The sequence below is a fragment of the Rousettus aegyptiacus genome, unplaced genomic scaffold (genome assembly GCF_014176215.1).
Source record: "Rousettus aegyptiacus isolate mRouAeg1 unplaced genomic scaffold, mRouAeg1.p scaffold_m13_p_10, whole genome shotgun sequence".
Taxonomy (NCBI): Eukaryota; Metazoa; Chordata; class Mammalia; order Chiroptera; family Pteropodidae; genus Rousettus; species Rousettus aegyptiacus.
Genome location: NW_023416285.1, coordinates 5,775,449 through 5,919,627, shown reverse-complemented (window position 1 = coordinate 5,919,627; position 144,179 = coordinate 5,775,449). Strand labels below are relative to the sequence as shown.

Genomic DNA, 144,179 nt, shown 5'->3' with positions numbered 1-144,179 from the left:
TCTGGGGGGTTGGAGCGGAAGTCTCCGAATACCTCTGTCCCTGTGACCCGTCCCCACCTTCCCTTTGCACGGAGCTGACGCATGTGTGCTAGCTACGAGGACGCGTCTGCGTGAGCACGACTGTGAGGAGGCGGATGAACCCAAGGAGCCCGAACGGCATCTAGAGCCCCAGGGTCAGCTCTGAGAGCCGAGAAGGCTTTCGAGGATAATCGGGCCCAGCGCGACCCGTTAGCGAGGGGCGCTTGGGGCCCAGGGAGGGCAGGGATCTGGATCAGCGGCGAGTCCGTTGGCCGCACAGGACAAGCCGAGCTGCGGAAGCGAGTGGGACAGGGTTCTGAGACTTGTCGCCAAAAACCCCGGCTTCTAGACCCTCCCCACCGCTCGAGTGGGATCAAGGGACACCTCCGTCCCCCACCCCCGCAGTTAAGGCCTGACCTCACTCCTCTGCGGCTCTGACTGGCTCTTGTTTCTGTTCCCAATGGGGTCTGCAGGCGACCGCAGCCCGAGGGCGGAGGACGACGGCTCCGGCCCCGGGGGCTCACGCGTGCCGGCGCCGTGCGGCGGCGGGGGAGGCAGCGCCGGCGTGGGGCCGGCGGGCGGCGCGGAGGAGGAGGAGGAGCCCGTGGCGCCCAAGCCACGCAAGAAGCGCTCGCGCGCGGCCTTCTCCCACGCGCAGGTCTTCGAGCTGGAGCGCCGTTTCAACCACCAGCGCTACCTGTCGGGGCCCGAGCGCGCCGACCTGGCCGCGTCGCTTAAGCTCACCGAGACGCAGGTGAAGATCTGGTTCCAGAACCGTCGCTACAAGACCAAGCGCCGGCAGATGGCCGCTGATCTGCTGGCCTCCGCGCCCGCAGCCAAAAAGGTGGCGGTGAAGGTGCTGGTGCGCGATGACCAGAGACAGTACCTGCCCGGCGAGGTGCTGCGGCCCCCCTCGCTGCTGCCACTGCAGCCCTCCTACTATTACCCTTACTACTGCGTCCCCGGCTGGGCACTCTCCACGTGCGCCGCCGCCACGGGCACCCAGTGAGCCGGCCGGGGCAGAGCACTGAAGGATCCCTGCGCCCCAGCGCCACACGGCCGCTGCTGGCTGTGCGGGCCGTGCCCTGGGATGCGGCGCCCCGCCGCGGGGGCACGTGGAGGATGAAATCCAGCCCCGACTCTGCGATCCAGGACGTGCGCCTTGGCAACCGGACCGAGTCTGCCCGGAGGGGGGCGCCTTCTTCCAAGGCCCAGGGGCTCCGCTCCACCCCGCACCTACCTGGAAGCCCTTAGACATTATTTATTATCACCACAGCGTTGGATTGGGATTGTGTCTGCCCGGGGGTGGCTTTTCCCCGAAGCAGAGAGAACTCCTGGAGACCACGTAGCCTGAATCCCCAGAGTTTCAGGCCTGCTGGGAGCTTCGTGCGCTAGGCCACGCTAGTTCATGGTATCCATGCTACCGATCTATGTGTATCTACATATCTATTGTTTTCGGAAATTGCGTTTGTAATAGAGGGGTGCGAGACCTTGCAGCCCCAAGGAACCCCAGGCCAGGGGTTGATCTGAACCTGAAGGGTTTGGTTTTCGGGCCCTCTGTCGCACCCCTCCCTGGCGTCAGAGCTCGGGTGGGGGCACCCTGCTGGGTGCTGAATGTAAGGAGGGGAGCCTCGAAGAGCACGACAGACACACACACCCCCATCTTTCCTCTCCGAGGTCCAGGACCGCAACCAACTGGGGAGCTCCTGGGAGCCCCCGACCCAGAAGAGAGCAACCCCGGCAGCCCTTCGCAGAAATGTTCCCTTATTTCTTTTTTATTTTTTTAAGGAGGTTAAAACGTGTAGCACTTTTCAGTTGTTTGTATCCAAATGACGGTTATTTTTGTACTCAATGTGAATATCCCCGACCTGACCTCGCGTGGTGTCCTCCGCACTCCGCCGCCGGGCCTTTTCCTCTCCTGTCCTGTCCACTGTCCGCGACTCGTGCGTCCTGACCGGGGACTCTCCCATCCCCGTCCCCGCCCCTAAGACAGGTGACCTTGTCAACCTCGCCGCTTTTCGCCTCCTTAAGGGCACCGTGCACTCAACTAGAGTATTAACTTTAAAAAGATTTGTGAAGTTTGGAAGCTCTATTCGCTGTATTCCCCCTCCCCTTTTAATTTATAAACGTTTAGTTTAACATGCCCTTTTGGACGCCTTCTTTTCTCGAAGCCTCTTTCCGTACTCCCTTTGGAGAAACCAGTGACATGAAAGTATCTGGAGCTTATTTCCCCAGCCTCTTTTCATTCCTGGGCCCAGGACGCCTCCCGCCGCGCGGAGCAGCGTGCCCCGCGCGAAAGGTGTAAGGCTGCGGGTTGCTCAGAGAATCTTGATTCTGGGACTCTGCAGGCGCCGCAGATGAATCCCACTGAATCAGGAGCCAATACCTAGAATTCCCTTTTTTCTCGTGGGCATTGGTTTCAGAGTCTAGGAAGCGTCCATAGTTTTACCTGCAGCCAATTTCCGTCCCTCACTCTAATCTGCTGACCCTCACCACCTGCTCACCTCCTCTCTGCTTTCGATTTTCCCAGCGTTTCTCTGAGTTACTCGGTTTTTATTTCGTTTTGAAAATAGGTTAGCAAACACTCTCGCTGAAATTCTGAAACGATTAGGGGCGAACGAGGCGATACGGGGTCTCCTGGGCAGGGTCGCCTGCGTTTTGACCCCTGCGGGTGCAAATGATGTCCCACTCCTCTCTGACTTGGCGTCGTTTGATCCGCACAGAAGCCCAGGGTGAAAGCAGAGGATGGGCAGGACCAGGGTTAGTTATCACCCCATTCTACAGGCCTGCCGGGCCTTCCAAGATTCCCAGAATGCCACGGATCCCCCAGAGCCAAATGCTCACGCGGGGCCCAGGCGAGCAAGGAGGGGTTAACGTCACGCCACAGGCGCTGAGGCCCCCGGTGCGCGGCTTCGGCCGGAAAACGCCGGAAAACGCCGGAACCAGGCCCTGGCTACTTTCAATTTCATCCGGAGATGAAAGGCCGACTCGCCCTCCTTGCCCGGGGCGGGGCGTAGAGACCCCCCACCTGCGCTTTAGGAAATGAGTCCCGCTTCTGGAAACGGCGCAAAGACCCTCGGGACGTGCGTACATCCTTGTCCCCAGGTCCAACTACCTTCCAAATGGTTCCTGCGATCACTTTGGTTTCTTTTTGACACGTTTTAAAATTCCATTTTAATTTCATACTTGTGAATACATTTTTTTTTTGGTAGAAAGTTAGAACTTTTCAGTTAACTCCAGAATCTCCTCCCTTTCACTCTCCAGATGTCACCGTTACTAATTGGGGGGTAGAGGGTGTCAATTTTTCCCCTTCTGAAAATGGCAGTTGGTTGTGGCTGCGTCCTAAGAGGGTAGTTTGTTCTCCATCCTTGCAGATTCAGAGTCGAGAGACCTGGGAAGTTTCTTCCGAGTAGGCCGTGCGGCGCCCCTTCCCCCCTCGTCCCCTCTTCGGCTCCCGGCCTGGGCCAGTTCCACGGGGCTGGCTCCAGACGCCCGGAAAAAATGACTCAAACGAATGCTGTCTGACCCGGATTGTTGCAGTTTCGCTCTGAGCTGCCCCGCGGCCGGCGTTGGCGCGAGCGCCCTGAGATCCGATTCCCAGAGCCGGGCAGCCCCCGGGTCCAGGCTGGCCTCTGAGGACTCCCCACCGCCTTGTGCCACCCAAGACGGGTGTCTATCTGGGCCCCGCGACGCGGACGCGGCCTCCTGTTGGAAATGTGCGGTATAACTCTTTTTATTTCCTTTTCCTTCTCCACTCCCACCCCGCGCGCGCCCTTTTTTAAAAGATGAGAAACAGTCGGTCCTGCTCCATACCCGCCTTGCCCTCTGCCCCATACCCGCCTTGCCCTCGGCCCGGAGGGATCCCTGCGCCAGGGGACTGCGCTGAGCTCGCTCGGCCTCCGCCTTCTCTCGGCCTGGTGGCGCGGAGCAGCGGCCACCTGAACCCAGTGGGCCACTGAACGCTCAACCCTTTCATCCCTTAGAGAATCCCAGAGCTGGCCTTGGGGACTGTTAAGTCTGACCGACACATCGAGATGGGTAAACTAAGGCGGGAGGAATGACTGGGAAAGGGGGCAGAACATGGCTGTGACCCACTTTGCAATGGGTCCCAAGGATCCAGGCTCAGCAGACAAGACAAATCTGCTCTGGGCAGCAAATTTGGAACCTGGCTGCCAAATGACGTGTGTGCGTGTGTGTGTGTGTGTGTGTGTCTGTGTGTGTGTGTAACTCAACCTTTCCATTGCCCTCCATTCCTTTGGCCTTGGCGATCCCAAGCGGCTAGGTCTGAGGGTCTCCCAGACCCCCGAGAGTTTCTCGGAAGAGCTGGGCCAAGCAGAAGGAGTTCGGGTATGGGGTCCATTTCTGAAAATAAATGGCTTCCGGGTTGCGCTGGCAAAGGGGGACAGAATGACAGCAAATCACTCCGCTCAAGAAGGTCAGAGGAGGAATTAAATGCTGCCCCCTCCCCTCCCCCCAGCCTTTGACAGGCAGGCAGTTTGATGGTAGCCGGGGTAGTGTAGGGGTAGGTGGCATCCAGGGGAGCAGGGGAACCGGCAGGTGTGGCAGTGCCCACCGAGCATCCCATGCAGGGAGGGCCTCGTCCAAGGCCTGCAGATGTCCCACGGAAGGGCCCTGTGACTCTAACTCCCCGAAGGGCCGCCGCCGGAGCTCGGTCCCGGCCAGACCCACACTCCAGCCACGTGGTGTTCTCCAGGAAAAGGTGGCCTCCGGCCTCCCGCAAGCCCGAAGTCTACCTCGCTTTCCGCAAACGGCTCCTGCCTCGGTGAAAGCCTCCGGTGACGAAGCTCGAGCAGCAGGGAGAATGTGGAGAATGTGATATTTCCCCAACTCCGAAAAAACGATGGAGGTGCTTCTGGGCCGCAAGGGCGAGGAGCGAGGCCAGGCCTGAAGGCCAGCGACCTCAGCCTGTTAACAACCATCTTACTGGGTAACCATCGGGGGCTGCTGGGGGACTGCGAGACACAGCAAACGCTTGAAAGAGCTTCGAGGGTCGGAAAGCGCTGAGGGCGGGTAGCAGCGGGATGTGGAACCCGTTGGCGGCGCGTGGCTACGGCAGACGCCACGGTCGCGGACAAAGGCTGCTCCCGGGACCGCGAAGGAAGCAGGAACAGAGGCTCCTGATCCGAGGGATGCCGGGGGAAAACAGCCAAAGAATACACAACGACGACGACAGTAACAACAACAATAACAAACAACAACCATAGCTCCATTCTTTGGGGACGTTAACACCTGAAAAAGTGCTTCCTGCATCCTCTTCTGCACCAGTTCGCTCAGGCCACCTCCGCCGGGTGGACTGCACGTCTATTTCAAACATACTGACACTGAAGCTCAAAGAGGCGACAGTGACTTGCCCATTAGAGGCCGAGTGAGGGTTGTTCAAAGCTCAGAGTCCTCGGATTTGAGGGGCCATGGTGGATCGCCCTTCAGAGCTGGCCTCTCCAGGGTTGCCTCTGGGGCGATGAGGTCACAAAAGTGTGGGTGTGCTTTGAAAACCACGAAGCACTGTATAACCATAATGGACTTGCTAGTACTGTTGCTATGATTATTATTAATTTCTGAGCGGCACAGAGTAGGCTGGTATGAAACGATCTTCCTGAACTCCCGCCTCCTGCAGAGGCTTTCCCAGTGCCGGTGGTATGCTCCACGAAGGGTCCTCGGGGGTAGAGACCCTCGGCCTCCGCCAGTTTTCAATCCTCCTGCTACATGTGTTTTTAAAAATGAAGAAATGCCCAAGCAGGGCTGCAAAAACAAAGTGTATTATATTGTAAATGGTTACATGATGTAATAAATTAAGGTGTTTTTTTTTCCTGTAGTTACACATAGAAGTTATTCAACAGAAATTGAGTCGTTCAGATCATTAAAGCATTTATAAAAAAAAGATGGATTCCCAGGGCCCTGCAAGCAGGGTGGTCCCGTGGGGGTCCAGCCTGTGTTGAACGATAAACTTTCAAACCTGTTGGGTGTGTGTGAGGCTGTGCCTCCTATGAAGGAAATGTCAAAAGTCCATTTTCGAGTCAATTCACAAATGCGAGAACTGGGCACACGGCCCTGCAGCCCCGCCCCCGCCCGGGGCAGAGCTGTTACAGGTGCAGCTTGTTGCTCTAAGGTGGGCAGAGAAAGGCAGGAGCGCGGATTCTGGCAGTCCTGAATCCGCCATGCAGGCAAACAGCACCTCTCTATTCCTGTTAGGATGTCAAACTCACAGAGAACTGTGGGAACGGGGGTTCGCCTTCCCTGGAGCCTCCCCCTCGAGGTAAGCTCGCTCTTGGGCTCAAGTGTTTCCATGCTTGCTAGAGTGTGCGGGAGTGACACGGTCCCCCAGCCTAAGGCCGGCGCCTTCACCCACTCTCCCTCCCACAAGCACCCGCGGTCCGCGCACCCACAAAGCCATGGGCGTGTGGTCCCGCACAAGTTGCTGGAGAGAGCGAGCGCCTGCATCACTCCACGGTTTCTGCAATTGCTGCTTTAGCTTCCGGCGTGAGCATTCGGCGCAGGGGTTGTGCAGGCCCGGGGGCTTCTCGGGGAGCCCTTTCTGTCCCCGGTCTGGCCCTTTCCCGTCGCCACACTCAGGCCTCTGGGCTGAGCAGCGCTCCCTAGGACTCGGGCCTGCGCCCCAGAGCTCAGTGGAGTCCCGGCCCTGGAAACCCGGGATGCATGAGGCGAGAGCGACTCTCTCCAGCCTGCAACTCCGAGAGTGGGAAATGGTCACATGGGGTTCAATGGCCTTATAGATCCATGGAGGGATTCTGCCTCCGGCCTGGAGTCCACAGGCGGGAGGCAGCTCTGCCACTGACCTGACGAACCTTAGGCAATCAATTTCTCTTCTCTGTATCTCTATTAAAAAAAAAAAAAAGTTACTAGACAGCCCCTAAGGCTCCCGGCTAATGTTAGCTAATGTTCGGAGCCCACGCTACCTCTGGCTTGGAGTGAAGGTAAAGGACAAAGGCTACTTTAAACAATGAGCGATGCCCTTCGTGGACAGGGCTTTTTTTGGTGGGGGGGGGTATAGTTTTGTTTTATTTTAAAAAAGGATTTGGGTTCCCCAGGTCGCTGCCCCGCCGGCCTCCCCAAGGTCATTATCTATGGGCTCTCCTCTGTCTTCTCTGGGTGGTCGGCGGTTCGGGGAAGTCCCGCTTCTCCCCACCCACCGCGCTTGGGCGGGAGGAGACCTGAGGCTGATGGATCCGCCTCTGTGGCCATGCGGAGCTCGGGAGAGTCAGTCCTCTGTCCTCTGATGGAAAACGTCTTAAGAAGGAAAAAAAACTAATGCCACAAGTACTTTCTCCCGTGGTCCACCAGAAAGCGAGGGTGGGCAGAACGCTGTAAAACAAGAGCTAGTAAAGCTGCTTATTTTAATAAGCTCATTAACATTTTTGAATGGCTCCCGTTGTGCGCGCCAAGGCCTCCCTCGGTGGCGCGGCCGAGCTGTGCGGCGGCGATTTTTACGCACCGGCAAGCACACGGGCTCTCGGGTGCTGAGGCCCTCGGTACAGGGGGCCTGGCGGGGCGGGGGCAGCCGGGCGGCCCCGCGCCCACCGCGCCTACTCAGGACCTCCGCGTCCACCGCTACGCGCTGTCCGCAGACTGCGGCCAACAGAGGATAACGGGTGGCGTAAAGCCCGAGGTCGCCAAGAGCTCCAGTGACCCTAGTTATGGCCCCCCGATTGTCCCCACAGCTTCGAAGACCTCGCGGGTCCGAGGGCTTGTCCTGCCTTGCCACACGTTCGCTTGTGTTTTTGCAAAGGGCGTCGATGGAACTGATTGATGTTCCTCGCCGCGCAGGTGTCGCGCGCACTCCACCGGAGTGGGCCGGCATCTGGGCTTGCGCGGCGCAGGTCCTGCACCCGGGTGACTTCTGAGAATCCCTGACTTCCGGGGACCCCCGCCTCCGCCCCCAAGGAGACTCAAGATACTGACTCTCCTTTTTTTCCCCCCTGGAAGTTGAGAGGTGCGTCCTTGGCTTCTCCGGACTGTGGGAAAGTGAGCTAGACAGACACACACACACACACACACACACACACACACACGCAGGAGGTCGTGAGAAAGAGTAGAGAACAGACGCGTGAGGATACAGGGCAGGTGAGGGGAAAAGCAGGCTAAAGGGAAGACCTTACCTGGCTAAGTCCTCAGTGCCCTTCATGTCTCTACCTACAGGTCTCAGGGCTGCCGAGTCTACCCTCCTCCTGAGTCTGTCCCACCATCCTGGTCCTTATCACTTGGCGCAGTGATAAGTGATATTGGGCTCTGTGTACTGCTCAGGTACCATGTGGCCTCGGGACCTCTGGAAAGACTCCCGGGAGCGCTTGCTCAGTGGTGGCCCTAGCGCGGAGCAGAGCCTGTCGCTCTTTGACATGCAATACGGTGGGAAGAATAAGGACCAGGATCCTTCAGCTTTGTCCTTGTCTGTCCCCTCCACACCCTCCTTCTCCATCCAACTGCGCCCTGAGCGTGTGGCCACAGGCGGGCGCAAAGCTGGCAGAGGGCAGGTGGCCAGCCCAGCTCTCGCAAACCTCGCCAAGTGCTCGTTCTCAGGGCTGGTTCATCGCAAGTTCTGGGGGAAAGCCAGAGCGCGAGGGACCGACCTGTCTCGGGGTCACGTTTTGCAGGCCACAGGTTTAGGATTCTCTCTGGTGTTTGGGAAGCCGATTTAGCTGCAGGCAAAACTCTACAAAATATCTCACCATCTTATATTTGATCGTGTTAAAATGCACATAATACCTGACCAGCTAAGGGCTGAAAAAAGAAAAAAGAAGGGAAAAAAAAGCATGGCCCTGAACAAAGGTGTTGTTATGGGTTTATAGGTGTTGTCGGAAGGCCGGGGGTTGGGGTGGGGGTGGAGTGAGAATGGTCCAGTTTAGAAACTGGACTGCAGAAGGCCAGAGGCCAGCTGGCTGGCAGAGCTCCGAGACCTGGGCAAGGTGGGTGGGCACACTCTCAGAGAGGTACTGGCAGGCGGTGGGGTTGCAGGATTGCTCTTAGTGGGGCTGGGCCTCAGCTGCCCTCCCGAGCACAGCCTGGCCCAGAGCTTGGGGTGAGCCCAGGCCCATGCCCTGGGTGCCTGGCTGGGATCTCTGGCTAAAGGCAGTGTTTCTGGCTGAGCGAGCTGCTTTCCAAGCCGGGACTGGTACAGAGAACGCACTCAGACTAGAAGGAACGATTCCTACGGTGCAGCCTTTTAGGTTTCAAGAACAGAGTCTTCAGGCCAGTTCCATCGCGTCTCATGGCAGGTCCTTCTGGTTCCATGAGAGGCCACAGGAGCAGGAGAAGCTGGCAGTTCCTTCGGGAGCACTCAGCTGGGGAAGCTGAATGCAGGCATTCAGGCTGAGGTGGTCTTGATTCTCTGGAAGGGAAGGCAGTAAGAGCTTCCTCTTGGAAAACCCCATGGGAACAGAGCATAGGTTGGGATCCAGGCCATTCTTGACCTAGCTGGAGCTGCTCTGCTAAAAATTGATAATCCCCTTTCCCCAAAGACAGAATAGTCTCAGAACCTCGTTTTCTGAGCAGCAGGCTCCACGAAGTGCTCATAACCTGAATAATAATAAATTTTGCAAAGTTAAACGAGAATACTTCCCATTCAAAAAAAATTATCTATGGAGATGGTAAGGGTTGGACAGGGTGTGTTGAGTGATTGTTGCAACAACCAAAACAGTGAGAACAGTCAAACCCCACTGAAAACCTTCGGGGCAACAGGTTTTGTGCCTTTGCAACTGCGGTTGGCATCTTAAACTGAATTCAGTATACAGCCTTTCAGGGTTTAGCAAAGAAATACGTAAGTGGGAGCCTCACGTTCCAGTGGATTCTTTCCGTGCACAGGAACCTGCAGAAGAATCCTTTTTGAGTAATTCTTTCCTAAGATGCCTGTCATTTATTAGGTTTGCAGTAACTGTTCTCCACACGGTGCTGCCTGAGGCGAGGCGCTGGCTGTCACACTGGGCCTCCTGTTTGTGGGGGGCTGGCGTCCTTCCAGTTCTGTCTTGGGGAGAAAGCAACCCCAGAACATGCTTGGGAAGACACCCTCGGTGTACACAGTGTGCACAACCAAGAATCTGGGGACCCCCTTCAGCTACTCACCAGGGGAAGACCTCAAGAGAGCTCAGAGGGGCAATCGGTAAACTCAGAAGATTTTTTTTTTTTTAAAGAGAAAAATCTTTGATGCAGAACCCCTGTCTCACCCTTGCTTCTTACGTCTTCCCTGATTCATTCCTTTATTTGTTCAACTATTCAGCAGTATTTATTAGGCGCCTCCTATGAGCCGGGGACAGGAGGAGAAAGCCCCACCCTCCTGGATTTTACCGTCTGGGGGAGGGGGGACAGGGACGAAAGTGCCACATAGCGCCTGCGCAGGATTACGTGTGGGGACAGTCCCTGGAGGTCACGGGGATGTCAAACGATCCTCAGAGCGCTTCGGGTGCGGGCGCGGGCTGAGGGCCCGCCGCTAGCTCTCTGACTCCGTCAGAGGGCCTCTATTTCCAGGCTGCGTGTCTCCGCGCCCCCTCCTTTCGGTCCCTCTCCCAGGTCCCTACTCTGAGTGCGCTAGGAGGCGGAGACCCTGTGGCGGAAGGCCCTGAGTACAGGCCGCTCCTGCCCAGCCTCCGTTTTAAACAACCCCTCCAGCCCCGCGGGAGCATCTAGGGGAGTCTGAGAAGCGCAGCCGCAGGACCCAGGCGCCCTCGTCCCCCGAGGAGCAGCTGCAAACGCCTGAGAAGTTTCTGGAGGGAGCCGGGGGGGCAGCTTCATGTTCTCCAAGCAGCCCTCCCAGCCTGCGCGGGCAAATCACCGCCCTGGAAACCAGCTCCCGATTCAGCATTTAACCTGTTTCTCTAAGTGCTTTACTAATAGCTCGGTCGCTATCACCCCACGTTGGGGATCACCCCTACGCTGAGGCTCTTGCTGGCAGAGGTGGGGTTTGAACTAGACTGTCTGGCTCCCAACTACTCAGCGCTGCTCACGCTTCCGTTGGGTTTCCCAGCGCAGGGCTCTCCCGCGATGAGGTCCCATCTACAGAGGAGGAAAGCGAGGCCTGGGGAGAGCAAGCTCTGCCACGCACCGAGCTGCGCGGCCTGCGTTTACGCAACCGCTGGGAGAAGCAGAATTCGGGATACGGGAGGGTGGGTCGGCCTTGGCCGGAAGGTCCCAGTGGCAGCGGGACGTCGAGGCTTTGGAGGCAGGGCCAGGCTCGGCTCCCGTTCTGCTGCTTCCCAGCTTGGTGGCCCGTGCCGCGTTCCCTAACTTTGAGCCCTCAGTCCCCCAGTGGAAGGATGGGGGGACAGGGCTTTGCTGGCAGATGAAAGGAGTTGGCGCTTGGCACCCGCCAGCTTGGGGTGAAGGCGTACAAGGTTCGGCAGGAACCGGCCTCCCCTGGACGCCCACCCGGGGTCTTCCCACCTACTCTCCCATCTGCGGAAAGGGAAGAATTCCCCCCCCCCACCCACCCCAAATGCCTTACTGGAGAGGCATTAGAAGGCAGTAAATTGCCTTTTCGTCTTCCGGGGAACTGAAGCAGCAGCTTGTAAAGGAAGTCAGGCTTCTTAATCCCCACCCCATGTGCCGCCCTTGGTGACTGGCAGTGTGGTTCCCAGTGCCCTTGCAGATCCTGTGGGCTGGTGGGTGGGGCAGGCCCCAGGAGGCAGGGTGGAGAACTTAGGGCCCCTCTTCCCACCTACCGTGATGGGGAGAGGGCAGGTACAAGGTCTAGCCAAGGCACTTGGGTCGCTCTGGGTTCACCCCTCACCAACTATGCGAGATTCTGGCTTCCTTTCCCAGGGTTTGATTGACAAGAGATTCTCACCTCTGGCTACTCAAACCCATTTTCTGCCTCCCCTCTCCCCCAGACACACACTGTAGACCCATCACCTGGGTCCTCAGTGCAGAGAGGGAGGGAAGGGAAAAGGGGTCTCACTGGTTTCCTCAACCTGGAGGGCCCTGCGCTGGCCGTATTTGATCTCATTTAATCCTCCAGAGAACCCCACGAAGTGGATGGGATTATCTCTCCTTTACGGATGAGGGAGCAAAGTTCACGAGGGTCAAGTGACTAGGGCAAGGTCACACAGTTTCAAGTGGTGAGCAGGGAAATTGCCCCGGGGCCCGGAGGACTTCAAAGGTTCCAGCTACTACCAGGGACACCTCTGTACCCGACTCCCACTCCTAGGGTGGGGCCTGGGGCTAGGGAAAGGAACCCCAGGGTGGGTGAGGAAGCGGGTATGAATTCTCTGGGCAGTTCGGTATTAAGAAAACACCGTGCTCCGGCCAACCTCCTCCCTGGGGACACCGCTTGGCCTCCCGAAGGCGAGGCCTGTATATTTGTAGTTTGATTCCGCCCGTCAAGGCTAATTTCTCCCTACAACTTAATGGACTCGGCTTGACGTGCGTAATGATTCCTAATCATGAACATTATTTTCGCAAGCGAGGAGACATGTTCCAGTTGTTGTGACAGATCGCATTTCAGCCATAATGACGGAAAATTACCATTTCTAATTCTCCGGTTTTTGACACCTAAATCCATAGACCATATGTGGCAGCAGGAACTCTGGGCGGTGCGGTCCTCCCTCCCTCCCAGCAGGCAGTGGTGGTGATCGTGCCTTGGAGTGCTCCCACCCCGAGGGGCCCTGAGGTGGACCCCGCTTTGCTGGCTCCCCAGCCTTCCAGCCCCTCCCTCCAGCGTGAGGTCCCCCAACCGCCAATGACAAACACTGGAGCTTGGAATGGGCCTCAGAGACTGATGCGCTTTCTGGGACCCATTTTACAGATGGGACTACAGAGGAGGCAGAGAGGAGCATGCAGCTTGTCTAAGATCTCACTGCTGGGACGTTTTTCTCAGAACCACTCCTGGAGTTCCCGGCAGTGAGATGCTGTGTCCCATAGCCCCGGGAAAGGGAGACCTGGCTTGTTCCTTTATCTGCAAGCCTCAAAACCTTCCGCCAGGCAAAACTTTCTAGCATATTGAAAACGTGCATGGCCTAAATGCAGCGGAAGAAGTTGAAGCACAGAGAGGGTAAGCCATTTGCCCAAGATCTTGGAGCTGGTAGAGATGAGAGTCCTGCCCAGAGCCGGTAAACTCATCAGCTTTCTAAGGTGATGCAATTCACCTTGACCCCTCCACCCAGCATTCGCACCAGCTGGGTGTGGATTGTTATCCTCGCACCTGCACCTAATGCGTGAGTCTGGTAGTCAGTAAGCAGAAACCAAGACTCTTCTGTCCTTGTCCCAGGTCTTATCCACTGTAGAGGCAGGAGCCCGGCGAACCCCACTATTGGCTAACATTCTCCAGTTTGCTCCAGGAGTCACTTCCTCTGTGCGCCTCCCAGCACCCCCACTTCAGGCGCAGGTCTAGGCAAGGGCCCTGGGGATAGGGGCGTGAAGAGATCTAACCCCTCCACCGGGGTTCACAGGGACGATGGGGCATCACACAGGTGTGAGAGTCCCAATATGGACCGACGCGCTTCGTCCTGGGAAAGCGAAGATCTGAGGATCCACGGGGTGTTGTGGGGGCGGCGGGGAGCGTCTGCTCAGAATTTACTAACCCGGCCTCAGGAATCTCTCACGGACCCTCAGATTCATCCTCTGTAAGATGGGGCTGGGGGTGGTGAGGGTGAAACTCCCGTCCCCGAAGACGGTCTAGATCAGTGGAGGCCTCCTGTCCAGGCACCTCTCCTTCCCACGCAATCTCTCGAAGCCCCCCATGCCGCTCCCGCAGTGACGCTGCGGGTGCTAAAGGACGCACCCCAATCAGGCAAGGAAGCTCCAATCTTCCCTAGAGGGTGCAGATGAGTCCTTGGAGGTTATGCCCAGCCGTGAGCCTAGGGTGACGTAAGGGCCCGGAGGAGGCCGTGGACCAGCCAGCGGCGCTCGCTGCGAAGTCGGCTCTGAGAGGCGCACCCTGCGTTTGCAGACACGGCTCGGTGGGTCTAAGCGCACACCTCCTTGAGCAAAAGCAGCGTTGACCCGATAGAGTCAGAGACCAGGCACCCACTCGGGAAACTGAGACCCGTGGAAGAGAACTCATACACCAAGGCCCGAAAGCTGGGTGCGGGTCTCTGCCTCGCATCGCTGGGACCTGACACTGTGTCAACTGCTGCTGGGCACCAGGCTATGCGCATGGTGTCTCCCGTGTGGCCTCAGGCCGGTGGTCTTGCCGGGTCTCACCACGCCAGGCATCTTCCTTCCACCCGAGGTCTGCTGGGGACCAACTCGGTCACAGCCACCGCGTCCACTGTTGTTTCCAGCTTAATATCTTTGGAGACACCCCAGGAGGGGCGGGCAGAGGCTGTGGCTGGCAGAGGTGCACTAACCAGTGGACATGCTAAAGCACCTACCCTACCCTATCCCTCAAGTCTGCTTTTGTTCAAAAAAAAAAAAAAAAGTCTTGGGACTATATTTTTCAGACACAAGTAAGTGGGAAGCTTCTGTGAAGGGCGGGCTCAGACAAATTATCAGGACAAGTTAGGAGCCTGTTTGGCTCATGCCCTTGGCAGATTCCGAAGCCTAAATGGGTCAGTCTACCGGATTCTACATTTTGTCTACTTACTAAGCCAAAGAATAACGAATTTCCTCCACCACCTTCCTCAGGCGAAGGCTCAGGTGGAAGGAAATTTGTGACAGGGCTTTGTAACTGGCAGAGTTTGCAAAGAATTGTGGGCCGTAGCTGACCCACCCATCCAGATAGGGGCGTGACCACGGGCTGTGCAGAGTCCTTTGGCTTTTCTGTCACTGGGGATCCGGACACAATCCATAAGCCCCAGACCTGGAAGAGTTGTATCGACTGCTCATTGTTATTGATTTGGAGACTGAAGCCAAGCCTGGGGGGCAATGACCCTCCCATTCAGGCTGCTTGAAGCTTGAGGTGAGCCTAGAGCACAGCCCTGTAAGTAAATTGGGAGGAAGGAGATGCCAGATATTGGCACAGAGGCCTCTGAGCAAATGGAGTCTACAATTTCGCATGCAGCATAGAATCATTCACCGCCGGACTGCCTGGGAGTGAAACCCAAGTCTGCCTTTCACTGGTTGCATGGCATTTAGGCCTCAGTTTGCTCATCTGAAAATTGGGGTGAGGGGAGGGACGGCAACAGAACCTTCCTCGCAGGGTTTTGCTGAGCATCAAATGAGTTAAACATTGTAAATGACTTCAAAGAGTGCCTGGCACATACGCAATCAGTACATGACAACTATCCTCATGGCTTACATGGGAAGGAAGTCAGTCTGCCTGGATTTAAACACACAAATGTCGAGGCTACCACAGACTGAGCTCTGCGGGGAAGTGCTTCAAGTGTTGCCTAGAGTGGCAGTTTGGAAGGTGGCCTCTCCAGGCAGGGACCTGGATGTCCATTTCGCCTCTGCCACTTCCTAGCCAGGTGACCTTAAACTAATAGCTACTCAATCTGTTTGTGCCTCGTTTTCTTCCAGGGTAAATAATTTTTAAAAGATAGATGTACGAAAGCATTTATTTCGGTGCCCAACACTCAGTAAGGGTTGGGTATCCTTAGCGCTTACTCCCAATCCTCTTAGTCTGTCAGCTGCCCTCCCAGATGCTGCCTGCCCTGATGGAGGGAGATGACGGAACTGGTAAATGCTCTGGTAACTGGGTGCGATTGCTCAGGCGCAAGGACTTGGGGGAGAATCCGAGTTCCCCGCTGTCCTGACCACTCACAGCTGAGGAGCCTTGCACCAGGCACAGCCTATTTGAGCCAGCTGCCACGTCGCCAAGGAGGATAACCATTTTCACCTAGCAGCGGGGACACCAGAATATCCTAATTGAAAGGGGCTCTGGCATCTGGGGGACAGCTGGAAGTTTCTCTTAAAGCTGTTCTGGTAAAACGAGCAGGCCCTTGACTTGGATGCGCTGGAAGAGAGGCCGCAGGCCATGGGGCTTTAGCGGGCCTCTGCAGCCCACTCACCGGGGGCAGAACGGCCATGCTCATGTTCCTCTTGTCATTCCTCAGGTCTGTGGGTGGGGCAGTCTCCTGGAGTGGGGGGGCACTTGCTACTTAGTCCTTCATCAAGTGCCTGCAGAAGGGCGGAATTCCTCTGGGGCTCACAAAACTCTCCGGAAGACGATACTGATCAGAAATCCTGATTACTTACATCTTAAGAGCCACTTAAGGTGTGCCCTGAGGGCACTCAGAGGTCCACAGGCTTCAGTACCTATTTTTGTAGATTGAGAATTAGAGTATGTAAAATGCTTGGCAACGTGCCCAGCGCACAGGACTGGAAAAATGGGAGTCCCTATTATTAAGTCGGATTATAAATGCCCGAAATAAAAAGGCCTACGCAGGACCTTCTGGAACATATTCGCAGGAAGGCTCGCGGTGCATTCGCAAGCGTTCTCGAAGAGCCTCTGAGAGGCCTGCGGCGCCGCTTCTGCCCATTTCTCTGAAGGACATCCTGAGGCCGAGAGAACTTTCCTTCCTACTGGGGTTTCCCTCAGTTATGCGGTTCGCTTCCGAAGCGGTGCCGCCGGGGTCTGGGCGTTTGCTTTCGGGCGCCGGAAGCCTGCAGGGACCCGGACCGCGCGGCGGCCCCCGCAGCCTCTCGCGGCCACTGTGCGTCTGCGCCCGCGGTTGGTTCTGCGCTACTCGGTCCGCGCCGGGCGCACAGCGCGATGGCCTCGGCGCGCAGCCGGCACCCGAGGCCTGGGAGAGCGGGAGGGATCTCTGTGCTTTCGGCTTTCCGGTGCGGTTGGCAGGGAGCCGAGGGTAGGCATCCACCCGCGCCCAGCGTGCAGGCTCCTCGCTGCGTCCCTTCCCTCTGCTCCGTGTGGAAAAGCTGTTGACCAGACGGGCGGACCTCGTGCCGCACTCTGAAGCGGGGTAACGAGAGTGACAGCTCGCGCGTCGTTGAGCGTTCTCCAGGGGCCAGCTACCTCGACAAGCTCTCTGTGCCCATTAGAGCGCCACATCTGTTCTGTGAGAAAATGAGCCCCATTTTAGAATTTAGAGGACTGGGGTACAGAAACGGAATTTCTCTGGTTAACTGTGGTCCTACATACAGTTAACCAAACGATGCAGCCTGGGTTTGCACCTTGACAGCTCAGACCTCCCCCGAGCACGCGGCCTCTGGGCAGCTTTCTGCTGTGTCGCTGGGGCCCAGATCCACGCGTGACATCCGGCAGGCTTCGCTCAGTGTTCGTGGAAAGAGGAAGGTGGAGCTATCCGCATGTTCCTGATCATGAGCGGATAGAAACTGCTGGACCAACCCCGGCCGGGAAGGCGACCGAGGCTGCGTTGGCGTGTTTCCTCCCCTGCGCCCCAGGTGGCCTCGGAATGATGGTCATCGTGGCGGCACAGGGCCACTAGGTTGATACACCCTGCCGTCAACACCTGGGTCCTCCGGTCTCAAGCAGAGCGTGGGTGGCTGTGCGTTAGGGCTCTCGGTCTGGCGGGCGGAGGACGCGGATGTAGTTCAATCCCAAGGCCAGCCCGTTACTCACCACGGACCCACCATCACCTCCTTCCCCGAATACACACGTCCAGGGTGCAGGAGGCCGAGTTGCGAATCGTGGGAGCCAGGAATGTAGAGGTTGAGGTGGGGAGGAGGCGTGGGGAGTGTCCAGCCTCAGCAGCGACCCCAATGGCTTCCCCCCAGCTTCTCCCCAGCACCGTGGCAGAAAGGACTAGGCCTAGAATCCCGCCCTGGAATACCTGGCGCAGGTGGGGTGGCGGGAGAGGGGCGCAGGCAAGCCCGGGGGTGGAGCAGAACCAGGCCGAAGGCATGGCTGGGATGCGGTTGCGGGGTGCTACCCAGGTCCAAGCCGAGGCCACCTGCCAAGCAGTGCCCCTCCGCACCCCCGCCCCTTGCCGCGCCTGCTCCCCCGTGGGCAGCAGCACCGAAGGCGAAGGCTAAGCTGGCTCTAACCCGCCTCTGCCCTGTAATGTGGGCCCTCCCTACCCAGAACCCCAGCAGTCAAGGCGTGTGGGAAGGGGCAGGTGTGTATGGGGGGAGGGTCTCTTCGAGTACGCGCGGCCCGAGCGAGCGAGCGAGCGAGGCTCTCAAATCTTATCAGCACTGCGCGCTGCGGGACTCTGGTCTTGTGTGCCAGGACAACCCCAGCCGCAGCGCCACTGCCGGCACCCCACTTTAGGCACTGTCACCCCTCTTTGCGCTTCAGCTCCTTCTGCTGTAAGACAGGCTGATCACGTCTCCCGGGGTGCGAAGCTAAAGGGGGCGGGGGCAGAGGCGCTTCTAAAACAGAAAAGTGTCAGGGCCCAGCGAGCCTCCCGCTGGAGCACGAGGTGACACCCAGCAGGGAGTGTGCTCCGTGTCAGCGGCGAGGGTGGGGCCCAGGATCCGTGTCCCCTCCCTCGGGTGGTCCCGGTGCATGCACGAGGCTCAGAGACCTCACAGGGAGTCAACGACGAGATTTGCGCGGCGAGACAGGCGCCCGGAGCGGAGACCGGCCTGGGCTCGGCCCGCCTGAGCTGGGAAGCCCTGCGCGAGGGCTCCTGGGCACACAGGGACTGCCGAACACCTGCTTGGGGAGGTGGCAGTTTAGCAGTGCAGAGTCAGGCCTGGGACCGGGACTCTGCGCGTAAGCCACTCCCTCCCTCCAGCAAGGCCACCCTGCGATGAGGTCTGCGGCGTCAGTGCGCCGCCTCGGGCCCCATTTCCCCGAGGAGCTCCGGCCTCGAGTAGCTTTCTCGTGGTGCACGCTGGTGCTCCCGGGGCCCCGCAGCGCAGAGAGCGGCCACGCGCCGGGTCTTTGCCAGGGCTCCCATCGCTTTGGCGAGAGTTTTTGCAGACACCAAATCCGGCGACCAGGCCTCTGCCAGCTTAAGCGTGGGTGGGAGGCAGCCTCGCAGCCGGAGAGTGCTGGGGGTCGAGTTTTTCCTAAATCCGGTCTGGCCCGAGCACGGGAGCAAACTGGGCCCGGCTGCAGCGGACCCGTCGCTTCCTGCCGGCTTCGGCGGGGTCATGTCAGGCTTCCGAAGCAGGCGGGGTTGTGCCCGGCCTGGCTGCCAAGGAGAGCCACCTGCGGAGGCCGCTGGCGAGTGCGAGCTGAACCCACACCTGGACCGTGACCCTCCCCAGGCCCCTTCTCAATGCCCTTTTCCTACCCGTCTGAAATGGGGCGAGAGGCTCGGCCCCTCCCTTGGGTAGAAGGCGATGGAGTTGTCGGGGATCCACAAGCGAACAGTGTTTGCTCGCCTTTACCTATCCAGGTGAATTATTTGCGGTGACTCCTAGTTTCCTTCCCCCAAAGAAAACCATGTCCTTCCATCTTTCCACCTTTTTTCGCTTAAGCTTAAATGCTTATGAAAAATCGATGGAAAAACATCTTCAGTGGCCTTTGGGTTCTCCTAGAAAAACAACCCAAAACCCAGACCTCACTAGTAATAGTGAAAACTTTAAAATTCAGCTCTTTCTCCCAGGCCTCCCTAGGTTTCAAACGGACAATTCAAACATCTTTGGTCTTCAGATGTCAAACTTGATATCTGGCTGTTTTACAAAGACGGCTTGGCTGAGAAATGACTGAAAATATAAAATATTAATTCCGGCAGATTTGGAATGCTCCTTTTTCTTTTGCTGAGCCAGCTATGGGCTTGCTGAGTGACCATGCAAGGATTGAAAGGTTTGCATCGATATATTGGCAGTTTATAGGCAAAAAAAAAAAAGTGGAATATTGAGCTAATGAAATTCAATAAGAATACCATTAGAATTTTCCCTTAGTCGTCATTCCTCCTTTTTTTTTTTTACATGGAATTCCATATAAAATATAAACTATTTATATAAAAGTTTGCAGAGTGTTACGTTAACCAAAAGTACAGGGAATGAAACAATTAAGCAGCACATATAGGCATATTAATTATCCCACCCTGCACATGCAGCTCTATGTTCTACATGGCATTTTTCATTACTACATGAGCTGTTAAATGTATAAAGTAGGTACATTTGTGGGCACATTAACACACTACGAGAACTTGAACTTGTTCATTTCCTGGCTTTTATGGGCCTGGTTGGGCTGTATGGGCTTGCTAGACACATGCTTACATGCCCTGAACTCCTACTGACTTCTAGAGTCCCCACCTCCATGGATGGAGCGAGGCAAGTAGAAAATGGCAAGGTTAAGTGCAAACTGGCCAAATCTGTATTGTCATATGTGCCTAACATTAACTGTATCCCCAGCCTCAGGATGGATGGACGCTCCTGGCTCCTTCTGCCTTTCTTCAACTTTTTTTCAGACGCCACATGGCAAGTCCATCATTAGACTGGAGCCATTTTTTTTTTTTTTTTTTTTTTTGGCCCTCGCTTTGCCTGGGCAGTCCTCACAACGTTGTCTTGTGTCAAATATGAACCCTGCATTAAAGCTGCCCTGCTCGCTTAAGACAGCGCTCGGTTTTCTTTCTTCGTGCGAATGAGTTTGAAATCATTCTCACCCACACAGACAATGTTTATCTTGGGTTTCTATATGCCTTTATTCTTAGTTATAAAATTGAAAATAATTTTAATAGGATAATTAGATCCCTAGAAATGGCTATCTCAGTAAAGAGTAAGTAAATAATCCCGGGTCCCGATGGGTGTTTCAGTGCAAGAGGATTAATTTATATTACCTATATTGAAAAATACTGCTTACGTGTTCAAGGAAAGTGGCAAAACTACCCCTACCTTCCATATATAATTAATTTTCTTAGTTGTCAATGTGTTGTGTGTGTGTGTGTATGTGTGTGTGTGTGTGTGTTAGATTGAGGATCTAGCAAAAAAGTAGCTTGTTTGAATCTGGAATTAGAATAAAGAGCAAGGCTTGAGAGTTCTACTTGATAGTGGGCTATGGAAAGAAAATTTAGTCAGCTTCAAGATAAATTTTGAAATGTTTGAAATATGTTCTCTCTTATGCTATTTGCATGTAAACCAAATAGCATAAGAAGGAGAATACCACAATTGTTTTTATGATGACAAAGGTGAAGAAAATTGAAAAATGCCATTGTCACTTTATGTCCTGTTTCAGGAACAGATATCCAGATATTTTAGAGGAAAAACCCGTTTTGTCTTTTTTTTTGGGGGGGGGGTTAGTATTTTATGAATGATCCAGGTTTTTACATTTTGTGTGGTGAGTGTAGACACTCTATGATGGATCAATTGAAATCCAAACTGAATATTGCTAAAGTTTTAAAAGATATGACTTACCATTTTGGTCTAAACCTATTCTATTTAATTTTTAAAAATGATCAAGTCAAACAATGAGTTATCCAAGGCTGTCACTGAGGGCTTCTCATGTGCTAGGTACCATGCTGGAAGCCTTACCAACATTGTTTCATTTGCTCCTTATGAAACTCTGACATTATCCCCACCAAGATGGATCCTTTAAGAGTATAAGCAACTTTCCTACAGTCATATAGATAGTAAATAGTGGAACTGGGGTTGATTGACTTTAAGATTCAAATTTTCGCCACCACTCTAAGCTGTATTTCTCCATTGATATGAATAGCCATGTTTCACCAAACAGACATGAATTCACAGAACCTCATATTTAAAAAAAAAAATGTTTACTAAATTAAATGGTTCAAGTTGAAATGGAAGAATTGGCTACGAACTTAGACTTTGAGAAAAATTACCTGGCTTTCGAGAAGGTGGTCTTACTTGCTTAGGTCTAAAATGTTTTACTTTACTGTTCTGTTTTGAAATGTGATGTTTTGGATCAAAACCAGTGGTGAGTTTCAGAAATGGAAATGCCAATATAAAGGATGGAATGCTGGCAACTGGTCAAGTTGTTGAACCAGAGGGTGCTCAATTAGGGGGGTAATATTATGTCCATTTCATATCAGCCGATTTCATATGTCTGACAGATTTCAGGTGGCCTTTTTGTTGTTGTTGTTGTTGAAAACGTTTTCTTTAATGTTTATTTGCTAAAACATGTAACTCCAAGGGGCAAATTCCCTGGCTTGTGTACTGAAGATATTCTGCATTTTGAGTGTTAAGAAGAGCTGTGAATTAATCCCCGGGAAAAATTCCTTTCATTTCCAAGTCTGCCAGTGCAGGATTTTCAGAAAGGATAGTTGACCAAGGAAATTAAACTCCCCTTTTACTATGCAGATGTCAAGAAAGAGCACGCTCTTCAAAGCAAAGCTATGAAACAGGAGAATTTTTTCTTCATTTTGAAAGACGTTCTCTTCTTGGGGCCGGTAATCTAAATTAGTTTGAATTTCCTATGAAAGTTTTAGTTCATATATTCTTTGTTACTGCGTGGTACTGATTTTTTACAGCCCAGGAACAACATTATGTAAAGGAAATTTAAAACCTCAATTACAATCTCCAATTCTCTAAAGTTGAAATAAAGTAAACTGAAATTAATATACATGACATTGAAAGATGGAGTTTTGAATTTGGTCCTAATAGTCCCAATACTTTTTAGAAATAGGAGGATTATTCAATGGCTGAAGATTCTTTATTTAATAGTATTTCTAGAATGTGGTGGCTGCTTGTGGAGCAGGTTAATGGGCTGCCTTTTTAACAGGCAGCTATTGCTACTGGCTTACCTTCCATAAGGCATGCACTTGAAGTTGTTTTGCAGTGCTATGAGAGCTAATGAAGGCCAATTTAAAGCAATTTTCTTGAAGATTGCTGTTCGGGCCTGGCTGACTTGTAATTCCAATACGTATGTCAGGCAGGAGGGTTTAGTGAAAGGTTAGTAAATACAATTATATTAATATTGGTGTTATTTTAGTTACTTAGAGTTTGGTTATATCGAAGACAAGCAGTCAATTAATGTAGACCTGATATATTCAATGCATATATTACACCAACAAGCCTAGCATTTGCACAGACATTGAAACTAAGTGTCGGAGAAAGGGCGAGCATGGAACTACTCAGGTTCAGCCTGCGCTTGCTCTGAGCAGATGAATGAAGGCAAAAGATCCTCTTTTTAAATTCTGAACTGTACTAGGTGAGTCATTGGCATGTGTTTTCTTAGATAGGTCAGTACTGTGTTTACCCTAAAATTATTATGTTGTCAGTTTTTTTGGAGGGGCGAAATTATTGTACGCTATTATCGGTATTATTTTAGTCCACATTTTCTGAGCAGGGTGTATACTCTTTCAGAGGAGACTACCACGGCATCAAATAGCCCTAGTTGGATGTCACGAACGTACAGAATTCAGATAGAGGCTAGTTCGGGATCTTGGCAGGGAAAACTCAATAGGGTCCCGCTAGCTCAGTGACTCCATTTATTAGGAAAATAAAAAGGAGAAAAAAATGATTTTTACACATTCTTCTGTCATTCTGGAGCCTCTTAGCCATTTTCAGGTTTCACTTTTCATTTCAAAAACAAAATTTCATAGGCTGCCTTCCAAACTATTTAATTCACTTCTGGCAAATAAACAGAAATAGGAAGCACAAGTTACTTTTGAAAACTTAGAAAGGGACCTGTATTACTGAAGATCACATTGCCTATTATATTATACCCAATTCAGTGGGTCTAATATAATTAGACATAATATAATATTTTATACCTTCAATTCTCTTAAGACCAACATGAAAAAAAAACTTCTCTTCAGGTCAAAATGATTTCAAACACAACGACTAAAAGGTAATTAATTGTACCAAGTGGGATTTTTTTTTCTCTTACTTTTTAATTATGTCACATTGTCTAAGGAAAGATAAAAAGTTACAAGGAGGAAAGTTTAATAATGTTGAATTCATAATTAAAACTAGCAGGCTGATATTTATAAATTATTTTGCATTTTTGAGCTGTGAAATGATTATTTGATTTATCAAAGACATTTTGTGGGACTTAAATTGAAAAGAAAATGGATGACAAATTCTAGATTAATTTTAACATTTGAAGAAAATTACTTAACCTCTTTCTTCTCCAAGTCTCAACTAATACCGAGGTTTTACAGTGTGCCTTTTTATATGAACGCCACAATCCTGGAGATAATTTAAATGAAATTTGAAATGAGGTAATTTGAATTTTCAAGGTTAAGTCGGTAATGTGCATTTTGTTCAATAGCTTAATTTTTCATATTTGAATAATGGCAAGGTAAATCAGAATAGATTTTCCACTTTGGGCCTTTTTACACAGTTTGTATTTTGACTTGCATACAAAACAAATGCATTTTAAAAATTTAAGACTTTGAGGTTGGCATTCAAAGCTTCTGTGAATATTAAGAAAAATGAGATATCTTACAAGTGTAATGAGCATTTTTTCTGGGGCTTATTTGAAAGGAATGTCGGGTTCACGTTGGTAGCAAATAGTTTGAAGAGATTTTATTAAAGTGTGGACCTTCTAAAGTCCTAAGAACACATCCCCTGTCTCAGAGTTTCTCTTTGTCTTTCCGTTTACATAAAGAATAAGGAAGTGTGTATAATTTATTACTATTAAGGAATTTTATGAACGGTTCTTCTCATATTTCCCCCTTGGAAGCCATTAGATAATCTGTTTTTGTAATACTGAGTCAAACATTTGGTTTAATATTCTTTTTCAGAACAGACCACGTAATCATAGGATTATTAGACATCTCATAATTTTTAGGGGTGCCTTAAACCCCTGCACATTTACTCCTGTGTGGAGTTTCCTACAGTTACGATCTTTAATTCTTGTTCTCAAAAGCAAACAAACAAGAAAATGTTACCCAAGATGCACGTAAAACATGCATTAAAGGCGTTTCCTACTCTATGTTTTTTTATTATCCCTCTCCCCTGCCACCCACCAGTGTTGGAGATTTAAGAGAGTCGACATAATTGAGTAAGTAAATTACCAAAAACCTAGGCAGCTGCTGCAGACACCTAGCAATTGGCTGTTCCTTGGTTCTAATGTTCTCGTATTAGCACATTAAAACAAGCAGAAAGGGGACTCTTAATTACGCCTCGCTTTATGGAAGCACAATAAATTCCTTTTGTTGACCTTACTGCAAACTCAATGGTGTTTTTGTGCAGTGCTGAAGTAGGAGATACCAAAAGTCATAGATCGAAGGATTATTCTGAGTATTTAAGGAACATGTAAGTAGGTAGTAATGGACCCTCATCGGTACAACCAAATCTGCTCGTCTGAATGCGAAAGTACCAGTTATTCTACATTTCAAACTGACAGCTTGTAAATGTAAATTTTATTAAATGCACAGCAATAAAAATTTGTAGGTTTCTGTCACTTTGAATTTTAGTGGCTCAAAATGAGGCCTCTAGCCTTTTAAATCACAGCAGGTAAAAGCACAGCTCTTAAGCATTCAGCATTTCAGAACTGAAACCTTTTTTAGGTTTCACCATGTGCATTTGCTCGCATAATATCCTTTGCAGGATTCAAGAATGGATGTGTTATGTCACTTAACAGGCCTGCATTTTCCATCACCTGTGTATTACAGTTCACAAAATGTTTCTCTTACAGCCCTAGGGGAGGAAGGGAGACAGGGAGAAAGGAAGACAGGGGAAGAGGGAGAGAAATTTAAAAGGAAATAAAGAGATAAAAATAAAAATATTTGAAACAACCTAAGTGTCCACTGATGGACGAATGGATAAAGAAGTGGTATATATATATATATATATATATATATATATATATATATGCACATACACACACACACAACGGAATATTATTCAGCTATAAAAAACAAGGAAATTCAGTCATTTCTGACAACATAGGCAGACCTCAAAGGCATTATGCTAAGTGAAATAAGACAGACAAATACTGTATGATCTCTTATATGTGGAATCTTAAAAAAAGAAAGAAAGAAAGAAAGAAAGAAAGAAAGAAAGAAAGAAAGAAAGAAAAACTAATAGAAAAAAAGATCAGACCTGTGGTTACCGGAGGTGAAGGGCAGATGGGAAGGGGAAAAGGAGAAATTAGAGGAAGCTGTCCAAAAGCTATAAACTTCCAGTTATAACATAAATAAGTGCTAGGGATGTATTGTACAACATGACAACTATAGCTAACCCTGATGTGTGATACATAGGAAAGTGGTTAAGAGAGTAAATCCTATGAGTTTTCATCATAAGGAGAAATTCTTTTCCTTTTTTTCTGTTTATTGCATCTACATGAGGAGATGGATGTTAGCAGAACTTATTGTGACAAACATTTCACAACATATGTAAATCAAACCATCATACTGTATACTGTAAATTTATACAGTGATGTATGTCAATTATTTATCAATAAAATGGGAAAAATTTTTGAAAAAACTTCAAAAAGTAAAAAAAAAAATTTAAAATAAATTGAGAAAGAAACAAGAAAGTGTATCATACAAAACTTCACAATTTGATTTGATGGGGTTTTTTTTTTTTTAAGCTAGTCAAGCCCTTTCTCATTGAGATTATGGAAAATATAAAACTGATTGAAGCCATATAAAATAAGCACATAGCGAGAAAACATTGTGGGGAATAAAGTCTTGGTTAAGATTTCCTAAAGATTTCTAAAATATAGAAGGAAAATTAAGAGCATGCATATATCAAGGTTCAGTTTATTGGACAAAATGATAATTGGGTTTTCATTTAAGGAAAGTCCAATGCTAGATTTAAATAACAATTGTTTCCTGTTCTCTAACCTTGCTTAATAACAGAAGCGTTTCATTTCTCTATTTATTGTCCTATAGAGAAGCAGTTTCAATTGATACCTGACAAAGGTCAGAGTTTAAACATAGTAATTGAATATGCAGTTTGTCAAGTAATATTACATTACCTCAGTGAATATTGTTGCTATAAATGACTTTTCTGATGAGACTTAAGAGAAAGCGTTTGGCCACCTGCAGTTGTTAAATATCCCCCTGGCACTTTTTCTAAGAGTTGAAGTATTACCCCGTGTTTTGGCCACATTCCAGTTTGGGCTAATGGCATTCATCCTTTCGAGGTTTCTTTTCCAGTTTTAATTGGGTCTGACCCTTTTCTTCACTTTAAGGAAGAGAGGAGACAACCATGCCTTTTTTGACTAAATTTCTGAAGAGTATTATAATGTTTTGTACATCATCAGGGTAGTTAAGGGTGAATTTTGACACTGCATTCATTAAATATTAGATGGCTTTAGCATTTAGAAATCAAAAATATTATTTGGTACATGCATTGAATCTTTAAAAGATTTTACTTTTAGGATATTTAAAGGGACGATATTTGGCAATTGTTTTAACAGCTTTTTTTTTAATGGTTGTAATCAAGAATACCTTATCATAGTAATTTATACTATTTAAAGATTATGATTGCCAAGATAGTAATCACATATTGGGGGGGGCTAACTTTCCTTTCTATATTAAAAGTCAAAGTTTTTTCTTGAGGACCTCTGCGGATCAGCTAACACGCCTTTGAAGTTGTTCTAATTTTAATACCTCCTGCTATTGCTGTATCTACTGAATCAAAACTAGCATTAAGGTTAGCTGACATTTCGCTCAAATGGTTTTTAGAGTTTCCTAACACGTTTACATTTGAGAGGCAGCCAGTTTTGAGATTATGTCTATTTCGGGTTTCTCACCTTCCTCTATCAACTTCTGCCTGGATCTGCTGCCAAGGTCAACTCCTGGTCTTGTTAGGATTACTGATATTTTGGAGATAGTTGTCTAAGGGAGAGACGTAGAATAAAGACAGAAGAGAGTGGCCTTAAAACCTTGAACGTTTAGAGTTAGAATTTCAGAGCTCGCGTTTGGTCTATTTCATACTTTTTTCTTTTTTCTTTCAAATTCCTAAAGTAAAATATGACTATTAAAAATACATGTTGTGTAACGTAAAAGAATTCCCTCTCTTTCATCCTATATCCTACTCCTCCTCCATCTTAGAACTTTCCCGATGGTAAGGTTCTGATTATTGATGCTACTTCGGTGTTGATCTTTCCGGACAGACACATTTTCATACATAATTTTGTGTGATTTATTTTAAGTATAAAGAGCATCATTCCATACCTCTTATGCAACCCGCTTTTTTTTTTCACCTTGCAATATGACTTACCGAGCTTTCCAAATTAGTGTGTATCAATATACTTAATTCTTTTAAATTGGGGCTTGTAAAACAATAGTATTAAGCACCTCCCACGTGTTGAATGATTCGTTATTATAATTATGTTCCTTCCCCCTCTTCATATGCATGTGGGATTATTGCTCTAGAATATATACCTGTGAACTATGTTCCAATCTTCTTATTTTATAATCGAGGTACCCAGGGTCCGCGGAGAGAAAGTGATTTGTATAAGGACACGTAGTTTTGGCAAAGCCAGGACTGAAGTCCACCTCTCCTGATTTTCAGTTTACTGACCTCTCTGCGATACCATGGAGGGTGGCTGCTCCGGTGCCCAGCCCAGAACCTCTCCTCATGGGAAGTGCTCTCATCCTCAGGGGCTACTCCCAGCCGCATGCCTCACTGAGAATTGACCTCTGCTGCAGGAAACTACTTTGGCCAAAGTTGGACTCCCTCCTAGAGAGTGCCTCGTGGTCGTGGTCGATGGTCCACCGATCCAGGAACACAAAGCCTTGCTAGCTCCCTTGTTTCAATCGGGGACAACTCTGAAGAGCCAGCCCAGCACCAGAGCATGATGTAGTGGGGGCTGAGGTCTCAGCTGCAGCTGTACTCAGGGTTGGCTTCTCGCTCTGCCCAATCCGGACTTCCTTACCGGGGTGTCTTACCGGAGCGATCGCCAACAAACCTGCATGCAATGCTCGGGCTCAGCACCTGTTTCCAGGGAACCCAGTCCAAGACACCATATGATTTCCCATTTATCTTCCTCAAATGCGAGGTAGGAGGTTCAGAGGCAGGAAAAAAAAATGATGGTCAGAACTGGGGGTTGTCAATGGGATCAACACTTCCTGTAGGAATAGGACTAAGTCTAAGCATTTAAGGGTAAGCATCGCTCGCACATAACTACTAGAAAAATAAGGTGCAGAAAGGGAAGAAGGAGTAAAGAGGGAGATGTAGCAATGAGGGGAGCTGCTTCAAATCATTCTTTAAAAGGCGCGATAAACAAGGGTGAATAAATAAATAGACGTATTAAGATGGAGAAGTTTTATTCAGCAGAGTTCCTTTCAGGTATAGGGGTATCTTTTAGGGATAATGCAATGAAAAGTGTGATGTTCTCCCACTTCCCAGCTTCCTCGCCCTCCCCACACTCAACCCCAACATGTAGACCTAGGCTGGTGCCAAGAGCACGGAGGATAGAAGAGGAGGAATCCAGGGTGAATGAGGAAGAAGGAAAAAGAAGCCAGGGCAGCTGGTTGCTGCCTGGAAGAGATAAAAATGGGTAGAGAGGAGGCTGAAACATAACTTTTGAAGGACAAGACAGTTTAATAAAGAGATTCATCAAGCTGTTTCCTATGGATTATGCAATTTCAACCTTCTTCCCCTCATCTTTTCTCAGATAAGTGTCCTCCCCAACCAAGAACTCTGTTTGCAACCCTGCCCCCCAGCTCCAGTTGGTTAGACCTGGAACGGGCCCCCGAACCAAAATGAGGCAGTCAGAGTCTCTCAGTCGGTAATTTGGAATTGGGATTCAGAGACAGAATTAGCCGCTGCATGCGTTGGAATTAGGTCCATGTGCATCTGGTGGCTGAGGCTGGCTGTCTTCTAAGAAGACACAACGGCAGGCTAACTGTTAGCAGTCCTTGGGTTCTGTAGGACACTCCAGTGTTCCGGTAACCAATTACTGGGTCCGGTTCAATTTACATTCTACGACTTTAATCAAAAGAATTCTAAATGAGGATATTGGAACCAGAAGTTGGGTTGCAAGCTACAGCCCTTTTGAGTACATGAAGAATTGGCTCAGTTGAAGTGGTTATAAAATGGGGCCAATAATGAAGATTTTTTCCAGAGTGGGATTTTGTCACTTGCAGCCACAGAAATTTAACTAATCAGGGTTAGAGCGGGGAGAAGAAAAATGCTAAGAAAAAGCTCTTTAACAGAATCCCGTAGAGACCAATGGAAGAAAGAACTGTGCATGGAAAGAAAGGATTCCAGTATTCATCAGGTAAAAATGTTCAGGAAGCAAAGCAAGTTTTACATTTAAATACAATTGCAGAATTGGTGCATATAGCATTTGCGTAAAAAAAAATGAAGGGATCGTGTATTAGTTTCCCAGGATGGCCAGAACAGAGCACCACAAACCGAGGGGCTTAAAACACCAGCCATTGATTCTGCAAGTGAGAAATCCAAAATCCAGGTGTCTTCAGGGCCACTCTCCTTGGACAGGATGTAGGAGGGAATCCCTGCTCACCACCGTCAGCGTCCGGGGACTCTGGGCATCCTCTGGCTTGCGGCAAGGTCGCTCCAGTCTCTGCCCCCATCTTCACGTGACATGTCTTCTAAAGGCGCACCCCAACAACCTCGTCTTAACTCGATCACATCTACGGGGACCCCATTTCCAAATAAGGTCGCATCCACAGGTGCTGGGGGTCAGGATGTTAGCATAACATACCTCTTCAGGGGCATCAGTTCAACCCAAACAGATGGCATGTGAATACATGTTTCATTATTCAGTCGATAAACTGTGGGCAGAGTAGATCCTATCTTTCAAGGAGGACTGCAACCAAGTCTCCCATCTCAGGTACTCCTCTGCAGTGTGCCCTTGCCCTTTTCCCCTTGATAGATGGAGGCCGATTCCCTGCCCCCAGAATCCTGGCCAGCCTTAGTGACTTGCTGTATTCGATGGAATGCAGCGGCAGTGACATCACGTGACTTCCGAGGCCCCTCTAGAAGTAGCTCTAGCTGCTTTCCTTCTCACACCTTCTCAGGAGGCTCCCTCTGGGACACACTGGGCACTCGGCCACTATGCTGTGAGAAGCCTGAGAGACACCGAGAGGCTGCATGTAGAAGCTCTCGTTGACAGTCTCGGGCTAGCCAAGTCTTCAAGCCGCCCTCGCTCGGGATTCAGACGCCGAGTGAAGGAGCCTCCGGATGACTCCAAACCCAGGGCGTTTCTGCCATTCCATCATCTGAGTCTCTCCAGCTGGAGCCCAGACATTGCCAGAGACAAGCCGCCCCCTGCCGCACTCTGCCTAAATTCCTGACCTACGGAATTCCGGAGCATAATAAAATGGTGGTCGCTTTATGCCACTGGTTGGTGCTGATTTGTCATGCAGTAACAGTAATTGGAATGGTGGATCACCGCTTAAGAGGTTGTAAAACAAATTTAGTGGGCACCCAAAATTAAACCAGGCATTACGATTTTTGTATTCTGTATCTTGGGATTTTGTATAAATGTATAAATAAGGTAAAATTTGCTGTCAAAAGCGACGATGCTCTGTCACTGCAGTTTGAAAGAACCTGTTTGAAAGATATAATTACTCAAAAGAAACAGCCAGTGGGAGAGACGGGCAGAGAAATCCACAAACTCGAAGACAAACGTGTGGAAGAGAACTTTTGGCAGCAGAACCAAAGAGAAAGGAAATAAGTATTTGTTACGGGAACAAACTTCAGTTTTCATGGCCACGCTTTCTGGACAGACCACGAATAGGAGCACCAACAGAAGGCAGCCTAGGCGAGCAGGGGGAGCTCGTCTCTGGCAAGGCCTGGGCTACAGCAGCCGAAGAGGGAATGCGCTTGGTCGGAACCTCTGCTTCTTTCTATCTGAGTAACCCTAGAAAGATTGTACCATGAATCTCAAATGCAATATTTTCATCTATAACCTGGGGGTTATACTAGTAGCTACTCATAGCATTGTCAAGACATTAAATAAGCTAATGCACATGTCACTTAAGTAATGGTCTGGTATGAGCTCGAATAAAGATAAATAAAAGGGAGAAAACTAGCTTACTTCTAAAAAATTGGGTAAAATTAGCTGGTGTGATAGGCACTTGGGGGTAAGATGACCCCCAAGACCTCTCCCCCGGTATACACACACTTATGTGATTGTGGCAGGATAGTCACTACTGTGACTAGGTTAGGGCGGGTGGCGCGGTTGACTTTAAGAATAGATTATCCCGGGTAGGCCTAACCTGATCAGGTGAACCCTTGAAATGGACTAGGCTCTTCCTAAAGGAAGAGATTCGAAGCACACCAGGACTTCCACGCGAGGGAGGGTCTTGGTTACTGGCTTTGAAGCTGGAGGGGGCACGTGATGAAGAATGCAGATAGCGTCTGGGAGTTCGTTGGTCAGTGGTTCGTTTGGATTTTCAACTTATGCAGTTATATCAACTTCAGATGCTGACAGGTTTGCTTCTGCATTAGAATACTTAATTTCCTTACATTACGGTATTAACTTGGATCGCCAGTATATTGGTGAATATCCTCTCTCCACTCTCAAATGAAAAACATCCATCATTCCAATACTATGTGTAATATATTTGCTGGAGGCTTTTTGTAAATTCCTTTATCAGATTAGGGGAATTCCTTTCTATTTTTAGTTCGCTAAAGGAATTTCTTTTAAATCAAGAAAAAATGTTGAAGTCTATTGAATTATAATCTTCTGCCTATCGAGATGGTCATAATTTTTATTCTATAACCTTTAATAAAGCACATTACATTTTTTAATTTTATAGTGTCATTGACCTTACCTTGCTTGGGAAAGCCCTATTTCATCATGACTTTAAGCCACTTTATTCCATTTATGCTTTTCTGTCCCTGACTCACATGTTAGATTATTGTCACGTATTTTTAATTTTACCCTTTATTCTCTACAGGATATTATCATTGTTATTATTATTATCTTATAGAGTCGATGTTCATTTGATTGCCCACATATTTATCACTTTGCTCGTCTCACATGTTAGTACATATGGGATCATTTTTTCTGCCTAAATCATATTCTTTAAAATTTTCTTTGAGGAAGTCTAATGATGCTAAATCATTTTTGTTACGCAGAGAATAAACCGTATCTCCTACCTTATACAATATTTTCCCTGTACATAGAAACCTTTTTCCTGAGCTTAAGGTAAAGTTGGAGTTCTGGTAGTCTCATGGAAAAACATGTTTTATTTTAGGGGCACTCACAGCAGGGACGTTAACATTGTCTCCTGGCAAAAACGTGAATCAGCTTTATAGTTGATAGAACGTTCTTGACAGTGACAAATGATGAAGGACTGCACGTTCACATAGAACATCAGGACAGGTTTTCATTATCCTGGAAGAATCATAGAGGAAAATAAAGCTAAAAGAATTAAGGAAAAGCCGCTGAAATCTATATATTCAGCACGCGCTCAGGTAAAAAAATTCTGTGTTCATTTGTGTGTGTGTATGTGATATAGCGCCATTATTTATGATGTTTAAGAGGGAACCTTTTCTAATTGCCTGAGATATAACTTCGTATTTATAAATATTTTCCTTTAGAATGGTTGGACCTGCAAAATCTGAAATAGAGGATATAAGTGTCGCTAACTATTAAAAGATGACTCTTCAGTAGCTCGGAATTTAAGAGCATTATCTAAATAGAAAATTATTTTTGAGATTTCCAGGGTGGGCCTTAAATTGTCCTTACTCTCTGAAAGCATGAATCTTCCCTACCCTCACCCCCGCCCCTGACCCCCTTGGGTCATCAGGAGAGAACCTTCACGCGTATACGTATCAGGAAGTACATTTTCTCATAGAGGACCAAGAAAATTGATATAAGGGCTGAGGGGTTTGGCAGGAAGAAGCAGGCACCTCTTAGCTTGGCATATCACGCCCTGGAGCTCGGAGATGGCTGTTTTCCCCTGCAGACTTCAGCTGTGACCTGCACGATTGGAGTTCAGGTCAACGTAATTGCTGCACAGCAAGCAGTCCCTTCTGGAAGCCAGCTGCTTGATCAAGGATTCATTTATCAGGAGGATTATGACCACAAACATTTTCCTAGACTGTTGTGGCCATTTAAAGAGGGGGGGGGGCGGGAAAGAGAGAGGAGTCTGGGGAACTAATTAAGAAGGAGTGGCTCCCTCTGAGTCTTGACCTTAACCCCACTGAGAAAGTATGGGATTTACTTTACCTAAGTAAGAAAAGAACATAAATAGTTGGCAAAGGGCTTTGTGGTGTGAGTCCCAGCAAGAAGTGAATTGGCCTGACTGATAGAGAGAGAGAGAAACAAAGTACAAGAAAACTCCAAAAGCTTTTAAAGTAACAATTTAATGTATCATTATGACATCTTATTTTTGTACTTTCCTGATTACGAGAAAATGAATTAATTCAGTTGAATCTCTAGCATATAAGATGAAAAACGTACTTTTTGTTTGTTTGTTTTTTTGGCTGGTTATAAAGTGTTACCACAATGAGTCTAGGTGTCATTTGCTATTCATTTACTTAGGATATTGTGTTTTGTCTAATTGCTTTTTAATACTTTTCAATAGTTGTGGGAAATCCTCCAGCCTGACATATAGAACATCACTTCTTCTGCATCTTCTCTGACCTCTCTTTCTCCAACTCTAGCTGCATGCTACACCTCCTCATCTTATTCTCTGTGCTTCTTAAGCCCTCTTATTAAAAAAAAAGTCATGATATATTTACTACATTCTGAGTAATTCATTACACCTATCTTGCAGTTACTGAACTTATTCAGATCTACTTTTTAATCCATTCATTGAGATTTTGGTTTTAATGATTGTAATATTTATCTCTAAAAGTGCCATTAAAAAAAAAAAAAAAGCCCAGGTGTCAGTTTTTGAAAGTCTTTAGTGTTAGGAGGACTTCATATAGAATATAGTTTGCAAACCTGCCGGTACCAAAAATTTAGCCTCTTTTTCAGTCTCTCTCTGCTGTAGTAAACTGTAAGACAAATGAAAATGTAATATCTGGGAAGCTCGAACTAACAAAAAACATTAAGTACTTGCATGTGCTTATATAGTTTACAGAATTCTTTAAAATACTATTTAATTTGATCTTCATAGTCCTCTTATGAGGTGCTTATTCTTTTCATTCTGTAGTTAACAGAACTGAGGCTTTAGAGACTTGCCAAAGGCCTCCAAGTAATAAGGGGACCTGAAATTAAACCCATGTCTTATGACTCTCATTATATTCCATACTTTCCCCTACATATCTGCCTTAAATAATTTTCACGTATATGTCATGGGATAGTGGAGGGTTGAGTAATCAAGGGAAGGTGTGTTTTATTTCACTATATCAAAATTAAACTTTTTTTTGCAAAAGCTTATTAGACTCAGCCAAAGATAACTTAAAATATTTCCTGAGTAAATGACATTATATTTTTAGTGTAATTTATTTCTTCTATTTGTTTTTTAAATTTCCACATTCCCTTTCTTCCTGCTTTTATATATATATATATTTCTACATTCTTTTTTAGGGTCTTACATTCTGTAATACAATTTATAAATTGTAGTTTATAACAATTTAAGATTTACTACTTTTTAATTTGTTGGGCCATTATGGGGATGAAATTAGATAATGTATGTCTGAGTTCCTTATAAGTAACTGGCTTATAATAGGTACTTAAAAAACGAAAACAAAAAACAGGAATTGGTAAATTCTTTTATTTGCAAAGGTAGCATAAGTACTAATCCAATGAAGTCATAATTCATCTTGTATCACAACATGTATCAGTCTGGATTCTCCAGAGAAACAGAACCACTAGCTGTGTGTGTGTGTGTGTGTGTGTGTGTGTGTGTGTGTGTGTGTGTGTAGAGTGAAAGAGAAAGAGAGAAAGAGACAGAGAGATTGATTTCTTTAAATTGGCTTGTGGGATTGTGGGAGACTGGCATATCTGAAATTTTCAGGGTAGACCAGCAGGCTGGAAACTCAGGCACGATTTCTATGTTGCAGTCTTGAGGTAGAATTTCTTCTCCAGAAAAGCTCAGTTTTAAAAAATTAACTATCACATAACATGTAGTATTAATCCCCAGTTTGCACATACAGGGCCTATATCAAATGCTTTATTGAATTCGGTTATTTTTTTAGGAGAATATTTCTTACCTATCACACCAAACTTTAATTTTTCTGTATTTAGTCAGAAAGCTTCCTCTCTCTCCCTTCGTTTACGCTCCCCCCAAATAATATTCGAAAAATATTAGCACCACTGGCCTAACTGTATAGTTTTCCATGGTGACAGCTTTATAGGCAAAATTCATTTGAATATTTATATTCCAATGTGCTGACTTGATATGAAAATGAAACACTTTAAAAATAGACTCTAACATAGAGTACTTAGGACTGTTTATCTTTTTGACAAGATTCATAATAACCCTATGAAATAAATATATTACTATAATCTTTATTTTGCATGCGTGGAAACTGAAACTCATAGAATTTAAATTACTTGTCTAAGGTCGCGAGCATGATTACAAATGAGAGACACATCTGTCGGAATCCACTGACACCTCTTTAACCACTACACTTGAGAGGCTCTTCATGTTCTTTGGGTACTAATTTATTTTAGTAATAATGATAAAGGCACTGAGAAAGCTTTAAATACATTCTGAATCAAAATACTCGTGTAGTGTAAGATTGGCATCTCCATATGTGTAGGGAGAAATTGAGACCCTTTGTAGGTGAACCTTTCCATAATGAGGATGTAAGCACTGGAAACCACCTTCTTAAGTAGTTATAAAATTTCTTTTGCTCCTGGAATGCTTAAGTTTTGAAGCAAGGTTCTGAAATCATGTGTTATGCAACAACAATAGTTCTGTATGATATCAGTAAATATTACTCTGGTCGAATACATTTGGGACATTTTGGGCTAAGAAAGTCCTAAGAGATTGTTTACTGCAGTATTTCTCAGAGTGTGATATGCTCAAGTGAATTGTCCAAAAGTGGGGTAGCCATGGCTGTTTCCCAACTTTATTTGAACGGAAATTTAGGAAACTAGTGTCCCAAAGAACTCTCTTCTGGGAAGTGCTATTCCAAATTTAACACTTTAATAATAGCATCTCAATTTCTGAATGTCTTAAACCTGATTTTAACAACATAGACAAACTGGAAACCCAGATAACACAGCTAAGGGCCCTCGCAGGTAACACAGTCATGCTCTAGATGAGAGTTGTGTAAAACAAGGGATCAAAGGGATCAAAGTCAAGGATAGTATATCTTGGAGAACATTTGTGTCACTGCCAGGCCATAAAATTTGGACGTGCAGAGTTTCCTTAAAAACACTGAGTTCTCTATGCTGGTTCTTGATAGTCAGGGAAATTCACATCCCCAAAGCTCCCATAATCAAGATTCAAATAATATTTTGCATTTGTACCATAACTTCCATTTTTTCCAAAACATTTCCACATGTATTATTATCTTATTTTTACCACGCCAGACCCACTGGTAAGTTGTGACAGGCTGGTTTTCACAGCTGTAGAGGTGATTTGAGAACTCTCCTGCTTTACAAATTTTTGGTTTTGTCTGGAGCTATGCTTTAGGAATCAATGAAGCACATCCCCAAGCAATGAGGCAGAACTGTGGGCAGCTGGGAAATTGCACTCACACACCAGCCTGGGGTTCTGTTACAAGCAAGATTTTTTTTTTTTCTTTTCAAACAAAGGCTCTCAGATGATTATGAAACTAACAGGTTTTCTACATTCACGGCATCTACTTATCACATGGCAAAGTTCTCATCTGCCCACCACGAAAAACACTGTAGATAACTATTTAGTCTTTTGTTGTTATTAACGCATTTTTATGTCTTTTTTCTTGATTACAGAACACATTCATTATCACTGTAAAAAGTTTATACAATATTGAAATATATAACATGGAAAGTGATAGTTCTCTATAACCTCGCTACTAATGGCTATTAATAACTTGGTTTATATTCTTCTAGATTTAATTTTGCTATGTATTTACTATCAACCATGCATGTATATATTTATAATTTCAATTTAAGAATACCACACAGAAAATTGCACTAATCTTAAGACTATGCCTTAGTGAATTATATGAAAGTAGGCAGCTATTTGATCATCACCCACGAGGAAAAATTGAACAAATCTAGTACTGTGAAAGCTTCCCCGTGCCCCGCTCTTTATCACACTACCCACCTCCTTCTCCCTAGAGGTAACCATTATTTTTAACCAGAGGTTTTTTTTTTTTTTTTAACTTTATATAAATGGAATCATGGAGGATGTACTCATTTGTGTCGCTTCTTTCATTCCATATCATATTGATGAGATTCTTTCATATTGTAACATGTAGCAAAGAATTCATTTTCATCGCTACATAATATCCCATTGCAACTATGCCACAATTCAACTGTTGATGGACGTTTGGATTGGTCTCAGTTTTGAAGCATTATAAATAACGCCGCTATGAATGTCCTCGCGCCTGTCTTGTATCTTGGTTGGATAGACACTAAAATCTAAAATTGTTGGAGTAAAGGGCATATAGCCAGCTTCAGTAGATGATGCCTAACAGATTGCTGAGGTGGTTACAGAAATTTATACTTCTACCAGCAGTGCATGGAAAGTTTTCATGACTCCCTACCTCTAATATTTGGCAGTTAGTCTTTGAAATGTCAGCCTTTTTGGTGGGGATGTAATGATAGCTCATTGTGGTTTTCCTTTGCATTTAGCTGATTACTAATGAAGTTAAGAACTTTTTTATGTTATTGGCTATCTTGCGAAATGTCTATGCAAGCCTCATTTCCAATATTCTATTGGGTTATTTGTTTCTGTTTCATTTTGAAATAGGCGTACTTTCCAATTCTATATACAAGTCTCTTGTGAGTTATATGTATTGACAATACCTTCTTCTACTCTGGGTTTTCATTTTTTATTTTCTTCAAAATGCCTTTTGATGAGCAGAATTTAAAAATTTTAATGTAACTCAATTAAGCAACTTTTTCTTTAAAGGTTGTTTGTGTGTGTGTGTGTCTTTAAGAAATCTTCTCCAAGATCATGAAAATATTTCTTTAAAAAGCTTTCTTACTTTTAGACTTAGCTTTACAAGATCCCTAGAATTGATTTTCAAATATGCTGCAAGGTAGGAGTTAAGTGTCATTTATTTCCATGTGAATATCCAAGCGGCCTAGGACGACTTATTGAAAAGTGAGTTCCTTTCTTACCACGCACAGTGCCATCTTTATGGTGTGTCAAGAAAAAAGAAGTGTATCTCTTGGAACTTGAATTATACATTTCAGCCATATTCCACGTCTTTTCCAGTATTTTCCGTAGTTTATATCCCACTGTCTTTGTATCCTTCAGTGTAGATATTATCTTCTGATTTATTTTTTGACTTATTTTTCTTCAACTGTGTTTAACTCACTATTAAACGTATTCATTGGGCTAATTTCAGTTATTATATTGTTATTGCTAATTTCCGTTTGGTTCTTTTCAATATTTTCAACTTCCCTGACAAAATTCTCAGTTTTGGCATATAAACTCTTACACCCATTAGCTGTTTAAAGTCCATGTTTTGTGTCTTTGTTATCTGGATCTTTGTGGTATACTTTTGTTATTCGTTATTTCTTTTGATTTTTAGTCACAAAAGCTTGCTCCTCAGACACCAAGTTTTTGATTGTGTGCCAGATATGGGTTATGAAAAATAGTAGAGATTATTTGATCTATTTCCAGAAAATATAGCTTTGCTTCTGGTAATTCATTCGAGGGCACTAGCAACCCCAGCTCCTCTTAGTTCAATGAGGGACTGAGATAACACAGCTTCTGTGGAGGTGATCAAATTCTGGTTCACACACCCTTACTCCTATGATGTAGCTTCCCAGGGTCTTAATCAGAAAAATGGGGGCTCCTCTTCTGTTAGGTGCCTGAACCCTAATGTTCGCCCCTTCTTCTCCCAGCTCCATGAAACTGTTAAAACCACCACACACCCTGCCTCTCTCTCAGTCCCACTTGAGAAACCTGGAGACAGGGTCCCCGAATGCTGGCTTTCTATCTTTGGATCTCTTTCCTCTCAGCCCTCCAATTTCTCGCATTATAATCTGGGAACTCTCTGATAACTGCAAACAGAGTTAAAAATATTATGTCTAGCTTTTCTACTTTTCCTCTGTGAGATTATTGATCCTAACCATCTAATCTATCTTTAGTAGAAGCTTACATGATCCAAGTGATACTTTTTTTTTTTTTTTTTGCCACATGAGTGTTTAAAATTTGATGTGCAGAAATTATCAGTATTTAATTTTTATTTTGACTTAACTTCGTGCTATGATGAGATGAGCTATTTCCACTCCAGGTTATACATGGTTACCCATTTTTTTTTTTCTAGTTTGCTATGGCTTCATCTAAAATTATGCTTTAATTTCATGTGAGCAAGGATGAGACAGACTTTCAGTTTTAAAAATTAACAGCCAGTGAGTAATACCACATTTTCCACACCGATTAGAAATACCACCTTTACTATTCACTTAAGTTCTTCATATTTTGGGACCTTTCTAAACTTTTCTGTGGAAGCAGTCTTGCTATCTATTCCTCTGCCTGTTCCACAGAGTTTTAATCACAGTAGTTTAAAAAAATATTTTTAAAATATTTGGACAGTCTCATCTCTTTTCAATACTTAAAAAATTAGGCAGGTACCACTTATTTTTCTTCTAGATATTGTTATAGATTGAACTGTGTCCCAAATCTGTTTTAATAAGCTTGGGCTGACATAACAAAGTACTGTAGGCTGGGTCGCTCAAACCGTAGATGTTATGGTAACCCTCAACCTTCCTCCCATCCTTTATAGTATCTTTTGACGGAGCACTTTTGAATTTCAAAGCAATTTCCTTTATACTGTTTGTCCTTTATGATGAACTCTTTGTGTCTTGTTCAAGAAATCTGTCTGTATCTCAAGATAAGAGAGATAATCACCACAAACTATTTAAATTTTTTTTTCACATTTGGATTCTCAATTCTACCGGAATTTGTGTGTGTGTGTGTGTGTGTGTGTGTGTGTGTGTGTGTTTGAGAGAGAGAGAGAGAGAGAGAGAGAGAGAGAGAGAGAGAGAGAGAGAGAGAGAGATAAAATTTAGGATTCCAATTTAATTTATTTTCCTACTTGGTTTCCAACTACCATCCTTTCCCCCTTTATTGGCTATCATCTACACTCTGTTATATATCGGGGTTCCATGTGTGTGGGATCCCATTTCATGGCTCTCCATTTCGTTATAACGGTCCAATTTTCTATTCCTGAAACAATAAATACACTAAATCTTTATTACAACTCTATGCACAGTCTTGATATCCGGTAAAGCAAGTTCTTTGTCCTTCTTTTCCTGGACAATATTCGCTATTCTTGGATCCTTGCCTCTTGTATGCATTATTTGAAATTCCATGAAAAACTTTATTAGAATTGCACTGACTTTGTAGATCATTTGGTAGAATAACTATATTTTACAATACTGTGTTTCAATGCATGGATATGGATGACTCTCCATTTATTTAGTGTTTGAATAAAAATGTTCAGATACTTTTACTCTTTACCCCATCCATCATGTTTTACTTTCTTTTCTATCTGAATCTGAAATTTTCATGTTGATTTATGAAAATTTTGTGTTTCTCCTTCTATTAGTTTCCCGTGGCCATTGTAACAAATAACCATAAACCTGGTTAGACTTATTCTCTCACAGTTTTGGAGGGCAGAAGTCCTAAATCATTGGACTGAAGTCCAGATGTGGACAGGGCTGTGCTCTCTGGAGGCTCCAGGGGGCCAATTCCTCTTCCAACTTGTAGTGACTGCCAAGATTCCTTGGCTTGTGGCTGCATCGCTCCGGCCTTTGCCTCTGTGGTCACATTGCCTTCCCCTTTTCTGTCTGGGTCAACTCTCCCTTCGTCCCTCTCTTATGAGAATACATGTGATTGCATTTATAATCTAGGATAATCTCACCATCTCAAGATCCTTAATCTATTCACATATGAAAGATGCTTTTTTTTCCCCCCCAAATAAGGTCACATTTACAGATTCCAAAGATCGGAACCTCATAGCTTTGGTGTGTCATTATTTAGTCCGCCTCACTTCACCAAATTGTAAGTTCCGTGGGAGCAGCGCCCTTGTATGTTTCGTCTGCTTGTTTCGTCTCATCACTTAGAATTGTGAATGAGAGTGCTCGACGCACAGAAAGCCTTCACTTAATATTTGTTAATGCAATCCTTAATATAATGAATCGATCTGAAGATCTTTTAAAATGAGGAAGTTCTGTTTTACTCCAGAAGACACACCCAATACCATTAGTTGAAATTTATGGTGGGAGTCTTCAGCTCATCTCAGAAAGAATATTCTAAGAACTGGGCCATAGTCCAAGTTGCTTCATAAGGAAGAAACTCTTTGAATCTGAATGTATTCCAACAAAGTTTGGATTACCATCCATTAGGGATGCAAGGAAAGATATTTTAAAATTAGGTAGGTAGGTGGTTTTACAGATAGCGGTCAGGTTTATCTTATGTAACTACTTTTACTTTTTCATATCTAAAGAACTCTAATTTCTTGAAGTTTCTAGAATTCTTCTCTAGGCATTTTGTTAACTTATTTGTTTTAAAACCCCTGGAAAAGATTCCCCTAGTTTATGACCTTGTTGTGGCATTGTACAGAGGCTTCAAAGAGACGTCTTTCTTTTCTGTGGATCAGCTCTGTTTCACTTCAGCATGGTAAAGCACAATACTGGAAGCCTTCAGTGCTAGCTGGCATGGTTTTGCACACAGGATGAATATTTCTTTCATTTTTGATTTATAAACATGGCTCTAAGTCTTCAAATCTAATTTTCAACCTGAATCTTGCCATAAATGTGTAAAATGTGGTCATCGAAATAATGGCTGGCTTTTTGTTTCACGTTGCAACACCATCCCAGGAATGAACGCATACCCGAATAAATGATGTCTCTCTATCAAGGCAGTTGTTTAGGAAGTCGTCGGTTGGAAAATGCAAAATTTTCTTCTAGATTCCCCTTCATATGAAACCACAGGTGAGAATCAGTCCTGTGATCTTCGCTTAATCTAGTTTTTGGCCCAAGTAGGTATGCCAGTTGGGATGTTGTTGTCTGCAAGTAATGGGATACATCAATAAAGTGCCTTAGTGTCATTCTCCTTAATGCGAAGCCATAAGGTGGGCTGCAGACTGAGCCGTTCCAAACATTATGTCCTCACTCAAATAATAACAACCAAGGGAGGGAGGGGGAGATCTTTCTTTCTGCATCTCTCTCTTTTTTCTTTCTTTTCTTTTCTTTTTTAATCAGAGGAAGAAATTTCCTAGATGTCACCCAAAAGACATCCTCTTTCGTCTCATTGGTTAGACAATCAGAAAGAGTGGAGGGGCAAGTTCCTGCCACATTAACACTCCTTCAGGACAAAAAGGGGTTAAGTCTGTCCTTAATGGAAATGGATTCCTGAAACTAACATTTATAAAGAACTTTAAGTCTCTTTAACGCACACTCAGTAATATAGAAAGTTGGTGGTGGTGGTAGTGGTAGGGAGTAGAGAAAGACCAGGAATGAATACTAACTGGATAGCTACTACTGTGGACCAGCCCTATCTACAGGTGAAGAGACTGAGGCTCTACATAAGAAATCCATCTAAGGTAACATGGCTAGCTAGCAGTGGTGTTCCAACATGCCACAGGTGATGAGGGTGATAATTACACTGGTTATTATGATTATTATGATTATTATTTTATTATTTTTTTAAATCTGAAGGAGACAGAATTTAAGGCCTGCAGTACAGAGTAGGAGGCTGGCTCCCCCAATAAATATAGAGTCTACAACTGCGTTATTCCTTCTGGAAAAAGCATTACTCCTCCAAATGTACTCTTTCACCATGCAAATCTCTCTGCATGGGAAACACATGAATAGATTATTAACCATTAGATCTTTAGCATCTATTGACCAACCTTGAGTTAGAGGAGCATCTTAGGGACAGGGTCAGATTCTAAGGTCAATGAGTAAGGGGAATGAATTTCTAATGTAGTCAAAATAACCATCAAATTACTCACAAACTCTACTATATGTGATTCTATGTGTATGTAATTGAATAACACAGTTTCCCCTCAGCATTACAATAGATTACTGTTTTAAAGCGAGTATCAGATGAAATATTTGACTTGTGTTTATTGTTCAGGTTATATGAAAAATATTTATTTTTGTTCTCAAGGGTATATAGTTGAATTTAAACGTATGTTTGATGTCACTCACTGTACTTTATTGAGTGGAGCTAGCTGAGTGCATGTACTCCCCTAGTAGAATGGGGCACCAAACTGGTTCGTTTTGAAAGGGGAATCGGGAGTTAGGTCTGCATCCTGGACCCTTGTTCAGAGAGGGTGGGTGGGTCTGGGCTGAGCATCAGTGATGAGATGCTTTTGGAGCCTGAGGGCAGTAAGAGAACCCTGGATAAAAGGAGGGTGAACAAAAGTATTTTTTAACATTTTAACAATATACTTAACTCGATATATCCAAAATAGTATCATGTCACCATATAAAAGCCATCACTGAGATATTTTATATTATTTTTTTATTTTTCAATTACAGTTGACACTTGGTATTATTTAGATATTAGTGTCAGATGTACAGTATAGTAGTTAGACATTTATATGATTTATGAAGTGATCTCCCAGTAAGTCTTAACCCACTGGTAAACTGTTCATATTGAGTGCTTACTTATTGCCAGGAATTGTGCTAAGTTACTTTACATTGGTTACTGCATTTAATTCTTAGCTCTGTGAAGGAGGTAGCACCATACCTCTTTGTTATAGGTCAGGAAACTGCGGCTCAGGTTACACAACTAGTAAGTGCAGGGCTGTGATTAGAACTCCGGTGCTATCTTCAGGCCGAGCACTTCTTTACACTGTAATGTTTGCCATTCGAATTCCCACTTAAGCTTCCTCATCTGTAACATGGGATAATTTTAACTATTTTATAAGGTTCACACGAGGAGTGAACGTCATAACCATGCCAAGTAATTAACGAGACAAACATTGTAGGCCGGCGTTATTACTGTGGATTTTATCTCATTACGTTAAAATTTTCAGTTGTCTTTTACCTACACTACTGGATAGCAATTCTGAACCTTTTGGGTTCAAGTCCCCTTTACACTCAAGAATTATTTTGAATCCCAAAGAACTTTTATTTGTGTAAGTTATAGCTATGATGCCATACACATCATGCATCCGCTGGAAAACTTCTTTGTATAGTTGTGGAAGCATGAACGTGAAAAAGGCAAAAAAAAAAAAAGTGTATTATTATGTAAATAGTTTCAACTTTATCGTCTCCTCCCAGCCCAGGATTCTCCGAACCACACTTTGAGAACTGCCGCTCCCTCTAGGGCACGCGCTTGATAAATGAACCATCGGATTCTTAGCTCCAGCCCTGCCGCAGCACGCTCCCCCTGGCAACCGGCGTCCCCGGCGCCCAGAGACAGGCTCCGCCCTGCCCCGCCGCCTCTCCACCTACGCCTGGCTTCCATGGCAACCACCGCGCGCAGTCCTGGCGTTCCCCCTTCCTCCTCCCCCGCCTCTGGCTGAACCATTCGCTCGGGGGAATCTTCCCAGGGGGATATCGAAAGGAAGGAATTTGAACGTCTACGAGCTCCTTGGCTTCCGTTTTCCTACTTAGCTTGATATACTTCCTTTCTTTCCTCTTGTCTGCTGCTTCAGAGGGGGGTAGCGCCGCGTCCCGCCTGCTCGGCTCGAACGTCTCCCCCCACTCAGGGCCACGAATGGACCGGCTCGCCAGGGAGGCTCGCCGTGGGCGCGGGTTGGTGCAGAGGTGGGCGTGCGCGTCCGACGTAGCGCGCAGGGGGCGGGGCCGCGCGCAGGGGGAGGGACGGCGGGCAAGATGGCGCCCGGCGAGTGATTCGTCCCGGATTTCGCCAGCGGTCGCTGAGGCACCAGGGCGGGGGGTTCTGTCCCACCACCGCCGCCCTTCCTCCTCTCCCCGCCCCCGGAGACCCCCCTCCTTCTCTTCCTCCCTCGACCTCGGGGGGTGGGGGGAGGCGGACCTGGTTCCCGGCACACCATGTCGGACTCCGAGGAGGAGAGCCAGGACCGGCAACTGAAAATCGTCGTGCTGGGGGACGGCACCTCCGGGAAGGTCAGTCCTCGGGCGGGCTCGCCGTCTCAAGCCTGCAGGAACCCTGGCGCGGCCCCGGCGCCCCCCCAGCCTCCTCCCCGCCGCCGCCTCATTACCCCGCGCCTCTGGGCCGGGGCCCGCTTGGTCGTGGCCTGGGGCCGGACGCGAGCCAGGCGCTGGGTGAAGGCCGCCGAGAGCTGTCCAGCTCCTTAAAAAAAAAAAAAAAAGAAAAAGAAAAGAAAAAAAAAGTTCCCAGCTCCCGGACTGGATCGCGAACTCTTACTTCTGCAAGACTCGGGCCAGCATCGCCTGCCTGGGAGGCTTCCAGCTTCTCGCCTGAGGACGGGCAGGGCTTATCTCTGTCCTTTAGCCCCTCTCGCACTGCCCCAGCCCCATTCGCCACTTCTGTGGCCCGCCCCCCATCCCCCCCCGGAGCGCCCGCGAGCTGGGCTCTGCATTCAGATGGCCTGGGCGAGAAGCGGGGCTCCATCACTTCGTGGAGGGTCATTGCAGGGGCGAGTCGCCAACCTGTTTGTATTTCATCCGTAAAGGGCCGGGGGCCATAGGTAGGGGTCGCCCCGAAGGGTGACGCGTGCAGGTACACATTCAATGTGAAAAGCCACATAAAGTTTGCACAGCGTGGTGTGCATCCAATAAACGTGAGCTGCTGTTTTATAGCGTCGTACCTGCTCGTCTCCGTCCCCAGCACAGCACCTGTCAGCACAAGCATGCCTTCAGCACATACCTTTTGAGCCTGTATCATGGGCCGGATGCTGGGGGTCGAGCTTGCCAGCATGACAGGGGCCCCGGCCGTGAGGTGACGGCTGGTTGAGTGGATGAGAGTGCGTGCGTGCGTGAGAATGTCGGGCAGCCAGTCCCCATACCTCCCCGCAGGGCTTCGAACCCAGGTTTGTGGAGCCGAAATGGCACAGACCTGTACTGGCTCTTTGGACAGGATTCATCGGGTCTCAGGAGTCTGCGATCGCCCCACCCCCCGCCCCGAGTAAACCCCAGGGCCTCTGCGGGGCGCCTACACACCTGTCGCTTTGTCAAAGGCGCCAACACTTTTTGGGAGGATTGCTGTAGTTTGCCTCCTTCCTTCTCCGTCTCCCTTTTCCCAGCCAGTCTGCAGGGTTATTATCAGCTTCCTGTTTTCGGCCTCACGTATCCGTGTTACCGGCGTAGTTTGGACCCTGGTTACTGCGCTGACGCTTGCTCCTTGTCTCTCCCCTGGCACTTGGCCTTGCACAGGTGCCCCTGTCTTTGGCTCTGAGATTTGAGTTCCTAAGGCCCTTGGGAAAGGTGTCATTCAGGCACAAAATTTGGAGAATCCTGTTAATATTTCTTTCTTGCCTTCTCCTATATTTTGTTATCGATTTTTATTGCTGAGAAAAAACGATACACTATAATTACTTTTAAACATTTTGGGGAAGAGAAGAACTCAGGATCACTTTTCTTTATAAAGTATTATGTGAATTTTTGTGCACTTAAAACAACTTTTTGAATGGATGAAGTTTTAAATAAATCAGCATTGTTTCTAACACCTGTAATAAAAATTTTAAGTTAAATTTTGTTTTCTCCTTCATATCTTTTGAATGCCTTGTAATTTTTCATTACCTACATCTTTTTACAGTTTACTCATAACTGAATTTATTTCCCGTTTAAAATTATGATAGTCTATAAAACTTAATACACTTGTAAAAAGACAAAAATTGCTCATTATCCTACATTCTAATTCTTTAAGCTTGTTTTTTATTATCATATACGTATTACTCATTTGAAATTTGTTCATAATTTCGTATCTAGGTTTTTCATTTAGCCTGTCATACATGTTTTCCCTCTTGTTACTAATTTAGTGTGAATAATTACAGTTTTTTCATCTCTGTCTAAAATTCTGTCTAGGACAAAGCATAATTTTTTCCCTTTTGTATTGTTGAAAGGACTGTCTGCTTCAGAGGATAACAGTGATGTTCTTTATGATGTTTTGGCTAAGCCTTCATCATCTTGACTCATCTATTTTAAAAGTGTAAAGGCTTTTTCTGCCAGAAATTTTCAGGTACAAGCATCAGAAACCTAATCTCTCATCATTATTTATGTATCCAGCTTTTTTTTTCTCTGTACCTTATTCAGCTCTCAAATTATTGGCAGCTACCAGCACTGCCATTCTGTTTCCTTTATTATCCTTTTATGAATTCAGCCTCATTCTTACTTGTATCCTAACTTAACTCCTGGCCACTTTTTTCTAGCTTTAATTTTTCCTGCTAGTTCTAACTTAAGACATTTTTATATATAAGGAGAGAAGCAGTAGATAACTGAGATAACACTAACAGTTTCTCCAAGGGAAATTTAGCCCCGCCCCCTAGTAGCACACATTTCTATTTCTTTCCTTTAATTCATACTTTTGATTTTCTTACATATTTTTAAAGATTTTTTTTAAGGCAAAATATTTTTTATGGTGTCTTTTTAGTGTCAGTACGTGTAATATGGTTAGATATTGTTAGCAAAAGTTCACCAAACAACAAAAAGATATAAAAAATCAGATAAAAATATTTCAGATACGGTAGATGGCTGTTCATAATTGGTTAAGAAGGGTATTTATACAATGACTCTTGAAAAATTCCTGGATGTGAAACATGGCACAAAGAATATATAATTGAAGAGGAAGTACCTCCCACTGATTTGGTTGATCCTCTTTAATTTTTATAATAAGACGTCTGGAGAGGATTTAAGAACCCATTTTTAATATTTTGTGTTCCCAGTGACCTATACTTTTGACAGATTATACTCTATTTCATTCGAAACCCTAGCGTTGTTGCCTCAAAAGCATGAAGTCCTGTTTCCAAGAAAAGAACCTTAGAATTTTTCTGAATATTCATTAATATAAAAATATTGAACTCCGAGAATCTTAAAAGAAAGTGAAAACTTACTTTAAATGACATTATGCTGATGTTACATGTTCCCAGAGTTTCTCTTTGACTTATAATACTATTTCAGCCATCAATATGCTAAATATTTTGAAATATCTGTAATAGTGTAAATGGTGATAGTTATTTTTCTCTAGAACTCTGGGCCTCTTCGCAGGTGATTTTGTGCTCTAAGCTAAACAAGCTCAATGGTATAAATAAGGCTAAATGAAAAAAGGGTTTAAATAGGAGTGCTTACCTTTTTAATTCTGATTTCTCAGTTTATAGTATTGTTATTTGCTTCAAGGAACCCAAATACATTTTCATTTTGGTGAAGTGACTTTGTATTGTCTAGCAAAACATCTTTCTTGTGCTCAATAAATATTCGACCAAGTGTCTTAGAAATTTATTACAAATGTTGAGTATTTATTAAAAGAATTGGAGTTAGGGTGTGCAAATTGCCATTTGTATGACAAATACGGTTCCTGTGTCAAAAGGAATTTTAGGTTGTTTCCGTTAAAGGAATTGAAATTTGGCCAAGTTTTCTTTTGTACTGCTGTACTTACATCATAATTAATTTTAATAAGCTATCTAGGAAATTTTATCTTAAGTATTTTAGTTGACATCTAATTTTAACTTTTAAAATAAGAGAAGACTGTTTTCCCTTAACTCTGGAAATCTGTCTTGAAGAGCATAAAAGCTTCATGAAGCTGCCTTTCTTTTCTTTTTGGGGAAGTTTACAGATAAGTAAATAGTACATTTAAAATGTTTTAGAAACTTTAGAGCTATTGAGTTATTTCACGTGTTACCATAATGATTAATTATTTTTTTTGCTTTGATAAGAAATGGTACACTTAAAGCCCCAGAGTTTTGAATACAACTTTGAATTGTTTTTAAAAAATGTTTTAAAAAAAATATCGTATATATCTGTTCTGGTCATAATATTCGTGTGACTTTTAAGCTTAATGATTCTTAAGTGGAAAATATTTATTTTTGCTTGCTTAATATTAATCTCAAAATTACCAATTTTTTAAAAAAGATGTATTATCAGAATCATTCTATAAAATCGTTTTCATTTAATAGCTTTAATATTGAGAAAAATTAGACCCTTAAAGATACTACTTCTATGGGGCAGAAGAAAAGAAAAATTCTATAAATAGCCTTTCCTCTCCTCAATCAGTACTTATTATTGGCTGAGGACACTACTCAAATGAAACTTAGAGTTCTCTGAAATTTGTATTGAACTGATATATATGGACATATAAGATACAGATCTTTAATCATGATGTTTTAATTTTCTCTGTTGATAAAACTCAAATTCTAATTTCCAGTGAGAAGGAGCTTGACAATCACGGGATTTAAAGAGAGATAAAGGATTAGTTTGCTGTCTCCACTGGTAGCTGTTGGCAAGTGAAATTTACCTGGTGGAGTGTCAAATCCCTCCTCCCCTTGTAACTGATTAGAACTGCTTAAAGTTGTTTGTTGGATTAATGGGAGTACGAATATTACGAATACTTAATAAGATTTAGTAGTGATTTTGTTTACGTTTCTAAAACAAACATTAATTTTAATATTATGTGCATCAATTTTTTTAGACCTCCTTAGCTACGTGTTTTGCTCAAGAAACTTTTGGGAAACAGTACAAACAAACTGTAGGACTGGATTTCTTTTTGAGAAGGATAACATTGCCAGGTAAGAGACTAAAAGTCTTAACATAGAAAATTGTGCATCTCTTACAATAAGAGGCAGAGGCAGAGGCAGAAGTGTAGAATAAACTTGGGGCTACTTCTACATGAAAATACATGCAATAGTAAACTTGTCCTAGGGAGGTTAACTTTCATCAGCATCCACCATGAAGATATACTGTCCATGGTTGTGAGAAAAAAGTTCATGCGTGTTATGTGCCTCCACCTTCTAGTTTTTGACCACGCAGATTTTTGAGAGGATAAACAATAGTTGCTTATAAAATTCTAAAATGTTTTAAGAAATCAAATGGTATACAGTTATCAACAGATATTGTATAAACTAAATGGAAAAGACTGGAAAGGATTATTTTTTTTAAATATTATTTTGATTAGCCTCTGCTTCAGTTTTTTGTTTGAGAGAAAGTTGGACCAGAAGTATAATGTAGCTATGGAACTTCTGTGCTCTAATATGTGAATGCTGTTTTATGCAAGGCAGCATGAAATTGCTGGCATTTAATAGACCACTAAAATTTAGGGTCCCTAGGCACTCATAAAAATACAGTTTGAGCATTCAAGATGTTTCAGTTCACCATGCAAAGAAACTATTTAGATGCCAGTTGCTGCACATTTTGTGGGAAATACAGGGAAATAATAACAAAAAAAGAGTGGTTTCTGTTTTAAGTTAGTTTCTGAACAATTGGAGCTTTAAAATACTCTGTCCATTCACTTGTGATGGTTAAATTATATGTTTAAAGTATTTTATTAAAAGCAGTTTATCTTGATTGACTTTATAAACCAGTCAGTCTATCCCTCTCCTCTCTGAGGAAACCCATTTGAATAAAAACGGTTGCAAGTGTAGTGTCAGACTCATATACCAGAATGTGAATGATAGAGTGGAAAGGGGCTTACTAAATTTCGAAATTATTGAAATATTTTAATCTCTCACACACCTCCTTCTCTCAGACAACTCTTCATAAAAGTTTTAGAGCAGCTAATGAAAACTCTTGGTAATTGAATCTATTCTCTGTATTTTACTCTAGTAATATATTTTGAGATGGTCTATATTTGGCTATCAATGAAAAATAAATTAGAAGATAGAGCAAGAGAAAAGAATTCTAACTTTCATTACTGTGTTATTGTTCGGCAAGAGGTTTAAATGAGAAACACATGCGTATTTAATTTCATTCGTTTTTTTCTTTTAATGTATTAAAAACTTAAAATTTCAATTTATTTTCTCTTACGGACAGGGTGATGCTACATTCACAATATGTACAGCAGTCACTAGCAGAATACATGCACAAATCACATAATTTACATGCCGAAAACTCATTTTTACAGCAGTTTTTTCAGAGATGCCAATTGTACACAGAGAACCTCAGTATGTGCTCGGTTATTGACTGTTATCTTTTGATGCTAATTTGCAAAAGCACCTACTTTCCGTATAATTAATATTGTATAATTTTTCTGATTTTTAACTCCAAAGGCTTAAATAAAGGAGCAAGCACCTACTCAAACATTAGAAACATTTGAAGACTCGTTTTGGACATTTTATGTATTTGATATATGTGATGATTTCTGATCTACATAATGCTACCAATTTAAAAATTTTGATTACTTTGTAAAAAATATTTGGTATTTTTAAAACCCAAATTTATAATAAATATTTAGAGTTAGAAAGTATTTAGGTTAAAAAATGACATTGGGCAATGTATATTCAATGAATGTATATTTTAACATTCCTGATTAAGTTTTTATTTTGATGGGCAGAGTTCCAGAAAGAAATTTTGTTTTTTTGTAAGGCAATTGGTTTTATGCTACTTAATGGACTCAAAATTATGGGAGAAATTTCAGTAGGAAAAAATTGTTTTAATGTATCTTGTTTTTACATAATTAATAGGTACATTAAAAAGTAAGGTTAATAAATTACAGGGCTCATAGTATATTATTTTATATAGTTTAAATTTATTGTAATATATTCTTTATATACTTTAATTTCAATTGATTGTAAGTGTCAAATGTAGGATGATTATTTGTGTCATTTGCTAAAGCATTGCAGGTAGCATTATTGAATTTATAATAAAGCAGCATGGTGGTAATCTAGTATTTGTTAGCATTCTAGTGACTCTTTGTCTATTCAGGTTGTTAGCGGTGTAATACCTCCTGTCCATCTATTCACATTCTCTTCATGCAAGTTTTCAAGGTCATTACTTTGGAAATACTCATCCATTTTAGTATTTTTCATGATCCGGTATGCTGTATAGTCTGGATGCAACCACTGTGCAGATTTTACTGCTTAAAATAGTGTATCTGTTAGTCAGAGATTCTGCTGATAGAGCTTCTTAAGAGCCTTAGTCAAAATACTTTCAGGAAGCTTGTGGGTACAGTCCAGTAAACAGCGTTCTACTGTGAAAAGGATTTCTGAGTCTTCAGCACGAGAAGTGGGCAGACTTGTGTTTTTAGTTCCATCTTGACTATGCAGCACTTTAAGTAAGGTTAACCAAGGCACCAAGTGTACTTTTACAAGGTCACTGTTGAATCCTCTTTGTGGCTTTGATTCATACCAAAAGCAACTTACCTGTATTTTGTCACCTCATTTATTTTATTTTTTTCCCTAGTTAAATGTCATTTCTTGCAGAAGAGTAGGAATTTTGTAGCATTTTGCATTTGGGATTAGATTGCTGACAATTTACTTAATGTTCTTTATGAGTTAGAAATTTTATTAGATGGATTCTTGATTTTTAAAAATTTTGCAATATTGATTATTTAAATACTCATATAGCTTTATAGGTATGTCATTTTGAAAATATACTAGGAAGCTTCATGTTTATGTCTGAATATTGATTTGAATTCCATCTTTATGTAATTTCATTTTTATTTTTATATGTTAATAAGCCTCAAATTCAAATGTGGAAATTAAAAATGTATTTTTACGTATATGAAATGACTAAAGTTATTATTTGTTGAGGCTATAATGATAATAAATTTTTTTTGGCTGGCTTTGCATACTAATGGATTAATAATGCATAGCTATTTTTATTTCTGAGGTACTCGAATATGTATAAGAAAACAATCCAACAACAGAGTTTGTTTGAAAGGTGTAGATTTTTAAAATGCCCTCAATATATAAATATAAACCTCTTAGATGGGAAACAGTTGAATAAATGATTTAGAGTCTTGATATGATTGTAGTCAGAATTTGGAAACATGACCAAGGTCATGTCCCCAAGTTAGAGTTGAAGTGTTCATAACACTTAATTCAGATAAGATCTGAATATCAGAACTTAAAGGAAAAATTCGTATTTCTTGATATGAAGGTAAGTGGTAGAGTTTATTGGCCTTGAAGAGAATGAGATTAGGTGCCTTTTATTAAGTGTTGCTTAAAATCTTACTTTAAAAAAGTTAGTATTGTTAAACACTGTGTTTGAAGTAAACAAATGATTGTGAAGAGTTTTGTGAGTAAAATGAATAGATTTCTGCCTGTTTAGGGGCTTCTGCAAGTTTGATAGAATTCTAGTGTGACAGCTGGCTCTATCTTGCCTGCTTAATCTGAGATAGCATTATAGGAGAAGGATTTCAGCTTTGAATCTCGAAAAATTTAGATTTTTAAGAAATTATGTTTATACAAGTTGTTGGACAAGTCTTAGTCTGTGACATTTTGGTTTTCGTGTTCATAGAGCCTTAGGAACATTTCTGTCATTACTCAGCATTGAAAGTGTGTGTATGTGGGAATGATGACGGGTGATACACTTCAGTAGCTCTCATTAATGCTAATGGAAGTTCCTCACGTAAATCCTCTGCATGTTGGCAGATGGAACAGACCTACATCCAAATAACGGAAAGATTGTAATGCAAGCCCAACAAAACGCAGAGTTAAGGGTTAAATGTGGCTGGTTAGTCCAACTTTCTTTGCAGCTGCAAAGTTGAATGGTGTGGCTAACATTCTCTGATTTTAGTGTTTTACATTGGTATAAAATATCATCTTTATAATTTTTTTTTTGAAATGAGACCAGTTCTTTAGTTTCTAAGTTTTTGAGTTTTCCTGATTTGCAAATCGTTCAGAGAGATATATTTTTAGTAGGTGGAGCTCATTTGAACGTGCCAATTGCCCATCTTTGGAAAGAACTGCATAATTTTATTTGGAGAAATTGTTTGAAATGTTAAACTAAAAAGCAGATTGGACATGGTCTTTTTTAGTTATTAACTACATTGATTAGAATGAGCAGCTTATCTTATAAATTTTTGTTTCAACCAAATATTTTGCAAAATTGACAAAAAATTTAGGAGTGCTTTGCATTTTAGAATGCTTTTATAAGACTTGTAAAGATTTGTCACACTATTTTATGAAGGCTTTGATGCACATTATAATTCATTTCAATGGAAATGCTTTAAACAGGTATAAATGCATCATAATATTTAATGATATATAGTGTATGTATCCTATACATATAGTTCTGAAGAGGTTTATCAAATGTGTTTCTTATTGTATAGGTTAAATTTGAAGACATAATTTTTAAAATTATGTTTACAATTATATATAATAGCCGACATTCAAAATAAAGAATTTATTTGAGTTGAAACTTTGTGTCTATTTTTTTAGTCAATTATTATTCTGTGGGTTTTAGAACCTATAGAATATAGAACTTACAGAAAAATATATTATGTATAATAGGGTAGGTTGGTATATAAAGTTCAATTTTTATTTTCAAAGTATATTTTTTACCCCATGTACAAGTGTTTTATTGCTCTATTTTCTGTTTAAGAAAATATTTTTTAAGGTTTGGGAAGTTGACGAATTAAAGCTTTCTTTATTTTCCTTTGTTTTGAAGATGATTATAAATGTGGGTCCATAGAAACGAGTAAAAGTATGAACCTTAATTCCCCACTATGATTTCTTTTGACAACATTATTTCATAATTCCAAATATTTGACTATTTGAGCCTGCAGAATAAAAGGCAAATTAGATTCTGAGTTTATCATCGTGACTTAGTGCTCTATTAAACTGTTTTCAGTTGTCATATTGTTAATTAACTTCTTTTTGTATTCTTATTTTCATATATTTTACATGTAGGAAACTTGAATGTTACTCTTCAAGTTTGGGATATAGGAGGACAGACAATAGGAGGCAAGATGTTGGATAAATACATCTATGGAGCACAGGTATGACATGAGTTAATTCTGTGATTATTCCAGTACTGAAAATACTCCCCCCACAAACACACACAAGAGGGTACGCACACACAACTCTTTCTAACGTGATTTTTATCTGATACATAGGGAGGCTAAATTTATATATTTGCTAATCCTTTGGATTTGTCCTCCCCAGCGTATGTTTGGAATGATTTGGGTCAAGGAACTGATGCGACTCTAATAGCCTTCATATGCTGCTTGTATTACTAGATATTATTGTCAGCAGTCGAATAAATGTAGTGATAAATGATATTGGATATTTATTAGCTGACTTGGAACTAGTGACTACTTTCAGAATTTATAAGCTGCATTAATGAAAAATATAGAAAGGGGAAATTTAATTTCATTTTAAGTTATAAGGAAAAAAGCATTTATATATGTTTATATATTTATGTGCCATGTATTAGTCTACTAAATATTTATAGTTCTACAGATTTAATAGATATATCAATATATTGTATCAGAAAACTAAGTATGGTTAATTATATATATGAAGCACATATAATATTTTAACATGGTATGATGTATTTTCAGAAGAAAATATATGTAGAATAAGAAAACTTTTTGAATAATTATATAACAAAAATTATTTGGCAACATGAGTATATAGACATAATTTAAGTTTTTAAATTGAAATATACAAATAGGAAATACGCATGGTAGTGCTATACTTTAAAAGTTAATTATGGATATGCTATTAATTTTTAATTTTTCTTACACTTTTAATTAGCATATACTTTTTATATTACCATGCGGCTCTGGGGGGAGTTTGATGTTTTAAGTCAGAGAATCATAACAGAGTAGCATGTAAGAAACGGGTCTAGAAGACTAAGACAGAATTTTAAGCACTCTCCTTTACGAAGTTTATTGCTTGTTAAATACCATCGCCTTAATTTTGGATGGAAAATAAATTCTGAATTATTTTCTAAAATAAATGAGGCTCATAAATTCTGAATCATGCATTGCCCTAGTTTTGTTTATTATATTATTGGTATATAGATTGGGCTCTTAGAATTTTTTCTTCTTTGCCTTTTATTCTACATTGTTCTTTGTCTCCTGAAAAGTCTTTCTGCTCATTTAACATCTTCATTTGTGACCATGTGACTTAATATTTTATGCATATTAATTTTTCTCTTATAAGGTATATTTCAGATTTTTGTTTCTGAATTTATTGTTGTTTAATTTTTTGTTTTAAATTGATTATGTTTAAAGTAGCTATTAAACCAAAAAGAATTGCTGGACAGAGATCTGTGGGAAACAGCAGTTCTCATTGCATTTACTTCGTTTGCAAAATGGGATCTGGAAATAAGTCTCTTTTCTCTTTGCTCCATTAAAATCTATTTTAAGGACAGGTTGAATTTAAAAAAAAAATGAAAGTTAGATTAGCCAAGCTTCTAATTCTATTTGATTTTGAGCGTCAAGTAGAATATCTATGGTTTATAGATTTAGCTAGAACTAGTGGAGAACCAGGGTGATTTTATGCATCTCGGCAAATAATACAAAGTTCAATTCATAAATTCATTTAAAATTTAGGGGGACATAACACTCATGCTTTGGATTCTTTGAATTTTACCATACTTCAAATAATTAAAAATTTATTATCGGATATATTTAAATTTATTTAAAATGTATTAATATTTTATAATTAGGGTATTATATAAAATTAATGATATGAAATTCATATAATATAAAACGAACCATTTTAAGGTATATAATCTGTGGCATTTAGTACGTTCACAATGTTATGTGATCATCCTTTCAAATCATTTTTTTACAGTGTATATTTTATGCTGTGACATATCTGCTTACAATTAGCAGGCATTAATGGGCAAATTTGTGGAAATTTCAAAAATTTCTATCTTTTTGAGAGTTCTTGAGTTTACTAAAATGTCTCTGTTCTTTTCTAATGTACTTCATGCCTCATATTCTTCCTTAGAACTTGTCACATAAGATTTCTATTTTGAAGGTACATGTTGACTTTTTTTCTCTTTAATGGTACCTTGTATTATTTATACTTTACAATTTATGTGACTGTTATAAGCATGTACCCTATTTTATTAAACAACAGTATAGTACAGCATTTCTGAGAAGTTCATGAACATTTTCATGAAATTATCTCAGGAAACTAGGAATTCTGAGATGATGAAATGAATTGCCATAAATTAATGAGAATATAATAAATTTTATCTGCTTTCCAGAGATTCTAAATTAAATGTTATGCAAAATATATAAAGTACATTTTTTATTCAGGTTAGAGAAGCTCCGACAACAGTTCACTACCATAAATTGGGGGACATGTTACTTTTCAACAACATTATAATAGCATTTTAATATATTTAATAACTTTATATTATATAATTATGTAATCATTTTTCAAAGTGGAGCTGTACTGTTTCTAGAGTCGTCGAGATGCCGTTCATTGCCCATCTCATGCATGCTTTGGATTTTGGTGCGCATGCTGCACAACTCTTTCACAAAAATGTTTGACAAGCTGTTTTGACATTAATTGAATGTATTATTTATGATTTCGTTTTAGGTTTTCTAAAGTATGTATTGTCTTATATACATCTGGGCTGTTAAAGTAGTGAATCTGTTGTTTTTAAAGCTTTTCTTAACATCCAAGAAGAAGCTTATTTGTAGTCTGGGAATTAACTTAGATTCAAATAAAACTGGTTATTTTACCCTCTTCATTTCCCTCCTCCTGACCCCCCATCCCCAGTGATGTTAAATTTTTAGCAATAATCTGTTGAATAGTTGGTTGAAGCAAAATTGAATTGACATCCAAGAAGGAATTAGTGAGATTTTGACAAGAACTAGTTCTAATAATTGAAGTATATCTCAGTTAAATTCCCAGATTTTGAGTTACCTTAAATTTTCTAGGAGTCTTCAGAAAGATGTTATAGGCTATTTTTCATAGTGGTTACAAGCAAACACACAGTACATAGTGTTTAGTGCCCTGTAACCTGTGGCTAACAGAGGCTAATAACAAACCTCAGAGAGGACTGGATGTTTCATTTTTGTAGCTCTTTCCATCCTGGAATCTAAGTGGTTTGCAAACACTGCCCTACTGAGCATAAACTCAATGAAGGATAGTCATTTGTGAGGTTAAACATTACCACTACTGTGTGCCAGTGCCCCACACGGATGAGCCAGCCTGTTAACCACTGACAAAAGGATTTGGTGTCTGTGTGACAGCTTGGGAGAGAGCGCATCTCCAAGCTGGGCTCCGACACCCTCTGCTGTCCTTTACTATGGAGTTTTTAGTATGATATTGGCAACTTATAACTGATCATATTTTCAGACCTCTCTTGCATTACTCTTCTACATACAGATTGCACTTTTACATAGCAGAGTGTATATACTGTTATATGTGCACGTACATAGACTTACCTCTTTGGGAGCTTGTAATTCAAGCCCCCTCAGAGCCCTGAGTCTCACCACATCCGTCAACCCAGACCTTTTCTGACTCCTTCTAGAAATCTGTCAGAATCTTCTCAGCCACTAGACAATGCAATGCCCTCAGAAATCCAACATGTGATCTCAAGTATTATGACTATCGTTTTTTATTTAATTTATTTCTATATATAATTAAAAACTAAAGTAGATTATTTGTCATACAAATCAGGGAGAAAAATACCTGCATTTTTGGGAATAGGGAATCTTTTATTTTGGGGAAGGTTAAATTAAGTGTGTACTGTGCCTATTAAATTTTAGAAGTAAATCTGTGAAATACCTTATAAGACTGTAAAGTACTGCCACCATATTTGTTTCTTTGAGACTGCTACAAGTTATTCCTTTGTAACTGTATCCATTTGATTTAGTAACTTATCATGCTTATGAGATATGGTGATAAGTGATATTGAGAAAAACAAAGTACTATGTAGAGTAACTGTGATATTTACTAAAAGTCTTGAGGTTTACCAAGAGAAGGGGTGGTAGTATCTTTTGGGATTGCAGGGGGAAAAAGTCAGGGTATAGAAAGTGGAAGAAATTATTATTGAAGAATTTGAAGATATAAAAGGATTTATTAAACTTGAAATCTGATTTTTAAAAGTCCTGGCAAAAAGGTTCAGGAAGAGGAGCATTTGGGGGCTAAATTGGGAATAGGAAGTACAGGGAAGTATGGGAGTGAAGATAGGAAAAGGACATATGGAGGATAGATGGGTGACAAGAGAGGCTCTCAGGGACATGAGACGTGGTGATGGGTTTAGATAGCCACGAGATTGTTAGGAAAATTATTTCTAGCATTCCCTAGTAGATTCTTCTCAGACTTCAGTTGTTACTAAGATGTGTTGGACTTCTGACGGAGTTCTATTTTCCAGTGGCTGAGAAGATTCTGATAGATTTCTGGAAGGAGTCAGAAGAGGTCTGGGTTGATGGATGTGGTGAGAGACTCAGGGCTCTGAGGGGGCTTGAATTATGGACTCCCAAAGAGGGGAGCACTTCGAAGTCTGGCTTTGGTATGCTGACTGGGTAGAGGGCCCTGGGAGTCAATGGCTGCTTATATGAGTTTTGGTAGTTTGTGCATTTTAAAGAATTAGTCTATTTCATTTAAGTTGTCAGGTTTTAGCCATAGAGTTGTTTCTCTTATTCCTTATTATCCTCTAAAGTCTATGGGATCAGTAATTATAACTCTTTACTAATTTGTCTCTTCTCTCTCCCCACTGTCCCCAACGTTATTTTATTGTTTTCCCGTTTTCAATTTTATTGATCTCTATTCTAATTATTATTATTTCTTCTGTTTGCATTAGGCTTAAATTGTTATTCCTCCTCAGTTTCCTAAAGTGGAAGCTTGAGTTCTTGGTATCCTTTTCTAATATATGCATTTAATGCTGTATACTTTCCTCTTAAGTACTGTTTGGGCTGTGTGCCAAAAGTTTGATAGGTTGTAGTTTTATTAGTTTAAGATTTTTAAGTTCTTTTGAGGCTTTTTTTGGATCTGTATGTTATTTTGAAGTATGTTGTTTAATCTCCAAATATTTTTGAGTTTTTCCAGCTATCTTTGTATTACTGATTTCTACTTTATTTTCATTATAGTCTACTAACATGCATTGTATGAAATCTATTATACATTTGTTAAGGTATGTTTTATGGCCTAGAATGTAGTCTGTGTTGGTGAATGTCTCATGTGAGCTTGAGAACATTGTAAATTATAATGTTGGAGTCTTCTATAAATGTCAATTAGATGAAGCTGATTATTAGTGCTGTTCAGGTCAGCTGACTGATGATTTTAACTGGATGTATCAATAACAAAGGGGTGTTGAAGTCTCCAATTCTATTAGTGGATCTGTGGATTTGGAGTTTCTTATAATTCTATCAGTTTTGTCCTCATATTTTGATACTCTGTTGTTAGTCGTATATGTATACAAAGCATTGGTGTGTCTTCTTGGAGAATTGACCCCTTTATTATTTTGCTAATCTTTATACTTTAATACAGTTTTCCTTGCTCTGAAGTCTGCTTTGTCTGCAACTTAATATAGTAACTCTATAGTTTTGTTTTTATTAGTGTTAGCATGGTATTTCTGTATCCCCTTACTTTTAACCTGTGTCTTTATATTTAAAGTTAATTTCCTATAGTAAACATATAATTGAGTCTTGGTTTTCATCTGCTCTGACAATATCTGTCTTTTAATTGGCATATTTAGACCATTCACATTAAATTGATCGTTAATGTAGTCAGGGTAATATAGCTATCATGTTTGTTCTCTATTCCTCATGCTGTTCTTTCTTTTTTCTTTTTTTTTCTATTTCTCTTTCGATGTTTTCTGGTTTTATTTGAGCATTTTATCTTCTCTCAGCCTATTAATTATACTTATAACTTTTTTTTTAGCATTTTTCTCTAGAGTTTGCATACAGCTTTAACTAATATGAAGCCACCTTCACATAACCCGATATTGCTTCACCTGTAGTTCAGATACTTCGTAAAAGAATATTCTCAATTCATTCCTCCCATCCCTTGTGGCGTTGCTGTCATCATTCTGCTTGTCCATGTGCTAAAATACACTCAATACATTATTACTACTATTAGTTTAAACGACAAGCACTTGTTCTTTCTCTGATATTCTTCCTTTCTTTATGTAGAACTGAATTTCTGGCCAATCATATCATTTCTTTTTCCCTGAAGAACCTCTTTTAATCTCTTTCTTCCAGGGCAGGTCTGCTAGCTATGAATTCCTTCAGTTTTCGTTTGAGAAAATTTTTATTCCTCTCACACTTAGGAATGATAATTTTATATATAGCATTCTAGATTGGTTTTTTCCTTCTTTTACCACTTTAAACATTTCACTTTATTCTTTTCTTACATGGTTTCCGATGATAAATTCTCTATTCCTCTTAGCCTTATTTCTCTTTGAGTAAGGCAGTCCCCCTCTGAGCTTCTTTCGAAATTTTCTTTCTGTGTTGTTTTACGCAGTTCGAATATATGATGTGCCTAGGTGCAGATTTTTTGGTATTTGTCCTGCTTGGTGTTTTCTGCGATTTCCGGATCCGTAGTTCGGTGTCTTTAATTTTGGCATTTCTTGGCCATTATTCCTTCAAATATTTCCAAAGCCCCACCCTGTGTTCTGTTTCCGATGTTCCAGTTCCAGGTACGATATGCCCTTCCGAATTGTGTCATAGCTCTTTGCTCTTCTGTCTTCTTCATTCTTTCTTCTCTTTGCATTTTACTTTTGGAAGTTTCTGTGACTTGATCTTCAAGCTCCGGGATTCTTTGTTGGGCTGTGTCCAGCCTACGGATGAGCCACCAGTAGCATTATCCATCTCTGTTGCAGTGTTTTTGATATGTAGCATGCCCTCATTTCCTTTTTATTCTTTAGAGTTTCCTTTTTTTCCCCCTTTTTTTTTGCGTACATTACCCACCTATTGCAGTTGTCTGCTTTTCCCATTAGAACCTTTAAATCCGTGGTGTGGTAATTCCAAAATCTGTATCATATCCGAGGCTAATTTTAATGCTTGCTTTTTTTTCAAACTGCTTTTCTTTTTCTTTTTCTTTTCAAACTGCTTTTTAGCGTTCCTTCTAATTTTTTGTTGGAGAGCTAGACATGATGTATTAAGTAATAAGAACTCAGGTAAATAGACCCATATTGAGAAGTTTTATGTTAAGTTGGCCAGGAGTTGGCCTGTTTAATGTTTGCTGAAGCTGTAGGTGCCAGAGACATCAAATTCCTTTTTGTCCTTGTTTTTTTCTCTCTTTTTTTGGAGCATCTCAAAGAATTTTTCCTTAGCTGAAGCTTGTGCCTTACAGCTCTTTCCGCTGTATTCCACGCTGTTATTCTGGCGCCTTCTTGATGTTGTGGTTAAGTAGGGGGAGAGGGAGCGTTCTCTTTCTTATGATGAAGTCACAGCCTTTTAGTGGCCTGGCGTCCTTGGGCTTTGGCTTTCACAGGTTTTCTTAGCGCTTCCCACTTAGGGGAGGCAGAGTGGCTAGAGGGGCTTGAGTTGGGAACTGCCCTTTTCTGTAAGACTCTGATTAAGCTTTTTTCACCTGGAGAGTTTGCTTTTTTTCTAGATATTGCCCTGAGCATATTTTACAGTTATCACTTTTCTCCCTTCCCATGCCAGGGCTATGAAGGTATCTTTCTTGACCTCCACCAGGAGGATATGGTGGAGTTCCTGGAGGGCACACCCAGTGCCCCAGAGACTGTGTCCCCCAGGAGTTTCTCCTTCTCAGGCTAGACCACACTCAGCCTCCAGCAGTTTGTAAAAATTATCATTTAAATGAACATTCTTACCATTCAATGGCTCTAACAGTTTCTGCTCTAGGTACTCAGATTTTGGCTGTGATTCTCTGAAATGACCTGTCTCTCCAAATTTCAGGGTGGCAGTTTGTCTGGGAAACTCACCTTTCTGTTATGTCCAAGAAAAGTCATTGATTTTCAGCTTTGTTCAGCTGAAACTGAAAGCCCTAGAATCTCTCTTTTTTTTTATTTTTTTAAATTATTTTTCAATAATAGTTGACATGAAATATTGTATTAGTTTCAGGTGTGCAACATAGTGATTAGACACATATATACCTTACAAAATGATCACCCTAATAAATCTAGTACCTGTCTGGCCTAGAATTTCTTTTGTACTTTAGTGTCTTTGGTTTTCTTATTTTCCCTTCTCATATTTTCACCATAGTGGTGAAAGTCAAAACTGATACACAGTTGTCCTGTTTGGAGGAAAGATAAAATTGTAGTTTTTATATTAATTGATACTGAGAATGGGCTACGTGAGCAAATAGATGTTTGGGTTGGTGCATAGCTAGAGTAATAAAAAGGTGTTTATCCTGTCTTATCTGATGAGTCCTGGAAGATTTATAGGTCTCGCAGGACACTGTGGTAGATCAGGAATTGGCAAACTTTTCCTTACAGAGCCAGATGGATAATATTTAGGTGATGCCGGCCACACTGTCTCTGCTGCTGCAGCTGCTCAGCTCTGCAGTCATAGTGCAAGAGCAGTTATTGACAACACCTAAACTGATGCATGCCACTGTTTCAGTAAACGTTTTTTTAAAAATATGGGCTGTGAGCTGGATTCGCGCTAGACTAGAACCCCTAGTCTAGCTTAATGGTATTTAATTTTTATTCCATAGCTCTGTCTAGTACAGATTATCAGGAGATAGTGGCCATGTTTTATTTGAATATATTCTGTCATGTTCAGATATTGACTCATGTCGAGATGAAGATTTTCATGTATTAATTGGGAGAGTTCCAGGATCTTAAGGTTCAAGAGGCAGCATAGGTCAAGGCTTAGTTTATGAGTGTAAAAACTACCTTAAAATTGCCTTGAAAATATAATTCTTATTCACTCAGAATAATAATAATAAAAATTCCCAACGCTGTGTATTATGTCAGTTTTTAAGTAAGTCTGTTTTTATTATTTCGCTTAATCTCTTAGGCATGACGAGTACTGCAAAGGTAGGTGACAGAAGCATTGCCCGAGGTCAGGAGGCGGTGGGGCCAGGGCTGCAGCCCACGGGCTTCCAGGGTGGAGCTCTATAACCCAGTGTGTGGTAGCGCTCACGTCAGCTGGAGGCAGTGTGGCTAGAGTGAAGATTAGCTTTCTTTAGAGGTCAGTTCTGGGGCATTATTCTTAATAAGAAAAGTGGGATTATGCTCATTAGTTCAAATAATTCTTTGTTGGACATTATTTCAGTGCATCTGGGACGACAGACAAATAGATGTCTGTGTTAGTAAAATGAATCAGACAAGAGATTTCGCATAAAAATTATAGAATATTTTAACTGGAAGAGATTTTAGAGACTTTAACTCAATTATCTAATTTTGGAGGCAAACAGCCTGAGACCCAGAGAAATGAAGGGACTTGGGGGCCAGTGTAGTTTAATAGAAGAGCATGGTACTGGCAGGGTATATCGGTGATGTGCTGGAGAGTTGATTGGTAACATTTCTGGAGTTTTTTTGAGCTAGTTGTTGAATACATTTATGATAAAACATTATATATAAACTTATGAATTATATTAAAAGCAAAGATATGCTCAGAATGCATCGCTTTCTAATTGTTTTTCTATCTGTTATCTGTGCTCTTGAGGTTATTTACGTTTGGTTGATCTATATGGCGGAAATGCTGTATAGTGATGTCCTGCCCATGCTGTATAGTGACTTCAGTAGCTTGAAAATGTTCACAAAGCAGTATTTACACCAAAGAAATGGACATATTCTACAAATAATACTCTCCCCGCTCCCACCCCTCCCATGCCCTCAGCCAGTTGATTCGTATTTATCAGAATGTCACTGACCGTGACTTCTGAGATGTATACTTGTCTGTTTATGTGCTTGGCTTTGCTGCAGGACTGTGAGTTCCTTGAGGTTTGGAGTTTATATCCCTAGCATCCAGCACAGTGCTTGGCATATAGTTGGCAGACAAATGTTTGTCGAATGAATGAGTGAACTTTAAATTTATTCAGTCCTTGGTTCGAATCCTGGCTCAATTAATTACTTAAGTAGCTGTGTGACTTGGTTATTTTAATCTCTGTTTATTAGTAAAATGAGGATAATAACACTGGTTGTACATGATTGTTAGGAGGATTAATGAAAAGATCCAGATATCTGGTACATTGTAGGTGCAAAAAAGTAGTCAGCATTTATGATTATAACCTAAGAAGAAGGAGACATAAATGCCATTGGGGTCTAGACTTATATTGTATGCAGAGTTTTATATTAAGTGTTTGACCACATACTGGATGAGAATCAAGAATGTGGCACTGTTATTTTTGTGTGTGTACATACTTCTCCTTCCCACACAAAATAATGGGATATATTAAAAGGAATATGATATATAAGAGGCAGGAAGCAATCCTTCTGTTATATTTGGCTTTGCCTATGTTCTTATTACAGTATCATGTCCAGTTTTATATTGCTTATTTTAAAGAGGATGTCAAAAAACTGTATGTAGAGTGTCCTGGGAAGAACCAACAACTATGATTAAAGGGATAGAAAATAGGTCCTTTGAGGCAAGTTTAAGGAATTGAGTTTTGCTTATTCTGGAAAGGAGACAGTAAAGGAGTTTCTTAACTATCTTCAAGAACATGAAGGGTTATTATAAGGAGGATACTATCATTTTGTTCTCCAAATGCACAGAGGACCCAGAGAGGAAATCGACTTATTTCATTTAAAGAAAATTGTGTTAAACACTGAAATTGACTATCAAGGGATGTCATGGAATCTCCATATTTTTGAAAATATTTAAGAAGAGCAGCAGCAGATGGTTATTTATTGAAAGGCTTAAATGTTTGACCTCATGAAAGTACAAGGCAGGATTTTAGACTTTGCAGCTTTTCCACCTCTGTGGTATGATTTTCCTACATTTATTATAATTTACCAAGCATACCCCAGATATCTTACTGGGAAACCACTCGCTATCAATAAAATTATTATTTACCTTGCATTGCATTATAATTGCTGGATTTATTTTGAATGAAAACATTCAGTATTATCTGACTGCTAGTAACTAAATCAAAGTTAGTTTGTATGTAAAACAGTCCTCATTCGCATTTTTACATTCTACTAGGTATATCTGAAGCATGACTTAAGAGTATTTAATATTAATTGTTTTTCTAGTAGTGCATTACAAATATCTTGTAACTCTTTTTGTGACAGGGAATCCTCTTGGTATATGATATTACAAATTTTCAAAGCTTTGAGAATTTAGAAGACTGGTACGCCGTGGTGAAGAAAGTGAGTGAGGAATCAGAAACTCAGCCACTGGTTGCCTTGGTGGGCAACAAAAGTAAGTTATTAATGCTTGTTTATGTATAGTACAATTTGTTTGTCTATCCTATTGCTTTAATTCCTAAAAAAAAAATTGATGTTTGGAAACACACATAGATGCAGCTTTTCTGGAGCGAGCAAATTGCTTAAGGAGAAAATTCCTAAAGATGTGTACAGTCTTTTCAGTAATAGTTTTGATGCTTGATCTGTCATAACTGCTCTGCTGCGTTGGCCAATTCCGGTTAAGGTAAGTTTTGTTCTGTGTGTTTTGGCTTCCCGATGTCTAAGGAGGCAGTGTAGACAATAAAGAACAGCAACGCAGCTGCAGATTTTATGATGCTGCACTGTAGCTTCAGCTCTGCCCCAGAGATTTTGCGAGATACATTTCATTAAATGATCCCCTCTTCTAGTGAAGGAAGAAGGGTCTGCGTGGAATTTAGTGTGTGTTGTTCCCTGCTCCCATCTCTCATAAAGTTCCTTTTCTGAATTTTTGAGGTTGGTTCTGAAATACAGAGTTTTCTTCTTTTTGAGATAAAGTATATTATGATGGGGAAGAGTAGTGCTTAGTAAAAATGTTGAATAAGTAATTGTTGACATCTGTCTTTTGGGCTACGATATACAGCATATAAAAATTATATGACTGAATGTAGTATAAGACTTTTACTTGGTTTGTAGTCCTACAATACAGTTACTTGGAAAAAGATTCCTAAATAAGAGTTTTCAAATATATAAAATATTACGATGTGACCTAATCTTTTGCAACTTATTTAAGGACAGAAAAAGAGAAAATGAAATCCAATTATACCATGGAGGATTTAGGTCAGGAACTGTTTCCTGATTACAAGCGTTGTTAAATCAATACCCAAGTATACTACCAAGAGAATTATCTTCTCCAAAAGTCTTTAAAAGTTTAGTGCATTTTTTTTGTCTGTAATTGTTTAGGAAATAGTACTTCCTGAATGACTAAACCAAGATTGCTTTATTATGTGGTTTTGCACACTTAAATGAACATTTAATAAATCCAAGTCTTTAAAACCATTACAAAACAGGTGTGAATATCATTACTCTGAAGAGTTAAAAATACAAATTTTATAATGCTTTTAGAAAACAGTGTTACATATCACAAAATGAATGGCGTGGGTAAAAAATATAGTTGTTTTTTTTTAAGCTTTAGTTAAATTTTAACTCATGTATTTTTAAAATAATTCTAATTGAGCCAATCAAATGCTGTTCAATTCATTGAAATCCCTCTTTACGAATCTTAAGTTTTGATGAGCTTAGGTTCTGTTTCTAAGTAGAACTTTTCAATTTAGGAGATCACTTTTTGGTCATTATGTTACCAAAGCATTGGCTTATTTTATGGTTAAATTTGTGCTTAATTTGCGGTTTCCCATCACCTTTTGGGAAATTATAGAGTAAGGAAGAGGCGGAGGTTGGGATTTGTTTTTATTTCTTTCGGGATATAATCTAACCACCATCTGGAGTAATGGCGTTAGTGGTGCCTAATTATATATATTATGTGTTCATGCTATCCTGTGAGGCATCTAGCGTTGGTCAGTGTCAAAGACAGGATATCAGACAAGATGGGCTAATGGGCTGAGCTCGTTGTATCATTCATAGGTTTAAAAAAATTTATATAAATTATTGGAATTTACTCAAAAATTGCAATGTTATGTTTGAGATTTAATAGCATAAAAGTCAAAAGAATTTTTTCACTTTCAGCTTAGCTCTAACCCCTTTCTTGTATTTATAATATTCTTTCAAAATGAATTCCTATAATAGAGTATGCAGTCACATAGAATTTATATATGTGAGTGAAGAGATTAAAATGAACATTTTCCTGAATATTATTTACTGCACGATCTGTCACTGGCCCAATTTCATATGATCATGTAATGAAAAATCTTAAAATTTGTTTCTAAGTTGAGGTTACATCAGTGTAGTAGTATGTGTTCATTTTCTTTTCTGGGAGTATAATTATATTAAAAAGCAAAGACTTCACAGACAAAGCAAAAGAAACGTGATGGGAAGACATCTGAAACTGGATTATTATGCTCATTGTCTACACATAATCTTCTGCCTAAATGTGCATGTGAAATTCATTATTCTGTCCTAGTCTTTGCAACTTGGATAGAAAGCATATGTTGAAAAGAAATGTGTGGAGGCTGTAAATATATTGGCCACAGTAGCCAGCTTTTAGCTAAAGGTTAGTACAAGGTGGAGAGAAAATTTTCATACAAAGTATGTACCTGTTAATTTGTTCCATAGTAAGAGCTTATAATTAGTAAGTTGTAAAACCATTTGCTTTTTATTAAAATATAGTAAACTCTCAGAAATTTGGACTGAGGATCGAGGATAGTCTTAGGTAAGGATGAGTTATAGGTTTAATTTTATTATGTTTAAATATAAGGAGTAGTTAGAGTGAAAAGGCCAGCATGGACTTACTTTATTTAATACATAGATAGAATTGGTAATTATTAAATAAATTATTTCAGTATATCATACTTAAAATAGTTAAATTTATTGAATTTATTTTATGTTCTGTGCTGAAAGAATAACTACGAGACTAGCTAAGTGTTCTTCGTACTAATTCAATTTTAAATGAAGTTTTGAGTTGTGGTTAAGAGCATAGGACTTTGAATTTTGACAGACTATGCTTACAAGCCTGATTTCTTTACTTAATAACACTGTGACATTGGGCAAACTACTTTATATCTTTGTTTTTAAATTAATTTATTTTTTAAATTTATTGTGACATTGATGAACAAAATCTAGTAAGTTTTAAGTGTACAATTCAACAGTAAGTCATATATATTGCATTATGTGTTCGCCACCCCATAGTTAGATTTCTTTCTGTCACCACAGAAAGAAATATTTGATCCCTTTTACCCTATCGACCTCTCCCTTTCCCCCTAAACTCTGAATTACTTTATATCTTTAAGCCTCAAATTCCTCATCTGGAAATAAGGTTAGTAGTTCCTGTCTGATAAAATTGGTTTACGGATTAAATAAGATAGTACATGAAAAGCACTTAGCTTGTGATCTTATACAGTGTAAGTGCTCAGTAACTATTAGTTATTATCATTAATCATAATAGCCTTTTATTTTTATTTTTTAAATTATGTTTATTGGGGTAACATTGGTTAATACAATTATATAATTTTCAGGTGTACATTATACTTTGGTATCTGTATATTCCATAATAGCCTTTTAAAAACACTGATTATAGCTTTAATTTGAATGGTCGCAGATTGTAAATTAGTATAGCCGAAATGTTTTATGAAAGTGGCCCGGAGGAAGTGATTCCTAGAGGATTCCTTTGTCATCGCCTCATTCCTTGCGCTCGCCCCAGCCTGGCAGTGCTCACAGCACGAGTCGGGCAGGGCGGCCGTTCGGCAGGCATGTTGGCGCGCCAGCTGCGTGTGTTCAGCTCGTCATCGTTAGTTTGCACGAAGGCAGAGCCAGAGTGAGTGCTTAGGTAGCCATCGGACTTTCTAACCCAGGTCTTAATTTTTACCTTTTTCTCTACCATCTTCTAATTTTCTAAAGATTTGACTGCCCTTTTTTTGTGTGTGTGTGTTTAGTTGTTGGGATTAATAAATATCGTTATGTCCATATCTTTATAGAAGGCCCTACTTTTCCCTAGTGAGGTAAAAATAAATTCTTGGTAGGTGAGTTTCAAAATGAGCAAGAGGGTAGGTCGTTTACTTATTCCATGTCTCTTACAAGATGTTCTGTCGAAGTCTGATCATGCCTACAGCCCCCTGTGGAATGAGGTGTCTGACAGGGCACAGACGCAGTCACATAAGCACCCGGAAACAATTACATAACCATCTAGGGCGACTTTTGCAATGCAGGGAGTGCAGAGCACCAGGCCTACCGCTCGGTTTCCTGGCCTTGAAGGCGTTGGTCTTCCAGCGTTGGGGCACTCTCACTTGATGGGAGCCTACACTGCAGAGCTCAGGGATTTCCCCTTTACGTCCACTTATGGGCTTATTACGGGTGGACCGTGGCCATTGCCTAGCACACCACTGTTACCTCTCGCGTGAACTACTGCAGCAGCCTCATTACTGTTCTTCCTGCTCCTGGCTTTGCTCTTCTACAGTCTAGTTCCCAAATGGGAAATCATAATATATGACTCTTCTCTTTAAAGCTAGCGCTAGTGCTTTCTCATCACACTTAGAATGAAATCCAAACTCCTTATCCAGGTTTACCAAGCACTAGGTGATCTCAGACCTCATCTTCTTCTACATGCTTCTTTGCCCACTATATGCATAAGGCACATTTGTCTTTTTTTCCATTCCTAAAACATTCCAAATTAATTTGTACTTTAGGGTTTGCTCTGCTCGATAGGACTTTCCTTCTAGTCTTTGCTTGGCTAGCTCCATGTTGTCATTTGGATCTCACCTTAAATGTCATCTCCTCAGGGCTGCCTTCCTCAAACACTCAATCTAAAGAGGAGGCATCTGTCAGGACATTCTATCAGGACGTTCTGTTTCTGTCATCTGCATAGTCTCATTGCCATCTGATATTGTTTCTTGTTTGTTTCTCATCTGTCTTTTCTCACTAAAATCTAAACTCTGAAAGCTAAGGACCTCATCACTTAGAACAGTGCTTGAATGAATGAATACTGAATGAATGAATAAAAGCCTTTTCATGGAGACTGTTGAAATTAGAAGTGTTTATGGCCCAGGATGTGTTATTCAGGGAAAATAGTTTTCTTAATGAGGAAAAAACACATGTAGATACAAGGAGTCTGTTCGATGGCCGTCAGGCCCAAGTGGTGTAATTCCATCCTGGTGAGTACCGTCGGAGACGGCTTAGTAGGAAATACATCAAAGTTCTGTTACACTGGGTCATGTTTGAGATAAAATGTCATAGATTTCAATGTCATGATTTTAAGGTAAGTCAATATAAAAGGATTAAGAATATCACTTCCTCCCCCAAACTAGTGACTTCTACATAATGGTAGAACCTAACACTTTTGACTTTTTGCTTACAAATATTTTATTTTTGTGTTTATTTTCAGAAATCATAATCCGTGCAGAAGTGCAGTCAAAATTTTTCCCCCGTGTTTCAGGGAATGTTCAAATTGAAACAAAATGGACATTCAGGAATATTAATTTTTAAAAAAATAATTTTAAATTCAGTCCATGTTTTATAATCACATGGCATTTTAATTTGTCATTTTGTTATTTTCTGTCTATAAGCTGTTATGTTTTCCTACTATCTGATCCATCAGCTTGTTTCTCCACTGACTAGCTAACATTCTCAGTTGGATAGATTGTAAACAGAAATTAACAGGGGTTGCATAGGAGCTGCCCTCTTCCTGATTTACAGGTTCTTAGTTAGTGGAGGGGTAGTGGTTATCCATAACTTGCATTCGGGGTAGGAATTATCATGCTCTGCGATAGAGTGAATGGATGAATGATTCCTACTCTTAAAGATATTAACCAGATCCTTTCCCAAATAAAGACTAATAACTCAGATTTTTAAACAATCTTCGTGACAGATGAGGGCATAGAGAAGAGTGCATCAACACTAATTAACAATGTCGAATGTATATTCTTCTTAACAGTGATTGATTCTTCTTGGAGTACTATCTCTGCCCAGGAAGTGATGTTTTACACTGCCAGGTTCAGAGGTTACATTTTAATGTACCCTGTAAGTTGTGTTCTCTGAACTCAGTGGAAATGTATTAGGAAAAGTAAATTTCAAGTTGAAAATTTTAGCGATGCTCTCAATAAAATTATCACGAGACTTTAAAAGACTATTTTTTATTCTCCAGTAATAGAGTAGTATAAGAGATGGTTATAGTCCAGCTCGAACAACCTCAAGGGAATCCACGTGAAAGTACGTGCCTATACTGTGACTCTTGCCTCTTAAAAAAATTCTTGTTTTATCTGGAGAGTAGAAATGAGAAACTGTGAAGTAGGTAACATTTACTTAGTTGGATTCCTATTTTGAAGGATTCATATTAACTTCTATAAAATTTATCATCCACAATATTATAACAAAGTGAACGAGTCAATCATTATTATCAGTTTGCTTAAGAAAGTTTGTAATTTATAAAGTATAAACAAAAACTTTTGAGGATTTGAAAAGTTCATTTTGTTTATACATTCTAAAGTAAAACATTCTGCCATCTTCTCCATTTGTTTTAATACTTCGATATTTTGTGTTCTGGGAATAGTAATCCCAAAGTATTAGATCCGACTGTCTTTTTCAGATGAACTTAATATTCCTGTTTTGATTGCTTCACTTTTTTTTTTCTTTTTCCTCTCTTCATATAAGTTTGTCAAATAGAGCTACAATTATTCATTACAGGATGCTGGTAGCATCTTATTGTGATACTGATAGCATCAATACTCTGTACACTAAATGAGAGAGTATTTAATGTATACACTTACAGCTGTTCTTTTATATGACACTTCACACTCCTGCTGTACTTTCAGAACGTTTTGATAGTATTGCAAATTTAATTGGGTAATTAGTTTCCTCACGTTAAGTGCATAACCTTGCATCCGGACTGGTGTTGTGACTAATAATTGGGGAAGAAAATGTAAAGTGAGTGCTTTTTCATAATGCTAATCAAAAATGATTTTTCACCTGACAGTTTTTGCAGTGATATTATGTAATTTCATAGTTACTTTTTTAGATAATCTACTTTGAACCTTTGACAGTATTACACTTTACTTAGCTTGAGAATTATGTAGGTTTTTGTGGTTTTGTTTTGTTTGTTTTGGGGAAGTGTGTAAGCATTTTGGTCATAATTTATATGATTTCTGCCCATCTTCTCATTGTCATGATAGAGAAAGTTTATTAAATGTTAAAGCGTAATCTACTTTACTCTTATGAGGAATCTCTGATTTTAAATTTTAGAGGAAATTAGTTTTTAAATATTAAATTAATATGAAATAATATTAAAAGGACACACACAAAAACATCTTTTTTGAAAAGGTGTGAAATTTTCATGCACGCAGCCTCAGCTCCTTGAATAGCTCAGTTTGCAGGGTGTGGGACAAGCCCCATGCAGGCGACAGAAACGCCAGCGGGGCTCAGAAGACCTCAGCTTTTGTCCTCATGTTGTCCTTTTATCAGCCGCGTGACCCTGGGCAATTCACTTAGGCTCATCCTCATGTATAAAATGAGGGGATTGTGCCAGGTGATTGTAAGTATGTTCTGTTCCTAAAATATGATGACTCACACTATGTTCAGTTGTAAGTCTGTTTAATTGAACATATTTATTGCAATACAACTTATAGAGAGTTTAATTTTAACTTTATGTGTAGTTTAAACCCTTTCTTGTCTTTGCAGAGATGATTTCTTAGGCTCAATTTATCATTCACTCGTTAGATTATTAAAAATCCAAAATGGTACAGGCACTATGGAAAACAGTCTAGAGGTTTCTCAAAAAGTTAAAAATGGATCTACTTTTGACTCAGCAATCACTCTGCTGGGTATTTATCCAAAGAAAACCAAAACAATAATTTGTAAAGATCTATGTACCCCTATATTCATGGCAGCCCAATTCACCGTAGCCAAGATACAGAAGCAACCTGAATGGCCATCAGCAGACGGTAGGATAACAGAGAGATATGATTTCACTTATATGCGGAATCTAAGGAACAAAAAGAACAAACTAATCAAAAACACTCACAAATATAGAGGACAATCTGGTGACAGCCAGAGGGGAGCGGGGTTGGAGGACTGGGAGAATGGGCTGAAGGGTTAAAGAAGAACAAATTCGTAGTTGATAGATGGTCACAGGGATGGGGAGCATGGCATAGGGAATGTAGTTAGCTATGTGGAGAGCCAAAGGAGAGAAGGAGAAATTAGGGGATCATTTTATAAACTATATAAATGTCTAACCAATGTACTGTATACTTGAAACTTATAATAAAAGAAAATCTATTTTTTATGTGCATGGATATGTGCATATATTTAACAACAACAACAACAACAACAACAACAAATCTAGCTAAGATTTTTTGAATTCTTACTACTTGCTAGACATACCCTGAAAATATGATCAGCTTTAGAAAGGTTTTGGGGGGCTCCAAAAATGCATTTCTTTTTAACTTAAAATTGTTCTTGTGCTTAGAATTTAAGTACTTTTCATTTTCTGTGACATTATTTTCTAAAATTTTACATGAATGCCTTAAAGGTTTTTGCAGTATAAACTGATTCAGCAGGTATTTTCTGTTTGCTCTAATGTTGCCCTTCCTTCCTTCTTTCCTTCCTTCCTTCCTTCCTTCCTTCCTTCCTTCCTTCCTTCCTTCCTTCCTTCCTTCCACAGTCTGCGAGCACATACCTACCTGTCTAGGTGTAAGGGATACAGAAATGGACAGAGAGGCAAAAATCCGTGTTCTCATCTTGCTATGTTCCGGTAGAGGAAGATAGGCACTAAGTAAAATATGTAATATGTTAAATGGTGATAAGCATTCTGAAGATAGATAAAATGGGGGAGGGAGGTAAAGGAAGTCTTGGTGGAGAGTTAAGATTTTAAATATGGTAGTTGGGGAAAGTCTGAGATGACACTTAAACAGAGACATAAGGAGGGGAGAAAGCGAGATTTCTAGATACCTGGAAGAAGAGTTATCCGAGTAGACGGGGAAAAAAGATGCAAAAGCCTCGAGGTAGTATTTTGGCCCCCTCCCCACCCCCAGGAGCGTGAGGAGGAGCGTGTGCGTATAGCTGTGTGTGGAGTTATGTGTAAGGAGTAACGAGTGAGAGGATAGTGTTGGAGATGAAGTCAGATACAAAGAAGGAAGGATCTAGGAAGAGGACAGGTCAGGAACATCTTTGCGGGCCGTTGGAAGGGCTTTACTTTCACTCCTTCTAAGATCGAAAGCCACTGAGGGATTTGACCAGAGTGAAGTGATGTAACTTGAAAGGATCACTGCAGTTTTGTTTTGAGAATGTGCGGTAGTGGGTAAGAGCGGCAGCAGGGGAAGCAGGGGCTTTGGGTACAGGCCAGGGGAGAAGCGCGGTGGCGTGGAGCAGGGCGGTGGCCCTGGGAGCGGTGAGAGGTGGTTCGCCCCCGGGTGTGTGTTGGGGGCAGGGGCCCTGGGTTTTCTCACAGAATGGTTGTGGTAGAGGAAAGAAGAGGCCAGATAATGCCAAGGTTTTCTGCCCAAGTAAATTGAATGCTGAAGTTCAACTCACATGAGGAAGAATGCGAGAGGAACAGATTTGGGGTAAGGATTAAAAATTTGATTTTGGAGATGTTAAGTTTGAGGTACTTATTGAGCATCTATGCAGAGAAGTCTAGTAGGCAGTTGGGTATTTGAGTCTACAGTTCAGGGGCAAAGTGCGGTCTACAGATAAAAGTATGGGAGTCAACAGTATATTAATGATATTTAAATCCTTGAGAGTGGATGAACTGTACTTGAGAGTGAGTCTGAAAAGAGAAGAGGTCCAAAGATTAATCCTTTTAAGGTTTGGGGAAGTGAAGAGAGATCAGCAATGGGATTGAAATGTGGTCAGTGGAGGTAAGAGAAAAATCATTAGTGGTGTGTTCTGGAAGCCAAATGTGAAGGTGCTTTAAGAAGAGAGTGACCGACAGACGAGGACTGAGCGTGACTATTCAGGAATTGGTGGCGGCCTTGGCAGGCGGGTTCATCGGAGCGGTGGGGGTGAAAGGAGTAGATTGAGTTCCAGACAGAAGGGAAGGGAGTGAATCGTAGGCAGCAAGCGGGCTAACACGTGTGAGTACTGCCACTGCGCAGGGGGCGGGCGCGCGGGGGCGCGGCCTGGGGGCGCGGGTCAGGGGCTGAGAGCTGTTTCCAAAGGACGGGAGGCTTTCCAGCGTTTCCCGTGTTTCTGGGGAGACAGAGACAGGCACAGGTGTGTGTGTGCAAACACTTGGTGACAGAAAGTGCACATCTTTTTAAATTTTATGAACTTCTTCTATTTTAGAAATAGTTTTGAACGAGTTTCTACATTCGTTACTCTTTAGTTTCTTACGCCGATTCTGATTAAGTGAAGAGGTAGAACACGAGGGGTCCGCGAGAACTTTCTCCACTCCTAACCTCTGGAGGGGTGCAGGAAGTGAGCAAACAGGAAGGGACTAGGATAGAATAGTAGTTTGCTCACTCGATTTTAATAATAATGAGATATTCCCTATTTTTTTAAAACTACGATTCTTCTGAAAAAGTCACTTTTTTTTTTTTAGAGCAAAAATTGTTTTCCTTTGGAATTACGCAAGTGTTCTGTGATTAAAGCTCCTTGAGGCAGAGACTGCCTTGTCTACAGCTGTCTCTCTACTGCTATCTAGCTCTCGGGTGCAGAGTGCTCAGTAAATCCTTGTTATCAGAGACCAGACAATTATTAATTTTCTCCCTCAGTGAAAGACTGAACTACAGACCTTTCGAGATGCTGAAGCAAAAACAATGCGGGTTGTTTTTTTCCTCCCAGGTTTTGCAAAACTCTGAGTCCAGGTTTTTTATTTGCAAGAGTAGTTTAATAACAGCCTCCGTTGGTGCTTATGAGTTGCTAACACATAAAATCATATCAAAAGCTTTCATATTACACACATAGTTCTTTTGAAAACTAAACCCTTAGCCCTAATCTCTAATTTTCATTCAAAATTTTAATTTTAAAAAGATGAGAAATTATGTTTTTTCTTATGGATATTTATTTCATACTGTGTTCTAACACTTTAATGTCTTTGATATAGAGACAGTGTGAGCGCAGACTTCTAAGTAAGGCCACTCGGGCTTGGATATGGGCTCACTTATCAGTCGTATGACCGCGACAAGGTACTTACCCTCTTTGTACCCGCATCTGTAAAGTGGGAATAATAATAGCGCCTGCGTCACGGGCAGTTCTAAGAATTAGGTATACATGAAGCTTCTGGAACCCTGCCTTAGATGGGATAGGTGCTGTATGTGTTGTCATTACTGTGTTTCCCACGCTTCAAATTCTGTCTTCTACTGATGGGTAATGAGAGGTGGTATTACGCAGTCTATATAAATATTTTAATTTAAGGATTTAAAAATAAAAATAAAACATTTTTTGAAATCTTCGATATAAAATATTGATTAAAATTTTGGTCGTAATTAATGTTTGGAAGCCAACCTTCACTTAACTTACAGTTAAGAAGTATATTTTTCTGAAAAATTGTTTAAATTCAGTTGATGGAGGTTGATATAGTTTTGATATCTAATGCGAATGGTGAAAGCCAGTGTACGGTTGCTGTGAATTTTTATCTCAAGTTTATTTTGCTATGTAGACATGTGTCTAATAAAAAAAAAGATGCCACATAAACCATCGTTTGAGTTTGAATGTGCTTCTGTTTTTGGTTGAGGTATAAATGTTATTTCTGGCTGTGTCCTTCATACTTAGCTCTTCTTACAACAAATGGAAAGGCCTTAATTGTGCCTAAGGGAATAGTTAATCCACAGCGGACATATGGTGGACAAACGCTGAGTCTAGTAAATGAAATGAAATTATAAATGGTAAACATATGAATGGTTGCAAAGTCTGCCAGCTATGAAAGATAGAGTATTGTTTGAGATTAGTAAATTTCGTGTGCAGCATAATTATTTTCTCGGCATGTGTTGTATATGTATACATGAATTTGATTAAATGACATGCTCTCAACTTATGTATAAAGCATATTTTTTTATTTTTTTATTATTCGCTAAGCTTTGTGATGTGACTTTGATGTCAACAATAGAGGCTGATGATCTTACATTTGGGGAAAGTTGCTGCTCTTTTGATTGAGGGCAGTTAATTAGCATTAACCCGGAACAGCTCTTGGGCTTTATGGATTTGAGCATTGTATGTGGTTGCACTGCTCCAGCAAAAGGTTAAGTATTAATGGAAAATGGTCACAGCCCTTTTACTTAAAGAAAACATGTTACTTGTAAGTTTTCTTTTGATTTTACTTTTACAGTTACGTTCAATGTCTTCATTCATTTAGCCATCCATAAAGCAAATATTGTTGCACATGCGGTGGATAATAAGTCTTTTTAGGACTACTTGTGTGGTATGTCACAGGTCATTAACTGCAAGTAACCACCTGACTTGAGGGGAGCCTGGAAGCATCATTATAGTGAAATAAGCTTTTATTTAGGTATCACTGCAGCACACTGATTTATTGAAATGTCACCAGTTGCTACTATGAAAATATATTCTCATTATCATTCAGAGAATGGGAGAGAGTAACCACTATATACTATAAAAGAGATATATTGCTAAGAATGGGAAAAAATAAGAATAAATGTTATTGTGGTCTGTGTTTTATCTAATAATTTTAAAGAATTATTTAACTGATTAATTAGGTTAAATTAGATGATTCTTTAGAATCTGTATGTGATTCTATTTATGTGTTAAAGGCACATTCGGAGTTCTCCATAATTTGAAATACCTTAAAATTAAGCAGCATAGAAAGGCAACAGCAAACAATATAACTATTTAACACAGTTCATAAAGGACTAAGTTCTTTCTCTAAGCACATGGCGCTTCCTAGGCACAGATATCATGAATCCATCTTTCAGGAAACTTGTCTTGCCTGTGTAAGATTAACATAATGGACAAAAAATAACAAAAGTAAGGCAACATGTAATCTAGTACTGTTATATCAACGGAAGGGAAAAATTGTCAGTTCTTAATTAAGAGGAATGTGGAACTCAGTCTTTGAAAGTTAGTAAGGTTCGGATACATGAATGGAAGGACTGAATTTTAGGCAAAATGTAACATGTTAAGATAAAGTGTGTTTAGAATTTGACAGAAATCTTGAATCCTTAAGTATTTGATTCATTAAATAGATTCTATGCCAGGTATTTATGATTTTTTTTAGAGCAACATAACCGATTGTGTTAATTTTGATTTTGTTTGGGCTTTATTATGTAAATTATAATAGATAATAGCACTTGGGCATTTTGGAGCTATTTTTTTCCTTCAGCAGTGCTAAAGTAGATAGCTTTATGTTTCTTTAGGGCCAATGCTGGGTTATTTTGAATATGATAATGAAACAGTGTCTCCTTTTGTAAAGCATCTGTTATATGCCAGGCGTCATGCTAAGTAATCTCCCTTTGCAAGACTGAGGGAACTGAGTCTCAGAGTAACTTGCCTATTGTCAAATAGCTAACTGGTAGGAGTAGGAGCCAAGACTTGAGCCTAGCCTGTTTCCCTCCAAAGCACCTCCACTTCTGTCTTGTTATCGGTGAGTCTTGAGCCAATTCAAAGATACTTCTTCATTTGGAATTTAACATCTCTTTGGCGTTTAAAAAAAAATATATACAAACATGTGTATACATGTACCATAACACAGAAAGCAGGTAGGAAGTTAACTTTGCTTTAGGAATGTGGAATTTACAATTCCTAGAGTCCACTGCGTCCAAAGTAATTGAGCTTATTGGAAAAACAGTCCAGAGCCCTTTTACACAATTTTGTTTCTTTGGAATTCGTATTAGAGTTTCTTGAAATGTGAGTTCCATTTCTGTGTTTCTGTTTTTGTGTCCATGCTAAGAAGATCTAAATAACTGAAAAGTATGATAGCCTGTATTAGTTTGCCAGGCCCGTCACAACAAAGTGCTTCAGACTGGGTGGTTTAAACAAGAAAAATTTATTTCCTCACAGTTCTGGAGGCTGGAAGTCTGAGATCAAGGTGTCTGCACAGCTGGTTTGTGGATAGCTATCTTTTCCCTGTTCTTCTTCTCATCATGAGTTTCGGTCCAGAACTCCTCTTATTAAAGATACCAGTCATTTTGGATTATGACTTTGATTTTACCTAATTACCTCTTTAAAGGCCCCATCTCCAAATACGGTCATGTTTTGAGGGACTGGGGGTTAGAATTTTAACATATGAATTTTCCGAGGGGGAGGGAGTTGCGGGTGTGAGGCAGTTCAGCCCGTAACGGAGCCTTTACAGTTTAATATGTCAGAAGTAAATCTCAAGAAGTCATAGAAGTTGAAACTAGAAGAATCTAGGAATCCAATTTCATTATTTACTAATAGAAAACCAAAATTAGAGCGCTTTTGAAAACATGACAATCAGTGGAAATTAAATTTATAGACCATCTTTAAGTATATGGTATAGAAAATGTGGAGTATTTTAAGTGATGAGTCATTATTTGAAAAACTTTTTTCTTTTTTGGTTACTAGGAGACTCAAATGCACATATTATGCAAACAGGAAGAATGCTTCTAATAGTAAATGGTGCCCTTCCCCTTTTTTTCCTGTTCCACTACTTTTAGAATTATAATGCAAGCAAAGGAAGGGTGAAAGTGAATTGATTTAGAGAAACACAATGTTACATACGACTTTTAGAAGCATATCTAACAGTGAAGGGAGATTTTTTAATGAGTATGATAGGTTTAATTCCAAAAGCTTGGTTATTTTACCTGTTTTTGACATATTTTTTCTGTTGACTTTAATAAATATGCATATAAAATACCAATTTTAAATTATTTTTGTAAGATGATAAGATACAAATGAACTATCTGAGAATCTACTGAGCACATATAAATAGTAGCTGTTTTTAATGGGGCGCTCTACTTAATCTTGTTATAATCCATCAGTCTGTATCGTCAAAGATTTAGATGTTCCTTTTTTTTTTCAAGTGGAATGTCACAGAAAATTTTCAGATGCAACAAAGCGGTCCTGTCACACTGTGATCAGTTGCACTCTACAGTACAAATAATTTTAAAATATATGTATGTGATACATATATGTATTATTATTACATATGTATAACCTTGTATTTCTTTGATTCTGCAGGTTGCTTTTTCATTTTCTTGATAGTAATGTGATTTGATACATAGAAGCATTTAACTTTGGTGAAATCCAGTTCATCTTCTATTCTCTTTGATCGCTTATGCTTTAGGTGTTATATCTAAGAAACTGTTGCCTTATCCGAGGTCAGGAAGATTGATACCTACGTTTTAAGAGTTTTATGGTTTTAGCTTTTCAGTTTAGGCCTTCACTTCATTCTGACTAAATTTCCTACATGGCGTAGGCGTCCACATTCAACTTCGCATGTGGAGATGCTGCCGTGCCAGCACTATTCTTTCCCCGGTGCCTGGTCTTGGCGTTCTTGTCAAAACTCAGCTGTCTGCAGATACACGGGTTTATTTCTGGCCTCTCCCTTATACTCCATTGATCTGTATGTCCTTGTGCCGGTACCGCACTGTCTTATATGTAGCTTTGTAGTAAGTTTTCAAATCAGGCAGCGTGAGTCCTGCTTTGTTCTTCTTTTTTCCAGATCGTTTTGACTATTCTGTATCCCTTGCATTTCCATATGAATTTAGGATCAGCTTGTCATTTTTGAAGTCAAGTAGGCTGGGAATTTGATAGGTATTATGTTGCATCTATTTGGGGTGTATTTCCATTTTAACAATATTAACAATATTTTAACAATATTAAGTTTTCCAATCCATGAACATGGGTAGTCTTTCCATTTAATTAGTTTTATTTTATTTTTTTCAACAATATTTTGTAGCTTTCAGAGAATAAAATCTGCAGTTCTTTTGTTAACTTTATTCCTAAGTATTCTTTTTGATGCTGTTGTACTATTATAAATGGAATTTTTTTTTTTAATTTCATTTTGGGTTGTTTATTGCTAGTGTACAGAAATGTAAATGATTTTTTTATATATCGATTGTGGAACCTTGCCGAACTAGTTTATTAGCTTTAATAGTTTTTTTGGTGGATGCTTTAAGATTTTCAGTGTATAAGATTGTGTCATCTGGAAGTAGAGAGAACTACTTCTTCCTTTCCAAAATGGATGCCTTTTCATTTATTTTCTTGCCTAATTGCCTCACCTAAAACTTCTATTGAAAGAGATGATGACAGCATCGAATATCTCTCCATTTATTTAGTTTTTTGATTTTGTTGGAGTTTTGTAGTTTTTCTCTACATGCATTTTTTTCTATAAGATTTAGATCTGATACATGTTTTGTTACATTTATACCTAAGTATTTCATTTTTGGGGTACCAATGTAAATGATATGGTGTTTTTAATTGTAAACTTCACTTATTCATTGCTGGTATCTAGGAAAGCAATTGATATTAACCTTGTATCCTGCAACCTTGCTGACATTCTTGGTAAAATTGATGTAATTTAAAAGAACGCCTTAAAAGTATTACATCTCAGTATACTTCTAGAACATTTCACAGAATGTTAACTGGTTTTCATATTGAATATGATATTCTGGAAGCTAGTTGAAGAAAGTGTTTCACGGAGGGAAGAATCAGCTATTTTAAGTGCTACTGCTGATAAGTAAGGAAGGAGAGGATCAATAATTGATTATTTGATTTAGTAATTAATTGATTATTTGATTCATTGTTTATAAGATCAATTTTGACAGAGTGGTGAGGACAAAAACCAGATAAGATGATTCTTCTGAGCTGTTTATTGTAAAGAAAGCAAAATGGAATGGCGGAGGTGGAGTCAGAATTTTAAAATTGTTTTGCTTTTGTTCTTTAAGATGGGAGAAATTTGTATGTTGATAGAAATGAAATGGAGTAAAATCAATAATATAGGAGAGAGATGGTAGGATTGCTGGAGTGATATCATTTAGTAGTGAGAGGGGATAGAATTTAGTGTCCAAATAAATGGTTTCTCTTTGGGTAGTAGATCATTCATTGATTCATAGTTATAAGAGTTGCAAACAACTGCCTGAACCGCGTATGAAGTGTAAATCTGCTGATTACAGGTCTCTTGACTGTTCCTAGTTTCTCAGTGAATTAGAAAGCATGGTTTTGTTGTGGGTTAAATTTATGTTGCCCTCTAAAAGATCTATTGAAACCCTAACTTTCAGTATCTCTTGAGTGGGACCTTTTTAGAAATTAGGTCTATATAGATGTAATCAATTGAGTTATACTTGATTAGTGTTGACTGTAAATCCAATGACTGATAATTTTATAAGGAAAGACAAATTTGGACAGAGACACAGACGTGTGGAAGGAAGCCACGTGAAGACGAGGCGGAGATTGGAGTAATACAGCTACAAGCCAAGAAGGGCCAATATTTGCTGGTAACCACAAGAAGCTGGGACGAGGCAAGAAAGGATTCTCCCTAGGAGCCTTCAGCGGGAGCATAGCCTCGCCAGCAATTCGATGTCTGACTCCTAGCCTCCAGAACTGGGAGAGAATAACATTATGTTGTATTAAGCCTCTCAGTTTGCTGTATTTTGTTGCATCCATGAGAAGCTAATACCAGTCTTTAACTGAAGTGAGAATAGGGGATGGCTGGATGTTTTGATTTCTCATGGATTTTTTTAAAACTTGCTTTCTTTGACCTAACACTTAAGATACCATTAACCTTCCTTGTCACTTTCGTTGGCTGGTGGATAGAATGTTTCTAGGCCTATTTTCAATAGAGGGAGCATCTTTTTAATACTAGAGTCTTGGTTGTCCTTGCTCTTCTTATCCAGTTCCCTTTTTGAGTGCTGGTTTGGCTGATCCATAGTAACTGCAGACTCGAGGCTAGATGCAGAGGCAAGAGCCTACACCCACTACTCCAGCAGCTCTCGGTTGTGTAAATTCTAACCCCTGCTATAAATCCTTCTACTTTACCACGCACACTGGTTCTCCTGCTTCAATCGAACTTTAATTGATAGTCTACCTGTTCCAGGGTTCATAATAGAAACTTTTAATATTAGATCCATATTTAGAGAGTTATTTCTACCAGCTCATTTTATCTTCTATAAAATTTGCTGTTTCTCTTCTACTTTCTTAGTACTTTTTCCTGTTTTCTTAATTTTTATTTTTCAGTGCAGCAATGTATTCTCATTTTTAGTATTTTATCTGGCATATCAATGGTATTTTGAACCTTAATAGTTTGTTTTAAAAAGTATTGTGCTTAAATGTTTTAAAAACATTAAATAAACAAATGAAAACATTCAAACAGACATAATAGACTTTAAAAACAGTTATTTTATTTTATTTTTTTTTGAACCACAAGACCCATTTAACAAAACAGTAAGCTGGAGAGTATACAGAAAACCCAAAGAAGTTTTTACATTTAGGTGGCCTAGAGTGAGACCGAAGTATCATTTTAAATAAACACTGTGGCTGTACTTTAAATACTCATGACTATTTTGTAACTACCAATTTGTACTTCTTAATCCCTTTTCCTTTTCACCCTCCCCCCTTCCCCCTCCCATCTGGCAGTCATCAAAATGTCCTCTGTATCTATGAGTTTATTTCTATTTTGTTTGTTCTTTTATTTTGTTGTTTAGATTCTACATATAAGTGAAATCATATGGTATTTGTCTTTCTTTGTCTGAATTATTTCACTTAGCATAATACCTTCTAGGTCCATTCATGTTGTTATAGATGGCAAAATTTCATTCTTTTGTATGGCTGAGTAGTATTTCATTTCATATAAGTACCACATTTTTATCCATTCATCGATTGTCTGATCACTGTGTTGTACACCTGAAACTAATATAGTGTTTATGTCAACTGTAATTGAAAGACATTTTTTTTAAAAGGAAAAAATTCAGTGCTATGGCAAAGGCATAGTGAGAGGTGTTTGCGACCAACATGCAAACATATTTTTATATCATGCTATAGCTGTATAATGTGACGTGATCAATTATGAAGGAAGGTCGAAAACTTTTCTGTTTGGAAACTTTAAAGTTTGAACACCTGTTTCAGCGACATGTGATTCTTCATTGGAATTGGTTTATGTATCTTGTTTCTAGCATAATTACATAATATTGGAGGTGGTATATTTTGATTTTTAGGTTGATTTTTTTGTTGCCAATAAAATTCTTTGTAACCATTTAAGTTAATTAACCCCAAGTGAGATTTTATTACAGTGCTTTATTTTCTTCTGAGATACTATATATATATTATGTAATGTAACAAGTAATTGTTGAACAAATTAATTTCTAATGGGGATATCCAAAAATATTATTAAATTTTAATAAAATATATTATTACATATTAGTGGAGTAACTTCATAACTTATTAGAGTACAAGTTACCATTGATATGCTTGTTTAAAAAATCACTTTTATGTCTATATATTTATATCATATTGAAGTATTAGCATAGTGAATTATTTAAAATACATTACTTGCTAATGCATTCTAAGACATCGTTATAGTGGGAGTTATTTTAGAATTATTCTTTAATGGATATTTTTCAGGATTTAAGGTAAATAATAATCAATGTATGTTCAATTTAGAAAATTTGGAAAATGCAGAAATGTATGAAGAAATAAAACACTCATAATCTCTCCCTCACAGAACTAACCACTTGCTAATATGTGTTTGTATTCTTTCAATCTTTTTCTATACATAAGTTTTTTTTCACTTTCTGTTTTTAGCCCATGTATGTTTTCTTTTCATGTAGACTTTTTTTTTTTTTTTTTTGGAAGCTGTGTTTTGAAGAGATATCTAAATTTCTACTGATTAGACGACCAGTAGTCTACTCATTTTTCCATTTTTGATTATTTCTCTGTGATTATTTCTGAATTTAAGAAACATGACTTTTATAGTATATTATAATGGGGGGAAAAATGAACCAGGAATCACACTTAGGAGAATAATAGATCCCAGTAAATTGAGAAAGCAGTAGGTATGGCTGTTGAAGGAAGAAATGGAAAATTCTTTAGTGCTCTAATCTGAGAAGGTATAATGCTTATTTGTTCTAAATTCTCATAGCTTAGTCTTCATCTGTTTTTCAAATAGTGAGTACAGTGAAAAATGGGAATCAGAGTTCAGTAGATTCTCTTTCATTGCTCCCCGATGATTAAAATACTCCTTAAGAAATCTCAGAATTTTATCCAGAAGTACTGATTTTATTTTTGACATATAAGGAAGGAAGGTTGTCAGTTTTTCTGATTAAAAGTTTTTTTTCTTGGAGGAGTCAATAAGAGAAGTATTTTTGTGACTGTTTCAGATGATACATTAATCTGAAAACAGTTACCTATCCAAGAACTATAGTTTTCAAGTAAATCAATTTTATGTAGTTTCTTTACCTACAATATATTTCATATAGGTCGAAGCTTTCTTTTGCCTCTTGGATACAAACGCATGTACTTATTGGTTCAGCTTCATTGAACCATGAGATACATACTTCTGGGGTTTAATTTTAGATGAAAAGCACTATGTGCTGTTATTTGAATGTATTTTAAAGTTAGTGTGTATCATTTAGTAAACACCCCAGTAAAAGGACTGCCGTTTTTAAGTCTTTGGGATTTTTGCTGTATGCATTTGTTTCCTCTGAAGCCAGGAAATTTTCAGTTTATCTTCCAACACAAGCTATTTGCTTTTAAATATGGGTTTACATTTTCATTAGGAGACAGATATTCTACACAAGAATGATGAGTCTTTTGAAAATGAGTACCTGAATGTGGAGTTTTAAAAGTCTTGTCAAGACTGGTTATTAAACCCTATTTGAAAAATAAAACAGAATGTCAGGTATCTGAAAACAAAAAAGTAGTGTTGTTAAAACTTATCGATGGGATTTGTCTATTTTAGTTTCTGTAACAAAGTATTCTTTGGTGTGAAGCCGAACACCAAAGACGATGGTATCACTGCGTTCCTTCTTTGGCCCTGCTCTCCCTCCGACACGGACCTTTATGTCCGCAGAGTTGTAACTGGATATGCTCATAGATTGAGACATGAGCTGAATCCTCCCGTCAGTGGCGATCAGTGTTTTGTTTGCTTTCTAAATTTGTGGTTAAGCTTTCTCTTTCTTCAGGATCTCTTCTTTTTTAAGCATTAAAGATTACTGATTACCATCCTATATTTTAATAAGAATTGGTGAAAATCGATTAAATTTTACACTTAGTCTTAGGTTCAAGAATGAAGTGTTTCCCCTCTCAAAATAACTTTTCTGTTAGTAATGATCTGTAGTTGTGCCTCTTTTTAAGTAGATCCCTTTTACTTTTTTAAAAAATTTTTTTAGAGGAAGCATTTTTTCCGGACAGTTGTCTTACTATTTATTTCTTGGCTTATTGACATATTGTGCTAGCACCATTTTCTGAGAGTTTATTACATTACAGTTTAATCTTAAATTTAAGGGGCATTTTATAATTAAGAAAATGCTTTCCATTTTTATGAGAATATTTTTATGTTTCTAAAATCAAATTGGTTAAAATACATTTTGAAGACCATAAAAATGTAATTACGTGTTAGAATTTGCCCTCGTTCTTGTTATGGTAAACATCTGCGCACATTCAGTTTTCTCTTCAATGTTTTAAAGTATTCACTCATTCATTTGTGCCTTCAGTGTACCAAGCACAGTGGTAGGGGAGCAGTCCGATCGTGGTGGTGTGGGTGATGAGAAAGGGCACTTTATAGCAGAAGTAAGCACTTTACCACTCTTAAGGGATATGTAGGAATGTGCCATACAGAGAAGGGAAAGAAAGAGCAGTCCAGGAAGTAAAAGAATGAATAAAGCCATAGGAGCTAGGGAGTAGTCTGAAATATGAGGGGGACTTACAACATTTTGCCACAGCTGGAGCATAGGGTGTAAGGCAGGAAGCATTGAGAAATGGAGACAATGCTTTAAGTAGTTCATTTTTCTCCTATGACCTATAGAAAAGCCCTGATTAAGCTTTTTAAGCAGAAGATTGATTCAAGCAGTAGTGTAGAGCAGGGGTCAGCAAACTGTGGTCCTTGGCCTCTTTTTGTATGGTCTGCTATTTAAGAATGGTTTTAACATTTTTAAACGGTTGAAAGAAGATCAAAAGAAGGATAACAATTCATGATACCAGAAAATTATATGAAAATCAAATCAAGTTTTAATGTCCATAGTTTTACTGGAACCAGAGCCAATAATGGAATTAAACCAGAAATCAGTAACAGATATTTGTAACATTCCCAAATATTTTGAAATTAAACAGCTCACTTCTAAATAACCTATGGGTCCAAGAAGAAGTCACAAAAAATTAAATATTTTGAATTGAACAAAAATAAAAACAATGCATATTAGAATTTATGGGATATAGCTAAAGCAGTGTTTAGAGAGGAATGCTTACTATTATTAAATGCTTAGATTTGAAAAGAAAAAATTCTCAAAGTCAGTATGACTTAAACTTCTACCTTAACAAAATGAACAACAAATGACAAATCTAAAGGAAAAAGGAAAGATAGAATTAGAAATTAAAAACAATAGAGAAGTCAGTGAAACCAAAAGCTGGTCCTTTGAAAAGATAAATAAGATCGATAAACTTATAACCATACTGATCATTGTAAAAAGAAGACAGATTACAATATTAGGAATGAGAAAGGGGAATTTACTACAAATTCTGCAGGTATTAAAAGAAGAATAAGGGAATATAGTGAAAAATTATATGTTCATAATTTTGACAGTGGAGATCAAATGAAAAAATTCCTTGGAAGATATAAACTACCATAGTTCATTCAGGAAGAAATAGATAACCTGAATACTGTTGTATTTATGAAAAATTTGTATCCATAATTTAAGATTTTTTCACAAAGGCAACTATTGGCCTAGATGCTTTTACTGGTGAATTCTACCAGGCATGTATGGAAGAAATAACATCAGTTATATATAAACCCTCCCAGAAAGCTGAAGAGGTTGCAACACTTCCTGACTCATTTTATAACAGCAGCATTAATCCGAAACTAAAACCAGGTAAAGACACTGTAATAAAAGAAAAGTTTAGACCAATATCTCTCATGAGCATAGCTACAAAAAGAAAAAATCCTTAAAATGTTAACAAATTCACAATATATAAAAAGAATACAACATGGCCAAGTGGGGTTTCGTCTAGAAATGCAAGGCTGGTTGCTATGCAAAATCAGTTAATATAATTTACTATGTCAGGAGGCTAAAGAAGAACAGCCACACAATGATCTCAGTGGATGCCTAAAAAGCATTCGATAAACTACAACATCCATCCATGGTGAAACAGCAACAGCAGCAGCAACAACAACAACAACAACAAAACCAAAAAACTCTCCACAAACTAAGAATGAGAAGAAACTTCTTCCACCTGACAAATGACATCTATGAAAAACCTACGGATAATATCATGTTTAATAGAGAGTGAATACTTTCCTCCTAAGATCACATGTAAGACAAGGGTGTTTACTCTTACCACTCATATTCAATTTCATTCTTGAAGTCCTAGCTATTATAAAACAGTAGAAAAAAGACATATAAGACATTTAAAAAGAAGTCAAAAGTACCAAGTTATCAGATGATATGATTACTGATTACTATCCTATATTTTACTGATTACTATCAGTAAAATCCCTGTGTTGAGAAAATTATACAATTTGTCAGTTGAGGTAGTTCTTACTATGACCCCTGATCTTTGCAAAATCCTGGATATGTTGGTGTCTAGGCATTACAAGTATACTTTTTGTATTCATGCAAGTCTGTATCCGAAAGACATAAGTGAACTTGGACCTTGTTATATCTATCGTGCAAAACATTGGAAGTAAGCCTGTCTAGTACTATGCCAGTATGACATTCTTTAGTAAGAATTTCTGTGGAGAGAGCCCAAAACATGAATTAAAATAAGGAAAGGAAGTTTTTTAATTTTCTCGTTCCTATAAAGGACTTTATCAGTCCTCTCACTACCTTCACAAGTAGCCTATCCTTTGTCCTGGTCTTTTCTTTACAGTTCTTTTTAGTTTCATTATCGGTGTATGTTTCACTAAGCAATATTTAATTTGTTATTTTAAAATTTATATGTATTCCTTTGTGTCTTACGACTTTTGCTCAACACTTGTGATATTCTTATTGTGGTGTGAGACTAGTACATTAATTTTCAGTCCTGTATTTTCCTGTAAAATGAAGGAATATGTATTATTTTAGACATAGTTCATTTTTTTCCTAAGAGCCTAAAAACATTTTTTCTTTATTCAGCAAATACTTTGTGAGTGGCTGTTACATTATGTGCTTTTTTGTTTTTAGCTGCATGTGACAAAGGAACCAAATAAGCAAAGCTTAAACAATAATAAGCTTAGTATTTCAGTGTATTTGATTTCATAAAATTTTAATTTTTATGTCTCTAAAGCATCATAAAAGATTTAAAAGGACAGCCCTAACCTGAGGGGAGTGTTCAGAACTAGCATGGCAGATGTCCTTCTTGTAGAAAGCTGTGCACTTTGATAAAATAAACACTTAAAACAGTAGAAAATGAGAAAAGGAAGAAAGAGACATTTCACAGAGAAATATAGAAACTCGCATGAAGGAAAAATGATAAACTGCAAGGATGTTTTTAAATTTAACTGGATTTACCATTGCTTCTTTGACGACACCTTTTTTCTTTATCTGTTTGTGTTATATTTCTTAAGAAGGTTGGTTTAAGAATCTACATAGTCAAAGTCAAGCTCTGGTAATTTTTTATTTTCTTGCATTAGCAATTCTTCTAATACAATATGATTTACTATGTCATCATAGAAAGACAGCATTAGAGTGTACATGGCAGGGTAAAATAAAACACATGCTTGCAATCAAATTAATGTATTTCATCTGTCTTCAACTAATAACAATCTGTCATGTTATCTATCTGAGTAGGGGCATAAACAGTTTATTTTGTGTTTGGAGTAACTTCCTGGAGGTAGTTAATGTGACAAGTAGTTTGTTTGAATTGAGTATAACCAGATCAACACTCTAGATGTTTCCTTGATAACCTAAAAATTACTGTGAAAATATGTACAAGTACTATATTTGTATTTTTCTTTTACTTCTTTAAGTTAGACAGTGACATATTTTATAGCCATTTCACTGAAAGTATTGTTTCTGACATCATATACAGACTGAGCAGAAATAGTTTATACTTCAGTGTTTTTTTTCATTGACAAGGAATAGACAATAATACAGTTGATTAGCATCATGTAATACTTTCCCTTTTTTAAAAAATGAAGTAATAATTCTGTTATGAATGAAAAACATTCATTATAGAATATGTTCTTACAGCGTGTTGTAAATGAATATTTAGGAAGATAGGAATATTGTAAAGTCCCAGGCCAATACCAAAAATAATATAGTTATTATTATAATGTTTTTCAGAATTTTAAACTTTTACTTAAAATTTCACATCAGTTTGATCAGTAGCCCTGAGTATTATACATTTGATGTGCCTAATTTTTAAGTTGTTTATTGCAGTCGGTACTCCGAATCATCTTTGAAGATTATTCTGTTCATTATGTCAGTAATCCTCTTAATAGATGCAGTGGGTGCCTGAACACCAGTAGACCAACAGGACTGAAAAAGAGACTTGCCTTATTATGAGTGTGTGTTTTAGAAGTCAAAATATATACATAATTTTAAGCACACGTAAATCAAATTTAATAAATTATTAAGGGTATTTGTCATTTTGGGCTATTCGTAATGGGTCACTTTTAAATATGTAATTTTACAATTTGTTCAGCTGCAAGTGCTTTGTTAGGACTTCACAGAATCAAGTGCTAAGGCAAAAAGTATTTTATGATGCTTATGGGCTCAGTTTTATGATTTATAGTTATTAATGAATAATAGTCTTTTAATTAAAGTTCTAAACAAAAATTAGACTGTTACGTGGTCATCCCCAAAGTTGATGTTCTTTGTTCTTTTGGAGACACCAACTGGATTTAGAGGCATGTGGTTCGGTCCTAACCACGGTGCTACTGATGACTGGCACTGGGACTTAGAGTAAGCCATTCTGAGCCTCAGTTGTTTTGTGTGTGAATTTAGAATAAATGTTTTGTAAATTTTGAAACAGAGTTTAGGTTGCTTCCTAAGTCTCTTAAAGTGGTTTTTCTGCACATGCTCTTTCTCTGTTACTTCCTTTCTCCTCATAGTGGCCAAAGCAATTTCTATTTTCAAAATGCAAAGCTTACATGGCGCCATTGGTTACGACCCTCCGATGGCGCCACATTGCTCCCTTTGAGTAATATCCCCATGTTATCCTACTCATTTCTACTCTTGCTCACTATGCTTTTCTGTTTGCCTCGATTGTACTCAGCCATTTTCCTCTTCCAGGTTGGGTTCTAGTTCCAGTGACCGAAACATTTTTTTCCCCCAACCTCCTCTTGGCGGGCTTCTTCTCATCCTTTAGATCTCAGATCAAAGAGGTCTTTCATAACTACCCTATGAAATTGTCATAATTGCTTTCCTGGTTCCTGTCACTCTGTGACTCTATCTGCTCACCTCCCCCTCCCCAGTTTCAGAGTATAATTCTTACGTTGCCTTATTTATGCATTGTCTATCATTCTTTCTCCCTCATTAATGTGAGAGTAAGTATACCGGTTTTTTGTTTTTGTTTTTTGTTTTTTGTAATTCATCACTTGCTGGCGCTTAGCACATAAGAGGTGCTTAATTTTAATGAACGCATTTTAAGGCATTGTTTTACCTCATTTAAAGAAGTGACGAACTGTCCTCTTTGTTACCCGTGACTTCTGCAGCTACAGTAGTCCCCACCTAATGCGGTTTTGCTTTTCACGGCCTCAGTTATCCATGATTAACCGTGGTCTGAAAAGATTAAATGCAAGAATTAAATAATTCATAAGTTTCAAATTACATACCATTCTGAGCAGTGTGGTGAAGTCTCGCGCCGTCCACCCCGGACAGGAATCATCCCTTTGTCCAGCGCCTTTGCACTGTACACAGTCCCTGCCCGTTAGTCACTTAGTAGCCGTTTCGGTTATTAGATCAATTATTGCGGTATTAACAGTGCTTGTGTTCAAGTAACCCTTATTTAATAATGGCCCAAGTGCAGGAGTAGCGATGCCGTCAATTCGGATATGCCAAAGAAAAGCTGTTATGTGCCTCTTTTACGGGAAAAGATGGGTACAGAACAATAAGATATTTTGAGGGAGACCACATCCATATAACTTTTATCACAATATATTATAATACTTTTTTTTTAATTCTTAATATCTCACTGTGCCCAATTTATAAAGTAAACTTTATTATAGGTATGTCTATATAGGAAAAAAGAATAAATATAGGGTTCGGTGTTATCCGCTGTTTCAAGCACTCGCTGGGGTTCTTGGAGCACATCTCCAGGGATAAGAGCGACTAATGTACATGTCTAATCTGAATGCTCTAAACTAATTAATGTGTAGGGCCGGAATGACTTTCGGGAGGAGGAATATGAGCTGCATGTGTATAAGAATAAGACTTGCCATTTTCTATTTTTAAAGTGATGATGTAGATAATGGTAACTCTATGTACAAGATGGCTGGACAGAAAACAGTGTCATTCACGAAATCTCTAGAAGTGCAACATTTTTTATCATTTATAATTTTCTTTTGAATAGTCTCTGACTTTAGAAACAAAGAGTTGTCACTATAGTGAACGGAAGCGTTTCGACTCCAACAGGGCAAAGGAGTTCCTGTTTTGTGCTCATAGTTTTGCTGAGGCGGACTGGAATGTGTGAGGCGAGTTGGGTGAAGGTGGAGCTGGGTATGTTACCTATGCACGTATCAGCTTCTTAGCATCCCTGAAAGACCCTCGTGCCCCAGTCCTGCAGATTTTACCAGCTCTCGGAAGCCGGATTCTTTTCGATGCTTTTGTAGATGTTCCTCTGGTAAGGAATGTGCGCCCTCTCTACCTCCAAAGTTGTCTGCCTAAGTTTTCTTCATCCATCAGGAGTTAACATTGCCGTGTCTGTGAGATCTTTCCTGTTTCCTTAAGTAGTTTGAGAAATTTTCTTTCTCTGTGCTCCTCTTGTACCTTGTTCTAAACAGACCGCGATTTCTCTCTTGGTCTCAGCGTCTCATTGCATGTCTTTCTACATGTGTTTCTCTTAGCCTTCTCAGGGCTTAGAGGGTGCTGAGTAAATAGTTCACGAGTAAATGAAGGATAGATGAACCACAGTAACACTAGGCAATACTAACTGAGTATGTGCCAGTCATGGCTCTGTGTGATTTATATGTATTTACTTATTTTATCAATTACAATAACATTTAGAGGTAGATGCTATTATCGTCCCCATTTTATAGATGAGAAAACCCAAGCCCCATGGCTCTGGAGACCGCGCTCTCTGCTGTCAAGTCCTAATTCCTCTCCACATGAGTCAATGAATAATAGAACCAAAATTTCTTCTACATTTGCCTTAATGCAAACAGTCGAGAAACTCAGAAGAGTTATTTCTTATATGAGACTGGTTCTTACGTATAATCTATCACTCTAGATCAATAAAGTAGTAACAAAGAGCATCTATTGGGGTATGAAAAAATTTTGCTGTAATGACTATGGCGATATGATATTTGACACAATGTGATTATTATCAGAATTGTTTATTGTTTACTAAACACCATGTACTTCTAGTTACTCATTAGACTCTGTCTCTATATCCTCATATGTGGGCCACTTTATCCTGGAAGTTGTTCTGAAAATTTGAACTATCACATAAATTTAGGGAGTTAGTGTTTCATTGGAATTAGTAGGACCAAATGAAGGATGAAAGTGATAGCTTTAGATTCAAAATTCTAATTTGCTGCTTCTAAAAGCTGTGAGCCTCAATAAAATAAAAACAAGATATTTTAAAAACATACGAAGCTAAATTATTGGTTGGTGAAGTGATATGTAATGTCTTCAGTTGGCTTTAAAATAATCCGTGAATTGGGGACATTGATGACACAAGATTGGCCGTGACTTGATAGTCGTTGAGGCATCTTTCCTTGTATCGTCCAACAAAATGTATTGATGGGAATATGCATTTTTGTTTTCATATTGCTTTCCATGTATTACTTGAGACTTTTAATGGCAGAAGAAAGAACATTTCTAGATATGGTCTATTAACAATTTTTTTCCCTAGTAAGGAAAAATGCAAAAGAGTCTTCTCAGTTTATAATTATGTTTAATGTAATTTTGTGACTCTTCGATTATGGCATAACTCAAATTACAGACAATTATAATGCTTAGATCTTTATTATCAGTTAATAACTCAAGACACGGTATATGCACAGGGAGAGGTTCACTGCTAACAAGACTGGATGCAGATTTACATTTTAAATAGTTTTTCTATTAGTTAAGGTAATGCTAGATGCCAGACAGCCCCTGAAGCTGCAATATCTTAGCACAGTAGAAATTTCTTTGTTTACATAAAAACCGAAGCCAGGTAATGCTCATCAGTGGTAGCTCATCTCCTTTTCTGGGACCTAAACCCCTTCTGTTTTCTGGAATTGCATTTCAACAGGTGACTTCATAGGTCACCATGGAAAAGGAAAGAGAACAAAGACTACTATACATGGAAGGTTTTCTAGGTCAGGCCTAGTAGTGGTGCTCATTAGTCCTTTATTTCATAGGTCAGACGTTTGTCTGATGGCCCCACCTAACTGCAAGCCAATGTGGGAAACCGTGTTGCTGGTCTGCCCACCTTATCATTATGTGTCTGTTTTACTCTTCTTGTTAAGAGCGTTGAAGGATCTTGGATTTTCCCCCGCTTGAAGATATCAAGTTACCCTGCCACCACCTTGGATACTGGCAGAAGGAGTGGGAATATTGGGTCAGAGAGAGAAGACTTTTTAGTCATAGCAAGCAGGGTGAGTTCCATGTTTGCATGGGTTCCCCATGCCCCCCAAGTTTCACCAAAGCAATGTAGCAGTGTCAGAGGACCTATGTAGATGGTGTCCATGCAGTGATCACAGCTGAGGAACCCTGAGCTTAGAGAACCTAAGTCTTTTATAATGGGCTACAAAACAACCTCTGACCTTGCTCTGGAGGGAGCTGCTATGTTATAACAGACAATAAAAAGCTTGCAGGGCCATTCTGAGGGAGATGCTTACCATGCAAACATTCTTGGAAAGAGTTCAAAACAAAAGCTTACATTTAAAATTTTTACTTTCCCCAATTTTAATTTTTAAAAATTTATTTTAAAAATTCGGGTATATTTTTCCTGTTATTTATGCACATATATGTTTACAAAGTAGAGATTTTCCTATATGCACAATTTTGTACTCTACTTTCAATTTAATATTCTGTACTATTGTGTATTTCACCTAACAGTCTTCTTTTCCTAGCTTTATTGAGATATAATTGACATATAACATTGTATAAATTGAAGGTATACAGTGTTGATTTGATACACTTATGTATTACAAAATGTAATAGTGTAAGCTAACATCTGCAACATGTCACAGAATTATCATTTCTTTCTTGTGATAAGGACATTTAAGATATATATATTTTTTAGTAACTTTCAAGTATATAATACAGCATTTATTTACTTAATCACTATGTTGTATGTAAGATTCCTAGAACTTATTTGTCTTATAGCTGGGAATTTATACCCTTTGACCAACATCTCCTTTTCCCCCCTACTCCTCCTCCTTGGTAACTACCATATTAGTCTTCTTTGTTTCTATGAGTTCAGCTTTTTCTGATTCCACATATAGTGATATACAGTATTTGCTTTTCTCTGACTTATTTCACTTAGCATAATGCCCTCAAGGTCTATCCCTGTTGTTGCAAACAGCAGGATGTCCCTTTTCATGACTGTGAGAGAGAGTGAGAGCAAGCTAGCGCGCGCGCGCGCGTGTGTGTGTGTGTGTGTGTGTGTGTGTGTGTGTGTAACATCTTCTTTGTCCATTCATCCATCCTGTTTCCATTTCCTTTGGATATATACTCAGAAGTGTGACTGCTGGATCATGTGATAGTTCTACTTTTAATTATCCGAGGAACCTCCACACTGTTTTCCTTAGTGGCCGCACTAATTTGCATTCCCCCCAGCAGTGGTGAAAGCTGCTCTTTTCTCCGAATCCTTGCCAATGCTGGTTATGTCTTGTCTTTTTGATAATAGACAGTCTTAAGAGGTGTGAAGTGATATCTCACTGTGGTTTTGATTTGCATTTTAATGATGATTGGTGATGTTGAGCACCTTTTCATGTACCTGTTGGCCATTCGTATGTCTTTGGAAAAATGTCAGTTCCTCTGTCCATATTTAAAATCAGATTGTATATTTTTTTGCTATTGAGTTATGTGAGTTATTTATATATTTTGGAAAATAACTTCGTATCAGGTATGTGGTTTGCAGATATTTTCTCATATAGGCTGCCTTTTCATTTTGTCGACTGTTTCCTTTGCCATGCAGAAGCTTTTTAGTGTGATGTAGTCCTACTTGTTTATTTCTGTTTTTGTTGCCTTTGTGTCAAATCCAAAAAAAATTAGGGCAATGATATCACTTAAGAGTCTTAATGTTTATGAGTTTTAATGTGTTATATCATAATTTAACTGTCTTTATTTTGGGACATTTATATTAGTTTCAATATTTTTTATTGTTATAAATAACTCTGTGGTAAAGATCTTAATTTATAATTCCTATTATGCATCCCTGATGTTTTCCTCAAGATAAACTTTTTCAGGTTGTGTTACTTGGTCATAAAATATAAATGTTTGTAAGGCTCAACACACACTTCCAAATTGCTTTTCCCAAAGCCAGCAATACCAGCTCTTATCAACACTGCATGTTCTTATGTGGTCTCTCTCTCTCTCTCTCTCTCTCTCTCTCTCTCTCTTCCTTTCTTTTTATTTTATTAATTTGAAAGGTAAATATCAGTACTTCATTTTTTTTTAGTTGCATTTCTTTGTATGCGAGTGAGATTGAATAGTGTTTTCACAGGTTTATATGAATCATTTAAAAAGGCCTTTAAGGTAGCCTAACATTCTATAAAAAATAATGATTAGTTACATCTGTGGGTAAACGTCACTTCTTATTGGGTTTTTAATATTTCACGAATCCCTGAAATATGCTTTTGTTGATCTTTCTTGCTATAAACCTAAAGTATAAAATATGAAAAGTGTAATTTGAATTTTTAAAATTCATTAAACAAAAAAATTATGTATATTAGTCTTTCAAACAGCTTTCAAAGTTGTATCAATATTACTCTTGTTAGCCAAAATTGGATTCTCTTTGAACTTCTATTTCATGTACCATGCGATTTTTGGAACACAGCAGATAGACTTAGCATCTTGATTTTTTTTCTTTCCATTCTAACGTCCAAGTCAGATAACAGTATGAGTGAGCCACGTGATTTTTTACACAGTTGGTTTTGACAGTAAATAAGATTTTGGATTTTCTTGCTCTTTCTAATACACTCTTAGAACTTTTTTTTTCCCATGCCTTTATTCCTATTTTTGTTAGCTGCATAAGCAAGCCCAGGACATTGTTCTCATTGGTTTGCCTCCTGCCTTCTTACCCTGTCCAGCTCCGTTCTGCCCTTTTCAGGCCCCAGCTTCTAGTCTTTTGTAACTTCTGAGACCCGCTAGGCCTTCGATAGCTTATAAGTAAGAAGTCAACAAAAATCCCTGTATTCTCAACATCTTCCTTGAACCAAAGTTTTAAACTTCTTGTTCTGTCCCTTGGCTCTCTAGTAAGGGTAGTGTTGTCTTGTCTTGAGGAAACGTTCATTTTTTCCTACTGTATGTACCTCATCGCTAGGACCGGAGGTGCGCTAGGGTCCCTTCATGTTCCATGTTGCTTTTTCCAGATCATGTTCCTTTATCTTCCCCTAAAAAGCCTTAGATTTGAATATTAAGCTCTGTGATTATACTTCCTGGCACTTACATTCTGGAGTTATCAGCCAATATCTATACCATTGCCTGGAGTTTTTGAAGATTTTGGCTTCTTGGTCACAGTCACTCAGTTACCGTGCTGTCATGATGCATTCACATTACCCTTCCGAGACCTCGGTCTCTCAGTTCCTTGAATTCGTCGCCTCCAGTCGTCTTGTCTCCTGCCATCTACACTGACAGTTGTTCTGAAGACCTAGTCAATATCAGTTTCTGTGCCCTCTTCATAACGTCAGGTTCATGCATCCCGGTTTCTGTCTATTATGTCCTGTCTTTCTAGCTCACTTTCTTTAGTAACCCAACTTTAATAATTTTTAAACCCACACAAGACCTTAAAATAAATTGATTTAGCATTTTCTTATTCTCCTCAGCCCTCTTCTTGATCACCTTAGATTCAATGCTCTGTCAGTATAATCACTGCATTGCATTCACTGTCTTCAACGTACCTGCCCCTTTTTGTCAGTTATTGTTCATGGTTGGGAAAAACCCAACTCTACTCAAATGCAGATCTCTATCCACCCATGCAGCTAAATGAACGTGGCTGGAGCAAAAGCTACAAAACACGTTTCGTCTCGTTTTAAATCCAGATAAACTATCTTCATTCAAGTGACTTTTCTGTGTCTTTCACATCCCATGTCAAACCCATCCGCATTCCCTATTCACTTTTTATTTCAAAATATATTGAGAGTCTGCCTCACTTTCGACTACCTGTCTTGCTATCACTCCTGTCCAAGCCGTCACCCTCTCTTTCTTAGATTATGGCCTCCTCAGTGGCTTCTCTACTTTTTTTTTTTTTTTTTTTAACATTTGAGCCTTCGTAGTTTATTCTCAATAAAGCAGCCACAATGGATCTTTTAAAATGTGAGTCAGATTATTTATTCCCCTAACAACCCTCTAGTAACTTCCCATCTCTCTTCCAGTGGTCTGCACACTCTGGTCCCTGGCTTTTTTAAAACCTCATTTCCCACTGTTTCTTTTACCAACTCGTTTTAGTGTCTCTGGCCGGCTTTTCTTTGAATCTGCTAATGAGTGTAATCTTCTTTTAGGGCCTGTGCACTTTCTGTTCCATCTGCTTGGGAAGCTTTCCCCCTGATTACGTTGCTCTTTAGCCTTCTTAAGTTTTTTTCACCTGTTTAAAATAGCACTGCCCCTATGTTCTCTTTGTTTTTATCCATAAGATCTATCAGCATTTGCCATATTTGATTTGTTGGTCCTTTTCCGTTCATTAAAATATAAGCATCCAGGATAGGGCCTAGCACTCAAATATTTATTTATCGAATGAATGAATGATCAATAAAATGGTTATCCATTGATATTGTTAAGCACATGGCTAAACAGAGTATAGTATGGTTGAGGTGAAAGAAGTCGCATGGATACACCGGTGATGCCTTTGCTCTTCAGTTGCTTAGCTATTGGAAGGGTGTGCACCGAAGTGTTAGCAGTAGTTGTCTTTAGCAATGGCGTTTTTAACTATCATAATCTCTTATTGCTATCTTTATTAGGAGAAAACTTGCTTGGATGGTGAATCCCGCAATGCTATAGATAAACTTAGGTGATAGTTAGGGAGTTGTGGGGAGGGGTAGGGATAGAGGAAGAAAAGAAAAAGAAAATACTGTGAGTAATGATGGGCCGCTCCATTAGAAAAGACAAATACACACACACACACGCACCCCTCCCCCTCAAATGACACTTCATTTTCAAAAAATTGGGTCGTGGTTTTATTGGAGATTTTTCCTAGTGACATGATTTGTTCTTACCGTTGTTGAATTAGGAAAGTATTTTAGCTTCAATATTATGATAAACTAGATGTATAAATGTCAGTGCTAATAGCTTAGTATTTTAGTCTTTTACAAATTGATGCTTGTGGTATCTGGACATTTTCTGGCCTGTGCTTGTAAATAAGGTCTCAGTGATGTTAAAGAAACAGCAACTTGTAGGCAGAAAAGAAAAAAAGCTTCACATTATCCAGGCTGAGCAATATAAATGGGCTCAGGAATTCCCCCACTAAGTCAGAAATCTAGAGAAAGATTTCTTGCACCTACAAACTAAAGACCCTAAATATAATTTTAAATAAGATCTTTTTTATATAGTATGAGAACATTTTTTGTTGTTGTTGATAATCAATTGACACTATTATGTATGCTTACTAGATTTGCAAATTCACAAGTTTTTATAAGTCAGTTGGGTCCCTTCCTCAGGAAATCAGTTTAACTTTTTTTTTTCTGTATTGACTCAAAGAGCCCAGTTGTCCTTAAATCCTGTGAATATATTTGCCTTTTAATTTGACGGCATTGAGTCAACACTCTTATAGGGTCTCTAGTGTTGTAAAAAGAGAAACTGTTCAATAAAGGATCCCATTTGAAAAAATGGACTGTGCCGGATAAAACCGGTATTGGATATGAGTACTGCGCTTCGCTTTAAAGCGTCTGCAGCTATTCGAGGAAATAAACGCCCATTACTCCCCACATGCATGCTTCAGCCTTGGAAAGCAGCCGAGCTGTGTCTTCGTGAAGTTAAACCATGGCTGTACATAAATTAAAATAAACAAACTGGGAAATATTGATATCTTTTTAGCAGATAATTCTATATTTGAATTAACATTAATATTATAAAGCTTGCAGAACCATTCTAACTATTAAAGTAATTACACTGTTTTAATCAAGTATGCTTGGATAAGTGCCTCTTTCAATTAATCACTGTGTTTAAACACATTATATTAAGTAAATCTTTTTTTGAGTATCATCACTGTGCCTGATGCTATATAGATAATAACTATAGCTTTCACTTTTCGAGCACTTATCACATGCTGGTCATTTATACTATACATGGATTAATTCGCAAAGACTCTATAAAAGGTAAGTGTATTTGTTAGTCTCTGCTTTTAGGAGGCAGAAAGAGGTTAAAGAAGTTGCCCAAAATTACACAGCTAGTGTCTAAGTTGGGATATAATATTGGAAAATAAGTCAAACTTAAACATGTTAAAAATATATTGATTGACTAATATCAATTTTTTTCTGTGTTTTTTTGTTCACCTTTCTAGTTGATTTGGAGCATATTCGAACAGTAAAACCTGAAAAACATTTACGATTTTGCCAGGACAATGGTTTTAGTAGCCACTTTGTCTCAGCAAAGACAGGAGACTCTGTAAGTAAAATAAAAAATTTTGAATATTTAAAATTAGGTTTTACTTTTATTTCCTAATGTGCATAGGAAGTATACTTCTGCTACTTAACTTTTGGAACAAATCAATGCCTATTGAAGACATAAAATAGATTAGATATAACATGTTTATTCTGTTTGTGATACTTTTATAATTAATTCAACATAATTTTACAGTTATTTAGGGTATTTAAAAATATGAGTTTGAAAAGAATATAAATCACCCATAATCTCAGCATTCAGAGATGACCATTCATAACCTTGTATTATTCCTTTTAGTCTCCATTTTCCGTTGCACACAGATATTAGTGCCACCACCAGCAGATTGCATTTACTCAATGTTTACTTTGTGGCAGGCACCGTACTATGACTATCTCTATTTTATAGATGAGTCTTAGGTTATGTAATGGGGGTCTACGATATGCAGCTATAAAGTGGTGTAGACAGAGTTCGTAGACCTAAGTAGTGACACTTCGCAAGGACTCATTGTAGTAACTATACTAAATATTTAGTTGAAAAAACTAAGATCCTAATTTAGAAATAATTTTATGTCTTTTTTGTTTAATATATGTATCTGTAGAAAAATTTGCCATGTTATTTAATATTACTAAATAGATTTAATAATTCATTAGATTTAATCATTAAATATTCAAAAATTCATTAAACAAAATTTCTGTTATTAGACTTATAGATTGTTTTCAAGTTTTGACATAATATAACATAATGTAAAACTTTGTCTATAAGCTTTGATGTTTTCATCATTTCTTTAAAAATTTAAAAAAATTTCAATTACAGTTGACATGCAATATTATATTAGTTTTGGGTGTACAGCATAGTGCTTACACATTTACATAACTAACAAAGTGATCCCCATGGGCATTTCCTTTACATAGATTTCCTTTAAAAGGAATTGAAACATATTGCCAAATTGCCACCAGCACTGTATGAGTGCCATACCACTGTATTCTGTTTTAACATTCTGGATTTATTTGTTTTTAAATCTTTGTGCATTTGGTAGGCAAAAATTAAGATATTTTGCTAATGACCATTTTTATATCAGGGATAACAGCCATTTGTCACAATTTTTGCAGATACTCACCACTGACCAGATTTTTATTTATTTATTTTTTGACAGTTTCAAGCAAAGGAAGTTTAATTTCTTTCTGTGGTTTACTCTTTTTGATATTTTTCCTATATGATTTCCTTCATGATTTTTGTGCTTAGGATACGTATTAAATAACATAAAGGATGTTTAATTTTTTGCGTGTCTGACTCATTTCAGAATTCGACCTCTGGACCCCTTTCCCCCAGGGCGATGTGGAGGGGCACAGACGCACACATACCATTACAAGTTTCGTATCAGTGCCTTGTGATGGGGCCGCCCACGGGTTGGGCTTCTGCCCTCGCTCCAATCTTACTAGGGGTCTTTGCCATTTTGGAATTATTTTAACTTACATTGTTTTAGCTTGTGTTTAACCACTGAGTACTTTTTACATCGATGCACCATTAAAAAGTTCTCATTCCTTTCTTTTCTTTTGAAATGCAACTTTGAAGTGGTTTGTTCTCGTGGAATCACTTGGGGACTGGTGGTCATCTCGACTCTCGTTTACTTCTCATTGCTTGAGGAGTTGAGCTCCCGGCTCGGTGTACCTTCTCTGGCACCACCTTTGTCATTATTATGCTTAGTGACTTCAGTGTCTTTTTTGTCCTCCACCCGCCTCAACCGCTCACTCCCGCGCACCGCGCGCCGTCCTCGCATCCCTGCGGTCCTGTTGTCGCGTGTCTTCGTGTCGGGCATCCTGGCGGCTGACTGCTGTCCTGTCGTTCCAGCTCCTGCCCCTGACGGCCCTGACCCAGTCAGCCCGCAGCCCCAGCAGGACCTGCGAGTCACGGGTCCTGGCGCCTTTTCAGTGTCCCTAGCCTGCTCGAATGTCCTCGTTTTCCTGTCTTCCTGACCTCGGCCTCGTGGCCAGTCAAAATCGTTGCCACGCCTGTGCGTTCCGTTCTCTTTCCCCTCTTTCACTGTGTCGGACCCACCTGGCTAAGCCTCAGCTCTGGTTTCAATCACTTTTTCATAGTGACCAATATATTTGATCAGAGAAAGCACAGAGGCATGCTGGAGATGTCACCTAAAATTCACGATCACTAACCTTATAGGGCCCGAGTGCTGTTCCGTGATCACGTGATCATACCCCCTGTTCCGAGGCCGCCGGCCTCCTGCCTCCGCTAACGGCCGTTCGCGGCTTCTCTCCTCTCTCAGATCCTCAACAGGCTCTTGTCTGCCTTCTTCTGGCGACTTCGTTTCCTATTTTCTAATAAATTTGAAACAAACAGAGGACAACTTCCACATCCGTGCCACCACCTCCTTCCCCCACTGCATCCGTTCCCATGCGTCCTGCCCTCTCCTGGTCACCATGGGGCGGACCGTCTCTGACCCTGGCTAGGGCCGGCTCTTTGCCGAATGCCGAACATCGCTTAGTACATCTCGCTCCTTCCGGCATCATCATTTTGTTTCTCTACTGGGTTTTTCTGTCGGTATACAAAATGTTATGACTTACCTTATCATAAAAGCAAGAAAACTCTTGGTCCCACGTCTTTCTCTAACTCTTGCGTTCTTTCCCCACTTTCCAGTGGAGTATTGAAAGAGTAATCTCTGGTTCTCTCCTCCAAGTTCCTCTTGAACAGTTCCAGTCGGACTTTGGCCCCTAATATTTCACCCAAACTTCTGTTGTTATCAAGGCCACCAGTGACCTTATTGCTAAGTCCAAGTCCAAGGGTCAGTTCTTGGTCTTCATCTCACTCAGCTTAGTTGTAGCATGTAAAATACTTGATTGCTCGCTCCTCTTGGAAATACGTTCTTCGCGTAACCTCCAGGATGCTGACCTCCTGGTTTTCCTCCTGCCATGCACGCTCTCTCAGTGCCCCCTGCTGATTCCTCCTTATGTCTCCATCTTATAAATATTGGCATACCCTTGGGCTCAGTCCTCGGATATTTTTTTTTCTAAATTTCTTCACTAGTGACCTCATCCAGGCTGATGGCTTTGACCAGACCTTAGATATCTATCTAATGAGCAGCCCCAGTTTAATTCAGGACCAGAACTGAGCTCTTGATATTCTCTCCTTGAATCTCTCGTAGTCTTCCCACCTCAATAAATGGTAGCTCGTCTGCCAGTTGCTGAGGCCAGGGTCGTATCGGAGCCATCTTTGACTCCTTTTATTCTTTTATACCCCACATCTATCACCCAGTCCTGTTGCCTCTACTTTCAAAATATGTCCAGACTCTGGTGACGGTTTCTTACCATCTCCACTGCTGCCACTTTGTTTCAAGCCTCCGTCCTCTCTTGCATCAGTGTCTTTGCTGGCTTCTCTTTTGGCACCCTTGATCTTCTCTAGCGAATGCACAAACAGCAGCCAGATTGAACCTGTCGAGATAGAAGTTACATCAGGCCACCCTCCCACGGCTTCCATTTTACTCAGTAAATGCTGATGTCCTTTCGGTAGCCTGCCAGACCTTTCGTGATCTGTGCCCCCTTAATCTCTTTGTTTGTTTTCTTTTACAATCATCCTCTTTCTCTCCATTCTACTGTACTAGCTTTCCCATTTTTCCTTAAACAGTGAAACTATAATATATAATAATGTATCGGAACTATGATATATAACACTTTTTGGGGTACAAATTACATAAGCCTTTTGGAGTGTATATTTCTTTTTGACTAGAAATAAATTAATACAATTTCGGTAAGTATCCAGGACATAATCATGAGATACAAAGGGATAAAAAAATGATAGTATACTTACGAAGCCAAGACAAGTTATACATTACAGATAACTTCTAGATTGGAGCTCTAGGAAATATAGTGGACTCAGCATAAACTAACTATGTGTGAAAAGGCTACTTATAAAAAACTATTTGTAGATTTTTGTTTAATGATAGTGGAGAATAGTGCTCCTTTACTCTGAAGTGATAAAATGCAGTAAGGATTACTAAGTTGTTTTCCTCAAGAGGTGTAGAGAATTAATTAAATTGATGAGAGCCACAAAGATTACTAAATGGTTGGAAAATAAGACCTTTTAGGGTAGGCTAAAGCCAGACTGATCTAGAGTTGGGATTGAAAAACCCAGGAAGTAGAGTGTACACTAATGTATTTTTATTTTCTTCATGAATTATAGAAGTTTTTTTTTTGCTAGTATCTTTTTAATGTGGTAGCTCCAATTATCTAATATTAAATCTTTAAAAATATAAATTTTTAGGAATAAATATTTGTTTAGACCAAGTCACTGAATTGTATGAATTTTTAAATTATGGGTTTAACCATTCGAAAATGATTACACTTAAAATTTTGCTGTATTTGACAAATAAAGCTATTTTTAGAGTAACTTGGTACATCATATTTCTGAAATTCTTGCTGTTTATCATTGTTTAGAAAGTTCAATTTGAAGGTAACTGAAGTATGCCTGTTTTAAATCATTTAAGCCTATTTTTGTTATGTAGGTCTTCCTGTGTTTTCAAAAAGTTGCTGCCGAAATCCTTGGAATCAAGTTAAACAAAGCAGAAATAGAACAGTCACAGGTGATTATATGAACTTTATATTTAAAAAAAAAAAAAAATTGATTTCTTAAAAGACGTTAATTTTCGCCCCTGAATTCTTTCACATTTATGCATTCTTTATACATATCCCTGAAAGCTTTAGAAAGAGATTACGTTTATGAATCAGTATTTATTGCAGAAGATGGAGGATGTTAACTTTTTGTCGAATATGATACCCTCAGAACTTCATGTCGTCCTCTTTGTTGGAAAAATGAAGCTAATATAATATAAATTTCGTCGGTGGTTAAATAATGAGTTAAGGTGATGACCATGCTTCATAGTTCTTCCAGGATCACTATACAGTATTTTAAAAGTATTTCGTACGGAATCTCAACTCTATTTGGTATTTTTCATGTTTTCATTGGTAAACATTTTTTCAGTTTTTGTTGTCTTTGCTCTCTATCCAACCTTCTCTAAACCATCCTCCACTATGATGATGTCAAGTATTGATATTATTGTTAATTTAATAATGGTATTAATTATTGAGGCTTTCTGAATTCTTTCACTAGTCCTAGACAGTTTTCTTCGACTAAGAAATAAACATGGATACCAACAGCCAGGTATTTAAAAATGCCACTATGATAGCATGCCAGCTCACATATTTGGTAGAATAAAAAATATCAGAGTTAAGAGTCCATAGTTTAAAGTTAAGCTTTAGAAGTGGTTAGCTTAAAAGCAACAGAAAAATTACAGTTTTCCTGAATCTTCTCCACTCCATTCCCACCCCATGCAGCTAAAAAAGTGTATTCATCTTTTCCTATTTTTAAATTTTTCTTTAATTCTTTTAGAGTTAGTTCAGTGTATTTTCATAGTGTCTCTCTCTCTCTGTGTGTATGTGTTTTAAAACAATTAGGGCAAATATTTATTGAAAAATTTTGTGCTGATGTGTCAGCTTCTAGGACTCAGTTAAAATATTTGGAATTCTGGACATCTGCTACTTTTATTTGTCATTATTCAAAAGACATTTGTTTTAGCACTTATATGGCCAGGCATGGTTAAAATATTTTATGCCATGTAAATTACTCCCAGGCACATAAAAACAATTACTCGTTTTGAGTCTATGAGGAGGAATACAAGAATGAGAAGTCACCATGATTCTCTTGATCGCACAGAACTTGGCAGAACCCAGAGGTCAAGTACTTCCTCTGCTTTTTAGCTTTTCTTTCAAAATGGCGTTTGAAAAATAATGTCTAGTTAGAGAGTCCATGAATGAGTATCAAATAATCATATACTTGTTGATATTTTCTAAGATATTGTTGCTGCCTCCAGTGAGGAAAATTAATATGTGCCAGGCGCTGCAGTATCTCATTTAATCCTCATAATAACTGTGGAGCAGGTGGCATTTTACTATTTATTTTATGGGCAGGAAACAGACTGTGGAAAGGGTAAGTAACTTGATCCACTACCCTGTACTTAGGCAGTGGTGGAGCTAGGATTTTAACTCAGGCTTGTTTGACAACAGTGCCCTAGAGTTTCCACTCCACCATAGTGGAAGAAGATTTACTGGGCAATTTGGAGTGTGTGTATGTTGGGGCGGGGGGGGGGCGGGGCGGGTAAGAAAATGGCTGAAGGAGAGGCTGGCATGAACAAATTAAAAAGCTTAGGTTATATTTTGGAAAAGAGGGAGAATTTGGTTAAAATAAATGACTATTCTTGTTGGAGTGTGAGGGAATTTGAGAAAAGATTATGGAGATTTATGAATACCAAGGTGATAAATTTTATCTAACATTGACAGTAGAAAATAATTTTTTAAGCAGGGGAATAAGTGAAAGCAGTTTTTAGATAGGAGTAATCTAATTGGTTGAATGAGAAAGAGATTTAAGCAAGGAGATTAGTTATTGCCCTCCGCGTGGTAAGGACCAGAATCAGGGCGGACAGGAAGGAATGGATATGAGAGACATTTCAAAGAAGAATCGATAGGTCTGATGGAATGACTGGATTAAGGAGAGAAGGAGAAACTCAAGATCACTTTGAGATTTCTCACCTGGAGGAATGGAGAAAGGAGAGACCCCGACGCTGATGGGCCCTCCGTGGAGGAGAAAGCGTGCTGGCGTCCGAGCGCTGGGGTGGTGCGTAGGTTGGGTCATAACTCAGAGATGAAGTCAGTTGGTACTTTTCAAAGGCAACGTTTAAGGGAAGCTTTGTTAATATTCTCAGTTCACTCTTAGACTTAACCTCTAGGCATATTTTAACTGAAGAATTATCAGATGTGTTCACTATGTAGCTCTCTAACCTCCCTGTACACCCTACCTTGTTTATTAGTGCACCCCATCTCGTTTATTATACCACGAGGTCTAATTCAACCTTCAGCTTGTCGATAGCATTTACATTGAATCCATTCATTTGAAGATGAATGACTTACCTTCATGTAGGTAAGCTTCAGTTTACTTTCTTCAGCCTGATGAATTTGATGCCTTGGCCAAATAAATTATTGATTTCATAATTAATATTTCTAAGTGGAAACATTTTTGAAAGTATTTCTTTAAAAGATGTTTCTAGGAATGTACTTGCAAGCTGAGTTGAGCAGTGTTTTTTTTCCTTAATTAAAATATATTTGACATATAACATGCAAATTTAAGGTGTATCACATGTTAATTTTGTACATTTATACATTATAATATGATTGCCATTGAAGTAATAATAAGCACCTCTCTAACATTATATAATTATTTTTTTTAGTAGTTGGAATATTTAGATTCTAGTCTCTTAGCAAGTTTGATGATTTTTATACAATATTGTTGTCCGTATTCCCTGTACTGTACATTATATCCCTAGGAATTATTTACTACTCATTGTAAATTTGTACCTGTAAACACTATCTGTCCTGTCCCCCAACCCTCCATCTCCTGATAACTACCATTTTATTCTGTTTTCACAAGTTTGGCTTTTAAAAAAGATTCCACGTATAAGTGATATCATACAGCACTTGTCTTTCTCATGTGTGACTTATCTCACTTAGCATAATTTGCTCAAGCTTCCTCCATGTTGTCCAAAGTGGCAGGGTGTCCTCCTTTCTCATGGCTGAATAATATTCCATTATGTGCATGTGTGTGTATGTACATATCACATTTTATTTATCCATTCCTCTGTTGTTGAACACTTAGGTTGTTTCAATATCTTGGCTATTGTAAATAACAGTGCAATGAACAGGGTAGTGCATATATCTTTTTGAATTAAGTGTTTTCATTTTTTTTAAATGCCCAGAAGTGGAATTGTTGGATCATATGGTAGATCCATATTTGATTTTTTGAGGAACCTCTATACTGCTCTCCATAGTGGCTGCACCATTTTCCATTCCCACCAGCGGTGCTCACGGGTCCCCTTCTCTCTGTATCCTCGCCAGGTCTCTCGTGTGTTCTTGATGGTGGCCATTCTAACAAGTGAAAAGCAATAGCTCATTGTGGTGTTAATGTGCATTTCTCCGATGATTAGTAGTATTGAGCATCCTTTTCATGTACCTGTTGGCCATTTGGATGTCTAGGGTCAGGAAAACAAAAAAAAAGACAAAGAAGTTCAGATTTTATGTGAAAGTAAGCGAGTGAGCTCATGTCTGTTTATGTGGGTTTTATACCATTTGAAAAATTCCTGAGGGAATTCGGGGTAATTTGAAAGTGTTTTTGATTTATTTTATAGAGAAGGAGGTAGATGGTAGACTCACTAGTCACGTGGAAATCGATGTTACAGTAATTTAGTTTGTGACAAAAATATTTATAATAAGGCTTCAGTCTTAGTTCTATTCACTGATTATTTAAAGAGATTTAGTTGTTTTAGCTCTAACCTAGATCGTTTCTGTTTGGGAGTTTTATAAAATGAGTTATCAGCACACTTTGCAAGTTTTGTAAGGAAGAGAAAGAGGAAGAGGAAGAAAAGAAAGGGAATGCAGTTTATGCATACAGCGAACATTTTCGAGGGTCTTCTTTTGCCAGGGACCACACTAGAATCTGGGGTTACAGAGATGAGTAAGTTAAAATCCTCGTCCTCAGGGAGCTCCCAGAATCAATGGGACAGACAGATATTTCAGCACTTAAGTACACTCTCGTTGCATTTCTGTCAATTCCAATTTAGTTAATAGTTTTATTTTCATTGTTTATCTGTTCTCCTCTTCTCTCCTCCCTCCCCCAACCATTCTTCTCTAAGATAGTGTTAAAGCTGGGAAGAGTTGTTAACAAATGTCCTAGTTTCTCAAATTGTTCAGAGTATTTTGTTTACAAAGTAGTCAAAACTTTAGTAGAAAACATAAATTTACAAGTGCGATTTTCTAGGAAGTCCAGCATTCAGCTCGTTAATCATGCATTAGGCAATGTAAGGAGAAAATGCATGATCTTTTATCTTTTTCAGTCTGAATTGCAAGGAGGTTTTGCCGTATATATTTGGTGTTAAGAATTTTTAATACCTTCTTAATACATTTTGAAGCCTGACATTTTCACTTGCCATTTAATAAGCTATGAATTTTTGTTTGGTAACAAAATATGCATTAGTTCCTTTAAAAAAAATTTCTCTCATGTCTGAGATACTCATTGAACTTGCTAAAAATATATATATTCCTTATAGGACATCTGAGCATTGTCATACTCTATATGGAAGCATCTGGCATAGGCATGTAGTGGGCATGCTCGAGACTGTCATCATGTCTTACTTAGCACATAGCTGTACAACACAAGTGCCCATTTAACCCTGGCTCCTAGGGGCCTTCTCTTCTCTTCTGCTTAATCCTTTCTTAAGGAGCCATAAGGAGCTTAGATTCTTCTTACCTAGATGTTAATCTTTTTGTCATTTTTCTCCAATATGTTTACAGAGACTGCCTGGGATTTCTTTTTTCATCCTAAACATCACTTGGCTTCCTTGCAGAAAGTATTTACCTGTTTTGTACACACTGTTCTAACCCTCAGATAATGAACATTGCTTAATGGAGTTACATGTCAGATCTCATCATTTTCTTTTTCTATTCACCTTTTAAGTTTATTTTTTCATTTAGTTTTGAAACTAGATAGGACCTTAAAGAACATGTAGACAAACTTGTTTTTTATAGATCAGGAGATTGTGAAGACCAAAGAGGTGAAGTAACTTGGCTAAAGTAATGAATGTGTTATTGGCAGGATATAATGGCACATTATATGGAAGAAAAAGAAGTAGCTTTTTAAGCTCCTACTCTGTGCAGAGTACCATGGTTTTCAAGATGCTCTTTTCATGCTTTAAATGGTAATCTGTAATCTTGTCCCACTTTCAATGTATATTAATCATAATAACCTTTAATGGTTTGCACATCTGTTTTTCATGCTGGACTCTTATGCATCTCAAAAACAGGGATCATGTATTATTTATCTGAATGTCTTCAATGCCTAGAATAGTGATTGGCTTTGAATGAATGATAATGACAAGTGTTTTAGCCTTCAGGGTATGTTTATTCCATATCCTGAGCATGACAAACTATGACTTTCAGAATGATACATATGTTACCTCTATCTGGATTAAGATAATTGCAGAATAGACCATATTTATCTTTAATGTCTTCCCTAGAGCCCATCTCTGCTTCTTATAACTTGCTACCCCACTTCCTAGGTTCCTTTCTTGCCTACCCTCTGGATAGCTACTGCTTCCATTTTCAGTGTTCATTCGCAATTACTCTCTGACATAATAAGGGTTAAGCTGATGTTCAACCATACAACTTCTTTCCTCTTAGGGCCACTTCATTATTTTTACTCCATTGACTAATAGCAGAAAATAATCGAGTGTACTTTGTGGCTCCAAAAATAAAAATTGGTGTTTTCTAGGTAACATTTTCTTAGAAAACTTCAGTGAATGGCTTGTAACTTCACTACTATGAAGTTTATGGCATGGAAATTCTGTTTTTCTACTCACAGAAAGCAAAGTTTTGAATCTGCAGAGCCTTGATTCTGGCCTCCAATTCATAAACTTTGCACCAAGCTTTATGTCAAACAGCCAGGGCGCTGAAGAAAGATATTGCCTTTTCAGTTCTTTTTAATTTGATGAAAATTAATGGTGAATATCTAAGTCATTTATGTTAGTCAATACTTCTACCAAAATATCTTGACCAGAGGTCAGTAACTGGGTTGTGTTTAGAGGATCGAGGTTAAACCAACATTTTGGAGGATTAATGAGTTGCTTACTGATTATGAAAATCCCTTCTCTTTATTGTAACCTACAGTTTGTCATGAAACAGTTAGGTTTGGGCAGGGCAGATAATGGTGTTCAACATTTCACTGACATACCCCCCCTCATACCTCATGTGGCAGTTGGCAATGCTTCTGTTGATAGCATCAGGCCGAATGCCTAGTAAGTCATGAGTCTTGTCCAGAAGTTAACGCCGCTTGCTAGAGGTGGAGCAGAGCGCGTCCAAGGCCGATATACCATAGCATCGTGTTCATTTACTCTCAGTTGTTTTTTTCCATCTTTATAAATGTTATCACAAACAGCAGCCCGTGTTGACATGTTTTTCTATGTGTGCTAATTAATAGATATTGTTATGAAGTAGAGTTTTCTGAAAGATTTTTGAAATTGTAAAACTAAAGATTAAAGTTTAAAAATTAGGAGAGCTTGTTATCTCTGTCATATTTATTTGTCGTATGTGGTCTCTTCATGCTAAGTACAGCAAACTAAAACCTAACAAAGTAAGTTTGATTGTTAGCAAAACTCTCAGATATTTGAAACAGCAGCTGTTGTACTTAAATATTGTGTTAGGATTTTTTTTTTTCTTTTTTCTTTTCCTTTGGATAACAGGATAGTGCATTTCGAACATATTTTTATATGGAATTTGGAAGCATGGACTTTAGGGTTGTGAGGATTGGGGCAGTGGGCATCAAAAGGACTTCTTTGACAAGTAACAAATATTATTAAATGTAAAAATTGTGAATAGTGTATGGTTTGCTCTGATGTGTGCATCCTTTCCCCATCTTCAAAGAAAATTAGTTCTTCCTCTCTCTTACCATATTATGAGTCCACTAGTAAAGTGCTTATCTTGTATGATAATTAGCTGTGTGTTTCTCGTCCCGTCAGGCCCACTGTAATGTGTGAACAGATCCTGTGTAATTACCATTACTTCCAGTACTTTTACTGTATTTAAGCATAGAAAAGCCCCATAATTCTTGGTTGTCCCTTGAAATACTAGGCATTATATATATTATGTGTAATTGTGATATCAAAACTAGAACATACAACTTGTCTGAGAGGTTTAGTAGACATGTCTGTTTCAATAAATGAATCGAATTATAAAGAATAATGTTTCTTGATTCTTTGTTTATTTTCCTTGCTTTTATGTGCATATATTCTGCTGTTTCGTTTGTGACATGTTTAAATTTATGTGTATTTCTTTTTCTACTTTGGTGTTCACTTCTGTTTTCAGTCATTGAATATACTTTCCATTTTTTCTTTTTCTTCTTCCTTCTTCATCTTGTTTCTGTTGTACGGAATTGACAGCATATTGTCAGGGCAGAAATAGTGACGTACCCGGAAGAAGATAATCAACATACCAACTCTGCTCAGAGTAGAATCTGTTCAATACAGTAGTGCAGGTATCAATGGATAAATTATTGGAATTTTGGGGAGGAGGGTGGTGAGAACTAGTGAATGCTATCTTGTTCTTAGAGTTCAAATGATTATTGTACATAATTGGAATTAATATTGCATACGTCCTGTTTGAGAACTTTGAAAAACTGATCCTTTGCCAGGAGACTTACGAATTAAATAAGGCATTGGGAACAAATTAAAATAACATTTCAGTTACTTTCACACGTATTTGTCTTTATGGTTGTGTTTATTACATATGCAGTGAAGTGGAGAATTGAGGCAGTTATTTCATTATTCATTCCTTACCATTTTTTTTTCCTGAAATAGCCTGGTAATTGAAAGAGTATTTTTAAAATTTTCCTTGAATTACCCTTCTTTGTCTGCTTATGTGTGCAGACTTAGTAAAAGAGTTAACAGTAAAGGATTTGTTTTAATTTAAATTTTTACTTAGAGATGAATGTTAGGGCATATTGCTAAATTTATTATTTAAGATGATCCTTGAATGTGGGTTAGAGGAAGAAAGGAAGAGTTAAAAGTATCTTTTGGTTTAAATTATTTTAAAAATATGAATATGAGTTAATTTTCTAAATTTCTCATTATTCTATATTTTGATAGAGTCATTATTCATAACCCATTAGTGAGCTATTTGGAAATAAGTGAGGGATTTGGGAGGAAAGTTTTAAAAACTGGCAAAGTTCTAAATATCTGATTGCTCAAAACTTTCTCCTTTATATGTGACTCGCTCTGTAACATTTGTACCTCTCCTAACTCATCAATTGCTGTAAACATTCTAAAAAAAATTATGGCTGGATATAGTGGTTCATGGAAATGTTAATAAATAATGACATTTTTTTACTTTGAAATAGTGAGGTCTTGTCTGTCAATACATGTGAATGATTAATTTTAATTCCATTGCTTTAAATTGTGACCAGGGTTTAATATTTCATATTAATTTGTCAGTTTTTTTTATTAAACTCGTGATAACTTCAAGTTTATGTCACAAAACCAGGGAAAACTCATTAAAGGAATCGCTATTACATACTTAAAAAAACAAAGCAAAACAGACAAGTCCTTTCTCCTCTCAATTCCAGCTCTACATTAGTCTGTTCTGGTTGATTCTTCTAATATCGGCTCCTGCTTCGTTTATGCTGTCTATCATCAGGAGTTCACCAAAGTTCAGAAAATAAAAATATACTTTAAGGAGCTCTTTCTAAATGTTCCGATGTCCTGATAATGACTCTGTTTTCTTTTATGACAGAGGGTGGTGAAGGCAGATATTGTGAACTACAACCAGGAGCCTGTGTCAAGGACTGTTAACCCTCCTAGAAGCTCTGTGTGTGCGATTCAGTGAGCGCGTTTCCCTTCCGTCTCCAGAGTTCTGGCCGCCCTCGGCTCTGGGGGCCGGAGGGCCCCTGGGGACGTGTTTTCTCAGTGCCCGTCCGTAGTTCAGTTAGCGCTTTCCTCCCCGCTCGCTGCATCCTGCATCGCTGAGTGTCGCGCAGCCACAGGCGGCGCCTCGGACTGCGAAGATTCCGCCTCGGGACCACACACTTTGAGTTCAGAACGGCAGCCGGTCTCTGGAATCGGACTGCTTCCTCGAAGAAGAATGACGTTGGTTCTCTCGATGTCCTCACTTCTACTCAGATGTCAATTTTTTAAAGCAAATATGAAAACTATCCAAGTCTCGATCTCAGCCAGGATTTTGCCACAGCACAACTTCCTTCTCTTACCTGAGCTCATTCATGGCGACGTGTGCCGCGGAGTGCAGGCATGTAAACAAGTAATATATTTTATCTACAGATATGTAAGAAGGCGATCTTTTGCTTTCTGTTGTGAGTGAAAATATATAAAGCTGTATCTAACTGAAAAAGCTTGAAATAAAGCTGTAATAGAAATATTTTTTTCATTTTTTTAAAAAAAGACCTAAATTGTTTATATCGTAGCTGCAGCTCACAAAGTAGTATTTGATATTGTATTTTTATTACTGTATCATGGTCATTACATATTGCATAATCTCCAGGTCAGATGGCTTCACGGGTTTTGAGAAATGTCCAGCTGACGGCCCACTTTGTCCCGCAGCCGCATACGAGTACCCCCAGGACGCGTGTGACTGTTGTTGGATCACTGTGGGTCAGAATGTACCTGACGTTCAGATGTTTTTCTCCGGCAAATAAATTTATTTAAATTACTTTTTTGGGGAATTTTCTTTCAGCCGCATTTCTTTTACTTACGGAAAAACAAAGTGTATTTGGGTACCTCGTCGGTGAGCGTGTGAAGTGTACCAAGCACTCAGTCGCTGAGAGCGGCGAGGGTGTTTCGTCGGACTGCGTGGAGTGCAGACTCCGCAGCCTGGCCTTTCAGGGGCTCAGCTGCAACCTGCCTCCTTCTCCTCTCTTGTCACTCTTCTGGGCACTGCCTTCCTCTGCGCAGAGAGCTGGGGACTCCTGTGTGTTCCGTGATGTCCTGCCTCCCCGTCTCTGCCGCCTGGAATTCCTCCCCCGTCTCCCAAGGTCCGCCTGCCTCCAGCCATCCCTCAGGCATCGTCAGGGCAGGGCTGACTCGGCCACGGTTGTGTCGCGTCTTCTGTGCTAAGGCGCAGTGCCTGGCACAGTGGCTGCTCGTATTTGCTATGTCGAAGCAGGAATGAACGGCGGCGCCCCTCTACAAAGCCTTCGTCAAATCCATAGCTGAAAGTTCCACGTGAGGGTCTCGGGGATGGCCGTCGTCCCTTCCTGCCTTGCATCAGCCATTCACGTCCTTGCGTTTTATTGTCGAATAGCTCACGAGCTTATCAAGGGGCAGTCTTGTGTCTGTTCTACCTCACGTCCCTCAGGAGTGCCTAAGCAGTGGGCCTTACCACAAGTGTGTGCAGAAAGTTTGGGCATCTAATTTTACAGTTGTAAGGGTGTTTGGAAAACTTGTTATTTCACTTCTTGTGTGGCAAAGGAAACTTAAGTTTGGAGAGAAAAAAGAACTTGCAAGCGGTCATGGAATCACAGAGCCACAACCCGTAAGAAATCGCCTGTCCCTAGGCCAGGGTGACACTTGTCAAGCATGGTTTGAAATTTAAGAAAGTTTATAATTTCTGTCTGCTGTACCTTTAGGTAGTGGGTCCAACCTTGGTCTACTCTGATTTTTATTTTTTTTCGTTTTGTCGCAATTAAGCTTCCTTTTAATAATCTCTTCAGGGTAGTTCTGTTTAACCTTCTTTTTAACATCTTCCTGATATATGCTGGCCGGTATGCTAGGGAGAGCTCCATATAAAGCTGGATCAAAACCTGAACCCTCAAGGCCCTTACAGTCTACTAGGAGAGAGGTTTGTTGTTGCTACTGTTTTAAAACTGACCAAAAAAATACTATCAAAACAATAAACGAATAAAATTGCAGGATACAGAATCAATGTACAAAAATCCGTAGCATTCCTATACACTAACAATGAATTTTCTGAAAAAGAAATGAACAAGAAATTTCTTTTGCAATTGCAACAAAAAGAATATGTAGGAGTAAACCTAACAAAGCATGTACACTGAAAACTGTAAGACATTAGTAAAAGAAATGGAAGAAGACACACAGAAATGGAAAGATATTTTGTGTTCATGGATTGGAAGAATCAACATAGTTAAAATGCCTTTATTACCCAAAGCAATATACAGATTTAATGCCATCCCCATCAAAATCCCAATGGCATTTTTTAAAGAAGTAGAACAAAAAAAATCATCAGATTTGTATGGAAGCACAAAGGACGTTGAATGCCCAAAGCCATCCTGAGAAAAAAGAACAAGGCTGGAGGTATCGCCGTGCCTGACTTCAAATTATACTAAAGAGCAACGGTGAAACAGCGTGGTATCGGCAAAAAAACAGACACACAGACCAATGGAACAGAACTGAGAGCCCAGAAATAAACCCTCTCGTAATATGGGGAGATAATTTTCGACAAAGGAGCCAGAAACAGAATGGAGTCAAACACATACATGGAGTAAGAAAAGCCTCTTCTGTAAATGGTGGTGGGAAAATTGGACAGCCACATGCAAAAGAATGAAACAGCACTGCTGTGCGTCACCACACACCACAGTGAATCCAAAACGAATCAAAACCTGAAACAATAAGAGGAAACGTAGGTACCAAACTCATGGACTTTGGATTTAGAGAGGATTTTATGAATTTGACCTCAAAGGCAAGGGAGGTAAAAGCAAAAATAAACAAATGAGACTATATCAAACTAAAAACTTGTGCTCAGCAAAAACAAAACAAAACAAAACAACAACAACAACAACAACAACAAAAAACAGGACAAAGAGGCCAACATCTGAAATGGGAGAAGATATTTGCAAACAACGCCTCTGCTAAGGGCCTAATACCCAAAATATACAGAGAATGTGTACAACTCAGTAAGAAGAAAACAAGCAGTCCAGATGAAAAATGGGAAAAGGACCTGAACGGACATTTCTCCCAAGAAGAACATAGAAATGGTCAACAGATATATGAAAAGATGCTCAACATCACTGGCCATTGTGGAAATGCAAATCAAAGCCACAATGAGATACCACCTCACACCTGTTAGAATGGCTATCGTCAACGAGCAAGTAATAACAAGTGTCGGAGAGGTCGTGGGGAAAAAGGAACCCTTCTAACACTGCTGGGAATGTAAATTGGTGCAGCCACTATGGAAAACAGTATGGAGGTTCCTCAAGAAATCAAAAATAAAATTACCATACAACCCAGCAATCTCCCTTCTGGGTATCCACTCGACGAAAGCATGAAAACATTTATTTGTAAAGATACATGCACCCCGATGTTCATAGCAGCATTATTCACGGTGTCTACAACATGGAAACCACCTTCAGTAGATGACTGGATAAAGAAGAGCTGAAACACTGCCGTTTGTGACAATGTGGATGGAGCTCGTGATTATCATGCAAAGTGAAATAAGTCAGAAAAAGTCGAGAACCGTATGATTTCACTCCTGTGGGATATAAAACCAAAAGCAATAAATGAACAGGACAAACAAGCAGACAGCCATGGACATGGACATGGACATGGACATGGACTGTTAGCAGTTACCAGAGCGGGCGGTAGATAGGGGGACAGGGGGTCAAGTCTGTGTATATGGCAACGGGAGGAAATTTACCTTTGGGCGATGAACACACAATGCTGTGCGCATATGATGCATTATCGAATTGTGCACTTGAAACCTATATAAGTTTATTAACCAATGTTGCCCTAGTAAATTTAAAAAACCGATTGATTGAAGTCTACTATTAAACTAAACTTGCGGAAGGTTTTACATTTAGTAAGAGGTGAGGCTGTGCCCTTTTGGTCATTTTGTGTTGTTTTTACATGTATGTGAAAACTTGAGGATTTTAATTTTTTTTTGTCCAATTATTGCCGTATTTCAAAAGTATGACTTAACACATGTATATGATTATGCGAGGTAAGTGCTACAGGCATTCTAGAGGAGACAAAAAAAAAAAAACTTACAAAAGGTCAGACTTTTCAGACCAAAATACTTTAGTCATGAATTTATAAAGTTAGAGCACTGAATGGGGCAGAAAAAGGGATGTGGGGTGTGGCCTTCGCAGGACCGCTCTGTCCTGGACATTTCCAGGTGCTTGTCACATGAGCCGTTATTTTTTTTTCCTCATCCTAATCTCTGACGGGGGTATCTTTGTCAAGGTAAGAGGGAGTGACCATACCAAGTCCCTCTTTGAGTCCGTGGCAGAGCCAGGATCCACACGGACCGTTTCTGGGACAGGATGGATGGGGCTGGGTGCTCACTGATTTGCGAAGATCACACAACTGCCCTCCTTCCTGGGACTCGACCAGGCCTGGGTGTTACGTCGTTCTTTTCAGAAGTGCCGATGGCCGGTGCTGGTCCGTGCACCGTTTCCCACGGACCACCTCGGCCAGCAGTGTGTGTCTAAAGAGGCCGGCGGTGGCGAGCATGCCCTCTGATCACTGAGGCGAGGACAGGGACTTGCCCTGCCCCTTGCCGTTGGCCTCGTTGTTTTTACGTCTCTCCCAACTGGACGCGACCAGTCAGAGAGCGCCTTCCGGCCCAGAGACAGCGGGCACAGTGGACGCGCAGTGTGGCCGATGGCCGAGGCAGACTTCCGAGTTCCACAGCGCAATTTTCCCCATACCTCGGTTTTTATTTTTAAAACAAAAATGTAGATTTCATGCTTATTTTACTTTGTTACCTCTCCTGTCTACAGTTTTTAATTTAAAAAATTACAGGTCTTTCCATCTAGTTTTAGGCACTTTGTCTCCTGAAGACTCATGCTATAAAGTTTCAGACTCATTGTGGTCACTTCTGCTGCTTATTGAACTTTGAAAAACACAAAAGTTTTCAGCCAGAACGGGTCATTGGATGTTGCCTTTCAAGCGCACCCTCTATTATGTGTGGCAGACCGCTGCGGAGTGGTTTTGGAGTGGCCCAAAGATCTCCTGTGACTGCTTTATTATTCCAGGAGGAGGTAAGCCAGGGCCCTTGAAAGTCGATCACGGAAACAATGTGATGCAGCATAATGATTTGTGTGTCGTTTAAAAATAGACACGTTTCTCTGGCCATGACCCCTGCTAGTGACTGCTGTAATGTTGGACATCCTGAAAAACAGTTGCAGGATTCAAAGGAAACAGAAATGCAGACCCACTGAGCAGTGTGGTAGGCATCAGCCGGCCGCCTCCGCAGCACCCAGGTCAGCCCTCCTCCTGCCAGCAGCGTCCTGACTTCCTGGTGGAGCCCTCACCATTTTTAGCCACTCGCAGCTCTGGAAGTGGATCCTCCTTGGCTTAAACTCATTAAGATGTTAATTCCTCCTGGCCTCACTGATTGGCTCAGAAATGAGTGAATAACTCCATCAGACCTCACGAAACTGGAGGGGGCATTTGCTGAGGTTTCTGAAAAAGAAAAGAAAAAGGAAATGAAGGAAAAAAAAGCCGTTCCCTGAAGTTTCCAGATAACTCTGCCCACTGTACTTGAATGAGAAAGATGGAGCTCTGAGTGATACCGGCAGCCGTTTCGAGGACAGAGAGGGGGCCCTGCCCCAGTCCAGAGCCGAGCCAAGGGAGCAGAGGTGAGAAGCTGAGACAGTCCTGGCCCCTGACCCAGAGCCCCAGAGCGAGCCTGCCACGAACTGTCTTAACAGCAGGACTCGATTTTTCTTTTTTAATCATTTTGCCTACTGTTACTTTTTTTCTGTTATTTCTTACATACGACCTCTTACATGTACCAGGACTTTGCTTGGCACCACAGGCAGAGATGAACGTGATCTGTGTTTTGTCCTTGAGATCTTAGTCTAGGCACACGTATAACTCATCAAAATGTCATCGGACTCTTAAATGCTTCAATAGAACTATAATATGATATAGGAAGATGTGAAAAAACAGGGATTTCGAAGGACAGGAATCGGGGTCAGCAGTGTAACAGAATGGCCTTCGGAAGCGAGTGTGCTCTCAGGCTATGGTAAAGCGGGAAGTGTTCTCTGAGTTGGTTTGCGCATGTAAATCACCTGGAGAATCCTGATTCGGTAGATCCGGGGTGGGTTTGAGGTTCTCCTTTTGTAACAAGCTCCCAAGAGTTACTAACGCTGCTGGCCTTTGGATTGCACTTTGAATTGTAAGGGGTTAGACCGCACCTGCAGTCCTTTTCCCGTTATGGGTGCCCTGTTAACGAGGACAACAGGGCTTATTTTGATCATGGAGAAGGGATCTAATGTCAGATGAAGCAGTCAAAGGAGGACAGTGCACTTAGCATGGAAAAGAGAAGACCTTGACAAGACTCCGAAGGCAGTCTCCACATAAGTGAAAGACTATGCCTTAGAAAAAGATTAAACTTATACTGTAGAACCCGTAGGACTGCAGAAGTAGATGGGTAGGTAGAAGCTATAGAAAGATTTCAGTCCAGCCCAAGAAAGAACCTTACAAACATTTTCCCGAAGAAGGGAGATGCTTTCTAAAGTGTTGTGTCGCATTGCAGGGTTGCAAACTCACATATGGCATCAGAGGCTAGGGAGGTAAGTAAATGAATAAAACGCAGTTAAGAGGTAAGAGCAGGTGTCCTGTCTACAGCCATTCCATCCAGTTTTTAAAGTTATTTTGGCCAAATAAAACCTCTTCACGTAAATAAAACCACTGCTAGCCCATATAGAACCGTTATGCCAATTAGAAAAAACTTACTTTCTCAAGTCTCTACTTACCTCTCTTTGAAAATTGTCACACTATTTTTTTAGAGCAAGGCACTTTCATTTCCTGGAAAATGGGTGGTTTGAATGGGAGCCCTATCGATTGGCTGAATTCTGCCCTTTGGTGGCCAGATTGTAACCTCGGTGACTATCAACCTTAATGTCTAGATGTAAAGCTGACGAAATTAGGAGAGAAAATCATTTGTCAGACTTTTCAGGAAGCAAAATCATAGTGTTCAAGCCAGGCTCTAGGGACACACGATGCCCAGGGACGCACGGTGCCAAGAGACATAGCGTCTGCCCTCAGGTTAGCAGGTTGTCACGGCGTGCTGGGTATGAGCGGAGAATTCATCCTGGTCAGTGGTGTATGGGTCAGAGCAGGTCAGTTCTGCCTGGACGAGGCTGAGGGAGTGGTCAGAACAGACTTGACGGGAGCGAGGCTGGGACAGATGGCCTTGTGGAGACAGTCCCCCCCTCCCGACACCTGCACCCCGGGCAGCGAGCCTCATGGTGGAGCAGTGCCTGTGGGACCGCCTGCATCCCTTCCGGTCTGGCTCTTCATCACAGCGCTGGAAGAGAGGAAAGGCAGACCGTTTGCTTTAAAGTTCTGTTTCCAAGCCATACCGAATGTTCCTAGGCCTCCCACGTTACAAACTGAAGTAGACTCCGGGCTGGGGGTCAGGCTGGGGGAGGCAAATGTCAGTGGCCCTGCACGAACACCAGCTCGGTGAGCCCCTGTTCCCTAGGCCTGGCGACTTGGCCGCCTCACACCTTAATGAGCCGGGATCCGCAGGAGGCCCATAGATGGCATTCCTAGCCACCACGTCTCTCGGCTCCGTCAGCCCGCTGCCTTCAGAGGCTCCACAATCTGCTGCACGCACAGCGATGAGAATGAAGTTGACCCACGGTTTGTTCTAAACCCCTCAGTGGCTTCTCTCGGCCTCCTCCATCGAAGGGAAATGACTTCCTCGGCGTGACTTCTAGAATCTAACTGCTTCCCCATCCTTCTGAGACGCCTGTTCATCTTCAACTCCGCTGACTTGTTTTGTTCCAGCAAGGGGCCCCTCACCTCTGTGTCTCCACTGGGATTTCCTCTAGGGACAGAAGGACCTTGACGAGGCAAGACGGAAAACTTGCGGTTGGTTGGGTGACGGGGTGGCACCGCTGGACGTCTCCGAGCTGTCTCCGGGGGCCCGGTCGTGGAGCGCGGTTGTGAGTTCTCGTCGCCGTGGCTTCCTACGGACGCGGTGCAGGGGTCCTGAGCTCTTTGCAAACATCCTCTCATTTGGCGTGTGTGGTCGTCAGTCTTCGCGATGGCCCCTGGTGGCCGCCGCCTCCCGATAGTCACGCCCGGTGCCGTCTGTCCTCGCATACGCAGTCAGGGCTAAGCCGTGTGACCACAGCACACTGCCGACAGGAAGGCGAGGCCACAGAGGCATTGACGCTTCCACGACAGCAACAGTTCCTCCGAGTCTCCTTCTGAGGGAAGCCAGACGCCGTACCGCGAGGACACTCAAGTAACGAGGTAGCGAGGGCCATCTGAGGAACGCATCCTACCGACAGCAGCGACTTGCCACCTCGTTGATGCAGCCATCTTAGAAGCGACTCTCCAGGCTTTTCATCTGATAGCAGCCTTACCAGAGACCTTGAACTAGAAGCACCCAGCTAAAATGCCCTCGAAATCCTGATCCACGAAACTGTGAGAGAGAATAAACCTTTGTTGCTGTTGAAGCCACCAAATCGTGGGGTAATCTGCTTCGTAGCACTAGGTGACTAATACAGTGGGTGTTTGTACTTTCTCTGGCAAATAGGGAAACTGAGGGTCAGGACAGTTTCCTAACCCGTCCGAGGTTGCGCAGTCTGAGGACGGTGGACCGGGACTCGGCGCCCAGCCCTCTCTGGTTCAGAAGCAGGACCGCTGACCCGTCCTGTCCCCTGCACGGCGCCGATGCGGAATGACCCCAGCACCAGCCCTGCGCAGAGGCAGGCGGGGTCTCTGCATGGTGGGCAGCGAAGGCTCGTGCCCATGCCTGCAGGGCTTTGTCCTGGTGCCTCTCTGTCGGTCTTACCATACGTTAGTAACGTCGAATCGTTTCTTAGACGCGGTAAATAGCCTTAGAAACCTTTCATTCAAAATCGTTTATCCTAACTTGAGTTGTGTAAAATCACGGCACACAAGTGGCTTATTAAAACAGGAGTAACCAGTCTTCCGTATAAGGTCGCTTTGTTTTCCTCCTTTTTCTCTCCCTGCCTCTGATGCCTGAGTCCTCCCCGCCCTCTGCAGCGCCCCCTCCCTTTTGGGTAGAAGTTACTAAGCCCTCTGCGCCCTTCGCTTGTGCCCTTGGCTCACATGGAGGCGAGTCCTCCGGCTTTTCATCCCACCACAGCCTCACTGGAGACCCCTGGCTAGAAGCACTCGACCAAGTTCTTGGCCGCACCACGCCACCCCGCAGCCCTGAGGCCACTTGCCCTCCTCCCCTCAGACCATGAGCTCCGTAAAGCCAGGAACCCTGTTGTTTTTATCTGGCGCCCGGCGTCAAAGAGGCATCCAATAAAAGTTTGTCGAATGAATGAAACTCATCTGCATTGTAGGTCGTCACGAGTCACTATGAGCAGCCTGTGGGGTGAGCTGGGAAGAGTTCCGTCCTGCAGACTGTCAACCAAGGCACAGACCTGGTTTTAACCGGGAACCAGCTAAGCGACCTTGGGCAAATTCCTCCGCCTCTGCTGGGCTCTGTTTCTTTATCTGTCAGTGGTCCCCAAACCTGGTTGATCATCAGAATTATCTGCAAAGCTTAAAGTACTGGTGCTGGGACTCCAGCCCAGGTGCAAGGTCCTGCATTCTGTTTGGGGTTCCCTGCACAAACTCATCTGTGTGCATCTACCTCGCCCTTATGCGACCAAACGTATAGCCAGCCTGAAGCTTTAGCTTGCAAGTCTGTAAAGTGGGGGTGATTACTGTGGTCACTGCACTGATAACTTCGCGGAGCTCCAAGGAGACCATAATCGTGGAGGCAGGAGGGGAAGGACCTCGAAACGTCGAACAAGTCCAGACAAGTATGCAAACTATTGGCCTTTTCTGTCTGCTTTTCCGAGTGTGGCTCAGAGTTTAATTTTGGCCAACCAACCCCAGAAGAGCACTAATGGGGGCCCCCCGCCACCCCATTGCGGGTGGGTAATCCCCTGCTGGGGCTCTGTCTTTTGCTTCTCCCACTAGCAGTTCGGATTCCCTTGAAGTCGCCCCATTTGTTTCTGACTTGGGGGTGGGGCTTTGTCTCTTTCCAGTTTCCCCAAAAACTCTCGACTCTTGAGCCAACCGAACCATTTCCTCTCGCCTTACTTCCACCCCCTGATCTACCCCCTTTCCCAGTCCTCTGACACTTTCTCAAGTTTGTCTTCCACGTTGGCGGCTGGCCCACGAACAGACTGGCTAGCTGCCCTGGGTGTGGGTCAGGGTGTAGGGGTGATGCTGTGAGAAGCTGACAGAGAGCTGAGGGAGCCAAGATGTGGGCGCTGTCTCATTGTCTCATTGCTCCTCCCACAGCTCCGTGCAGAGGGGACCTAGTCTAGCTTGGCGTTTGTGTCCTCTTTGGAGGCCCGCCCGTGAAGATTCTCGATGATGAGAAACAGGAGAGGGAAGAGCGGGGTAAGGTATCGAGGGTGTATCGAATAGTTACTCTGCACCAGGTACCATGCTAGGTACCAGGTACCATACTTTGTACGTACTTTTCTTAACAGCCGAGCTTTTTAACATCTCCTTTGCCATGTAGTTTACGTAGGCCATCTAATTTAATCCTGATCCCAGGCCTCTCTGCGAATCGTGGCTCTCATCTTCTACATCAGGAGACTTGGAGGAGTAAAATGTCTTCTCCCATGTCACACAGCAAGGCGCAGAACCAGATTTGAACCCTGCTCTTACGGCAGAGTCTGTCCTGCCCGACAGAAGCGATGTTTGTTCACACTCCATATTTGGCATTTAGATTCCCAGGGAGATGCTTGAACCTGGGATGGGATTTCTTTTAAGTTTTTGGAGCCAAAGTTATTTGAATTTTATGGCCAGGAAAAATGTAAACTTACATGTTCAGCAGACCAGAGATGATAAAGTATGCATTTGTCAAATAAAATTCTTCGCTGTGATAAAGTAAATCATTCCTTGGCCTTGTGAAAAATGAGGCCTCACTCGAACTGTTTTCACTTCAGCCTTTGCTAACATCCTGTTATCTCCATTAGGGATCATGATGACGAATGCCTTCTATTTGCATCGTTAAGCACTTCAGCGAACGTGTGAACATGCAGAGAGCATCATAAGTCATAGCAAAATGAAACAACATGGCCCCATGGAAAGAAGAGAAATCTTGAGAGTGTCTGGCAGGTCGGGGTTGGCATCCTTCTTGGCCACTCTGTGGCCATGCACGCTGGGTCAGATTCCTTAGCTTCTCTGAGTCTCGGTTTCCTCATGTTTCAAACATAAATGATAATACTTATCTTGCTGGGTAATTTTAAGGCTGGAATGAGATGACATGGTGCTTTGCACTGTTCCTGGCATGAAGTAAGGTGCATAATAAATGTCGTGGTTGTTATTGGAATCGCTCTCACGGTAACTAGTTTTTTAATCACATGCCCAGGGCTCATTTTCATTATTTGTCCTCTGGGCAGCAAGACTGTGTAGGTCTTTTTGGTCTGGCGGGCCCCTGGGAACCTGTCGTTGCACTTCTGTCCCGATAGAAACAGGTCAGGCAGTGGGCAGGTGAAGCTCATTAGTAAGTGTATCTGTTGGGATCCTTTTGGCTGCAAGTAACTAGCTCTAGCTTAGTATCTTAAACGAGAACATCAGTCATCTCTTACGAGTGTTGTCAGGGTGCGGTGATTCCAGGTTCGTTCAACGAAGTTGCTAGGAGGTGCCGCCAAGTCCCCAGATTCTTCCCTTCCTTGCCACCTTCAGTCTGTGGGCTCTCAGGCTGTATCCCTCATGGTCCCAGGATGGCTGCAGTGATTCCAGGCATCACATCTTTATGCCACGAAATGCAAAGGCCAGAAAGAGGAAAGAGAGAGGCCCCGTCTCATCCTCATGTCTCCTTCAAAGAAAGAAGAAAAATTTCGCCAAAGCTCCACTTCCCAGAAGACTTCTCAACCCTGTCGTTGGCCAGAATTTTATCAAATGCTCATCCCGGATCAGTGGTATGGGACATGGTTAGGACCAGCGATTCTCAACTCTGGCTGAGAATGAATCGAGGAGTCTTAAAAATACATACAGATGTCTCGGTTCTACCCTTGGAGACTGATTTAATTGGGCTCAGCTGAGACCTCATGCAGGCACGTGTATTACGTATCTACACTCCGGGAAGCTCTGATGAGCATCTGGGGTTGAGAGTCATTAGTTCAGACTCTCCGTGTTTAACCCTCTGGGAGGGGGAGCAGCTTAGTGTTCACCGAAGCACATGGCCCTAGGCTACCTCTGAGCCAATGAAGGTGGGTGGACGTCCAAAAGGATCTGCCCACACAGGTACAGTTAGGATGTCTGGATCAGGCCACATGATATTGTGAAAAGAACCTACGTTAAAATTTGACAGGTCCGAGTAGGAACTCCATGTCTACCACCTGCGAATTGCATCTGTTTGGTTGCCTTAATCTTCCCAAGCCTCAGTTTCCTTATCCAAACAGTGGAGAGAAGAGACTTACTGCCTACCTCTTGGAGTAGTTTTGAGGTTAAATGAGAGCACGGAATGGAGATCAGCTGACCCAGGCTGGGGCTGAGTCCATGCTGGTGAACACCCCTGGAGGGCGGATTTTCCCATTCCAGATCAGAAAGCGTAACTGGGCCGCCGCGGGGTCCTCTTGGCCTGTTGGACGTGATCGTGACCTGAATACTTGACCAAGGCGACAGCAGCAGAGCTCCTCTGTGTTGTTTGGATGGGAGCCTCGGCACAGAGCTGGTCAGAAGGAGGCCCGAGGCAGGGCTGGGTGGAAGGTTTTCGATGACCTTGTAGGAAAGTGTGAGGCGTGAGTCCTGGCTGCATTCTAGGGTGTATCGGAGCCTGCAGAGCCTGTCCTTCACTGCTTGCTGGCAGCTCTGGGCACGGCCAGCCCGGTGGCCTCTTTATCTGCCTCCTGTCCAGAAATAAGTCAAGTGTAAACTAACAGTTCATGGAAATGGGATGTCAGGTCACTGAACCAGTATGTTACAGTCAATCTGTTAAAAACAGAGGGCTCCCTATTTGTGAATGTCTCCTTGGTAAGCGCTCACAGCATATACAACCCAGGAAAGTACCAGCCCTGGAATCACTGTGCCCCCGTGCTTGTCCAGATGACCTCCCAGGGCAGCTAAGTCCAGCCCGACGCAACCCAGCTCACGTGGACCCACCTGAGCAGAGCTCTGCCCCTTTTGGGCTGGGATCCAGGGATTGCTAAGGAGCAGCAGGTGGGGACCTCCATCTTTAAAAGGCTCAGGGCAAGAGGGGCAAGGTAACTCCGGGAGCCTGCATCGTGGAGCGCGCCATCACAGATCGAGAGGCCAGGTAAGCCTGGGCCGGATCCTGGTTCTCGAGCTCCATGCCGAGTGGCTTTGGAAAGCTACCGAGTCGCGTCTGGTGCGTGTTAAACCTCTGCAGATTTAACTCCACAAACCCGTAAGAGTGCTCGAGAAGAAGAGAGACGCCTGCGGATAGCCTGGGCGATGTGCCCGCCAGTGTATTCGTGAGCAGGTGGCTGGAGCGAGAGGGCAGGAGACGGGAGCCTGTGCCTCCAAGTCAGTCCGGGTTCGGCTTGTCTGCGCCCCGAGCGTCTCGCCGCGCCGGCTGTGAGCCAGGCACTGGGGGCTGCCAGGGGCCGCGTTTTGCCTCGCCTGCCGGCTTTGGAATCCAAGTCCCGTGGTCCCGTCCTAGCTCCCCAAGATGGCGGTGGCCCTGCCTAGGCCACGTTAAGGCAGTTGCTCTCCAGAGTGGGCGGCTGCTCGAGGGGGGAACGTGCCGCTCCTCCGCCCGCCTGCTCCCCTAGACCCTGCGTTTCGTAAACAGGAAAACCCAACGTGGTGCCCATCTGCTCCCACTCCGTCGTCAAATGGAAGCAGGGGCAGGAAATGCCATTGTGACTCACCGCCTCTAGCCCAGCCGGTCAGCTCGGCGGTGAATTCCTGACTCAGACACGCCAGTGAGTGCCTTCTTCGGGATTACCGAATTTAGGAATGGAACCGTGGCTCGGAAATAACAATGCGGGGACAGAGTTTTGCTGGCATTCACGCCCTGTTTCTAAGACGTCCTGGAGTCCAAATTCCGATTTGCCCTTGAAAGAGACCCAACATTCTTCTAAGAAACTCACATGCTCACCCAAACTAGGTCAAGGTAGGTTTCAGTCACTTGCAGCCAAAGCCGTCCCGGGCGGCACGATAATTTAGATTAGAAAATGACCCCTTGTCAGTTGGATTAGAGGTTCAAGATCAGTTCACTGGCTGAGGTCCTCACAGGCGGTCCTGCCTGAAGAATGAGCCCCGATGGAAGACGAGGGGGTGGCCGCCGAACCGGAACGATTAGGTGACAGTCATGGGCAGGCCTGAGCCACCGTGGCCTGAGGCCGACCTGTGGCCTCTACGTGTGCCCCATGTAGATGACAGGCCCTCTGTCCACGCAGTCAGGGTGCACGGGTCGTATCCCCAGACAGAGCCAAGGAATCGGATGGACTCAGACTCGGCTTTGGCTGCCCCACGATGACGCTGTCCTCTGGGGACCGGCTCGGCCTCAGAGCTTCGGTTATCCTAACCTAGGGCATAGCTCTCCCCCGTTCTGCGGCTTTCGGTAAAATCCTAACCGACGCTTGGGAGGCAGTGTGGGCCTGACGGTTAGAAGACCTAAATTCCAGTTCGCCGTGTGATTGATTATATGAACAATTTGTTTCATTTCCCTGGCCCTCTCTTGACTGGTTTGTAAAACGAGAGTATTAGGGGAGAGAACGGAAGGTTCGCCCTGCCGTCCGCCTCCGCTCTTGTCGGCCAACTCGACTTCTCCATTCTCACCCAAATCACCACGGAACGTTCAGCGCACAGAGTCGGAAGGGCAGGAAATGTTCCTTTAGTGTTCCGCGAGGGACTTATGCTCTGTCCCGAGCCCGGTTTACACTTCAGTGGTCTGCCGCATCTTCCCCCAGGGCCACGTACGAGTTCAGGAGACTTTCCAGAGGCTAACCCGCTTAGCCTTTACGACCATCTCCCCTCGCCCGCACCCGCAGAGACACAGCCCTGCAATCCTTTCTGTTCTCAGTCATTGGTAGAGAAGCAATTTGCTCAGGGTCTCGCTGCGTTTGTACCCGAGCACATCAAAACATAAACCTGAGCTGCAAAATTCTAAAGTCTATACAGATGTAAATATACATGTATCGGTAACGTCATATGTAGATATAATAGGATATATGTGCGTATACACACCTGCGATGCCCTTTTCGATTCTCAAAATTCGATAAAGTAAGTTTCATGACCCCCATTTCGCAAATGTAGAGACTGAAGCTCCGTTTCCATAACTGTCTTGCCCTAATAAGAAGGAGGCATCGAGATTTGGCCCCAGTTCGGTCTCATCCCAACCCCCGGTTCTCCCCGTGAAGTCCCTGTCTCAGTCACAGGTTCATAATTAGGCCAGACTTTAGGCAAAGCGTTGCGTGGAGCATATGCTAATTCAGGGCTGGCTGTCACCTCAGCCGCCTGCCCTCTGGTGAGGAAAGACGCCATCCTGTAGATTGGGAGCGGTTCTTGGAACATTCCAACTGCAAGCCTGTGTTCACGCCAGTGGCAGCCTTCAGATCCTTCAGGGAAAGGGCTGTGAAGGAAAAGGTGAGGGGTAAGTCACGAGACAGATGGGACCGTCCCGTCACGTGGAACCTGAAGGTTGGGAGGGGCATTTCTAGCAGAGGAAGGTGCTCTCTGGAGCTCTGATTCTGGCATATATTAATGCAGAAGAATGAGAATTATTGCCTGTGGAAAACACTGGCTTATCATCAAGTAAGTCCGACTTAAACTTTTTAATTTTCGAAATAACAAAGTTGTAGAAAATCAAAGACAAGGTACTAGGAAGCACCCACAGAATCTGCATACCTGGACGAGACAGTTGGCATTAATGTTCCAGAATTTTTTCTAAGGTTTCTCTTAAAAAGAATTGTAGCTCTTGAATTGGCGATCGTCTTTTTCATTTAGTATCATCTTATAATTCCTTTTCTCATATGCTCACACAGTTTTATTGCTGTTGTTTTTTGAGAGCAAAATATGTCATTGGGTAGACGTATCATAATTACAGAACCATTTACCTATTTTTGGACATAGTTTCCACAACCTTTTATCTAAGGAAATGATGTACTACGTGGTCTGCGCACTCACAGAGGGGTCTCCAGGCCTAGCTCACACCTTCTCGCAGTCTCAGATCGAAGCCACGTCACCTAGTCTCTCTACTTTGGCTCCAGCCTCCTGCCCGGACCTCCTGTGGGGTCTTATAGAGATGATCCCATCTCTCACCTCTATTTTTAACTCTTGAACAAACACTTGCAGCCATGCGTAAGGCCCTCCCGTCCGAAAACGTCACCCCCTTTGCTTCGCGTCCCCCCATTCCCTGTCGCGTGCCTGTCTCCTCGCCCCCATGTTAAGTCTCGGGGGGTGTCCCGGCTTCCGCCTCCTGCAGTCCACTGGACTTGCCCTCGCGAAGGCCCCCGCGGACCTTCCCCAGCGAGCATCCCTAGGACGCTGCGCCGCCTCCTGACGCCCCGGCCTCCGCGACGTTGCTTGCCGGGCTCCGCCGGCCTCCACCTGTCTCGCCCGTTCCCTGCGTATTGGTGCTGCCCGGAACCTTGTTCTTGGTCCTCTCCTCTGACTCCCGACTCTCTCTACCTGGAGTTTTGTTCGTTCTCCGTGTTGCTCACTCTCATGAAGTTGCTGACCTCCCCGCATCCCTCCCCGCCACAGCTTCACCCCTGGCCCCCCTCTCCTGCCCGTCGTTTTGTGACGCCACTCTCACGGACCTCGGGGCCCTCAGGGCGGGTGTCAGACACACACGCGGCCGGGCCGCCCTCCGTTCGAAGCTCCCGACGGCTTCCCGTGGCCCGTGGGCTGCACTCCAGGCGCTCGGCTCCTCGGCGGCCTGGGCCTCGCGCGCCCCTCTCGCTCTGTTTCTGCCGCTCCGCCTTCTTGTCCGTGCGTTTACAGCGTGACCTGCTTACACTTCAGCCCCGCTAATTGCGCAGTAGGTGCATCATTCCCTTTGTCCGTAACCTCTTCCCTAATTTCTCACTTAATCAGTTCCATTTTTTTTTTTTTTTTTAAACCTAAGCGTCGCCATCTCGGAAAGCCTTGCCGGATCTCCCTCCCGACCTCGGGCCCGTGCACGCCTTTTTCACACTGCAGTGGGTCATCACATGATCCGTTCACGCGTCTGTCTGCCTTAGGAGTTCAAGTAAATGTTGAACAAACTCATTTAAATTCCATCTATGCGCCTAGCAATTCTATGTGAGTTACCGATCACTCTCGTTGAGAGTAATTTGTTGGGGTTTCTTTCTTACTGTCAAACCAGAGGAGAACGGTATCTGCAGAATCATCCAACGTTCCCCAATGGGGCCAAGGGTTGGGATTTCACCTTTGACCCCCTGACTTCCCGTCCCGGGCACCAACTTGGAGACCACAGCAAAGCTCCCAGAATTTCAAGGCACTGGACAAACCCTCTGCCCCACAGATTAATTTTAGAGTCATTGAAATTCCGCCAGCTCCGGGGGAAGTGATTGGGAGCCAGGCTGACAACCAGCGAAGGAGGAAATTACTCTGTGTCTATTTCAAGATGAGAGAGTCGTAACCGCGGTCCCTCCCCCAGTGATGCTGTTCGAAACAACATAAATTTAATACTTTCATGAAACTCAATCTCCTAACCATAAGTGTTTCAGGGCTCCCTTTGATGTTCGGGAGAAACAGCCCGCCGCCAGCGTCTCTCCTGCACACATGGCGTGAAAGCCGCCGCACACACGAGCCCGGCGTCTGGGGCCCCCGACTCGCTGGAAGGAAGGGTTAACACTTGTCTCAGTAACGCACACACATTCCTTCGGCGCCCACCCTGTTCGAAACACAGTCGTTGCCGGAGAATGAGCACGGACTTCGGGGTCAGACGAAAGGGTGTTCAAATCCTATCTGGACCCCTAATGGGTCACAGACCATCAGAGGAGTCCCCTCCCCGAGCTTTGGGTTCCTCACATGTGAAATGGGGTTATCACGTGCTTTTCAGGGGGTACAGGAGGGATTGCGTAAGGTAGAGGAGGAAAGAACCCGCCTAGCACAGCGCCTGGTACCTAAATCTTTATTTAAAGAAACCAGGAGAATCCAGTTTCTGACAAATATAATCTGAGTTGACAGTCGAGGCTCTCATCTTACTACGAGTAGCATTAGAAACCATGCGGGATGCATCAGTCAGAAATGTACTTGGCTGCGGCAGCACGACCCGTGGCAGGTCGGTAAGTGATTAAGAATTGACTCTTCGGGGAAAAATAAAAGCCTGATTTGTAGCGTTTGCTGGTTTCCAGGGTGGAAATACAGCCGCCACGGCCGATTTAGGCTACCAGTGTGACGGGGCTGCGTGTGGAGATGTGTAATATCCCACATCACGTAGACCGGGGCACACCGTGTAGACGGAGGTCACGGGGTGTCGCCGCCATTCAGGTACATAGATGTGTACGGCCTCGAGAGCACAGAGTATAGTCAGCTTTGTAAAATATTGAGGAACTGATTAGCTTTGAGTATTTATCACCTTTATTTTTTAACGTAATTTATTTGATTGCGAGATTATCTCCCTTAATTTTAAATAATGTTTTTGCTTAACGGCCGGCCCACGAAGTTTCTAAACGCTTCACCATTTTCTCCCGGGAGCTCGTCGGGCCAGCTCCAGCCAGCCACTGCGCAAAGTCCCACGACAGGGACTCGAGCACAGTGCGTTTCGTTCGTCTCATGCGACAGGCATTTCAGGATGAGCGGCGCAGGACCGGCGACTCGGCGAAGCCACTGGGGACGTGCGGCCGTCCCGAGTGAGTCCTTCGTCGTCACGGACCTTGCCGGGCGGTCGCAAGGCGGCTGCCACCCGTCGGGCTCCGTATCCGCATCCCCCGCGGCACGCAGCGGGAAGGGAAAGAGGGCGGCATGTGTTCATCAGGGAGGAGACACTGCGTTAGTTTCCAATCGCTGCTGTAGCAATGACCACAAATTTAACGCAACGAGAACAGCAGTGGCTGGAACAGCAGGTGGATTACAGTTGTGAGGTCAGAGGTCGAAGAACCAGCAGGGCTGTGTCCCTTCGTGCAGCCTCAGCGGAGAAGCTGCCCCGCTGCCCGCCCCGGCTTCTAAGGGGCCAGACGAGTCCCTTGGATGGTGGCCCCTTCTAGCTCCGAAGCTGGCCACGGCCGGTTCAGTCTTCGTCACCTTAGTCTGATTCTGCTTTTGTTGTCATACGGCCTTCCCCAACTGTCCCGCCTCCCTCTTACACGTATACGCACCCCGTGTAACTTTGGGCCAACCTGGATAATCCAGAATCATCCCCCCTGCCTTAATCTCCCTTTGCCTTTTGTCAGAGAAGGAAATACTATCCTCGCAAATCCCGGTGATTAGGACCCAGCTTCAGGCCGCATCATTCTGCCTGCCTCAGACACCTCGCCTACTTCCCACTGGCAGAAGGCCATCCCTAGTTTAGGGCAGGTCAGGAGATCAAGCTTTAGCTTTGAGAGCACGGCAGAAAATGTGGGTAAGGCCGTAGGGGCGAGAAATGACAGCCGGCTCCGCCAACCTAGAGTCTGCCGTACTGGGGAACAGCTGATTAACAGCCGAGCGGGTTTACCCCGGTGGTAAAACACCGCACGGTCTGCTACTTGACTCAGTAGAATTATTTTTTTAAAAAATAGGCTACTACCCTAAATTAGAAAGTGACGGGCTTCCCGCGTTCAAGGTCGTCGATCCAGCCTGCTCCTCTGCTGGCCCTCCCCTCGCCCCTCTCTTTTCCTCTGTGGGCTCGTCTCGGGCTTCCCAGGCTGCCTCCTGCCATGCAGTAGACAAAGGAGATGAGTCTCTGTGCCCAGGGTGGACGAGAGGTTCACCCCTAGTCCCTGCGGACCAAGGAGGAGGGACGAGGATGCGGCCCTGTGGCCAGCCGCCCCCACCAATCCACCATTAATCACGTTGGAAAATTTATTCGACGTGGCTCTTTCATCCACTTTCCAGTCGTTTGGACATTGTTAAGGGAGGGCGCAGTGGGCAAGGTCAGGCAGCCACAGGCGTGCGATGCTCTGCCGGCTGACTTAGAGAGTGGAGTCACTCGTCCGGGGGAAGGACTTCGGGTGCAGGCTGACACAGTAGCTTCTCACCGGCTTCGCCATGGTGCCTGTTTCTCCACAGGACGGGAAGCATGGCCTAGGAAAGCCTGTGATTGGAAGACCCTTTGATCCCCAACTTGGCCGCTGCAAAGAGAGTAGAACCCAAGAGACAATGGTCCTGTTGTGTCACTGAGATAAATCTTCAACAGGTAAGCAGTGAAATCGGGACGTGGCAAAGCCACATGACATTTTTTCATATCCCATGAAAGTGGTGACAGTTTCCCACGATGTCACGTAATGCTTCCTTTTGTAAGGGAAGAAGTTTCAGAATTTGCTACCCTCCGAAGCTTTGTTTCCCTCAGAAACTTCTAGGCTTTGTCACTTCGACGAGGACGGCTGGCCCAACAACGCATCTCTGGGGTCAGCGACAGCAGCTACGTTGGTTCTCATGGGTTCAGTATTTCCTCCCTTCCGTCCTGAGTGGCCATAATTTCTATTTTGTTAACTTTTCTGTGTACATGCGCCTGACTAATCTTTTGGGAAAATTAAGTGAAGTAGAAATAAATGTGAAAACTACAAGACTGAGCAAGCAAGCCAGAGGACAGCTAGGAAATCTGCTGTGGGAGTCCAGGGGTCACCAGGACAGGCCGGGGGCCAGGGAACCGAGGAGCCGCGTGCAGAGAGAGGCCGAGCCACAGAAAGCAGGAGGCCGCGTGGGTAAACACTTGCCATCTCTGTATAGCACTGAGGGCGGAGGAGGCCCGGAAGGCATTTTCAGGGGTGAGCTATTATAGACTAAGAACTTCCCTCTTGAGCCTCCCTAAACAAGGGCTTCGTATGCAGATGGCGTGGTGTGGTTTTTTTTGCTGCCGCTTGTCCTTTTCGTAACCAACCGCATGGGCTGCATAAATGAAGCCAGCCTCTCCGAGAGTGACCGAGAGCTGCAGCCCCGGGAAGTCGTTGACAAAGTGCACCCCGCCCCCCGGGGGAGGCTTCGTGCCTCCACTGGCTCCTACAGCCGCTCGAGACGGCCGGGGGCTTAACGTTTTGACACTGCTGTTCAGTTTTTCTTTGTTTCTTCCCGTTCTCTGCCACATGGTGGTAGCCTGAGTTGCACGGAATCTTGTGAGTCCACTTAGTCGTGACTACAAACAGGAGCCTTTGGAGTGTAAACTTTATCCGTCGGGGTGATTTAAGCCACGTCTCGGCGACAGGGCGTCCGTCTTAACGAATGGTGTGGGGCCAGCAGAAGCCGCAGACTCTCCGCCGGGGCGCGTGAGCGTTGTTCAAAGGCGTGTGGAAAGTGTGACAGGATAGATTCTTTTTCTAAAAAATTATGAACTACACAGAGCATAAAACTACCATTTTGATCACTTTTAGGCGCGCAGTTCGGTGGCATCGAACGTATTCGTGGTGTTGGTCCACCATCGCCACCATCCGTTTCCAGAACTTTCTCAAGTCTCCACGTGGAACCCGTGCTCCCGTCCAAGAGCAGCCCCCCCGCCGCCCCGCCCCCAGCCCCGGCGGCCGCCCTTCCACACCGCCTGCCGCCTCCGGGCACCTTGCGTGAGTGGGATTCGCAATGGTGGTTCTTTTGTCTTTGTTTTTTTTTTTTTTCCACTTAACATAATATCTTCAAGGTGCATCGACGTCGGAATTTCGTTCTTTTTCATGGCCGAACAGCATTTCATCGTGCGTACACGCCCTCTTGTTTATCCGTTCGTGCGTCGTGCAGGGGCATCTCACTGCGGTTTCGGGTCGCGTTCCCCTAACGCTTAGTGACGTGGAGCACCTTTTCATGCGTACGGCCCCTTTGGACACCTCCTTTGGAGAAACGCCAGCCGTGCCAGGTTCTTTTATTTTCGTCGTCGTGCCGTGTGTGGGACCGACGCTCGGATCACGGTCGTTAAGGGTGGTGACCGCGATGCTGCGTGTGCTCCCTCACCAGCAAACAGATCGCTCACTGTCCCCTCATTTCGGGCCCAAGATTTTTAAGCATGATTTAGATCAAGCTGTGTCTGGAATATTCCAGCCTCACCTCTTCACCTTTCAGTGAAAAGTTTCCATGCGGATGGTGAACCATTGCTGTAGAAACGGAGTCCAGAGAGGGGGGAGCTGGAAATCCGGCAGCTGGTCCCGTTGGAATCTATGATGGCAACTCGCACAGAGGGAATGAAATGGTAGAACCCAACCCGGGGTTTGCACGTTCTCAGTATCTTCTGGCCACCGCTGGGCGACGTGTCATTTGGCCTACCCTACTCCTACCTACCCTGCTACCCTACTCCTGGCCCTTCTGCCGCCCGGGCTGTACTGTCTTGAGGGGAGGTGGGGTGGCTCTCTGCATAAAATGCCATGGATTATAAAGCATAAAGCGGCTCTGCTGTACAGGGGGTCAGGGGGAGGTGGAGTGGGGAGAAATTCCAGCCCCCCCAGAAACCCTTAACGTCTTCCCAGTGGTTCTGAGGACCCCAAGGAGTGGGCACATCTAGTGTCCTCGAGGAACTTGTTCTTTGGAGGTGTGTGGTGTCAGCTTTGTTCCTCTACCCCTCTCGATTTCTGGGGCAAAATGTCTGCGTCCTCCAGGCGCTGACTCTCAAAGCGTTCGCCAGGGCTGCTGGTAGCCACACCGTCTGCGTCCAGCACTGGCCTCGAACACACCGTGTCCGACTCGGGCCTTGGCTGTTGGCCGCAAGGTTGCGGCCCCTTGCACCTAATTTGTCCGGTTCCTCTAGCTTTATTTGCTTTTTTTATGGCAGCTCTCTTATCACGAATCTGTCTGACAGCATGGGCTGTACCCAGACCCACCCCCGTGATGCGGGCATGTTGCTCTCTGGGCAAGCCTGTGTAAAGGAGCTCACTGTTTGTAAGGCGAGATTGTCCCTGCCAGGATGTTCTTCTCTTTCTCTTTTACTGAAATAAGCCCATTGGGACACCTCTGGTGCTCCGTCCTTGCCAACTGTGACTAGTCTCGGACGGGTACAGGTGAGGCTCGGGGGAAGAGAAAAACACTGTATAGCAGCTACATTTTTCTCTTGAGACGACTCTAGCAGAAATGTACTTCCATGCCTCAAATTGCTCGATCTAAATTTTATTCCTCTAATATGAATGTTTCCACATATTTTGGCATTTTATCTTAAAATCAATCAATCTATCTATCCATCCATCCATCCATCCATCCATCCATCCATCCATCCATCCATCCATCTATCTATATGGAACACAGTCATTTTCTAACCGTCCCAGAGAGATTTAATGGACTTTGGAGTCTTCTTGGAATTAAAGGGTAACGTGATTCATTGAGAGTTTCTCTAGGCTCCTCCGCACAGCACCCTAATAAACAGCTCGGAGGAGCAGGAGCCAAAGCTGGTCCGCATCACACTGGGACTCGGATCGGGGGCGGGGCAAAGCGCTGCGCTCTCTGCAGAAGTGTTTCCTTTTTGACTTGGCTCTAAACGGCGTTACAATGGAAAATGGAAGAAGCGCTCGTGGTTCATTGAACGGATCTGTAAGTGGGAGGGAGGGCCTTCGGAAACATATTCAGACTTTTCGTTACATAAATAGGGAAACCGCTCAGATGGGCGAATGACTTGCTCGAACTCAAATCATAAGAACCAAATGTCGCTTGTCCATCACCTGTGGCCAAATGATGCTAGGCAAGTAGTTCTGAATGGTAGTTATTATCCTCGGACCGTTTGCTAATGGTTGCTCCTGAGTAGTAATGGCTCATGGTGTTTACCTTTCCAGGGTCTAACATTTTAACATGTAACAGAAACTTGGTGCACAGGAAGATGAAAGTTTTGATGGTAAAGTCAGCTTTACTCTAAGACCGTCTAGAAAACTGGACGGGCGAGGGCTCATACGGTGTTTGGAAGGACTCCAGCCTCTAATGTTATAAGAAACGCACCCTTGAAGTTGTATGAATTATTTTATGCACGAGTAGGTGTGTGTGTTTTCTGTAGGGAGCGGATCTGTTTACCCTGGATCTCTGGGTTGGATAAGACAGAAACCTTGAGCCTAAAGGTAATTTATCGGCTTGTTTTCCATGGGCTCATCCCGAGGACGCTAATCGCTTCCAGAATGGCTGAAAAGACGGTGGTTCTGTTCCTTTCGTCTCTGTCTCTCAGCTCAGCTTTGCCTGTCACTTCATCCCGACTTGGGATCCCTTCGAGTTACTGGACAAGGCCACCACTGACCCCATACTCACACTTGCCGGCTTACGTGTGATGGGGCGGTGAGATAATGCCTGTCAGCCCTCTGCATGGGACACACGGACGTGCCCCCGCCGTTTACCGGGACCAGAGCCCTGAGCTCTGGTGGGTCGGCCTGGCTCACATCTGCGCCCCAGCCCCACGCACTGATGGCGGCAGTCTGCCGGGACTCATGGAGCGGGGGAGGAGCGCCCCACAGGCAGCGGCAGAAGGGAGATGGGGAGGCATGTGGGACGGGCCACCGTTCACCAGCTCCTCAAAGGGTCCGTGATCAAAAAGGTCCGGAACCTTCGGCGTCCCTAGGGGTAAGGGTCATGATGCGGACCTCCTGGTAGATCACACTGAATGCTTTCCTGGCCTGATGTAAGAAGGTAGAACATTTGGTTTTTACACAGGAACACATTTTTTTTTGCTTCATCCGCATAAATGTGCTTGGAGTCCTCACTCTGCAATATAAATATGTTTGTGATTTCGGTTTTTTTTATTAGGAGACATACTGCGGTTGGGTTCACTTCATCTGCAGTCTGCCGAGGGTCACTGTCAATTTACTTGGAACAAAAGAAAACAATTCCGTTCTCTGTAAAGTGTGATTCGCGCACCATGCGATTTGGTCACGGCCTGCCCGTCTGCGAGCGTGCGCCCCCGAGGGGCCGCCACAGTGTCATCCGTCAGAACTCGGGAGAGTCCTAATCCAGGAACATGTCAAATGCGCAGTTGTCATCGACCTCGGTCTCGGTGCCGGGGAAGGCTGCCGTCGAGCGCTCCCCGGGCCTCGAAACCGTGACGGAATTACACGAACGCTCGACTTGTTTTTGTCTTCCCTTTGGAATTAAAAGGAGTGATATTTTGGGTCATCCTAAGTGGCGGGTAGGGAGTAATCTCTCCTGGGACTGACAGAAGACACCTCCCCAGGAGAATGGAAAATGCACAATGTTTGCTGCAGACGGGGCCCTCGGGGAGAAGGGAATGAGCCGTCCCTGCTGTGAATCAGGGAGTCTGTTCCGATGCTGCGCCGAGGCCCTTTCTGGTGGCACAGGAGGCTCAGCAGGAGTGGCACGAAGCTCCGTGTGTGAGGTCACCGGTGGGGTAGGGTGACGGAGGAGGAAGGAAGGCGAGGGCCTGGATGCCAGCCCCCTTGGCGAGGGGTTGTGGTGTGGCTCAGCGGCCCACCACCTGGCCACTGGGAGAATCCTCCCTGCTGCTGTCCCGCAGGGCGGCCGTAAGACCCGGGAACGGTGGGACGTAAAGCTCTCGGATTCTTCTCAGGATCACACGCTGACCCAGAGCTGGGACGATGAGGCAGGGATACCGCTGTTACACAAGTAGCGCTTTCCACTGGGAGGTCACGGCTAGTGGACGGACCGTGCAGCGGAGTCTGTCATCGGCAGCCACGCCCTCCCTACACGTCGAGGGGGACGGTTCCATGCTCCCTCCCCCAATCACAGAGCCCGGAGCCTGGCAGTGACATTTTCCAGAATTCCTTGCAGCAAAGTTCCAGATTCGAGTTCATCCGTGACGTCAGGCGCGAAGGTGTGGTTTATAAGATGCGCAGAGCCAAAATCTGGATTCTTGCTCCTCTGGCAGTGGTGGGCAGATGGGGACTTTGCAGTGGCCTCCAGATCAGACAAACTGCTCGTCTCTTTGCTGCTTGCGGCTGTCGTCTGTGGCGGCTCTATGACTCCTTCAGACTTCTGAAAGCTTGTCGTGAGTCCCGGAGCTGGCGGCACCCTCCCGAGCTCTATCTTCAGCTCTCCCAAGGGCTTCGTTAGAACCTCTTTTCCTTACAACTGGAAATACCTACGGTGTCTTTTCCTGATGGATCCTCGACCCCTACTAATAAGTTCTACATCTGCAAAACTGTGAGTGTGACAGAGTCTTCAAAAAAGACAAAAGTCCCAGTGAGGCATCTGGAAGGCCACCCCCTGCTGTGGCTGCCACTTTCCTTAAGGCAGTTACCTGGGGACAGAGAATCTATCAGAATTCCTGGGCCGTGGCTGTTTCATTCAAAAGAGCATATTTAATAATCTAACAGTTTAATGTGTGAAATGCGGGAAAACAAAACAAAACAAGCCAGGGTTTTGTTTTCTGAATGCAGATGCCTAAAAGGACGGCTCCGTAAAAGCTTGGTTGGTGGTGATCCCTGGGAGACAGAAGTGATTGTCACGGGTTTGGAGGAGAGAGGGCCGGGCCGGGAGGGAGGAATTTCAGACTCTCCCTGGGCTTGGGCTGCTCCCTCATGCGCTCGAGCGCTCGGACGCCGTGTTTTCAGGATGAACGCTGCTCCCAGCGGGCGCCCCTCCGCCCCGCTGCCCTCCCCGTCCTCAGCGCCGCCTGACGGACTGTGCATCTTGCTCTCTTCACTCTTACCGCTCGTCTCCCCGCACTGGAGTCCGGGGAGGGACACCTGTTTGCCTGCGGCGCTCCCTGCCGCAGCCTGGGTGCCCGAAACGTGTTCAGCCCCGGGAAGGCGCCCGGCGGGTCGCTGTGGGGGGAGCAAGTCCCGGGACTTGTCTTCTTTCCTTCTCACGTATGCGCTTAACAGGGTGCAATATAGAGGATCTTAGGTTCTTGTTTGCTTGCTTGTTTGTTTGTTTTCTCAATTTTCCCACTTAGCCCGAAGGAGTTCGCCTCGCCAGGAAAAGCACAAAGCCGGGCATCTAGCGCTCGGCCAGTCTCCTGGCTGTGCCCCTCCCTGGGGACTCACGCGGGCGCCTGGCAGGAGGAAGGTACCACATTAAAAACGCGGGAAGGGCCGCACATCATGGGAATGGCTCAGAGGTGCCACCGCGTGTAACAAAGCCACGCGGAGGGCAGATACTTCTTCTACCACAGGCCAGGAGGCTGGCACAGGCGTCTCCTGCTTTTGGTCCAGGAAGTAGAAGAAACGTCACCTGCGAAGGTCTGGCACAGAAGACGAAATGGCAGGCTCTGTCCCCCAGCCTGGAGGGCCGTGTTCCTAAACAGCGGGCTGCGCGTCCTCGGGCGCACGGGGGACGGACACCCCGGGGACACCTTCTGTCCGGGTGCGAGGGCCACGCGGCAGGGGCCCCTGCAGAGCCCGTCCGTGCCGTTCCCCCCCTGACGGGGACTCTGCTTTGCGACTGGCCAGGGAAGCAACAGGTCACACGCCTGCTGCCGCCACCTACCCGCGCCCCTCTTGGCCGCCGCGAAACCTTAGAACCGCCCCTGCTGGGGGCGCGGCGAGCCGATTCGGCTCTCGGTCCCCGCGCCATCAGCCTCTGTCCGTGTGGCATCGCGTGGCTCCAGTTCAGTGGCAAAGGCGAACCGCAGCTGGAGGTCCTACACCTTACGGCGGCACTCGATGACGTGGTGATGAGGAGCAGCGCCGCCTGGCAGAGCTTCCCGCCTGGCCCGAGAGGGAGCCCAAGCTCGGCGGGGCGGCCGGTGCCGCCGGTGCGGCCGAAGAACTGAGTTTTTAAGCTCGTTTAATTCTTACTAATTTGAGCTTAAAAGTTCAGTGGCCACATGTGGTAATGCAGGTCTAGAATAAGCCTCTGTGCGTTTCTTAGACTGTCAGCTAAAAAGAAAACCAACATTTATGTATTTATGTTTTTAATTAAGTTTATCGGGGTAACATCGGTTAATACAATTCTATAATTTTCAGGTGTACATTATAATTTGACATCTGTATGTTCTATCGTGTGTTTACCACCCAAAGTCCAGGTTCCTTTGGCAACCATATATTCGATCCCCTTTACCCACTTCACCCTCTAACCGTCTACCTCCTCCCCCTCCACCCCCCACCCCTCTGGTAACCACTAGTCTGTAGTCCATGTCCACGAGCCTCTGCTTGGAAAACACAACATTTAAATGAAAATTTAATCCTGGGCGAGCAGTGTCTAGGTGACATATGGATTCAGCCTTTCTGTACCTGCGCTTTCTTTTTGCCCATTATGTGATAATTTTGATGGCTAACCCTTGATATTTAGGATAGGGATCCCAGGAAAGGGATGAGCTTCTTATATCCATCTATCAGCAACAAAATGACTCTCTGGGTACGTCGAACCAGTTTCTAAATCCCAA

At 42.1% G+C, this 144,179-nt stretch overlaps 3 protein-coding genes across 4 annotated transcripts in view; 2 read left to right on the top strand and 1 right to left on the bottom strand.

The window, feature by feature from the left end:
- NKX3-2 (NK3 homeobox 2) overlaps positions 1 to 2,162 on the top strand; it is a 4,197-nt gene extending 2,035 nt beyond the window's left edge. Inside the window, exon 2 of the mRNA XM_016138404.2 lies at positions 492 to 2,162. Within this exon, the coding sequence (XP_015993890.1) occupies positions 492 to 1,027 (536 nt within the window). The 3' untranslated portion in view covers positions 1,028 to 2,162. The remainder of the gene's footprint in view (positions 1 to 491) is intronic.
- Positions 2,163 to 45,481: 43,319 nt separating this feature from the next.
- RAB28 (RAB28, member RAS oncogene family) lies at positions 45,482 to 116,634 on the top strand. 2 transcript variants are annotated; one of them, XM_016138403.2, is made up of 8 exons: positions 45,482 to 45,763; positions 50,241 to 50,337; positions 55,399 to 55,487; positions 66,617 to 66,746; positions 102,215 to 102,318; positions 106,826 to 106,903; positions 114,356 to 114,450; positions 115,704 to 115,812. In XM_016138403.2, exons 1-7 carry the CDS (start codon positions 45,689 to 45,691, stop codon positions 114,443 to 114,445), a joined length of 663 nt encoding a protein of 220 aa, XP_015993889.1. In that variant the 5' UTR covers positions 45,482 to 45,688; the 3' UTR covers positions 114,446 to 114,450; positions 115,704 to 115,812. The 2 variants fall into 2 exon arrangements, with proteins under 2 accessions (XP_015993889.1, XP_015993888.1); XM_016138402.2 differs by lacking the exon at positions 114,356 to 114,450 and having other exon boundaries at positions 115,704 to 116,634.
- On the bottom strand, positions 45,757 to 47,051 carry LOC107507338. Its single transcript, XM_036227515.1, has 2 exons — positions 46,781 to 47,051; positions 45,757 to 46,456 (listed from the first exon to the last, which is right to left on the bottom strand). The coding sequence occupies exons 1-2, from the start codon at positions 47,049 to 47,051 to the stop codon at positions 45,855 to 45,857; spliced, it is 873 nt and encodes a 290-aa protein (XP_036083408.1). The 3' UTR covers positions 45,757 to 45,854.
- Positions 116,635 to 144,179: the final 27,545 nt, after the last annotated feature.

Coding starts and splice junctions, on each gene's coding strand:
- RAB28 (XM_016138402.2), top strand. CDS start 45,689: ATGTCGGACTCCGAGGAGGAGAGCCAGGACCGGCAACTGAAAATCGTC. Junction 66,747..102,214: donor TGCCTTGGTGGGCAACAAAA/GTAAGTTATTAA, acceptor TCACCTTTCTAG/TTGATTTGGAGCATATTCGA. Junction 102,319..106,825: donor CAGCAAAGACAGGAGACTCT/GTAAGTAAAATA, acceptor TTTGTTATGTAG/GTCTTCCTGTGTTTTCAAAA.
- LOC107507338 (XM_036227515.1), bottom strand. CDS start 47,051: ATGACACCTTTCCCAAGGGCCTTAGGAACTCAAATCTCAGAGCCAAAG. Junction 46,457..46,780: donor CGCCTTTGACAAAGCGACAG/GTGTGTAGGCGC, acceptor TTGTGCTGACAG/GTGCTGTGCTGGGGACGGAG.